At 50.3% G+C, this 121,896-nt stretch overlaps 3 protein-coding genes and 1 long non-coding RNA gene across 11 annotated transcripts; 1 reads left to right on the forward strand and 3 right to left on the reverse strand.

Moving 5' to 3' along the window:
* Positions 1–9,486: 9,486 nt before the first annotated feature.
* PURB (purine rich element binding protein B) lies at positions 9,487–15,397 on the reverse strand (the record flags this gene model as incomplete). Its single annotated transcript, XM_082661619.1, has 1 exon — positions 9,487–15,397. The coding sequence occupies one exon, from the start codon at positions 15,395–15,397 to the stop codon at positions 14,480–14,482; it is 918 nt and encodes a 305-aa protein (XP_082517745.1). The 3' UTR covers positions 9,487–14,479.
* A 19,202-nt stretch (positions 15,398–34,599) lies between these two features.
* On the reverse strand, positions 34,600–49,303 carry MYO1G (myosin IG; the record flags this gene model as incomplete). Its single annotated transcript, XM_082661624.1, has 22 exons — positions 34,600–34,766; positions 34,842–34,996; positions 35,955–36,068; positions 36,276–36,380; positions 37,084–37,228; positions 37,801–38,024; positions 39,833–40,040; positions 40,238–40,404; positions 41,097–41,229; positions 41,430–41,504; positions 42,553–42,623; positions 42,836–43,006; positions 43,181–43,295; positions 43,751–43,896; positions 43,991–44,215; positions 44,839–44,958; positions 45,214–45,309; positions 46,031–46,084; positions 46,360–46,525; positions 47,293–47,386; positions 47,560–47,768; positions 49,212–49,303. The coding sequence occupies 22 exons, from the start codon at positions 49,301–49,303 to the stop codon at positions 34,610–34,612; spliced, it is 3,042 nt and encodes a 1,013-aa protein (XP_082517750.1). The 3' UTR covers positions 34,600–34,609.
* Positions 49,304–52,681: 3,378 nt separating this feature from the next.
* Positions 52,682–56,153, reverse strand: LOC309827102. The gene is made up of 5 exons (XR_014297172.1): positions 56,016–56,153; positions 55,633–55,681; positions 54,293–54,386; positions 53,745–53,966; positions 52,682–52,792 (listed from the first exon to the last, which is right to left on the reverse strand). It is a non-coding gene; the product is annotated as an uncharacterized lncRNA (long non-coding RNA).
* A 6,485-nt stretch (positions 56,154–62,638) lies between these two features.
* On the forward strand, positions 62,639–121,641 carry CCM2 (CCM2 scaffold protein). 8 transcript variants are annotated; one of them, XM_082661611.1, is made up of 13 exons: positions 62,644–62,751; positions 65,230–65,293; positions 71,633–71,693; positions 80,473–80,628; positions 86,735–86,908; positions 110,762–110,845; positions 111,510–111,693; positions 115,083–115,219; positions 116,099–116,234; positions 118,886–118,943; positions 119,290–119,428; positions 120,132–120,270; positions 121,221–121,641. In XM_082661611.1, exons 4-13 carry the CDS (start codon positions 80,530–80,532, stop codon positions 121,499–121,501), a joined length of 1,431 nt encoding a protein of 476 aa, XP_082517737.1. In that variant the 5' UTR covers positions 62,644–62,751; positions 65,230–65,293; positions 71,633–71,693; positions 80,473–80,529; the 3' UTR covers positions 121,502–121,641. The 8 variants fall into 8 exon arrangements, with proteins under 8 accessions (XP_082517740.1, XP_082517737.1, XP_082517736.1 ...); XM_082661610.1 differs by lacking the exon at positions 71,633–71,693; XM_082661613.1 differs by lacking the exon at positions 71,633–71,693 and having other exon boundaries at positions 80,509–80,628.
* The last annotated feature ends 255 nt before the right edge of the window (positions 121,642–121,896 follow it).

A 121,896-nucleotide genomic window follows, 5' to 3' on the forward strand; every position in this document is an offset into this window, starting at 1 on the left:
ATTGTATATATGTGCCACATCTTCTTTACCCATTCAAATAATATGGAACGCTTCACAAATTTGCATATCATCCTTGCGCAGGGACCATGCTAATCTTCTCTGTGTTGTTCCAATTTTAATATATGTGCTGCCTAAGTGAGCATCCTATAGTTTCGTTTTAAACAATATTCTGAGGCTCCTCAAATTTGACTTGTAGTCAGTGAAAAGACAAAAGTATAAGAAATTCTCTTTTTATTCCAAGTAAAAAGTTTCTCAGCTTGCTGTAAAAGAAAAGGTTAGGATTATAGTATGTAATAGTTTAACACAGACATTTGGTCAAAAATGAGTAAGAAATAAAAATTCTATTTTTTATTTATTTCTATAAAACCTATAGCTATCTTTTGGGTAGGTTCCTAGAAATGGAATTGCTGGATCAAAGGGTAACTTCTTAGGTAATTTGCTAGGTATTGCCGAATGTTTTCACAGGGGATTTTGTGGTCCCACAGCAATATATGAATGTGCCTGTTTACCCACAGAATTGCCAATGGCTGCCAATGGAGTTTGTTGTCAGACGGTTGGGTTGGTTTTTTTTCCTCAGCTGGTAGGTGGGAAATGGTATCTCAGTATAGCTGCTTAAATTTTCATTTCTCTTATGAATGAGATTGAACATATAACTATGGACCATTTGTATAGCTTTTTTTTCTGTGGATTGTCTGTATCTAGTTCTCATACACACGTGATTTGCTTTTTACCTGGATGTATTCAGAATCCCCAGGACCCAAATAAAGGATCCAGAAACTGCCATGGCAGAATAGTCATATTTTCTTAACTGTTGCCACTCTTTGCCTGTAAGTAAGGCTATAATGCCACAAAATAAATAGTTCTAGCACAGGGAACTGAAAAACTGCCAGTTATGGAGACTTTAGCTCTTCTTCTGGGAACCTGGATCAGTCTGGAGCGTTGTAACTGGAACATTACGTGTGTCAGTCATCTATTAGTATTTATTGAATTTTAACAACGGTAGAGTACCTTCTCCTGAGCATAGTAACCTGTGTGCTCCTTGTTTCAAAGTTAGTACAGTGAAAACATCACAATGCCCGGTCACTGAATCCTGGGAAGACCAAGTTTGTGGGCTTGATGGGCACGTGGAAAGGCCCTCTGTTGGGCCTAAAGAATCAAAGAATGACCACTGCCTCCTGCTCTACTCTGGAACACACCCTAGCAATATCAGGCCTGGTCCTTAGAGGGCAAATGAAAGCAGCTTTTAGGGAAAATAGAAGAGCTAGCCCCATCAAAGTGTGACCTTTGAAGGCTAAATGGTAGGTGCAGTGTAGAAACTCCAAAACAAAAGCCCCCAAAATTCCCCATAAACTTGTTTCTTGTCCACAAAAGAGAAAACCTTGAGCTGACGAAAGCTGGGGAGAGTTGAGCAGTTGTATCCGAAAGAGAACTTGCAGTCCCCACCAGAAAAGGTATGGTGTGGAATGAGGAGTAGACAAATGAAATCTCACTGCTCTGATGAGTCACTTTCCTGAGTGATGTCACCAGCTGGGTTTTCACTGCTGGAAAGTCAGCAGCTGCTGGACTAGAACATTCCACATTGCTGACAACAGATCTCCTTCCGTCAGAAGACTGTTTTCTTTTATTCTTCCTCAGAACCTAACATGCTTTCTCTTTTTACATTATTTATACTAGGGTGGGGAATCTGCCTTTCTGTCCTGAACTATGCATTATAGAGGACACTATATATTCATAGGGTGGTTTCTGAATTCTGAGCAAAATCTTCAAGATCAGAAGCAGCTAGATGTAGGTATAATTTTTTTTAATGTACAGACAAAAATACCTCACTGTAGGTCTTATAACAAATTATTCATTAACAATAATTTCTTAACACAAAAGCTAAGGGTAACTGGGTCCCTGTACCCAGCTGAAAGAATTCTCAGCAATCACTTCATTTATTGATTTATTAATTTTATATGCAAGTTGTTTACCTGAAAGACAAATACACACAAAGTAGAACAGATCTATGAAATGCAACCAGCAAATGCTCCATTTATCAGAACTCACGGAATACAGACATTTTCTCTAAATCTGGAGGCTGGAGAGTTCTTTGTTTTACCACCAGAGAAGGTATATTTGCCTGTGCCAGATTGAATGGAACCTAAAATAATGAAAATTAAATTACTTTTCAATTTAATTTCTGCATAAGAGTTGTTGGCTTTGTGGCACAGCTTAAAAATATGTACGTTAGAAAATACCACAGGAAACAGCCATCAATGTACCTAACATGAACTCCTTATTAAACCTATTTAGTTAATACATTTTTTTCAATATATATCAATACATACATAAATGTGATTCGCCATTTAATACTGTTGAGATTTTTTTAAACTATCAAAAAATTTCAAAAGGATGTACGCTAAATTATTTAACAGTAGTTACCTTTAAGAAGTGGGTTTGGAGAAAGAGAGCACATTCATTTTTATTTCTTTACAGTGATTCTCTTCTGTTCACATTTGTTAAAATAAGTATGCATTAATTTTTAAAAAAATATTTATTTATTTGACTGCGCTGGGTCGTAGTTGTGGCATGTGGGATCTTTTTTTTAGTTCCAGCATGTGGGATCTAGTTCCCTGACCAGGGACTGAACCCAGGCCCCCTGCATTGGGAGCACAGAGTCTTAACCACTGGACCACGAGGGAAGTCCCTGCATTAATTTTTATAATGAAGGAAATTTTGGAGATTATAACTGCCAAAAACAATGCCCGTCAATTATGAGGGGTAGTGAATAAATGAGGCCAAGGACAGGGCAGTTTTGAGGGTGGGATCTCTAGGGAGAGCTTCCTGGAAGAGTCTCGAAGTTGAGAAGATGGGGAAGCCTGTGTGATGGTTGTGTCTTGGCCAGTCCTGTACCGATGGGCTCGAGAGCTTTAGTCCATCCTCCCCAACCTCTGTTCTATAAACTACCCATGGGAATCCTGATCTATAGTTGAATAAATGGACCACTGCTCATTCTTACTGACTTGGCTATTTCTTGGTTTGACATCTAGGATAGGAAAAATACAAAATGACATAAAAGGAGCTATTTTCAGGTCCACATTGCTTTATGTCACTGATTTCGTATTGAGTACCTATCTGGTTCCAGTCCACTCCGGCAATGTGACTTGTGTAACCATTTGTGTTCTGGCGAGGACATGATTTTAACAAATAGAGGGTGTGCTGTTGGTACTTATGATTGAATTGGGGATCCTAAGCTGTTTGCCCTGATAGAAGACTAGCATTTTATTTTTTAGTCGTTGATACAAATGAATCAAATTGGCATGTTTTTCTTTTATCTTTTTTAACTTGGGGAACTATTTTAAATTTTGTTCTCAGATACGTATCCTGAAAACGATGAGTGTGACCCACAGTTTCTACATCTGACTGCCTTCGGGCAGAAATCACATGAGGTTCTGCAGAGCTTTGTGGAATACCTGTGGATTCATCATGTGTCATCGTAGGCTCCTAGCATAGGAGTGTTCTCCTTTCTGTGGCAGTGTGGTATAGCAGATGAGAGAACCAATTTAGATGTGTGTTCACTCTTGCCACTGACTAGTTTGGAGCCCTTTATTGGGCCCACTGAGAGGTCTACCAGAGTACTACAGAAGAGAAGTTACCTCTTGAGTGGGGAATATCTTCTTTTATGGTTTCACTGCTGCTGTCTCTTAATTTAAGGAGTAAAGCCTGGGCCAGGAATGATGTTGCAAATCTAATTCTTTATTTCTCGACTGCCTGGATTGAGGCTTGGTTACTAGTGAGAGAGACTGGTTTACTCCGATCTCATTAGGAATCTCTCACTTAAAAAAAAAAAACATTTATTTATTTATTTATTTTGGTTGTGCTGGGTCTTAGTTGTGGCAAGCGGGCTCTTCGTTGTGCCATGTGGACTCCTTAGTTGCGGCATGCGGGAATCTAGCTCGCCGACCAGGGATCGAACCCGGCCGCCCTGCGTTGGGAGTGTGGAGTCTTACCCTCCTGACCACCAGGGAAGTCCCTCTTCATCTTTTTTTTTTTAGACAATTTTTAAAATATTTTATTTATTTATTTTTGCGTTGGGTCTTTGCTGCTGCGCGTGAGCTTTCTCGAGTTGAGGCGAGTGGGGGCTACTCTTCATTGCAGTGTGCGGGCTTCTCATTGCCGTGGCTTCTCGTCGTGGAGCACGGGCTCTAGGTGTACAGGCTCAGTAGTTGTGGTGCGTGGGCTTAGTTGCTCCACGGCATGTGGGATCTTCCCGGACCAGGGCTCGAACCCGTGTCCCCTGCATTGGCAGGTGGATTCTTAACCACTGCGCCAGCAGGGAAGCCCCTCTTCATCTCTTCTTGATGGAAGCACGAGCAAGGAGGAGCACCTACTGGACCCGGTCAAAGCCCAGTGCTAGTGCTCACTACCCGTGAGCCTGGAGCCCGTGCCCCGGCGACGGGACCTCGCCCCTCCCAGGTCCTGACTGTATGATGAGAACACGGACCAGGGCTCTGAGCTGATTCTCCTACTCCTTCCTTCCTCTGTCCACCTGCGCTGGGCCCACTTCCTCCCTGGGGTCTGGGGAAGCGACTTCTCAGGATTTGAGATGCACAGAGGTGTTTTACTGAGGAGGGAGATATGTCTAGTAAGTTTGAGCTGCAACCCATCCTAGCCTCCTGGAGACCCAGGGTCACGTAAACCAGGACTTTTGAACCCTAAATATACCTCAGCCCAATGTGACTTAGTTCCTTCTAGTTCTTCCTAAAAGCTTTCTATTCTTTCTCCGGACTAAACTGTAAGTTCCACTCGGACCGTGGACCATATTTTCTACACCTAGTATATAATACATGGCATATAGTAGCTACCTAATAATGAACTGAATGAATGAATTTACAAATGGTATGACCTCACAAAGGTTATTTAAAAAGGTTTCATCACTGACCACCAGGTGGCTCTCATTTTCTTGAGAACCAAAGGCTTGGCTTCTCTGGGGAAACTAGACACTGTTGTAGGACCTTAGGATTTTTAAGTGTTAAAGATACTAGCTCAGTCACGCTATTAGTTTATGACAGATTCGGGGATAGTACCTAGCTTACAACATCCACAATACCGAGACTATGAAGTAAAACCCCTATTCCTTGAGGCGCTGGCTCCAATAGAACTCCTCAGGTTATAGCCTGGCTACATCTAGTCCTTAAATTTGTTAGGTGACAACTTCATACCAAGCTAAAAAATTCAGCGGGGCTATGGCAGAACTAATGCGTCAGGGTAAAGGCTTCCTGACCTCTGTCAGTTGGTGGCAAGTGAGGTAATTTTTACCAGAACTTTTGTGATTTCTGCAGCGAGTCTCAAAGAGTGATCCTCAACTAGCAGCATCAGCATCACCTGGGAACTTGTTAGAAATGTAGCTTCTCAGGTTCCACCCAGACCTGCGCACTCAGAAACTTGGCAGGGTGGGTGGGTGGCGGGGGTAGGTGGCTCAGTAATCAGCTCTCCAGGTGACTCCAGTGCACACTCAAGGGTCCTCTGTGCTAGTAAAAGCCCCAGATTTCCCCAGTGAGGGGGCTACCAAGACAATGCTCCATGATTCCATTTGCAAACTTTTCCCATGATTAGTTATTTGGAGGTTTAAGTGGTAGTGCGGGTAACGTGGGCAACAGGAGTCACAAGGTGAAAGCCGTATGTTCAGGGAATGCTCTGCCATCCTGAGTTTCTTTTATTCTTTTATTATTTTTTCTTTTATTCCCAGCCTTTCATCCCTTTCTCTTCGTACCGCAGGCCACTGGTTCTCATCCCTGACTGACTAGACTCCCTTGGAGTCTCAGGAATTAAGAGGTAGAACAGAACGCACAAAACACTGGGTTTATGTCCCCCAAATTCTGATCCAGTTGGTCTGGATGGTGCCTGGGCATGAGTATTCAAGGCTCTCCAAGTGGTTCTGCAGTCAGCATTGAGCACTGCCAGGTCAAAGAAGTGGACAGTCACAGGAAAATTACATACGTGTGTGGGCTGGGGTGGTGATAGGAGTAATTTATAGTAAGAGCCTCTAATACAGAGATCGATCATAGGGAGAACTAAAGGATTAAGCTATCTTAGGTCTTTTCCAACCCCACCCCTTATCTTCAGAAAAGCATGATTTACATACCAGTCTAGTTCAGTGGTTCTCAAAGGGTGATCCAGAAACCTCCAGAGGCCCAAGACTTTTAGGGAGTCCAGAAGTCTAATCTACTTTCCTAACAACATTGTTAGCTGCCTTGTTCACTTTCATTCTCTCACAAGTTTTTAAGTTTTCCAGAGGCTAAATGGTGCGAGGTCACTGCTCTATAGCAGATGGAACACGTACTTATGTTGTTTTTGTCTCGAAAACAATTCAGTTTCTAATAGATAGGTATCAATTGATAAAGCCCTGAAAGATAAAAGCTCCTTGAAGGTCTTCAGTAAATTTTAAGGACGTAAAGGGGTTCGTGAAACCAAAAAAATTGGAACTACAGCCAGGATGCATGGACATAAAATTTTTATTTTTCCTTTAGCTTGGGGTATAGGAGACTGGCCTAATCTACTCTCTAAGCAGTCAGTTATGATAAATGAGTGAACACATGGGGTAGCAGTTTCTTTACAGCCTTTGGAAATGATAGGGCCTAAAAGCAGGTAGAATAGAAAGAAATTAGGGGAAGCAACAAGTGGCCCGTCTGGAATATGAACCAAAGTATGAAACTATGTGCAACTTTGATTTACTCCACAGATTGCTTACTAACTAGAAAAGGGTTTTGGGAACCCAGAGGGTCTAGAACTGGCTGTATTTCAGATGAAATGTGCAACAGCTTTTAAGTCATTTCAAGTGGGAACTCACCCAATTCCAGACCCATTTACGAACCCCAGCAGATGGTGTGTGGTATTTCCCTCCTGGTCACCACGTAATCCCTTAAATTAGAGACACCAGCACAAGATTATCATTCACTTTTTCGCATACTTTATTTGTTACAAACATACAATTTTTTAAATATAGACTGTAAAACTCCATCTGCAAAAGTCTGCTATTGTAAGGAGTGCACACCAGCAGTAAGGATTTTTTCTCTATGAGTTTTTCTGTCAGTTTTGCTAGTTAGTGGTAAATACGGGACCCGCCATTTTACAGACCTGACTGAAGCTTCTGGTTGTATTCACATTGCTCTATTGAAGCAGCCCTGCTCATCTCTAAATTGACCGGAATCTGAGCTTCAACCTCCAGGCAGTGAGATCAACAGCCCATCTACACTCTTTGAACGGTTTCCAGGAAGTATGATTACTGAATGGGTACTGCATTTCACGGATTTGTTTGAATTGCCCATGCAGCTCTGTGTTTGTTAAAGTGCATTCTTCTTTTAAAAAATAAGAGGAATAATCTTTACTCTTTAACCAAGGTACTTAAAAAAATGAACTTTTTGGTCTCTCAGCAGATATTCCCAAATTGATCCTATCACTACAAATTTTAGTGTTCTATTTACAAATATTTATAGGGTAACAGGCGTAGGGGACCTTATAAAATTAAAGGTGCATTTTCTCTTGAAGCAGAAATCAGTTCTACAAATTCATACATAGGAGTACACACTTGGTTTACAATGCACAAGCATATGGATATTTACAGAGACTGAAGACATCCTCCAAAACCCCCTTTAAAAGTAACTTCTAAACTCTACTTGTAAATCTAGATCAGGAAGCTCTGTCTCCTGCTATCAGGATTTGGTTTTAATTCATTCAAATTACTTCTATAGATTCTCTACTGGCAGGACATCAGTCCCAACTTTGGAGTGAAGAAAAATCTAGTTTAAGGAAGCCCCTGGTAGATATGACTGGCAGTGAAGGTTACTATAGAAAGTGTGTCATCTGGAAATATATATCAAGGTGGATAGACTTCTAGAAATGGTCTTGGAAAAACGTCTGCATGAAGGTGCAAAAGGAAGAATAAATTCCTACTAATCATTCTAGAACTTTAGAAAAAAAGTCCAAATACACTGATAACTTCAGTTATTATTCAAATATTGATAATCATTGGAAAAATACTCAAATTTACTTGCCTGCTACCATAACATGCAAAACTCTTTTTAAGTGTGCCCTGTACTGATTTAATATCAGCTTCTGGACTTTTCCCAATCTATTAGCTTCTAGGAATCCAGAGAGCTTCTGACACAGAGGTGACATGTGGGCTGGGAGAAAAGGGTTTAACGCCTCATATCTGAACAGTTTAAAATGAAATTCTCAAATTCCTACGATACAAACGTACCTGTTTTTCAAGTTTCTTGGGACTCTCCCTGCAGTTATATGTCCCTGAAAAAGGAATTTAAAAAGAGAAGAAATCTACTACTTGCCACTCTATTTCCAAATATGTGTAAAGATTTTTCGAGCCAGCCTGATCTTGAAACATAGGGCAAGACTGGGGATAAGAGTTTGCCTTTAAGAAATAAGAGATGATCTAAATCAATTTTCTTGAAAGGTTTACCCACTGATGTCTTCGAAATAGGGAAGAGAAAAAAAGACAAACTCCTTCTTTTGCAATATGCTAGTGGACAATGAACTTGAATAGGTCTATTGCTTTCTCTTCAATACTCTGGGCCCACATTTCATCATACTAAAGGTATGATCAGCCCTCTCTTATCCATGTCAATGGATATTTTCCATATAACATAGGGAAAATGAAATATGTTCCTAGATGCAAAATCCCACGTTAATCAAAAGTAGTCATACTCTTTCATCAAATCATTTGTTAGAATCACCTATGGAAAAAAATAACATTTTTGCATCAAATAAAGCTCTGCCCTCTTGTTATTAGAAGTCCTATTGAGCAGTGACACTACCAATTTGGCATTTGCTATTGTTTTAACATGGCTTTACCTATCCCCACTGGAATGTCTAATCTGAGAGGCGTGAGTTAGACTTTCAAATGAAAAGTAAAAGATTGCAAATAAAGGTGATTACATTGATGGCATATTCTCTATTTCATTAGGAAATATAAAATACATTCATAAAGGTCTTACTTAGATCAGGGGTACAGATATCAATTGGAAATTACTAGAGTAATAAGTCTTCATGATGCAGTAGTATTTTCCAAATTTAATTTTCATACTGACAATTGGACCACATTTACTGAAATAAGAGTCTGTTAAATTCATCAGTAATGAAACTAAGTTTTAAGACTGAGGGCTGGGAACAGCAACTTTAACTAAATAGCAGACAGATACTGATATATCAAGAGAAGTCATCGTTCAGTCTATCTCTTGAAACTTCTGGGGGCTAACACTTGAAAATTAATGACTTCGCTTTTCTAGATTAAAAACAGGGAAATGAGGTTATAATTTGCCATTTCCACCTTATGTCTGGAATTTCAAATGAGGCATTGTCATGTACTTCTTTCTTCTGTGTCTATATTTTTCTTTAGGTAAATGTGGTTTTTTTTTTTCTTTTTTTCTTTTCTACAAACAATCCCCCCCCCCGCCCCCCGCCCTGTCCCACCCACACACCCATTATCCAGTTTATTCAATGGGAATAGTAACTGTTTAGGAAGACAGCTAATTGATTTACAGTACTCTAAAACCAACCCTGAAAACTGGTAATCTCATTCATTTACTATAACTTCAGTGCTGTTATTGACAGAAAAAAAAGTTACCTTAAGGCTCAAGGGAAAGTAACTTATTATATTGTGAATGCAGCATTATTTACTCTCCCATCCATTGGAAGCTAGCAAAATGCATTCTAGATCAATAATACAAACTTTCTAACATTAGCAAAGATTTCCACTCTTCTTACACAGTTAGAATGATATTCATAAGCAAATTACCTAGGAGAGCCTGAGAAACCATGATCCATATCACACAAAGATTCCATGTATTTCATGATCAAAAAGTGCTTTATCTTTGAGAAATATGTCAGGGTTAAAATGGAAATATACAATGTAAAATCACGAGACACTTTCTCAAGTGAAGTACAAAGTGGAAAAGGAGCAAAAAGATGGGAGGCTCTGCTCTCTGAACAGGCCTTATGCAGGTGACGTTTAGGGTGTACTAAATTAAAATTGTTTTAAGAGTTAACAGTGGAATTTTACACCACTATATATATTCTAAAACCTGAGATTGGACATCAAAGCAGTCAACTTTTTTATCACAGCAATTCTGATACTTCCTAAAAACAGAAGACAACTCAATTGAATTAATAACTCCAGGGTCAAAAACATTAACTTTCCCCAATCAACAAGGAGACTGATCACAAACGCATTAGACACTAAGAGTGCTGCAGAATGACTCTCGGCAAACGAGTCATTTTACATAAGCAAAAAGTCACTTGTTTCCTTCCCCTTCTCACCGATCAAGGCCACACTATTTTCAAATGAATATCTACTGAGAGATCAGTTGTGCACTGGACAAAGTACCATAATTGGGTTAAAAATGAAAACAAAATTTACAGTGAAGAATACCTATGTGCATGGCTTACACACTCAAGCTTCTTAATTTCATCCACCTCAAGAGCAAGGTAGACACAAATGAACAGTTACCTTTTAATACCTTGTGTAGAGCACATTCTACCCCCTGTAAAGCCAGTCAAGGTCATATTTAACAAAGCATCCTCAGCAACTATAGTGCCTGAAGTGTGCAGCCATTTACAGACCACTCAATATGAGGGCATTATTATAACCAGCCTCTTTTGCCCACAACCCTGCATTTTCAGATAAGCCAGGAAAATTGTTTTGTTTTTTGAGAAAACTGAAGCTTGAATCTCTTAAAAGACCTGCAATTTATTGCAAAGTGATTGAGAGGTAACAAAGGAAGTAGTAGGTTAATAGGCTGCCTGCACCAAAGCCTCTCAATCATTTTGCAGTAAATAATTATGGAAAGTGACTTGACAAGTAGCCATGTGTGCATCACAGCTACAGTCATTTACACCACCTACATGCCTCCCATAGTAACATAGGGTGTCTGGGTTTTTGGTTTGGTTTTCACTTTGATTTTTTGGTGCCATACAGATTTACATTTTGTACTGTGCAGCATATGCACTGAAAATGTTCTTTGCTGGCTAGAACTGCCATTCTACTTGAATGATAGGTAGGGACAATAGAAACCAGAAGGGAAGAGGAGTATCTTGACACAGATTTTTGCTCTTTTGATTCTGTTCCTGAAGTTTGATTTCTCATGTCTGTAACTGCAGTAGTTTGAGAAACAAACATTCTACCAATTATCTGAAGAGGAATTTTAGTTCCCTACTTCTCAAGAATATGACTGTTTTGAACATGTGATTAGCTGGGATGTTTGCCAAAGCTGAAAAACAGCCCTAAATCACTGTTCATAATAGTGGTTGAAAGACAAAACAAAAAAATTGGTTTCCCATAGTCTGTACAATGCCATTTTCTGACTGGAATTAACAAAGATCATTTCCTTTAATAAGCAATACTTTGAATGAGTTCTAAAAGCTAGCCTGTTACTATCACCTTGTTTAACAAACCACACACCAAGTGTAGTCTCTATGCTTTGCAGATTTCTATTGTCCCTAGTACTGGAATGAGGATCAGTGAATGCTACAATTAATCCACATCCTCCTGTAATCTTCCTGCAGTGAGAAGAGGCCGTGAACCACCCCCTGCAGGAGAAACAAACCTTTGAGATTGGTTAAGACTTAAAAACCCACCACTATGACGTTTACCACTTAATCTTACATAGGCAGGTCAAAATTTTAATATAAATTACTTTTTCCAACACATAGCTTATGCATTCTTTGCTCCTTTTTTTGGAGGATTCTCAAATTGATATCTAAAGATTTACATATGATATACTACTGTTATATGGTCTAATGACTAAGAAAATTTCTCTGGTAACCAAAGCTGATGCCATATATGGTAGTGTTCTTGGCATATACTCTATATGCCTCAGACCACTTCCACATTCTTTCTGTTCAGCTAATTATAGCTTAGTAGCCACTGGTGAAGGATTGTGAAGACCCTGTCATTTCTACAGAGTAGAAAGGGCAAGGCTAGTTACTGCAATTCAGCCAAACAAAAAGAAAAGAAAAAAGAATAAACCAACCCCTTAGAAAGGAGAGGTACTGCACCTTTGCAAAACTGAACTGGCTCACAGCAGCTGAGCAACAGAACCACCACTGAAGCAGGAAAACAAGTTGGTCTCTACAGGAATTATACGTTTTGAAAATGAAAAAGTTACAGCTATCAACTAAGAGCTGCAACCTTAATTTTCATTGCTGCCTCAGAGTTTGAAACTTAAACAGTTTCTGCAAACCTAATAATGCTTAGTTTCTCAGCTCCTTTACTAAAACTATTTAGGGATTTGTTCTCCGCAGCAAAGAAATAAACACTCAAAACACATAGGTAAATACAGCAGGACATTATTGAAAACAGCTGCCTTGTAGTACAAAATACAGTACAAGTATACAGATGTCATTAAAACATCAAAAATACTATTGCTCCCATACAATTTAGGAAACATTCTTTGCGACGGAGAAACATTTTTTAAAAAAAGAAATGCTTTAAAAAAAATCTGTTTAAAAAGTCTACTGTGGATGATGAGAGTAGAGAAATAGTCTGAAAAGGGCACCAATGTTTGTGGCTCTTCCACTATTTTTTAAAAATCTAAGATGAGATATTCTGAATCAAATCTAATTTTTAAAAAAGCCTAATTTTATATACACAATTATTCCCTCCCTCTCAGCCACTAATTCATGAAAACGACCTTTTTGTATATTACTCATTTCCCAATAAATACAAAAAGATTGTATAGATTGAATACCAAAATAAGATAATAAAAAGGGTATGCAATAAATTAAAAGGCAGCTCAAATAAAGGGCAGGCATGCAGTTAAAAAAAAAATACTAAGATTGTGGAAGTGGGGTTACTTGCCTCCTGGTTGAGAAGGTGTTGCACAAAGTATACCTGAAAACTTTGGAAAGAACATTAGCTCCCATTCAATTCAGTTACCTAGGTTCTGACACTTCTAGGAATACCTTTTGATGGGGTGGGATTAACTTGATTAGTAAAGATCATACTGAAAATCCATTTAAAATATAGAAGAGGCGATCCTTGAAAACCCCAACTTTTATTCTTGAAAGACAGCTGGATAAACTGGCAAAAGGCAGTTTTGTTGAAATTTCAAGATGGTATAAAAATGCTTCCAGGATATAGTCAGCATATTCACGTTCACTTCAGCTCCATTCAGATGGATTTCAGCTTCCAAAGGGCACGCTACTTGAATCACTCATCCATCGTTTGCCAACTTGATTGTGAGGTACTGATACAATGGATCAAGTTCTTAAAAATTTATTTTAAAAGAATAAATGTTGCTGGAATTCTGGACCTGAGGATCTTTAGTGTTTAAACAAATCCACAGATTAAACTGAAGGTAGATGAAGACTTCAGTTTTGGTTATTTCGAACTTTTCTGTGAGGACTTATATTCCATTAAAGCTCAGGCTTGTAGCCACTGTTCCTTTTGTAGATATCTTCAAGTTTTACGGTTTAAAATCCAGCCAACCAGTGGCTGAAACTGCCGAATTAGCCATAATTCACTGGCTCACACGGTGGAGCCACGGGGATCTGGCTCTCATTCATATCTAAGACATGACCTCCATATTTGGAGATCGGGGAAGAACTTTAGTGAGCAGCAACCAATCCACTCAAACAGTTTTCCTTGTGCTTTATGCCTGATTTCTGCTTGTGCCTACCTCAGCAACCCCCAATGTAAAACTGCTTTTATCTTTGAAAAAATTTTGCCAACTTCCAAAATATTATAATAACGGATTCTAGTTCAAGGACTGACACCTGAATCCATCTGCATCCCGGAAAATAATTCTGCAAAGACAAGACATGGACCTTGTTCCAGGTTCCATGCAAAACCATTTAAAAAAAAAATGGATCCGACTTGTTTCTGTATTCCCTGGTGGCTTCTTGAATTCTTATTTTGCCCTGTCTATGATTACTTAAAGTTGCATTCCTTTTCATAAAACTTGTACCCTCAGAACTGGGTAACTGCAAATGCCTCTCTCTTCACAAGAATTCCATGAAGATCTAGATCCAAAACGCTGATTTCAATGGAGGTGAAGGGATAAGACACTATCTTAAGACCAGGTTACCCCAGGTATAATACAAATTCAGCTGTCATCAGTGGGTCTGGGTAACTCAAGAGGTGTTCCTTGGCCAATGTGCAAGGATCTACCCCACCCAGGATTATCCTGATGGATTTAGGAACCTCAGCTGGGAAGCAACAGAAGTTGAGACTTTTGCTCAGGTGAGGAGGCGCTGTCGTCCTCTCTTTGTAGGTTGCTGTCAATTCCTTGGAACTTTACTGCTTTTCTCTAATTGTCCGTGACTGTTCTCTCTTATGGTTATTTCTCTTAATTAACTATATTATTTTAAATTTTGTCTTCTCCTTCTGGGGCCTCCCTTGCTCCCCCTCCACTAGCTCACTGGGATGAACAGGAAGGGGGGCTCTCTAGTGGTGGGGTGGGGAGGCCCGTAGGGGAAGCTAGGCGTTTCAATCCTCATCCACCTCCTCTCCCTCTGACTCGTCTCCGCCGCGTCGCTCATAAAGCTTATCCCTCTGCCGCTCCTGGATCTCTTTCATCTCATCCGCATACCGGCAAAAGGCGCCCCCGAACTTGCCCCAGGCCTTGAAAGGGACGGTAATGGCGTTGCGGTAGGACGGCTTCACCTCGCTCACGCGCAGGAACACTCCGTACTTGTTGCAGCCCACGTCGAAGAAGAAACGCTTAGAGTCCACCGTGATGGAGGTGCCTTCCGGGAGCTCCCCGTACAGGCCGCCCCCGGGGCCCCCGGCACCGCCGCCCGGGCCCCCAGCCAGCTCGTCCTCCTCGCCGCCGTAGTCGTCGATGAGCTTGGCCAGCGCGTCGCGGAACTCGATGAGGCCCTGCGCGGGCAACGCGATGGTCTGGCCGCTCTGCAGGCCGCCGGGCCCCGGGCCACCGCCGCCGCGGTTGACCGTCTGGCGGATGCGCAGGAAGCGGCCGCGCTGGTTCTCCTTGAGGTCCAGGTAGTACTTGCGGTTCTCGCGCACCAGAAACTCGCTCTTGAGCGCGCGCCGCGGCCCACCGCCCTCCTCGGCGCCCGCTGCCGCTGCCACCTGCTCGGGGCTGCTGGGGCCCAGCTGCGCGTAGTGTTCGATGAAGTCGCCCAGGTAGTCGCGGAACTCGGCGGCCACCGCCATGGACAGCGTGAGGCGGCTCTTGGAGCCGCCCGCGCCCACCTCGGCGATCTTGAGGAAGCGGCCCTTGGCGTTCTGCTTCACGTCCAGGTAGAAGCGTTTGTTCTGGATGTCCAGCCGCTTCGAGGCCAGCTCCTGCGTCTCCTGCTCGCCGCCGCCGCGAGACGCGGGCTGGAAGCCGCCGGGCCCGCCACCGCCGCCGCGCTCGCTGCCGCTGTCGCCGTCCGCCATCTTCTCGGCCGCCGCCGCGCCCAGGCCGCCGCCCGCCGCCCGCCGCGCTCGCGCCCCCGCCCTCCGCCCTGAGGCTCGTTCTCCGGGGCCCCCCAGCCTCGCCCGCCGGCCCGCTCACGCACTCCCGCTGCTCATCGCCGGCCGCCGCCGCCACCCCCCATCGCCCCCGCGCCCCGCCCCGCCACTTCCGCCGGGCCCGCTTCCGGCGCACGCCTCCGTGACGCCCCCCAGCCCCGCCCCCCACGTCCTCGCTGCCGGAAGCGCCGCGCACAGGGGCGGCGGGGCGCAGGGCAGTGACGTCACGCCCCGCGGGGGCCCGGGGTCAGGGCGGGCTAAGCTGGGAAGGAGCTCGGGAAGTTTATGAGGGCAGGAGCAGTCTGCGTCCTGTTTGTGGTGGTGGTTTCACAAGTATGTCAAAACTCACTGAAATGTACGCTTTAAATAAGTGCGGTTTATTTTAGGGAAATGGTACAGTTATTATTTTTATAAGCAGGGAGGAATTAAAGGAGGGAGGATATGGGGTCATCTGTACTCAAAACAAAACTAACCTTATAGGATTGCTGGATGATAAGCCGTGAGTGATATTTAGCGTAATACCTGAGTTATAGTGAGTGCTCAATAAATGTGCACTCTTATTTTTAGTTCGTGAAATACCGTATTTAGTGCCTGGAACATGCATGATAACATCGTCACCGTCACAGCAGCATAAGAAAAAATGATGGCCTGAACTAAGCAGTGGTAGTGGGGATGGAGCGCTTAGGAAAGGGGTTAACTTTTAGCAAACACCTATGTAGAGGGACTGACAGCCATTTTACAGGAAGAATACGTGTTTCATGTGTTACGTTGAAGAAACAGGAATGGATTTTATTTTATTTTTTTTTCAGGAATGGATTTTAAAAGTAAGAAAGTATGTCTTTCGGTGGGAGGAGGTGTGTGCTGAGAGTCACTCTGCCTGGATCTGAATCCCATACTAGCTGTGAAGTCTTGAGCACTTCAGTTAATCTCTTAGTTGCCTCATTTTTAAAATGGGAATAATAGTACCTATTTTGTAGGGCTGCTGTAAGAATTAAATGAGATAATGCACATAAACTGGCACAGAAGAAGCATGCACCGAGGTTTTTTTGGAGGGGCGGCGGTTTTTTTGGCCATGGTTCGGCCACGGTGCAGGGATCGATCCCGGGCCCGCTGAAGTGGAAGCCCAGAGTCCTAACCACTGGACCGCCAGTGAAGTCCCTCCCCAAGTATTTAATCACCCTTTCTCCTGTTTCATAAAAAAGACCCAATCAAACAAAATTATATAATAGCTATCAACCAAACACAGGAGAGTCCAGGGGAAAACATCAAATCTGGGCCTTGACCATTTCAATCCTGGAGAGGATTTGGACATTTCAAATCCCTAGGGAAGGAATGTGATGTCAGGCATCACTTGGCCTTCATAAAAGGTGTCCATGAAGCTCCTTCTCTAATTTCTTGCTAACCAGACCACTTCCCTGCATAGGGGACGCCAACAGTCAGTTCATGGGAAGGACTCTCTACCCTTCTGTTCATTTCTTTTTTTTTTGAATGAGCCTGCCCATCCATTCCTTTGTGAGCCTTTTTTTTTTAATTTATGTACTTTATTTATTTACTTTTGGCTGTGTTGGGTCTTCGTTGCTGCACATAGACTTTCTCTAGTTGCAGCGAGCAGGGGCTACTCTTCGTTGTGGTGCTCAGGCTTCTCATTGCAGTGGCTTCTCTTGTTGCAGAGCAGGGCTCTAGGCGCGTGGGCTTCAGTAGTTGTGCAGGTGGGCTCATTAGTTGTGGCTCGCGGGCTCTAGAGCTCAGGTTCAGTAGTCGTGGCGCATGGGCTTAGTTGCTCCTTGGCATGTGGGATCTTCCTGGACCAGGGCTCGAACCCGTGTCCCCTGCTTGGCAGGTGGATTCTTAACCATCTCGCCACCAGGGAAGTCCCCCCCTCTGTTCATTTCTTATCAGTTTGGTTTTAATGAGTCCGGTTCTATTTAATGAGTTAAATCTATTGCTTTGTTTCCTTTGAAATTTCATTCTTGGCTTTTAAGCTGAGCATCTTCTCCCTTTTAATCTATTCGACAACCATACTTTTTCAAACTTTTTACAGTTCAATTTTTTTAATACATGTGATTATATCATATATTTCTATTGAATATATGATACTCGATATTTTATGTTTAAGTCTAGTTTATCTAGAATACATTTTGGTGCATAGTATGAGGTAAGGAATCTAAAAAATTTCCTCCCAGTGACCAATTGTCCCAGTACTATTTATTGAATAACCCTTCAAGGACAGATCTCGACAGGTGGAGATGAATGTAGGTTATTTTGGGCAGAGGGAACATGTGTTCCCAGATGGCGAGAAGTCTAGTTTGGCTGGAGCCCAGGGTGTGTGAGGAGGGGGTGGTGAACAAAAGAGTGGGAAGCAGCTAAACCTGGGCCCGGCGGGGAGACCTTCATTTGGGGGCAGGGGACTGGGCTGGAGTCGAGGGCGAGCCCCTGGAGCCGTGTGAACAGGAGCGTGATGCCTCCCCTCTGTGCTTGGATGAGGTGACCACGGCAGAGGACAGCATGGGTGGGCTTGGTCAGGAGGCAAAGACCACATTGCCCACCCAAGCCAGAGGGGACTGGACACAGCTGGTGGAGCGGCAAGGAGCCAGTGGGGCTTTTTGGGGCACGAGAAGGGTCCAGATTTAAAAACCGAACGTGGGGGGACTTCCCTGGTGGTCCAGTGGTTAAGACTCCATGCTCCCCATGCAGGGGCCCAGGTTCGATCCCTGGTCAGGGAGCTAGATCCTGCTTGCCACAGCTAAGAGCCCGTGCAGCCAAATAAATAAATATTTAAAAAAATAAAACATTAAAAACCGGACGTGGGGATGTGAGAGAGGAGTGAAGAGTGGTTTCAGAGTGTGTGCTCTGAGTGACTAGAGCCGAGGCCGTTGTTGGAGATGACAGGGGCACTGATGTGAGACTTCAGAGATCCAGATGCTGCAAACCTTAGGTGCTCTTCCCCTCCGTAATTCACAGTAAACAGTACCCAACAGGAAGAGCTGCTCTGATGCATTTTGGGAATATCAGGTTCTTCCCCCGGAAATTTATTACTTCTTGGTGGCCTTAAGCACTTGCTGTGACTGCCTTTTGGCAAATCCAGCACGAGTGAGTGTGACTCTTAAGTACTGGCATCTTAAGTTTGAGGAACCAGCTGGGTGCCGGAGGAGGGGTGTCTAAGCAGCTGTGGGACCCAGAGAAGTGGAGTCGAGAAGAGGGGCCTCAGCGGAGACGCAGGTTTGGGAGCCGCCAGCAGACAGCGTGGACTTGACAGCAGCTCCCAGGAGGCTGCATAGAGAAAACAGGGACAGGTGAACAAGTGGGGAGGGAATGAGGCCAGGGGTCCGGTGTCACAGTTCATAGGGAACCTACACAAACACTTCCCACCGTCCTGGAAACGTGCCTAGAATCGCACAGCTCTTAAGGGGTGGAGCAGAGGCTGCAGCTCAGATCTCCAATTCTGAATTCTGTCTTTGACGCTGCCACCTTGGGGGGAGCATGGAAGCCGTTTGTCACAGTTTGAATGAGGGCAGGAGTATGGGTTGAGGGGCTGCCCCGGTGACAGAGGGGCTGGTAACTGGCAAAGAGAAGCACGAAGCTGCCTTGTTCAGAGATACCTGAGCCAGCTCCGAGGCTGGGGGAGCTTTGAGGGGGACTGGTTGTTGAGTGAGGTCCTGGAGATGGGTACGGGGTGGGGGGGAGTTGGGGGCTGGCGCTGGGAGGCGAGAAGGCATCCTTTGGCTTGTGATACCAGGGAGAGTGGAGGAGGGGCACAGGAGGTTCTGGTGGAGAGGAGAGCCGTTGGAGCCATTCCTGCGTCTGCTCCAGGGCCCAAGAGTGAGGCCACGTGCTGAGAGGGAGGCCGTGAAGACTTGGGAAGCTTGCACGGGACGAGAGTCCCTGAATAACCCAGGATCCCGCTAAGGCCGGGAAGAAGCACAGTTTCTCAAGTCACTTAGAACAGCTTGGAGGCTGGGCAGGAGGCAGCAGATGGGAGCAGGCCTTGCCAGGTCTGGGGAGACCCCTGAGGCAGTGGGGGACAGGGGCCAGTGTCCTCAGATGGCCAGAGCCTTCTGGTTTCAGGCCAGGAGAAGGAGGAAGCGGTCAGACATTGTAGGGCACACGTTTGTTTTCCTGTTATTTTTCCTATTAAGCTTAAAATTGAAACTCAGAACAATTGAAGAATAATCCTGCTCACGCAGATCTCCCAAATGTTAATATCTTACCATATTGGCTTCCTCATCTCTCTGTGTAGTTCTTCTTCCTCCTGAATCATTTGAGAATAAGTCGCAGACATGATGCCCCTTTACCCTTCAGCATCTTTTTCCCAAAACAAGGGCATTCTCTTGCCTAACCAGAGCACAGTGATCAAAATCAAGCAATTAACAGAGATCTGATACTCTTCTCTAATCGACAGACTTGAGTTAGATTTTGCCAAATGTCCCAATTATGTCCTTTGTAGCAACAGAAGTTCCCGTTGCATCCAGTGGGCCCTCATCCTTCTTTGCTTTACTCTGGAGCCGCTTCTCCCTCAACCTGTCTGTGTCTTTCCCAGAGCTGACGTAGCCGAGGGGGGAAGGGGCATTATTTTGTAGACTGTCTCTCACTTTGGATCCGGAGAAACTTCTTGACTTCAGTCTGAAAACCCGCCCCGCCCTGGCTAGCTCAACTCCCCACGGCAAGCGAAATGCTGCCCGCCACCCAGATGAGCCTTGGTGCCAGAGCAGGGGGGAAGACGAGGTGGTGGAAGGTTCCAGAGTCAGCAAGGAAGGCAGGAGTGGCAGGCGAGACTCGGTGGGGGGTGGGGAGTCAAAGTGTGTTCGTGACCAAACCTGCAGTGGAAACTGCCCGCAAGCCTTCCTGCCGCGCGCTGCTCGGAAGCTGCATGACCCCCTCGCCTGCTCCGTCCTTTCCCATCCAGAAGGAAACTGGACTTAAGAGAGGAAGGCGGTCTGGTGGCTTAGGAGAAACTGGTATCGAGGGGTGCCATCCCCGAGGGCACTGGCACTGGGATTCCCAGGCCGGGAACCCAGCCCTGCAGATGCATCTCAGCTTGACGCGCCGGGGGCCGGTATCCAGCTGGCGTGCGTTGAAGCCTCCAGTGACATTTTCTTGGGTTTGCTGGAAGCAAGTGTGTTCTTCTTGCACAATCTAACGAGATTGCCTCATCTGGCCTGGGCAGAAGGCCTGCACCTGCTGTTTATTTCTACCTTCCAAGAGGTAGATAGAAAATCAATTCCTTGCATTGGTGTTGGGGTCCAGGGGGCACAGTTTCTCAGCCTTGGGACTTAACTCAGTAGCCCCACCTCCCTGCCCCCTGCCATAATTCATAGCTCCTCTTGGCCTTAAAAAATAAAATGCTTGGGACACTCGCAGAGGCTGGAGGTGGCTTTAAGCACACCCATCAAGCCCTCTGTACCCCACATTCGCCACCTCCCAGTGACCCCCGATTCCCTGGAAGGGGTTCGTGTTCCTTGGAACGTTCCAGGCCTCCACTGCTTCAGTCCCGTTTCCCAGCTGTGAAATGTGTGCAGACCCCTCGGTGGGTGCAGGTGGCACACGAGAGCCCCAGACAGCATTGCCCCGTAGGTGTGATTCATGGGTGTGGCTGAGCTTCCTGTGGGCGTTTCCCTCAGGCTCCGTGTTCTGCAGAGACCCAGTGTTGAGTAGAGAGAACATGAACACAAAACCCAGGAGGACTTCTGTCTTGCTTTGGGAGGCACATTTGTTGGACAAGAGAGTTGAAGCCCCAACACAACCATCTTAAAAGGAACGGGATCCCTAGAAATAGGACAGTCGGAAAATGTATCAGCTGATAATGGATAAGCAGGCCTGAGGAGGCTGTAACTCAGGTCACTAGTGTTTGAACCCACTCACGTCTTAAACAGCAGGGGGCCGGCCTCCATCCCCATGGTGTCTCCTCAGTGACAGGGGGGTGTGAGGGGCCTCCTCCCAGCTGCCCCGGCGGCTCAGTCAGAGCCAGCTGTGCCCACAAAGCCTCTAGTCAGGCCTCTCCTCCCAGCTGCCGTGGTGAACAGGTTTGCTCTTTCCAAGCGCCTTTAGGTCACTTGTGGTCTTTCCATGGAGCTGGACAACAGCCATCTGTTCTGTTTCTTATTTCGTCCAGAAAATCCCAGTGTTCTGTCCCCCGCCTCCTCCTAGGGGTTCTGTTTCAGCTCCCCTGTCCAGCCTTCCAGAAGGCTGTCTGGCTCTGAACCGGGCCCTGCTGGGTTCCTCCGTCTGCCCTTTGTCCAATTAGACAAAGACTGGTGATGCCCAAGTCCATGCTGAGCACAAGCAAGGCCATATGGTCAGGAGATGAAGGTTTCTGAGGCCAGTGGTAATGATGATGACCTGAACTGAATCTGCAGCTTTTAAAGAACCTTTACCTGGTAGAAGTTAGGAACATGGTCTGGGGAAGATGAGAACAAGCCCTATGGGACTGGATTAGAATTGGAGGTATCAACATGAGCTGGTGGTTTCATTACACAGACTTGTGTGTGTGTACATGCACACACACACAGGCAAATAAACACAGAAACACACAGATACACACACATGTAGATGCAGAAATATATACACACACTCAGACATATAGGTATGGGTGTATGTATTTATACACATACAGTTCCTAGAAGCAACGACACCCCAGTAGCAATGAGCACACCTAGCACCCAGACCTTGGTTTCTTAATACCATTCACTACTAAAAGGAACCAGAGCTCCTTGGAGAAATGGCTGGTTTCAGGGCTGGAGGACAGAAAGCACAAGCTGAGCCTGGAATATCTTGTGTCAGAAAGTAAGTAAATGCTCAAAAAATAAGGGGAAAAAAAAATAAGGGAAACATGTCAAAAGGACGCCCCTGTTGGCCAAATCTGAGACAATTTAAGCATCAAATATAGAATGATAGTAACAGACTATAAGCCACTGAATAAAATAAGGTTCCATGTATACATGCTGATATAAATGAGTAATTGAGGGAAAGGAAAGCTCTTCTTTTTCTTTAATATTTATCTTTTTTTATGTCATTGCGCTGGGTCTTCGTTGCGGCTGGTGGGCTCCTTAGTTGTGGCATGCAAACTCCTAGTTGCAGCATGCATGTGGGATCTAGTTCCCTGACCAGGGATCAAACCCGGGCCCCCTGCATTGGAAGCGTGCAGTCTTAACCGTGGCGCCACCAGGGAATTCCCAAGAAAAGCTCTTCTTTTCAGTAGAAAGCAAAGTGACAAGTATAGAAGAAATGGTGGAATCTGACAAGCATCAATAGCAATTATCACAGTAATAATTGATTCCGGCAAGAATCATCAATGGATATTAAAAACAGTGGGTGAAAATTTGCTGGGTAAACTGAATATTGACCTAGTCTCAAAGAATCTCACTGTAAGTACGTGTTAATTACAAAAAGAAAAACAGTGACTCTGCAGTGGAGAAACCTGGCAGCCACCACCCTAAGCCGAGTGATCGCGGGTAACATCACCAGGAATGGTACAAATCGACCTCAGGTGTCGTATGATCACAGAGAGGGACACAGGTCACCTCTGTAGTATTCCTACCAAAAATGCAGAACCTGCATCTAGTGTTGAGAAAACAGCCGACAAACCTACACTGAAGGAACATCCACAGAATCACAGACAACTAACTTCAAGAATGCCAATGCCATGAAAGACGACGACTGCAGAACCGCTTCAGATTAAGGGAGAAGGAAGAGATGTGACGGCCACGTGATTTCTTCGCCATAAAGAACATTATTGGTGAGATCTGAATAAGGTCTGTAGGTCAGAAAATAATGTGGTGTTAATTTCCTGATTTTGACAATTGTACTTGTGGTTGTGTAAGAGGTTATCCTTGTTTTTAGGAAATACACCCTGAAATATTTAGAATTAAAACAGACATCATGGCTGCAATTTACACTCAAAGGATTCCGAAAAAGACGCACCTGTACAGAGAGCAACAAAGCAGATGTGGGAAAACTTTAGCAGTTGGAGGATGGATGAAGGGTATACAGGAGTTCTTTGTGCTAGCCTTGCAGCTTTTCTATAAGTCTGAAATTATGTCCCCCAAAGTTAAAAATACATCTTCAAGTTGTCAAAATGTTTTAAAAATCATCCAAAGTAAATTGTGTTGGCCCTCCTTGTCCCATTGTACCCTTTTCATATTCACTGCCTACTTCAGCATGCAGTCCTCTGGGACTGGTCACTTGCCCATTTAGAATCTACGTGAAGGTTTTCGAAGCCTTTCTGGGCAGCAGGGAGTCCTCGCTAGACTGAAACACACAGCTCGCAGGGTATTCTCACAGCTCCTACATGCTCTGCCCTGTGGTCAGTTATTTCCCAAGTCTTATTTTACTGCTGGTCTGCAAACTCCTTAAGGGCAGGGACTGTGTCTTATCTTTGCGTCTCCTTTACAGTGAATACTCAGTAAATATCTAATGGAATTAAGTTGAAAGGAAGTATGCATCTTTGACTCTCCGTGTCTTTGACCACTTGGTAAATCATGAAAATAGCACACAGTGAGCAATTACAATTGAGTTACAACTGGGCATCCTGGTGATGTTACTGTGTTTTCCCTCCTATTAGAAACTGTGTTCTTTTTTTTTTTTTTTTTTTTTTTTTGCAGTACGCGGGCCTCTCACTGTTGGGGCCTCTCCCGTTGCGGAGCACAGGCTCCAGATGCGCAGGCCCAGCGGCCATGGCTCACGGGCCCAGCCGCTCTGCGGCATGTGGGATCCTCCCGGACCGGGGCACGAACCCGCGTCCCCTGCATCGGCAGGCGGACTCTCAACCACTGCGCCACCAGGGAAGCCCTAGAAAATGTGTTCTTTTAAAAAATGTCTTTATTGTAGAAAATTTGGAAAATACAGAAAAGCAAAAGTAGGAATGTAAATGATTCAGAGATGGCAGCATCAGCTCTTCCCTGATGAAGAGCCACCCACTACCCGAAGATATCAGTGTCTGTCCTTTCGAGCGTTTCCTATGCAAAATTTTAAATGCGAACTTACACATAGGTGTGTGTATATACATATATTCATATTATGCATACTGATGTCTGACAATAAGTTTTTGTTTTTGTTTTTATTGGCCATACCACACGGCATGTGGGAATCTAGTTCCCTGACCAGGGATTGAACCTGCGCCCCCTGCGTTCGAAGTGTGGAGTCTTAACCACTGGAGCGCCAGGGAAGTCCTGACATTAAGTTTTTATTTTATGCACAGAATTAGATTGATCAAAATCTTTGGTTACCATGTATTTTTATTATTAGTCCATGCGTCACAGCTCTCTTTTATCATTCATTCATCAATTCATTCAATAATAATATTGTAATAAAACCCAAGAATTAGAACACTGACAATAATTGACATCTACCCTATGTATTCCTCCCAGGGTTTATCCCCCCACCTCTCAGAGGTGACTGAAATCCTAAAGTATAAAAAATACATTGTTTATTTTTATTTTTTTAACTTTATAAAAAGGGAATTATACTGTAAGTTGTATAAGTCAGGGTTCTCAAGATAAACAGAACCAAAAGGATATATATATATATATCCCTAAAAACAAGGGGGTTAGGGGAGCCAAGCCTCCCATAGTTGAAAATCCAAGTATAATTTAGTCTGCCCTCTGTATCCGCGCGTTCAACAAATCACAGACAGTGTAGTACTGTAGTATTTACTATGGACAAAAATCTGTGTATAAGTGGATCCACGTTGTTCAAGAGCCAGTTATATATATACACGGAGAGAGAGAGAGAGATTTTAAGGAATTGGCTCACGCTACGGTGAGGCCAGCAAGTCTGAAATCTGTAGGGCAGGCAGCGGGCTGGAGAGCCAGGGAAGAGCTTGAGTCCAGAGGTCATCTGGAGGCGGAATTCCCCCTTCCTCAAGGGAATCCAGTCTTTTTTCTTAAGGCCTTCAACTGATTGGATGAGGCCCACCCACATTATGGATGGTAATCTGCTTTATTCAAAGTTGACTGATCTAAACGTTAATCTCACCTAAATAATACCATCACAGCATTTAGACCGGTATTTGAGCAAATATTGGGTACTGTGCCCTGGCCAAGTTGGCACATAAATTAGCCATCACATAAATAGCCTCCTGGACTTGATCTTTTTCACTCCACATTATGTTATGAAGATTCCCACACTTTTTTGGGTTTGCTTGTTTAACTGGAGTTGATTCATGTTCACTGCTGTATAATATTCCATCACCCTGTTCCATCTTCTGCTGGTGGGCATCAGGGTCATGGCTGCTGTCACAAACAGCCTAGGGGACCCTCTGGCACTTGTTTTCTGGGGTAGAGGTGCAGGGCTTTGTTTTGGGTATATACCCACGTGTGATTTCCTGAGCTGTGAGGCACGTGAATGTCCAAGTTCATAAGGGAAAGCCAGATGGTTTTCCCGAGTTGTTACACTGGTTTCACTCTCCTCGGCCGTGTTTAAGAGGCCTCTGATTCACAGCCTCTCCAGACCTTGGCATTGTCAGATTCTTCATTTTTGTCATGAAATGGATGAAAAACTCTTCTTTTTTGCCGCCTTGGTTTATGTTTCCCTGATTAACAAGGCCGGGCATCTCTGTGTATGCTTCTTGGCTGTAGGCGTTTCCTCATTGGTGAAATGCCTATTCGTGGCTTTTGTCCATGCTTCTATTGGGCTAGTAGTTCTGTATATGTTTTTAACACAACTATTTGTGCTCCTGCCCTGCTTACCTCCCACTGCCACCCCTTTGGGGTCCCAGTGGTCCCTCACGCCTTGCCCTTGAGTGTTGAGGGACTCTGAGCCCTCACTGCTTTCCAACAGGTCATGTCCTCACCACAGCCCTCGACCTTCTGTCTCCTTTGGGTTCTCTCACTCGCTATCCATACGGGCAGCTCTAGCTGGCCATCTTGCCTGCATCCTGGACTCCATGTGGCCGAGACCAGCCCCGGCCCCGGCTGTCCCCACTGTTGGAGTCTCAGCCACACCATCTGCCTCCAAGTCACCGGCTCTAGCTGAAATTACCCTGCAATGGAACCCGACACTGAGAGGCAGAGCCATGGGTCAGCGTCTTGACTATGCTTCTATTTCCAAAGTCTGGATCCTCCTGTTTTCAGAGCACAAAAGGGTAAACTTCAGGTCCAGGGAGGGGATTATAACTCTCTCTCTCTTTCCAAATAATTCGTGTTTTCCTGCCTGCCTAGTGGGTTAAGCAATGAGACGTCCCCTTTCTCGTCCTCGGATTGAGTTGCTTCTTTGTTTAACACAAGCTTTAGTTCAGGAGATAGAAATACTTATAAAGTATCATTTAGTAAAACTTTACTGAAATATTAAAGGAAGTTTAAAACGAAAAAAATGTCCTACATAATCCTACCAATTCCCTCCGTTTTCATTCTTCTGGTTCCCTTCTAGTTTCTATCCACATGCGTATCTATTTTTATGTTGTAATTACTGTGTAATTATATATAGTATATTGAAAATGAAATAGTTTCTCCTCCCCCCCCTGCACTTTATATTACTTTTACATGGCTTGAACATGTCTCCATATTTTTATTGTTATCTTAGTGATCACCAATTTAAATGAACCGGTAGAATTAAGTGTCCTGTGATGGGGGCTCTAGGTTGTTTCCAGTTTCGTGTTTGTTATAAGCAATGCTCCTATGAATAGTTATTTTTACTTGGGAAATCTGCAAGGCTGGCCCACTGGGTCAGAGGTGACACTCGGACGTCTGCGTTTCCAAATCGGTTTCCTCCACCTAGGTGGCTCACAGTGTAGATTTCTGAAGCTGCTTCCCCACAATTTGTTTTATCGTTTTCCTCTAAATATGGGTTTTAAGAGACTGGAAAGTGGGGGAACTAAGATCCCGCAAGCTGCACAGTGCGGCCAAAAATAATAAATAATAAAAATGCTCAAAGGACTTGAAGAATAGATGTTTCTCCAAAGAAAAAATATATATAAATGGCCAATAAGCACATGAAAAGATGCTCAAAATGACTAATCATTAGGGAAATGCAAAACAAAGCCACAAAGAGATACCACTTCACACTCATTAGGATGGTTATTACAAAAAAAAAGGAAGGAAAATAAGTGTTGGCAGGATGTGGAGAAATTGGAACCCTGTTCTTTGATGGTGGGAATGTAAAATGGTGCAGCCCTTGTGGAAAACAATCTGGTAGTTCCTCAAAAAACTAAACCATAGGGCTTCCCTGGTGGCACAGTGGTTGAGAGTCAGCCTGCTGATGCAGGGGACACAGGTTCATGCCCCGGTCCGGGAAGATCCCACATGCCGCGGAGCGGCTGGGCCCGTGAGCCATGGCCGCTGAGCCTGCGCGTCCGGAGCCTGTGCTCCGCAACGGGAGAGGCCACAACAGTGAGAGACCCGCGTACCACAAAAAACAAAAACAAAAACTAAACCATAGAGTTACCATATGACCCAACAATTCCACTCCTAGATATATCTCCAAAAGAATTGAACACAAGGTCATGCAGAGATATTTGCATACCTATGTTCATAGCATCATTATTCACAATAGCCAAGAGGTAGAACCAACCCAAGTGTCCATCGACAGATGAATGGATAAACAAAATGTGGTATATGCCCGCAATGGGATATTATTCAGCCTTAAAAAAGAAAGGAAATTTTGCTGTATTCTACAACGTGGATGAAATGTGAGGATATTATACTGAGTGAAATAAGCCAGTTACGAGTATAAGTAAGGACAAATACTGAGTGTTTCCACTTACATGGGGTCCCTAGAGAAGTCAAACTCATAGAGATGAAAAGTAGTATGGTGGGTGCCGAGGGCTGGGGGAGGAAGGATGGGGAATTAGTGTTTAATGGGTAGAGTTTCAGTTTGGTAAGATGAAAAGGTTCTAGAGATGAATGGTGGTGATGGCTACACAACAACATGAGTGTATTTAACGCCACTGAACTGTGCACATAAAAATGATCAAAATGGTAAATTTTATGTTATTTGTATTTTACCATAGTTAAAAAATATTTTATAAAAAGAGGAAAAAGAAAGAGAGAGAAGAGCCCATGAGCTGTGCTGGTGAGACCACGTGTATGTGTTGGTTGGACAGAGCCCCGAGGCCACATTTTCAATGGTTTAGTGACAGGTAAACCCTTGAAGAAGCTTGATGAGGCTGGAGAAGGGCCTAGAACTTTGGAGGAGCTAGGTTACGAGTTTTGGCCCAAATTTGGAGCTGGGTAGGGGTGGGAGGGTGGAGAGGATGACCGGCCAAGGTAGTCCCAGACATGGAAGGACAAACAGAAAGGGGCTTCTGTGTTGGGTGAGGTGTGCATTAGCCCAAGAAAGGCTGATTTCAGCTTAGTAGGAAGGAAGACTTCTCACAGTCTTGAGCTCTGAGTCATGAGAGAGTTGCTTTGTGGCACAATGACCCGCCTGATGTGGTCTAAGTAGGACCCGGTGACCAGCTGAAAGTCCCACCCCACCAGAGAGTAACCCCCTGCCAACCACGAATACCTCTGCGGGGCCTGCCAGACGAGACGCACCTCCAGTCCCTGCAGGGCTCTTGCTCAGCAGCGCTAGGATTCCTTTAGTGATCCCAGGGCCTCGGCACCTCTCAGAGGCTGAACTACAGCCAAGCAGCTGTTTTCACCAGGCCCTGTGTTTGTTTTTTTCTGACATCAACCAATTCTCCGACACCAGGTGCGTGCCAAAGGATTCAATTCATTTCTCACATTCACCTCCCGAGTGAGCACAGACCCCACAGGGGGAGGGCCCAGTCCCACAAGGATACCCACACCCTGAAAGCAGTTGGTACAGGCTGCCCACACTTCTGCCCAGCTGACTACAAATTCAGGGGCTCCTACGACCCTTTCTTTCATGTTCCACACATTGCTAGAATGACTCACAGAACTAGGAAAGCACTGTACTTGCAGTTGTAAAGGTAATAAATGAACAGCCGTATGAAGAAGAACAAAGGCAGGTTTGGATCCTCTGGGTGGGGCGGCAGAGTGCACCACCCTCCCAGCACGCGGGAGCGTTCACCCACCCGGAAGCCGGCCCCTCACTGTCCAAGAGCGCTATGGACATTTCATTACGTGGGCCTCAGTGATGAAGCCACTGCCACAGACGGAACTCCAGCTCCAGCCCCCGTGCCCCCGGGTGGGAGCTGATGGTTCCGGGTCTTTCTGGTGACCAGCCCCCCATCCTGAGGCGAAGTGAATAACAAGAGACACTCCCACCACTCAGGCAATTCCAAGGGTCTTAGGTGCTCCAGGCTGGGACAGAAAGTATACACCAAGTACATATTTCTACTATGTTACACCATGGGTTCAGATCCACTGAGAGCACCTGGTGGAAAGTGCATTGAGGCAGGCCGGTGGTCTCAGAGGGGTGGCTCATCTCCCTTCCTGTCTCCCCAGGGTCCGCAGGCAGACAGATCCCCATTTCCCTCAGTTGAGAAATGAGGGCATTCACTTTAAGGTTAGTTGTGAAGATCAAATGAGGTGTGTGTCAGAGTGCTTTAGAAATGTCAGAACTAGTGTCTGAGTCTGCCTTTGGGCCATTTCTGCACTTGTGCTCAAATACTGAGATTGGGCTTAATGGCAGATGTGGAAATCATTCATTCATCCCACCAGAGCCTTTGGTGAGAATCATTCATTCATCCCATGTGGCCTCCCACTGAGCCTGGCCTTCTGTTAGGTTATGAATACCCGCCCACCACCTGCTGAGTGTGGCCTTCTGGAAGGGTCCTCAACTTTAAGAAGGGGAGTTCAGAGGGGGCAGACCACCTCCAGATGTCTGGGAGTTCTTCTTCGGGTGGAGATGCCACCAGGGTATTTGCATAAGAGCTCCCCAGCCCGGGCCAGAGCTGCACTGTAGAATCCAGTGAGGGTTGAGCAGAAAGGCGAGAAACCGGGCAGCCGGCAGAGCGCCCGCGCCCCCTGGTGGCCGCCGGCTGCACCTCGCTCCTTCCCGGACAGGATCTGCGGCCCGGCAGCCTGGCTCTGGGTTCCCTGGTCCATTCACTGGTTGCTCTTGAATGGCTTGCGAGTGCCTGCGGGCCTCCAGAACTCTCGGGCTGTGCTGTGCGCCACCAGCCACAGGGCTCTGAGCACTTGCAGCGGGGCGAGTCCAAAGTGAGGTGTGCAGCCAGTGGCAAACACACCCTGGGTGTCAAAGACAGTACCCCCAGAAGTAGAATGTGATGTTGATAATTTTATATTGGACGCCTGTTGCAATAATAATATTTTCAATAAGTTATGTTAAATAAAATATGATTTAAATGTATTGTGGCTGTTAGAAAGCTGAAAATTCCATATGTGGGGTGAATCCCATTTCTTTAGGTTGGATAGTGCCGTTCTAGACACTTGGTTCCCAGACTTTGGGATTTCACGGGTGAGCAAAAGCCCGCCCCCTCCCCCGCCCCGCCCCAGGTCTGACTACCAGTTTGATACTTTGCTAAGTGACGGTGTTTTAAAAAGTACTACCACCGCCATTCCCGTGAGGATGGGCGTTCTGTTATCAGAGATGCAGGATGCCACGGTCAGAGTAGAGAGCCCGCTGAACTGCCCACTCATGGCCCATTGATTCGTTTTCTCATTGAGTGGGGAGAGCTCTGTCAGGCCCAGAGTGCAGGGCGGCTCTCCGAGGGGCCTCTCTTGTGAACGCGCACACAGTCTTGCCCTCTCCCTTCTCGGCGTCCACGCCTTCTGCAACCCGATACTTGCAGGAGCCCTGCGAGGCGCGGGGTCCGGGAAAGGTGAGGAGGCAGAGGACTGCCCAGCCTCGGTCTGTGGGTGTCACCTGGTCCTTAGAGCCACGACCACTGTGCGAAGCTGAGCGAGACCCAGGCAGCTGCAATCAATCCCGAGAAGAAAGGGCAGGCTCAGTCCCTAGACCTGGCCCTTGGAATCCCATCACTGTCCCCTGATCCCTGCTGCCCACCCTGCTCTGCTCAGGGACGGAGAGAAATATGCTAGGGAAGGCCACATTCCAGGCCCACATCCATAGGCTCGTTGGCGTAGTTCCTTGTCAAGGGTGTGATTTGGGCTCAAAATATTTTTTTTCTTACTGCAACATAAAATACGTTCAGAGCATAAACTTCAGAAGATAGAGTTGACTAAAAGGAGATAGACACACAATGACATCATACAAAAGATAGCACCGTTAGCAGTAAGATCTCTCCTGTCCTGCCCCCTCTAATACACACCCATATATTTTTCAAAACTGTAATTAGGGACTTCCCTGGTGTCACAGTGGTTAAGAATCCGCCTGCCAGTGCAGGGGACACGGGTTCGAGCCCTGGTCTGAGAAGATCCCACATTCCACGCAGCAACTAAGCCCGTGCGTCACAACTACTGAGCCCATGTGCCACAACTACTGAAGCCTGCATGTCTAGAGCCTGTGCTCCACAACAAGAGAAGCCACTGCAATGAGAAGCCTGCACACAAAAACGAAGAGTAGCCCCTGGCTGCAACTAGAGAAAGCCTGCACGCAACAACGAAGACCCAACGCAGCCAAAAATAAATAAAATTTTAAGATAAAACAAAAATAAAAATAAAAAAATTAATCAGCAATCATATTAGGTACAATTGTATTTTTTTAAAAAAAGGGGAAAAAGGGACTTTCCTGGCAGTTCACTGGTTAAGACTTCATGCTTCCATTGCAGGTGGTGAGGGTTCAATCCCCGGTTGGGGAACTAAGATCCCACATGCCTCACGGTACGTCCAAAAAAAAAAAAGGGCAAAATACTTGAATAAACATTTCTCCAGAGAAGAGACACGAATGGCCAATGAGCACATGAAAAGTTGCCCAATGTCATCAGTCATCAGGGAAATGCAAATCAAAACCTCAATGAGATACCACTTCACACTCTTTATGACGGTTATTTTAAAAAAATCCTTGCCAACATTCTGTTATTTTCTATTTTTTGGTGTGGTTTTTTTTTTTTTTTTTTTTTTTGCGGTACGCGGGCCTCTCACTGTTGTGGCCTCTCCCGTTGCGGAGCACAGGCTCCGGACGCGCAGGCTCAGCGGCCATGGCTCACGGGCCCAGCCGCTCTGCGGCATGTGGGATCTTCCCGGACCGGGGCACAAACCCGTGTCCCCTGCATTGGCAGGCGGATGCTTAACCACTGCGCCACCAGGGAAGTCCAGAAGAGCTGGACTTGAACCCAGTCTGTGGAGCTTCGGGGTGGGTGCCCAAACCCTCAGCTCAGCTTCATTGTAGGGAACGGCCACAGTCTGACATGCCCAGAGCTGGCAGGTTTGTTTTGTGGGTACATGGCCCTTCTGGGGGGAGTGTGTACTTTTGGCATGGAAACTCTATGTGGACAGTTCCCATCCTCAGTGGGAAACCTCAGCAGGTCAAAACACAAGACTGCAAAAGCGGCCCCTTCTGTGGAAGGCGGCCCTCCTGAGAGACAAACCCTTGACAAACCCTCTCTAGACCCAAGCCTGTTTGCTTTCGTTTTCTCACTGACGGGAGCTTTCTCTGCCAAGCTGCCACTCAGCAACACCTCCTGTCGTCGGTCAGTGAGTGGGCCGTGTGTGTCCACCAGGGCCAGCCCCGCACTGGAGCCAGCAGCTGTGGCGGTGAGCAGCGCAGCATCCGTCAGGGCCACCATGACTGGCAGTGAGGACTGACACAAACAAACGATGACAGAAAGCAATGAAATGTCTGCAGGTGACCTGCGTGCTTCAAGAGAGAAGTACTGTGTGTCTCACTAGCTCAGGACAAGGTGCTCCGCAGAAGGGGGCCATGAGGGTGGGCTGGGAGGGGAATTCAAGGAATAAAGAGCATGTAGGAGAGGACCCGAGGAAGGAGGCTCAAGCAGGTGAAGAGGGCAACAGGGACACTCCTCCCAGAGGTAGAAGCATGTGCAAAGGTCCTGAGGATGGAAGGGGCTGGGGTCCTGTCACCTGAAAGCGCTCTGCGCTTGTGTGTGGGGATGATTCTGGAAGGCCAGCAGGCCCATCTGATTAGGATGCTGCCGTCTTCCTAAGTGCAGTGAGAAGGGGGTGTTAAGCCGGGTGGCATTCTCCACGGACAACTGGTAGCCACAGGGAATTAGACCACAGCAGGTTAGGATTTGAGAGAAGGCGCAAGTCCAGGGTGAGAAGTGTGCTGATCCCACAGTTACTCAGGGGTGGAGCCAGCTTGCCTCGGCAGGGGCCCCACATAATGGATGGAGGTGAAGGGAGGCAGCAGGGTTACTGGTGTGAGCAGCCGGGACAGGAACACCGGGAGGAAGGGCTTGTCCCAAAGCCACCAGAGTCACCAGAGCTGGGGAGAAATGCCGGAGTAGGCCATCTGGGGGCTTTGGGGGCCTCGAGGCCTCTTCCAGGGCAGGAGCAGCCAGACACAGACCTGCATGGTGGGAGGTGACCCCCCCTGCCCCCCAGGAGAGGAGAGGTGACAGTGACAAGGGGAAGCCTCAGTAAGTTCTCAGCCCTTCCATGACACACCCAAAGGCCACGGCAAACAGCGACCTCTCTCCACACCAACAGGGCACAATCAAACAAGGACGCCCCCAAATTTAGGGTGCCCCAGGAAGAGGAAGAGCTTAGCGTTGGGGACAGAGAAGCCACCTACTGAGAGAGGAGAGGAGAGGGCCTGGGGCTGGAGGGGGCCGGGGCAGGGGCAGGGGCTAGGGAGAGGCTCTGCTAGCCTGAGCGGGGGCGGGTGTGCTCAATCTGGCCTTCCTTGGGTTGGCTCCCTGGAGAAACCCCAGGCATGGGGACGGGCTCCCAGAGTCTGGGGGGTCCTGGCTACCGGTGTCCCAGAGGTAGGGTTGCCAGGCCGTGGGATGCCCATACCCAGCACTGACACAGACAGCAGCTGGGACAGTGTGTGCCCCCAGTGTGTGCTCTGCCCAAGCCCCGTCCCAAGACGGCCCTGGGACCCCCAAGCTTCCCCAATGGCCCAATAGGAACAATGGAGTCCTACAGGAGGGGAGGAGAGAGAAAGAGACCAAGGCGCTGGGGACATTCGGAAACCCAAGAGGGGCAGCCTTGGATTCAGGGGTCAGCAGAGGACACTGGGGTGACATTTGCCAAATCGGCAGTGGCTGGAGACTGTCCGCCCCCCGACACAAGCCTACGCCCATCACAGACTCAGCGTCCTTTATTGCACAGCGAGACTGCGATCCTTCCCCGGTGTGGGCGCGGGTGGAGAACCCCTCGGCCAGGCCCCGGTGCGGGCAGGTAGGCCGGCTCAGCAGTCCGGCCACAGGAGGGTGAAGGTACCGCGGCTGCAGCGGAAATCCGGCTCTGGCTGCTCCGACTTGGGCTCCACGGAGACCAGGCGCCGAGCCCCGCGCTGGGTCAGCGGGATGCAGTCGGAGACGCGGACCTCCAGGGCCCGGCCCTCCCTGAAGGACGGAGGTCAGGGTCAGGACGGGCAGGGCTCCGCAGCCCCGCAGCTGCCCCCGCGCCCCGAGACTCACCCCTGGCAGTGCGCGGCCAGCACGCCCACCAGCTCCCCGACGCGGTTATCCAGTGGCGGCCGGGAGCGGTGCAGACACACCACCAGGTCGTCGTAGCCCCGCGCGTGCAGCACCACCAGCTGGTCCCGCCCGCTGGTCACGCTCAGCCCGGTCACCTGAAGGGGGCGGGGTCTCAGGGTGAGGGGCGCGGCAGGCCCTCCTCCCCAAACCTGCACCTCCACCCCACAGCCCAGCAGCACAGGCCCGCCCCCCGCACGCATCTTCCCCTCCCCAGCACCCCACCCGCTCCCCTCGGCCTCTCCCGAGCTCCCCTCCTCTCCCCCAGGCCCCACAACCCTGCTGTCCCCTCTAGGTCCCCTTCCTCCCTCTCTGGTTCTGCCCATAAAGGCGAGGGTCGGGCAGGGCGCACCGCACACGAGGGCTTTTTGCCCTGATGGAATGTTCTAGATCTGCACAGTCTAACGTGGCACCACTGCTCACCTGTGGCTCTCCAGCACCTGAATGTGCTGGTGCCACTGAGGAGCTGAACTTTTACTTTTCTTTCCTTTTCATTGCATTTAAATAGCCACATGGGTCGTGGCCACCATACCGGATGGTCCTCCAGCCTGACAGTTACACGGACTCCCAGCCTCAGTCCCTGCCCTGGGTTGCCCCTTGGCCTGTGGGAATATGAGCTGCGACTCCAGGGAGCAAGTGGGTCACAGAACTGGACAGAGGGGTGGAAGGCAGGGACAGGGTCCCAGGGGTGGCAGCCACACACTGCAGCCAGCTCCACGCGGTCCAGTGGCGGAGACCCCCGGGCAGGCACTGGCACAGATGTGGGGAAGAGGGGCCATTTGGCATTTCGTTCTGCCAAAGAGTGGAGCAGGAGGGGGGCGAGGAGGCTGAGGATGGGGCTCTGGGCCCCCCACCCGTGGGGCAACTGGAAGCCTCTGCAGGCTGTTCAGCAGGGGTGCATGGGGCGGGGGAGGAGTTGCCGTCCTGAGCTGATGCTGAGTTCTAGAAAGCTCCGGCCATCCCAGGTAGGCATGAGGGGAGGGGCCCGGCAGTGCCCAGCAGGACACCAGGCCAGCTAGGGCCTCACGGATGCCCCCGCCCCCGCACAGGGCTCACCACGTCCAGGGGCACGGCCCGCATCACCCGGTACTGCCGGCCCGGCTCCAGCTTGTAGAGGTGCCGGTCTGTGAGCAGAAGCGCCCGGTCCCGGCTTTTGTTGAAGCGATTCACCTGCAGGACAGGTGCTCTCAGGGTCACTTGCCTGCCCCAGGGGGCTCCCCAGCAGGTGTGGCCAGTGGCCTCGCCTCCCTGAGGCCACTCTCTCACTGACGGGACTGGAGCTGACGACTTTTGAAGTTTCAGGGTCAGCTGTGAAACCTCTAAGCTAGGCCTGGGCCAGGGCTGCCACGGGCCTGCAGCCCTGTATCCACTGCTCACCTTTCGGACATGGCTGGAGAAGAGCACGGCCCTGAAGCCATCCTTTTCCCGAAGCGTCTTCAGTCGCTGAGCAAACAGGCCTGAGGCTGTGGGGTTGTCTGTGGCCTGAGGACAGATGGGGGCTGCTTGGGATGGGGTCTTGGGACCATGCTTGACTGACAGCAACTCTCAGGGAATTGGCACAGTTATCCTTGACCTCAGAGAACCTCGTCAGGCCATGCGCCAGCCTCCTGGTGGGTCCACCTGCCACACTGGCTTCCCTAAGGCCCACCGCACAGACCCCCTGCAGCCCTGAGGTTCTAGGCACACATGTCTGTGCCGTCCACACCACCCACCAGCCCAGCTCCCCACGCCAGGCCCGGGCAGACTGAGAGATGGAAGGGGCTGGTGGGACCTCGCTCCTCCATGCCCAGCCACCCACCTGGGCAAACCTCTCGCCCCTGAGCCTTCATCCCCTGCAGAATGGGGCCAGGGGGCGGCTCACAGCACCCATGTGGGCCAAGGGGGGCCATGGCATGGAGTCAGGGGGCTGTGCCTAAGAAGGGGGATCTGTGCCGGAGAATGAGGGGGCTGACCTGAAAACACAGGAAGGCAAGTGGGAGTAGGGCAGAGGGGGAGGTGCTGAGTAAAGCCCAGGCTAGCTGGTTCTGGGTGAAAACCCTTGAACTTCAGAGGCCAGGGGCAGGAACATAGGGGTACAGCCCACAGGACAGCCAGGCTCAAGGAGAGGACAGCTGAGGCGGACATGGGCAAGGTTTCAGCCTTGAGCCTCTTCTTGGCACCCAGACCCCACAGCCCTGACACTTACGGAGGACAAGTAGTCCCGGGCCCAGGCCCGCCGGCAGCCCCAGTCCTGTCGCAGCTCCTGCAGGGCCGCCATGGCGGCCACCTTGGCCTTGATCTGAGCCATGTCTGAAGGGGGGATGTTCTTCACCAGCTGCCGGGCCCGCCACCTGGAGAGGGCCAGGTGGTCAGACAGACCCCTGTGCAGGCCTCACCCTTCCCTACTCCTGGTTCTGCCCCTTTTCCTGAGAACACACATTAGTGCCTTTTCATGTCCCTTCCCCCACAGGATAAGGCCAGGCCCCTCAGCCAGGCACTAGCCACCCTCTGTGTCCCAGCCTCCCTGGTCTCAGTGGAAGGTGGCCTCTCCTGCTCTGAGCGTGCTGGTTGCCCTTCACACCTCTCCTAAAGAACTCCTACTCAGCCTTCAAAGCCCTGCTCAGTTGCAGAGTTTCCCCCACTTCTAGCTCTGACCCACCACCCTCCCTGCAAGCCTCTAGCAAGGAGATGGAGGCCTGCATCCCCTCCAGATGTCCAGAATGGTGCTGGGGACATTAGGAATCTTCCACCGGCTGTGGGGTGTGGGCAGCCAGCTGATGTGCACAGCCCCCTGTTTTCTGCTTATCCAGTGGGACCACCTGTCTCCTGGCTAGCACCAAGGGGTTCAGATGGCCCGGTCCGGGTGTTCAGTGGGCTCTAGCTGAGTGGAAAAGAGTGAGGGGCGGTGGCAGAGGGCGAGTACCTGCAGAAGAGCGCCTGGCAGATGTCCTGGAAAGGCTGCAGCACAGCAGGGGGCAGCGGCCACACAAGGTCACGGCCGTAGAGCGGGGGCTGCCGTGCAGCCTGGAATCGCCGCTGCATCTCTGCCAGGTGAGCGCGCACCTTGTGCCTCCGGAACCAGCGCATGATGGTGTAGACGGCCCTCAGTCGCCGGAAGTGCCGCCTGGCCAGCGTGCCTCGCCATGCCTGGGGGGCCAGTGGGAGGTGGTGCTCCATTAGGCCCTGCCAGGCCCCGCCTCCCTCACCTTAGGAGACCCCAAAATGGAGGGGCACCCGAGAATGTCACCATCAAAACCCAGACTGAAGATCCTACAAGGCAAGCGGCCCAGCGAACCCACAGATTAAAAGAGACTTAAGCAACGTATAGACCCTGAGTTGAACAGACTGAGGACACGACTGGGGACGTGTGGTTATTGACTGGACAGGACAGCAGCAAGTCAGTGTGAACTTTCTAAATCCTGTTTCTGTGATGCTATTAGGTCATGTTCTTAAAAAAAAAACCCTGTGTGTTATAGGAGATAACAGAGGTAACAATGAAATGCAGTGTGTCGTCCTTAGTTGGATTCTGGGTTTTTAAAAGATGTAATGGAGGACTTCCCTGGTGGCGCAGGGGTTAAGAATCCGCCTGCCAATGCAGGGGACACGGGTTCGATCCCTGGGTCAAGAAGGTCCACATTCTGCGGAGCAACTAAGCCTGCGTGCCACACCTACTGAAGCCCGCACGCCTAGAGCCCGTGCTCCGCAACAAGAGAAGCCACCGCGGTGAGAAGCTCACGCACTGCAACAAAGAGTAGCCCCCATTCGCCGCAACTAGAGAAAGCCCGTGTGCAGCAGCAAAGACCCAACATAGCCAAAAAAAAAAGACTGCTCTACCATACCATTTAAGAATTAAAAAATAAAAGATGTAATGGGTCATAGCGGGACCCTTTCAGAAATTTAAATATGGCCTACATATTAGACATTCAGATGTGTAGAATATATTTTATCAGTGTTAGGTTTCTTTTTTTGTTTGTTTGTTTCTTTTTTTTTTTTTTTTTGGCCATGCCCTGCAGCATGCGGGATCTTAGTTCCCCCACCAGAGATGGAACCCGTGCCCCCTGCAGTGGAAGCGCAGGGCCCTAACCACTGCACTGCCAGGGAACTCCCAGTGTTAGGCTTCTTGAATGTGCTAATGTCAGTGTGGTTGTAAAGGTGGATGACCTTGTTCTTAGGATATGCGTGCTGAAGGATTTAGGGGTGTCATTACTTTATATGGTTTGGGAAAAAATACAAATATATGCATATGTGAGTATCTGTATGTGCGTATGGAGAAAGAGAGATAGAGACAGAGAGACAAAGACGGGGGGGGAGGGGAGAACATAATTGGAGCAATCCAGGTGAATAGTAATCATTGTACAAATCTTTCCACTTTTCTGTAGGTTTGAAATGTTAAAAATAAAAAGTTATGGGGAGAGGTGGGAGAATCCTTATCCTTTGGGAAGACATACTGAAATGATTATAAATGAAATGATTTGCTTCCGAATAACTGGGATAGAGGTGCGATGTCTACCCAAAACCACGTTGGTCACGTGACGTGGTTGACACAGGGCAGTAGCATGTGGGAATAGAGCACACCATTCTGCACGCTTTTCTCCAGGTCTGAAATCTTTCAGAATAAATGGAAGTAAAGAAGGAAAAAAGAAAGGAAGGAAGGAAGCCAGATTCCTGAGTGTCTTGTTTTGAGCACCTGGGCCTGAGGCTGGTGGCCACGGAACAGAGGGGACCCGAACAACAGCCCCACTTTTTGCTTAAGTCAGTTTCAGTGTCGGTTTGTCACCGGCGAGCGGGGGCTCCTCCGGTACTTGGAAGTGTGCCTGTGCTCCCCCCAGGTAACGCACATCCCCCCAACTCCGGGTGGTACACATCCATCTCTCCCCTCCCCCCAGGTAACGCACACAGCTCTTTCCTGCCCATCCTCCCACGCCCTCCCTGGGGGCCGTCCAGCCCCACCGCACCTTCTGTAGCAGCAGCACGATGATGGGGATGAGACACGCGCGGCTCTGCTCCAGCGTGACCAGCGTCCGGGGTGAACGGATGAAGAGCTTGCTGTGGCCGAAGGCCACGTCCCCCTGCAGCCCGTGCTGCTCCAGGAGGGCGCTCACGGCCGCCCTATCGGAGCCCAGCAGGTGGTTTGGCCACGTGTACTCACAGGTCATCTTGTACCTGTCACAGAAGGACCGGGCAGTGGGCGCCAGACCCTGTGGAGGAGTGCGGATTCGCCCCGCCTTGACTCGCCCCGCCCCCATTCCCCCCCCACCCCGACCCCATGCATGCAGGCTCCCGCCTTGAAGTCTGAAAAGCGCCCCGCGGCCCGCTGCTGGAACCCCTCAAGGACACGCCCCTGGGGGAGGGGGCCGTACCTGAGCAGGAATCGAGAATAGGGCTGGCGGGAAGCAAAGCCAGCCCTGCGGACCCTCACGTTCTCCAGCAGCCCCAGGTATGCGACCTGGTGCCGACAGTGGCCCTCGTCCAGCTTCGCGGCCAACTTGTCCTCATTGGGCTTGATGCAGCGGATGTAGAAGGGCTCCTGTGGGGACAAAGGACACTCGGAGAGGCCAGTGTCACGGCCCTACAGTCACCTGGCAGGGGCAGCAAGTGAGCTGTCTCCATCCTGCCGTCTCCATCCTCCCACGCTGCCGTCTGTCCGCGTGGGGAAGAGGCTCTCAGGGGAAGGGGAGGCTGAGGGCCCAAGGGCAGGCCGAAGGCTGAGGCCAGGAGGAGACTAGGGATGAGGGGTGGCGGGCAGCATGGGACCTGGGAGCCCAGTGCTGGGTGCGGGCAGGAGGCTGGCCCAGAGCCAGGTTCCGACCGGGCAGCAAAGCCCCTTAGCCCTTCCTTTCGCTTCCCAGAGGCCCTGCTGAGTCTCTGGATATTCTGCTGTCCTTCCACTGCCCCCTCTGACTTTAGGCCCCAAGCTCTGTAAGGTGCTCGTGCCACTTTCCTGTCCCTGTGACCCCAGCTTCCAGAAGCTAACCAGGGCTGGGCCAACCCAAGCTCTGAGCAAGGTCTCCCCCAGCCCATCCCCAAGAGGCAATGAGGCCAGGGGAAGGCTGCTGGGACCCCACATTTACTCAAGCCTCGGCCTCGTCCAGGGCATCTTAACCTGTGCAGTGGCCGGTCTCTCCCTGCTGGAGAGGTTGTGGCTTGCAGCAAAGAGGAAACAGAAGGATCCGGAAGGATCCAGACTCAGGGTGGGGTTGCGGGGGGGGGGGCCCGTACCTTGGAGGCCAGGTTTTCCACCAGGGCCACCATGGAGTTCTTGAAGAGCGTGCCAGCCGTCAGGGGGCGCTTGGTCACCTCCGTGATGTCCTGCTGCCCATCTGGCCACATGGCCCGCAGGGTGGGGTCCGTGCTGTGGATATAGGCTGCATGGCCAGCCGCCCTCCAGGACAGCCCACACCCCAGCCTGGCCATTTGTAAGCTTCATGGCCTCAGCTTTGACCCTCAGGCTGTCTGTGAGGGTCAGACTGGAGTGTCTGAAGGCCCTTCCAGCCAGAGCCCCTGGGCCCTCGCCCTCTGGTGCCCACACGCATGCCCACGGAGCCTGCTCACCTGTTGTACAGCAGCCGCTTGAAGTCCTGGAAGAGGGAGTCTCTGTTCTTGTCAATGAAGCCCTCCACCGAGTACCTGGTCGGGGGGGACAGGGCCACTGAGGAGATGGGGCCCTCGGACGGCCCCCAGCATGCCCCTCCCCCTCCCCCCACCTGGTCAGCCTCTCTTCCTTCCTCCTCATGTGCTCGTCTTCCTTCCCCTGTCCTTTCTGTCTTCCCTCTCATCACAGAAGCCCTCCTCCCTCCAAAGCTTCTCTCCTGAGAGATGCCAAATGTCACATCACTGAACCCTGGCCCTAGCACATACACGCGGTGTGACCTGACCTAGGACAAGTTACTTAAACTCTCTGTGCCTCAACAGAGACCATGAGCTCAGAACAGCGCCTACTGAGTTTCCAAAAATATCGGCGATTGCAATTACAACCAGGAACTCCTGAGTCATTGGTCTATTTTGTTCCAGTGGCACCGAGAGCCTCAGATTCATCGTCTCATCCTTTGTTAGAAAGCTCAGTGCTAAAATCTTGGCTTCACTTGCAGCTCCTAGAAAGGCTCAAGGCCATGGGATCTGACTTCTGGTGGCTTCGTCTTTTGGACTCTTATTTCTTCTCCTTGAGAAGGACACGTTGGACACTTGTGCCTCTCTCTGTATCACCTCAGATCCACCTCCAGGTGAGGTGAGTGACAGGGAAATTAATAATAATCACGGCCACTCCTGGAAGACACCTGGGGCCTCGGTACTCAGTGTGTGGCCTGAGGACCCGCAGTGTCCATCTGGCCTGGGAGCTTGTTAGAGACACAGCCTCTCGCCCCTCTGCTCCTCCTTGCTGGCCTGCACCTTGATGTGCAGGCTTTGCTCAAAGCGTGACGAGAACTGGCCCTGGCCTAGAAGCAGAGGTCCACCCGGGCTGCACCTCGGAATCTCCAGCCCCTCTCCCAGAAATGGGCGTTTTTTAAAAAGCTTCCCAGAAGATTCTATGATGCAGCCAGGGCTGAGAATCGCTATCTTAAAAGCCCCATTGTATGTATGCTTTTTACGTGTGAATCTGGTGAAGGGAATATCTTCAGTGCCTTAAAACGGGGAAGGGGCAGAGGAGGGGGCCAGACGCTCAGTGGGGGGCCCTTACATGACATCCCCTGCATAGTGCTTGATCCGGAAGTCTCGGCCAAACTCCATGGTCTTGTCTGTGGGGCAGAGCTATGGGCGGGGGGGAGGCAGGCCAGGTCAAGGCACAGAAGGTGTGGGGGGATCTGGGGGAGGGGGGGCAGTCCTGCAGAGAAGGCTGAGCCACCGCCAAGGACCCCACCCCCACCCCAAGACAGGCAGCGTGGCGCCTGTGGCGCCCTTTCCAGTGCTGGGACCAGCCGGGGGTGCACAGGGCGGGGGAGACCGCAGGGGCGGAGGGGCACCTGGCGGCTGGTGTAGTGCGGGTGGTGGCGGTGGTGCGTGTCCAGGGTCTGCAGGAAGATCCGGTCGGTGATGGGGCCCGCGCTGCCGCAGGCCTCATCCAGCACAGCCAGGATGCCCCGGTGGGGCCGCTCCACCAGGTCCACGATGGTGGCGTTGTTGAAGTACTCCACCTGCGGGAGGGCAAACAGGGCAGCTCCCGAGCCCCGTCGCCGGCCTCGCGCCCGAGTTCCTGCCTGGCGCCCGCTCCCCCACCCCCCAACCCGCCCTCCTCTGCACACAACCGGCCGCCCAGCGCCATGCCTCTCCCTCCGGGCCCGCGCTGTGCAGGACGGCCCGGCACTCACGCTCTGCCAGGCGATGCCCTCCCGCTCGTACTCTTCCTGCTCCTGCTTCAGGATGAGCTGGATGAAGAGCTGCTGCAGCTTCTCGTTGCAGTAATTGATGCAGAACTGCTCGAAGCTGGGGGCGGAGGGGCCGCTGAGAGTCATGCCTCGACCGCCCACCTCAGGGCTTTGGCTCCACGGGGAACGAGCGCAACAAATGGCAGGCTTCCCCGCGAACAGATCCCCAGAAGTCTGCCTGAGGGCGCTGGTGCCAGGCGTCCCAAGTGGCCTCTCTGTCGGGGAGCATCTCCCGCTCCGGGCCGCTCTTTTACCCGCCTGCCCCCAAGTCCAGCACGCACGCCCTGGAGTGGATCTGGGAGTCCCAGCGACGGGAAGTGAGCCGAGATATCGCCTTCCCAGGCACCAGTGGACGGCGGCACAGCTGAGGCCGGCTTGAAGGCACGAGCCTGGGGCCAGGGACCGACTGGCACTGACGCCGGACCCCCTGCTCCCCAGCCCAGCCGAGCTCCTCAGGACTAAGGCGGCCTTAGAGGGTGGGCGGGGTCAGGGTGTGGTGGCAGGGCTACCCACCTGTTGACAGGGAACACCTCGAAGCCGTAGATGTCCAGCACGCCGATGACTGTGTCCTTGCCGTCGCGTCGGGGGTCCCGGTCCCGGGGTTCCATGACACGGTTGATCCGGTCCACCACCCACTCAAACAGCCGCTGGTACACTGCCTGGGAAGAGGCCAGGAGCCAGCTGCCTCTGACTGCCTCTGGCCTCGTCTCCTCCGGGAAGGCCTCCAGGTTGCCCCCCCCACCTCCAGAGCACCTTGGCACAGGCGTCCCGGGCATAGCTGGCCTCGGCCGCAGTGTGGCCCTTCTCGATGAGTTCCCTGCCTCCCGAGGCCACGGTGCGAGCCAGCAGGCAGCGCAGCACCATCTCCCGGGGTGTGGCCGTCAGCTCAGCCACGTGGTCCACCAGCACCTCATCAGTCACCGCCAGGCCCCTCTGCTCCAGACTGCCCTCCTCCAGCTCCACAAACTTGATGTTTCCCTGGTGATGCGGGAACCATGAAGTCAGGCTCCGCGCCTCAGAGGAGCCTGCTGCACCCCTCTGCCCCTGGGGGCGCGGGGGGAGGCAGGGACGCGGGGTACAGTAGAGCTTGGCTTCTACCACATACACAGCCAGAGAGAGAGAGAGGGGAGCGCTTCCTGGAGCATGCCAGAGCCTTCCCCAAGGCTTCCCACCCGAATGTCATGTGAATGGTCCCACTGCATCCTTCTGCAGCTGGCTATGTGCTACCCATTCCTCATGCTTCCTCAGAGAGAACTAAGGCTCAGAGGCGCTGAGTAACCTGCCCAAGGCCACACAGCTCTTAGGTGACGGAAGCAAAAGGCCAGTCTGCATGTGTTCAGCTTTACTGAGCCCAGACTGCCCTTGCCTGCTAAGTCCGGGCTGATCTAGCAGACAAGGACCAGGCCCATTCTGGGCACGCAGGGCCCACGGCTCAGGGCCCGGCCTGTGGGAACCCACAGCCAAAGCAACTCAGTTTCAGCAGAGGGAGAAGTGGGCCAGTTCCATGGCTGGTTGTCAGAGGCCAGTCTCCTCCTCCAGGGGAGGCACCCGGCCAGGGCACCACGTGGGGAAATGGCCGCAGAGCCCACAGCCAGGCTCACCAGGTGCAGAATGGAGGCCAGGATCCGGTGCACGGAGGCCACCTCCTCAGGACTGAAGCCGATCACCCGCATGGCCTCCGTCACCGCCTGGTGGTGGCTCTTCTCATCGCTGTCCAAGACCTGGGGGAGAAAGGTCCCAGCACCCAGTGCCACGCTGAGCCTCGACTCCTCTGTCCCAGGGAGCATGCTCACCCACTGTACCCCCATCCCGGCACTGAGCCCCGATTCCTCCAACTGAAAGCCCGCCGAGTCAGGGCCCCCCCAGTCCCTCTGAACCATGCACACCGTCCTGGCCCCTGCTGAAGCCACTGGCCACTAGCACCAGGGTCCTGGGACTAAGCGTGATTAGAGCCTCGGCTCCCTGCCCCCACTCACACTGAGCCCCGCCCCCTGGCGGGTGAAATTATATAGCGCAGGGTTTCTCTGCAGGTGCAGTTCTTGCAGCTCTTTGTCCTCACAGCCCCGCAGCACCTGGAGGACCCGACACCCCTCCGTTAGGCCCCTGAGCTCCAAAGACCCCACCCACGTACGCAGGACAAACAGACGCGTCCTTCAACCACCGCTGACCCAACAAATTCATGGTGTTGGTCAGCACAGTGATGGTGTGGACACCGGAGCCCAGGGAGAACCTACTTCTAGGTCAGATAATGTGTAGACACCACACCTATCCAGGGAAAGACCACTTCAGTGGTCACAGAGAGTGACCACAGAGACCCACTTCAGAGGTCAGACACATTGCAGACATTGCCTGTGTCCTGGGAGGACCTACTTCAGTGATCAGACACGATGTAGACGCTGCCAATGTCCAGGCAGACGCACTTCGGTGAGTCAGAAAGAATGTAGATACCACCCAAGTCCAAGGAGACCCCGCCTCAGTGGGCCAAACATGGTGTAACCACCTGAGTCCAGGGAGACACCACCTCAGTGGGTCTAACCCAGTGTAGACACTATCAGTGTCCAGAATCCACCTCAGTGTCAGACATGGTGTGGACACTGCCCTGCCCGCATCCAGGGGGACCCCACGTCAGAGTCAGATGAATAAGGTGTACACACAGCCACGTCCAGGGAGCTCCCACTGCAGTAGGGGCGGGGCTGGGGCGATGGAACGGAGGGAGAGGGGAAGGAAAGGGACTGTGGGTGGGGCAATCAGAAGGCCTTCCCTGCAGGTCTCCCCCTGCCTGCTTTGGCTCACCTGGTAGAAGGCATGGAAGTTCCTCTCGCCCACGTGCTGCTTGAGGACCCGAGACTGAGGAGAGAGGAGCAGCTGGACAGAGGCCTGGATGTTGGCCCCACCCCAGGGGACCTGTCCCAGAGCCCCTGGGGCAGTGCAGGTGGGGGTGGTGGCTGACCTGGCTTCAGGGGGAGCCCCGCCCAGTGAAGCTGGGACACCTGAGAAGGTAGGTTCCTGTCCCCAGGATGCCAGGCCTGGGGGGCTCGGCGTGGTGGGGCAGCTCTGCCTGGTCCCCCCAAGGGAGGCCTTTGTGCGGCCCACCTGCCCAGGGTCTCAGTGTTAAGGCCCACCTTCTCCAGCAGGTAGCTGTGGATGTGTCCCCCCACAGGGTCTCCTTTGAAGTCAAAGTTGATATCCATGTACTTGCCGAAGCGGCTGGAGTTGTGGTTGCGGTTGGTGCGAGCGTTGCCGAAGGCCTCCAGCACGCAGGTGGACTTGAGCAGCACGTCCTTGACCCTGCGGGGGGCAGAGGGGCCGAGGGGCTGTAGCGCAAAGACCTCGCGCTGGGGGCCGTGCCCAGGTCCAGCATCCCCCGTCTGAGGCTACCCCATCACAGGAGGAGAGGGAGCCTGAGGGCCTGGCCTCACCCTGCGCTGCCCCTTGCAGGCCTTTGACTCTGAGATGCCGGGAAAGGCACCTGCAGGGGGCTCACGTCGGTTGTCCTGTAAAGCCTTGAGCCTTGAAAGGCACTGGCCCTGCCTTTCCAGACCAAAGCTGCAGCCCGGTGAGGAGCTGGGTCTGCACGCTCGGCGCTGCCAGCCGTGTGTGCTTGGGAACTTCCATCGCTGTTCCCACCCCACTCCTGCCCCGAACCCCACCTTACCCCACCTCAACAGGAAGAGCCGGGGCTCCCACACAGCCCCTACAAATGCCCGCTGGTGAGCAACTGGCAGGCAGGTGGGCCCTGGGTTCCTGACCCAAACCCTGACACCCGGCCTGGCATCCTGGGCCTTCCTGATGGGCCAGCCAACCTCTCCACTTCCATCAGGTCCTGGTGAGGGCTCGGCACCCCTCTGTCGGCCCTCTGCACCTCACTCCCTTCCTGTCCCTAGGGGAAGGGCACCCACGTGCTGGGCCTCGCCTCTCCTGGGGTCGAGAGGTCCGGGCTGCGGCTCACCTGGAGGCTTGCTGACAGCCACTGAACTTGGCCTGAGCCGGGCTCCATTGTGTCTCTTGCCCCCCACCAGGCATGAGGCCGCTCCCCACCCCCTCCCCAGCCTCACCTCTCCACCTCGGCCCGCTGGCTCGGGTTGGTGACGGCAGCGATGTACTGCATGATGTGCCTGCTGGCTTCCGTCTTCCCTGCCCCACTCTCCCCTGCCGGAAGGAAGGACAGTCAGACAATTTCTGGCTGCTCCCCCTTAACCAGCTCCCAGTGCCCATCCCCACTCCCAGGTGCTCCAGTCACCTCCCCATCATTGACAGATGAAAACACCGGGGCGCAGGGAGGCTGTGAGCCAGAGCCTGGGCCCTGGCTGCAGGGCAGGTACCTGAGATAACAATGCAGGTATCCCTGGACCGGCGCTTCATCGCCCTGTAGGCAGCGTTGGCCACAGCGTACAGGTGGGGCGGCCGCTCATAGAGCTCGCGTCCCTGGTACCTGGCGATGGCCTCGGGCCCGTACAGGGGCAGCTCCTGGTAGGGGTTCACGGACACCAGCACTTCACCGATGTACGTGTAGATGTGGCCCTTCTCGAACCTGGCACAGGCAGGGCCGGTCCTCAGTGCTCGGGGCCTCGGGGACACACACCTAGGTCCCGGGGCATTGGGCCCAGGCGGGAAGCCTTGGGGCCCTGGCCCACCCGCAGGGCTGAGAGTAGACGAGGGAGTCGGGGGGAGAGGGGGTGCCGGCTGACTTGAGCCTTCCTGGTGCCGTTTGCCGGGAGTCGCACCCCACACGAGGTGGTGGTGGGATCCAGGCTGCTCTCCACGGGGATCCTGATGTCACGGGAATCATGACTACCCGCTTTATTAAGGGACTGACTTGCCCCAGGCCTCGCGGGCCAAGGCAGAGCTGGCAGTGTGGGAAGCTGGGTTGAGGACCAGAGCAGATGGGGGTGGTAGGCGGAGGGAGGGGCCTCCAGCTGTTTCCGCCTCAAGACCTGGGCGGGGACCCAGAAGCAGAAGCGACCCCGCCCAGCCCCACCCAGACAGCAGGGACTGGGAGGGGTGCCACCCCCCCCACCCCGGGGAGTTCTGGGCGCTTCCCGGCAGGAGCCTAGTCACCCGGAAGGGTGCCTGTGTGCATCATCCCTCCCTCGACTCTTCTGCCCTGGGAGGAGCCTGCTGCCCTGACGGACCCGCCCTGCCCCTGACAGCCGGTCCGGGTTCCTCTTCCTCAGCTGCCTCAGACGGACGCGGGAGTTCCCTGGCTTGGCTCCCTGCACACCCGGGACCTGCTGGAGACAGACTCTCCCATCTGCAAGCTGTGTGGCCCCAGGCTCGGGGTTCCATCGTTAATACGGAGATGGTAATACCTGTCTCAGAAGCTAGTTTATAGGAATGAAGTGAAATCATGCTTAGCTCTCTGCCCCCAAAAGAGCAGCTCATTTCCTGTCTGACTCTCCATCCCACAGCCCTGACCTTGGCTCAGGGCCCGCCTGTACCTGACTTCAGCAATCGGGGGTCAGTGGGACCTGTCCCCAAGCTCTGCACAGTCACCTTCTGCTCCCCCTGGCTGTCCAGGGATGAAGCCAGCTCCTGGTGCCACGACCAACTCCTCCCTGCCCTCTGCCCTCTGGCAAATAGGGCCCCGTGTCACTTCTACCGGCCATGCCCTGAAGCACTCCACATGCCCCCCTGAGAGTGTCATCTCAGCTTGTCCACCTGCACCCCCCAGGGTGGGCCCTGACCACTTCCCTTGGAGCCCCCAGGGCCCAGCACAGCCCCACTAGGGGGACGGAGCATCCACCCGGTCCGGGGGCCTGGCACCTGCCAGGAGGAGGGGTCAGGAGGCACCTGGGCTGTGTGGGAGGCCCGGGTCTGGGAAGCCTGCTCTAGCACTGGCTGGTTGCCCTGGCCCTGAGGCGACAGTCCTTCCTGTCCCAACGTCCCCCTGCAGTCACGCAGACAGCGGGCTGGGGCTGGCGGAGACCAACGGGAGTGGGGATGGGGAGAAGGGGAGCCCCTGCCCTAGGTCTACCTGAGCTTCAGGTTCTCCATGAAGTCTTCCATGGTCACTTGGTCCAAAAGCACAAAGTCGGGCTTGCCGCACTCAGGTCCTTCGTCCTCCATCCTGCCGGCGGGAAGCACCCAGGCCAGGTTGCCCCGACCTTCCTGTGCAGAGCAGCTCAAGGGAGGGGTGCTCTCGCACAGGCCCAGCCCTCCCTCCCGCAGCCAGTGTGGTGAAGTAGGAAGTGGGTTCTTGTGGCCCCAGGGAGGGTTTGCCCTCCCTGCCTGCCGTCCCCTCCCAAGGGGCTCTGAGCCGTGCTTCCTGGTTCCCCTCAGGGCGTGCCTCACGGTGGAAACTCCGACCCTCTATGATCTCACCCTCGCCCCAAGCAGCCGCGTCTCTGCGGTCCCCAGCCCTGCTGCATCCAGGCCACGGGTGGGCCCCTGAGCAGGGTTTTCTTGACGTGGCGGTGGCCGCAAAAGCCGTCAGCTCTCAGACCTCAGCACTAGGCGGATTTTCGGGTAGGTACATTGCACCTCGACAAAAGGTGAACAAACGCCGATACCCAGGCCTTTGGGGCAGAAGCCTAGGCAGTACTCCTTCCAAGTGTGACCACGCTGCGATGTGAACCACAAAGCCAGCTTCCAGGCTTAGCCCGCCACAGCCACGGGGCTGGTGGTCTGGGTTCGTCATGCCGAGACCCAGTCTTGCCACTGGTCCAGGCTTCCGGATGTTTCCCAAAAGGGTCCTTTGTGTCCTCGGGGCCCGCCTGCCTGTCCCTCTAGTAGTGAGACCCAGGAGCTGCGCCAGGAGCCCTCCTGTCCCACCTTGGTCCTCATCTCCCAGAGGTGTGGCCTCACTCCTCTCCGTGGAGCAGGCGGGCCCTGGACAAGTGGCCAGACGGGCCAGCTCAGACTTCGACCACACAGCGTCCGGGTTGGGGACACGAGGCAGTTCTCTCTCATCTCTCCCCTCGCACAGGGAAGACAGCGCACTTCCCAAGTTTGAGTCATCCGTGTACTACCTTTGGGATTCTCTACTTAAAAAGCTAGTTTATTTAAGAACTGTCTTTCAGTCAAGTCACTTTTTTTTTTTTTAACCTAAATGAATAAAAGAATTTATTCTATGACATTTAGGGTCTAGACTAGAATACAATTTGGGGTTCATTTTAGCTCGAGACTAGAATAAAATTTCTAACCAAGCGTGATCAAAGTCTCTTTTTTTAAATCAAGTTTTATTGGAGTATAGCTGCTTTATAATGTGTTAGTTTCTACTGTACAGCAAAGTGAATCAGCTACACGTATACATATATCCCCTTTTTTGGATCTCCTTCCCATTTAGGTCACCACAGAGCATTGAGTGGAGTTCCCTGTGCTATACAGTAGGTCCTCATCAATCAACTCACTTTTTAAACTCTGAAACATTGTTTGATATGCAAGGGTTTTTTTCCTTCAGAGACTTTAAAACGAATACATATCTAATGAAATTGTAAAGTGCTTATTTTCAAACGCCTGATAAAACCAAGCTTCACAGCACTGCGCCCATTATTCTGAGGGGACCCTCCAGTCCGGACCAGGCTTTGGCTCCACCCTGCGCCAGGCCTGGGGCTTCTCGTGAGCAAGTTCTGGTCAAGTTTCATCCTCCCAGTCTCTGAAGACTCCCTTCGCACCCCCTGCCTCTTTGGCTGGTGCTTTTGAAGGGTTTTCCAAACCAAAGCTCAAGAGTACCTGGGGAGTTCTCACAGAGCCTCAAGGTTTCACTTCCCCAATCTCTGGGCCTGGGGTTTGCATTAAATTAACAAGTGAAAAGAATGATGCGGCTGTTCCAGTGAAACTTGAGACACTGAAACCTGAACTCAATAAAATTTTCATGTCATGGGACTTCCCTGGTGGTGCAGTGGTTAAGAATCCGCCTGCAGGGAACACGGGTTCCAGCCCTGGTCCGGGAAGATCCCACATGTGACGGAGCAACTAAGCCTGTGCACCACAACTGCTGAGCCTGCGCTCTAGAGCCTGTGAGCCACAACTACTGAAGCTCACAAGCCTAGAAACCGTGCTCTGCAACGAGAAACCACTGCAGTGAGAAGCCCGTGCACCACAACGAAGACAAGTCCCCACTCGCCACAACTAGAGAGAAAGCCTGCATGCAGCAATGCAAAAACCCAACACAGCCAAAGCCAAAAAAAAAAAAAAAAAAAGCTTAAAAAAAAATGTTCATGTCACAAAATAGTTTTCTTTAGGTTTTTTTTTTTCCATGTAAAGATGTCAAGACTATTCTTAGGTTGGGAGTTGGCCCGTGGGTTAACCAGTCCCAGCTTTAGACCCTGCTGCTGTGGCCCTGCACTTAACTGCGATCAGGACTGTGCTCTCCACTGACAGCTTGCACAAAAGATTTGCCACCCAGTGCCTTATTTATCTCAGGCCAATGACAGCTCACCAGAAATCCTTCCCCGTCCTGGGTCTGGCTGGACCTCTGGGTCCGCTGGTCTCAGGCAGGACAAAGGGTGGCCCTATATGCAGCTTCCCCGGGTAGGGTCTGACAAGCTGGGGCACAGTGACAGGTGGAACAGGTGGTCAAGTGAGGATGGAAGGACGGCAGGGAGGTGGCCCTGGGGGCTGAGGGCGGCAGTTTCACTCTCATTTTCCGACCTAGGTCGATTTCAAGATGCCGCCCTCTATCCAGTCCCTTCGATGGCCCCTCACTCTGGCTCCCCTTGCTGGTGCCACTGCCCTCTGTAGCAGGTCCCCAGTCCCTTTGTTTCTCAGTTCCCCTACACAACTGTATCCACTTTAGGATTTGCTTTTACTTCCACCTCATCTCAGAGCACACACACTGTTGGGTAGTTGCAGGGAAGGGCCCTGCCAAGGTGCCCTGGAGCGGCATGTACCCAGAGGCCACACAGCTCACCCTCTGACGGCGCTCGGGAGGCTGTCAGAAGCGGTCCCCCTGGTACCCGGCTCGGAGCTGTGAAGCTTTATGCCCCCGCCCCCTCAGGGTGTAGCTGCAGTGACTTGCGGTGGAGGGACCTTTGGTTACTTTTCCATTCACAACATCACTAACAAACTGAATGTAAACGCGGCTCACTGAATCTTTTCTAGCTCAGTCGGCCTTGGCCTAACCTGCTGACACTCCTCGAAAAGGTCACAACGTTGAGCTAAATGGGCTTCCACTGTGAAGTTATTTATCAAATGAAATAGATCGTGAGGGTGCATCACTCATCCTAAAAGTATCAATCCACACACCGTGGACTCAACACTTTGGTGCGTAACCGAGTCTGACCCACACTGGTGAAGAGGACAAAAGACAGAGAACGCCATCAAGCCAGTGGAAGCTACTCCAGGAGTGGTGCCCTACCACCCACTCTGCAGTCTCAAAAGCAATGAGAGTGGGAGACACCCCAGGGGCCCCCTCAAACTTGGCTGAAACTCCTTCAAGGAGGGGAGGGCCCTCCTCCTCTTTGTACCTAACAGAAACAGAGGCTGGACTGAACTACAAATTTTACACTGTTTTATTAAATCCCTTGTTTCTCATTCAGGAGATGTCAGAGGGGCCTGGGTCCTGATGTACAGTGAAGATCCTTGTTCTGGAAGCAGACAACACGGCACCGAAACCTGGGGTCAGAGAAGGTCAGTCAGACATGCACACCTGGCCCTGAGCCACCCACACCTCAGCTGGGCCAAGAACCAGAAATTCCTGACTCCTGGAAGGGGAGCAAGTGAGGATTTGAACCTGCTCAGAGAACTGTGGTGCAAAGGCCTGGGTTCAAATTCTGCTGCACCTTCACCAGGTATGTCAGTGTGGGCAGGCCACCACCTCAGTTCCCACTTCCTCTTTCATAAAAAACAAGGAAACAGGGGTTACCCTGATGGCGCAGTGGTTGAGAGTCCGCCTGCCGATGCAGGGGACACGGGTTCATGCCCCGGTCCGGGAGGATCCCACGTGCCGCGGAGCGGCTGGGCCCGTGAGCCATAGCCGCTGAGCCTGCGCGTCCGGAGCCTGTGCTCCGCAACGGTAGAGACCACAGCAGTGAAAGGCCCGCGTACCGCAAAGAAACAAAAAAAAACAAAACAAGGAAACAACTTGGAGGCCTGCTGTTAAAATAAAGTGATGTGAGGATATAGCCAGGGATTGTTGTAATTGCCAACTGCTACTGAGTGGCAATAAACAGAAATGAACCTGAGTTCCCACTCCTGACTCCACCATGTGCCAAGAGGCCTCTGTGACAGAGACTTAGTAGCAGCCCACCCTTTCCAGGCTCACACACCACTGACCTAGGAGATTCTTGGGGAAAAGGCTGCAGGTTGAATCCAAAACCACAAAGGCAATCAAAACGCCATGCCAAAGAATCAGACCTCCACGAGTCTAGATAGTAGACAACTATCTGTCCACAAAACAGTCTCGGGAGCTTAAAGACAATTCATCTGACACTCAATCACCCGACTTACAACATGGGAAGGTAAGGATAAATGTATGGTTTTGAACCTCTTGACAAGGGGACTTATGGAAAATTAACATATAAAATGGAAGTGAAGTGATTTGCTAGGCCAGACTCTGCACACTTACCACTGCAGAGTCCCCAGAAGAACCTGTCGTCCTTGGAAGGGATCATCTCTCAGGTGTCTTCTAGCTCTCACATCCTGGGATTTCTGCTGCTGAAGCTGGAGCAGGAACACAGGGCAGAGTCTGTTGGGGGTTGGGAGGCTGTGCTTTCAGGAACTGTGAAGGGTCTGACATACCCCCCCCAGCAATGGCACGTGACAAGGTAGCCCATCAGTTACATGGAAGCTGGTAGGAGACACAAAGCAAAGACAGTTGATTATTCACCACAGCAGTAGGTTGACAGAGCACCAGCGTTCTCCACCAGCCCCATTTCCCTTCGGGTGACACAAGGGGAACCAGAAGGCACTCGCAATGCAGTGCGCTGCACCACAGAAAAGGCACCCTGAGCACAGGAAAGCCAAATCTTTTACAGTCGACAGTGGGCAGGCCTGCTCTCTGCTCTGGAAGTACTAGCTCGTACATACCCAGGCTGTCTATTTGAACATCTTTGAAAAGAAAGTCAAAGGGCAGCCAGTGCCTCGCTCCTAGGACTGCAGAACCATGAGACTCACCGACAGTGTCCCGACGGCAGCCCCAGGAGACTGGTGTGTTCAGCATTTGCACTTGGACTGAAGAGAGAGATCCGAGTCTGCTAGAAGCCTTGACCTTCAAGGGAGAAGGTGTGGTGTGACCCCCGCCGTGCAGGAGCATAGGAGCTGTGCTGCCCTGCTATGACCATGCTGGCCATATCCCTGCCTGTACCCAACAGCCCTCGCCCCAAGGCAAGGCCCAGTGGCATTTCCCTAGAACCAAAACTTCCTACCCGCTTCTGGATTCCATTCCTCCCTCCCTCCCTCCATTCCACCACTGCAGAATTTAGCCTTTGCTTCTCTTTGGTTTACCCGCAAATGGTAATGTCCCAAAGCGCAGGGCCCATCCCTATCATTCCTTTCTACTCTTTATTCCCTGCTGCGGGTCTAACTTCACCTTTACCACTCTCTCTGAGCTTCACTTTCAACTTCTGTAAGGCTTCTGTTTCAAGGATATAATAAAATAATACAATAAAATTGACCACAAGCCCGGAACAGCAAACACCTAAATAAAATCCAAAACGACTTTGGCAAAGACATCAACGTTCTCTAATCTGCCCGGTGCAATATAGTAGCCACTTGCCAAATGTGGCTACTGAGCATCTAAAAATGTAGGTAGGGGGAATGAAAAACTGAGTTTTAAATTTAACCATATGTGTCAAGTGGTCACCACATCAGACAGTACAGGTCTGTATGCTGCCCAGCACACCAGATAGGGAAGGCAGCAGGGAAGTGTCTGAAATTTCTATAACCTTGCTCTGGATGGAGCAGGGCAAGGCCTCAAACCGTTTCAAAATTTTTCTTGCAAGCACTGTAGGAATGCACAGGGCCACTGCAGACCCAAGCACGCTGGAGGCTTGCAGCCCACATTCCTTCCAGCCCCTAAAGCTCTGGACAGACAGCCGTACTCCTTCTGAGCACCAGCCGGGACCAGAAACTGGGACAAGAGATCACGGGTTGAATTAGGCCTACTTGGGTTTACCCACTGGACACAGATAACTGACCAATAGTAGGAAGGGAAGGACTCCGGACAGCAATCCCTTCTGGCTCAGGGAGTAAGGGAAGGAGCCTTGGGAGAGGCAGCTTTGTCAAGCAGTTGAAAGGACAGCAGTTAACTTTAACTTCATTCCTTACGACCCTGTAAATATCCTTATCACCACCTCATTACACAAAATCGAGTTTTCTTCCACAGTCTTCGCAGAACTGTAGACCATGACACAAAAGTTGACTCTATCCTCATTTTACCCATGAAATAATGGTGGAGAAGAACTGCGGGCCCAGTTCCGGGAATGGTGAGCTGGGGCCGGAGCAATGTCACTTACCAGGTCATCTTACAGATCATCTGCTGCGGAGCAGTCGAGGGCCGTCCACCTGGAGGGGGCACGGGGTCAGCTCAAGCAAGGTCTCGTGTCGCCTTCCTAGTTCTCGCCCCTTGGGAGGCTATACCCACGAGCCCATTCCTCCCGGCGCTGCCTGCCAAGGCCACATGTGTACTCCGAACGGGACCCTCAGAAGCTCGGTTAGAACCACCCTCGCGTTTCCCCTCCAACCGCAGGGCGGAACGGCCCAGGCCAAGCACCCGCAACGATCACCGGACCGACGGAGCCAAGCGCGGAATAACTTGGAGACGGCGCGCCCGCTCCAACTGGGCCCGGCGCCCCGCACCTCGCATCCCAGCAAGGCCCGCACGCCCTACGACCCTCACCTGGCCTCAGTAGATGGCAGACACCGCCTGGGACCCTTGATGGCACTGGATGGCCACGACCCCAAGGAGCAGCCTCACCCCAACTGCCACCCATGGGTGCAGCCGCGCACGCTCCCGCCGCCCGCTGGCAGACGCACGTGGCGTCACGTGACCCGCGCGGCCCTGGGAGATGACGTCACGAGGGGCGCCAGGGCGAGGTTGGGTGCGCGTTAGCTGCGCCCCTCGGTAGTCCCTTGTGAGACCGAGAGCGGAAGTCTAGTAAACCGGTGGAGACGGGGCGCGCCGCGTTCCTGTTACCCCCGGGGGGAACTGGGGGACCCAGGAAGGCGGGGAAGCGGGCCTCGTAAAGGAACAGGAGGACGGCAGCCAGCGGGGAGCTGGGCGCGGCAGGCTGGTGCAGGCGGAAGGTCGCACAAGTGAGAAGCTGGACGCTTGGTCCCTGTTCAGAATAGGGGAAGACACCCCCTTTGCTTTTAGAATTGAATTCTCTGCCCTTTTCAAAAGAATGTCAATCCCTAATGGCTAAATATGCCCACGGCTAGTCTCACGACTCAGGATTGTTTCCCAAGGGCCTGGGAACACTCTTTCTGAAATGTTATTGTCAAGGGGGAGAAACTCTGATCTCCCAGTGTCCTGGGAGGCTAAGGGCCCACTTGTCACCTGACTCCAAATTGCCCTTAACTATACGGAAGAGTGGGGTTTCTTTCTGTGTTTGCGTCCCTTTTAACTGTGATGTGCATCACATTCTGTCTTTGTGGAGAGGTTCTCTGCGTTGCGAGGAAATTTGGGGTTTAAATATATTTCTTCCACGCAGGCAGAGGAAAGCGCATTGGAAGGTACTTAGACTGGAAAGGGCGTGACTTGTTGGAAATACAGCTAAGCATTAACAGGATTGTAGAGTCTTCTCCATGACGAGCAATGGATAAGAACTACATATTCAAAGGTCTTGAATATAAGGCTACGAAAGCAAGAACTTGGTTCTGTAAAGAAAAGCTGAGTAATACTTGAAACTCATATTTTATGTATAGCACCTAGTAAATACATTCAAGCAGTTTATAGTATACAAATCCCATTATTTTGTTAAATGTCATGAGACACATAGGGTGGGAACAGATTGCTCACATGGAGACTAACATTCACCCAAAGGGGTTAAGTGGCTTGCTCAAGGTCTCATAGACGGCTAGAGCTTGTTTTATCTCAGATCACTGCTCTGTCCATTCTGTCACTCTGCCATGATGTAATCGAGAGAACCAGGAAGGTAACTGGTTATGGAGGGTCAGAACATGGGTGACAGTGTGGGTGTCTATGTGTGACCAGAAAAGGTGGGCTTGCCAAGGACTAAAAGAGGACAGCTTTTTTTCTGATATGATAACCAACAAAATTCACTAGAAAGGGGAAGATGTTCCATGGAAACTTTTATCCAAGTAATAAAAAAGGATGCCAAAACATTAAAAACCACATAATCAAAGCTCAATTGCCTTATACTAGGAGGCTGCATGAGACTGGCACAAAGAGAGACAGACCTGTCAGCAATTTCTTAAGTACTTATCAGAATATTGAAAAGAACTTTTTCTAAAACCACATCTCCAAAGAGTAACTCCATTATTCTTCCAAGCCAAGTGGGATGTATGCCTGGAAAGAAAATCAGAGATTTGGCTCCGAAAGAATACACAGAAAGCAATAGGAGCTTCCCCAGTGGCTCAGCGGTTGAGAATCCGCCTGCCAATACAGGGGACATGAGTTCGATCCCTGGTCCAGGAAGATCCCACATGCTACGGAGCAACTAAGCCTGTGCACCACAACTACTGAGCCTGCGCTCTAGAGCCTGCAAGCCACAACTACTGAGCCCACGTGCCACAACTACTGAAGCCCGTGCAGCTAGAGCTCCGCAACAAGAGAAGCCACCGCAGTGAAAAGCCCATGCACCACAATGAAGAGGAGCCCCTGATCGCTGCAACTAGAGAAAGCCTGCGCGCAGCAACAAAGACCCAACGCAGCCATAAATAAATTTTAAAAAAACAGAAGGTAATAAGCAAGGAGGTATCAAAGTAGGGCTTACAAGGTTTCTTTCACCGGAGGCACACAGGGTGGCTCTATTTCCAAGGGGTCATTATGATTTAGCGTTGGTTTGGTCCTTTATCATTTACAGGCCTGGAAACTGGATATTATAAATGCATTGAGAATTCACTTGAATCAACTCTAAAGAAATTCTTTTCTTCACTAATTAAGTCAATACTGGATTTGTCACATGCACAGCATGGTATGAAGTATTGCATGGCATATGTCGAAGAACAACTCAGAGACATCTAGGTAGTTATTTGCTAGCTATTTAGTTCTCGACAAGTGAGAGGGACAAAAAGGAAAAAGCTGCAGTCAGCCTTGGAAACGGTGAAAAGATTCACTTAAAAAAAATAAAGAGCTGGAATCTTGTAAAGATGTGAGTCCAGGAAACTGTCTTTGAACAGGTCAACTGAGGGTAAATTTTCAGTTGTTCAGGGATTTTTCGAAAACTCTAGCTAGGAAGCATCTGTACAAAGGTGTCTCCAGGTGATGTCAGTGCCTTTCCATCTTAGTCTGGCCTGGTGCACATCATTCCTTTCATTAGAACTCTCAGATACAACGAGGAATCCCGCACAGTCCCTATCTTTACAGGAACTTAACGATCTAGTACAGGAATGTCCTAACATGGTTAACATCAGAGACATATGAATAAAGTGCTTTGGGAGCGGGGGAGGAAAAAATTTCATCCAAAGATTTAGTGGAAGAGGTGATACTTGAGCTGGGTGATAAAATCTAACAGGTAAGTCCACCAGGGACAAACCAGGTGTCCAACAAAGTTTGTTTTATTAATCTCCTGCAACAAGGGAGAATCCCAGGGAATTCTGGGCTGCCTCTCGTTACAAGAGTAGAAAAGGGGTTTTGTAAGGTTTGGGATTGCCCTGAATAATTCTGAGGAGAGGAGAGGGGAAGTGAGGATCAGCTCTAGATTGTGGCTTTCATGAAGTGCAGGCAGTTGAATAACTGGGTCCCAGTCATTTTTGTTCATGGGATGGGGCCACAGAGCAGGCTAGGGAAGTAAGTGGTAAGAAAGCAGTAATCACGAAAAAGAAGTTTGTTGGGACACTTTACAGTCGAGGTGTGACCTTGGCAGAAATGTTGTTCTCAATTAACACTGCAGCTAGCCTTATGTCTGTTACGAGAGACTGACTACACAGACAATGGTCTGACCATTTATAAAAATAGCATTCTGACCCACAAACCGTAGCAACCAGCCCAGGGAACCCACCCCTTCTCTACAGTAGCCAGCCCAGGAAGCTGGCTGTTGTTAAATCAGACCTGGAGGAAGTCAGACTGCTATCTCTAGTAATCCAGGAAAGCAAATGATAACCTCCAAGCAAGCCAAATGGCCAGAACTTGGTCAATAATTTACAGCATCCCTAATTTTTGTTCCCACTTCTAAATTAGGACCAATCAGAGAAAGCCCTACACAGTCCTCCAATCAATCGCATGGATACCCCACTTCTAGGTAGCCCACCTCCAGCGTCCCCAGGCCACACCCCCGACTTTTTCACTAGGAAGCTCTGCCACTCCTCTGCCTGCCTTTGGGTCTCTGCCAGATGCACGTGATGGTGGCTGACTCCTTCACTATAGCCAGCTCTGAACAAATAGCCTTTGCCTGTTCTCATTTAGTTGGTCCTCCTTCATTTCCAAAATTATCACCATCTGATTATTAGTAGGCAAAATTTTACTTGAAGCCTGGACTTGTGTGTGTGGAAATGAGGCAAAGGCGTTCTAATGGGTAGGAGCAGCCTGAGGAGGGTCAGCCTGGGATCAGGTTGTGAAAAAATAGGGAATACATATATTAGTCTCCACCCCCGGTTCCTAGCACAGAGCTCCCACATCGCTTGAAATTTCCTGGGTGATAGGAATGTCTTTGTTCTAATGAGGCAACTCTGGGTGGGCTCCTGGATGGTTACTGGATGGGAGCTGGTCACCAGAAAGACCATGATTAGGAGCTTGAAATTTTCAGCCCCACCTCCCCATCCTCCAGAGACGAAATAGAGTTAATAATTGATCATGCCTATATGATGAAGTCTCCATAAAATTCCAGTAGTATGGGGTTCGGAGATCTTCTAGGTTGCCGATCACGTGGGGGGTGGCTGGGAGAATGGTGTGTTCAGAAGACAGCTATACCCCTTCCCACATACCTTACCCTAAGCATCTTTTTTTTTTTTTTTTTTTTTTTTGCGGTACGCGGGCCTCTCACTGCTGTGGCCTCTCCCGTTGTGGAGCACAGGCTCCGGACGCGCAGGCTCAGCGGCCATGGCTCACGGGCCCAGCCGCTCCGCGGCATGTGGGATCTTCCCGGACCGGGGCACGAACCCGCGTCCCCTGCATCGTCAGGCGGACTCTCAACCACTGCGCCACGAGGGAAACCCTTAAGCATCTCTTTTATTTGTATGTTTATCTGTATCTTTATCATATCCTTTTATAATAAACTGGTAAACAGTAAAGTGTTTTCCTGAGTTCTGTGATTCATTCTAGCATATTAATTGCACCCAAGGAGGGGGTCCTGGGAACCTCCAATTTATAGCTGGTCAGAAGCACAGGTAACAACCTGGACTTTCAATTGTCATCTGAAGTGGGGGGCAGGGCAGTCTTATGGGACTGAGCCCTGAGATGTTTTGCTCTCTCCAGGTAGATATTGTCAGAATTGATTTAAAATGTAGGACGGGACTTCCCTGGTGGTGCAGTGGTTAAGAATCCGCCTACCAATTCAGGGGACACGGGTTCGATCCCTGGTCCGGGGAGGTCCCACATGCCGTGGAGCAACTAAGCCCGCACACCACAACTACTGAAGCCCGTGTGCCTAGAGCCCATGCTCCGCAATAAGAGAAGCCACCACAATGAGAAGCCCAAGCACCGCAACTAGGGAAAGCCCATGTGCAGCAATGAAGGCCCGATGTAGCCTAAATAAATAAATAAATGAAATAAAAACAAACAGTAGGTATAAGGAGCAGCTACTGTTCTGAGGGCTGTCTAGGGAAGACCCCCTCCCCCTCCTCCCAGGGCTGAGGGCCAAACTTTGTTGGAGAGAGAATAGCTTCAGCTCACCGAATGGCAGAGAAGTGCTGGCAGAACTGGCTGAAGTCCACCCTCTGGAAAACTGTTGATGGAGGTGTCTTGATGACCACTCGGATATAAAACTTCCCAGCGTGGGTGCTGGAGGAATCTGCCAGCTGCTGGGTACTGGGTACTGCTGGCAGCCCCGCACTGCAGAGCCAGGTGCTTTGCAGAACCCAGAGCTGGAGAAGCTACCCTTGATGCAGGGAGGTAGGCGCTTCAGAGGCCTCTTTCTGCAGGTGTCTGCCAAGAAAGCTCACCGGAACCAGGTGGCAAAGCCCCTTCCTCCTGCACTGCCTCCCAGCAGTTTCTCCTGGCAAAGCTTCACACTGGGCCACCTGGCAAAGCAGGAATGCTCAAAGGGCCCAGCTCCATGCCGCGAAGAGAAATGAGAGTGAATGTGGAGCTGAGAGACAATATATTGACCACTGGCACAGGAAACAGTACTCTTAAAAAAAAAATCAATTGAGACAAATACTGGTTTGGTGTCAGTTTACATTCTAGCTGTGCTGCGAGGTTCTTACTGCCAGCTTAGTCTAGTGGCAAAATAGTGGGACTGCTGCTGCAGACTCCAGTTTGCAGTGTGCTTTTGGGCAAACCAACCCATTGGGACCTCATCTGTGAAAGGTGGCAGTTATTTATAAGTGACTGTTAAGGTTCCACCTTTTATTCTGACAAGGTCCGGACGGGCTCGCTGTTGTATTTAAACTTTCCTGACGGGTTTGCCTAAGGAAGTCTGACATTGGAACAGACGAAGTCTTAGAAAAAAGCTTCACTGTGGCCGCAGGAATGGAAGGCAAAACGAGAAAAGAAAAGGGAGTGGATCTTACGCCCCTTCCCCAAGGCCCGGCTCCTCCAGGAGGCCCCGCCTTCGGTTTCCCGCAGGCCACGCCCTTCTATTCTCGCCGGCCACTCCCATCCGCGGCCCCGCCCCTTTTGTCAGCCCCGCCTTCCCCTTCCACAGGCCCCCCTCCTATAGCCCCACACCCCACCCTCTTCCCGTCCTCCCCTTCCCCACAGGTTCCACCCCTCCCACCGGCCCCGTCCTCTGCTTCCTGTTGGCCTGAGCTCCCTCTCCCTGAGCGCCAGGCAGGCTGGGAAGTTGGCTGCCGTAAAGATGGCGGCAGAATTGAAAAGCTGGAGCAGCTCCCTTGGCCCTGAGGGGCCGGGAGGGTGGGCTGAAGGCGGGGCAGGCGCGCTCGGGCCCTCCCTGAAGGAAGTGCGGCGGGATAGGGGCGCGATAGGCGCGCTCCCGCGGCCCTGAAGGGGTGGGGAGGGCAGGCGCGTTCTCGGCCGCTCACAAGGGTTGGGGGCGGGGCGTGTGGGCCGAAGGGGCGTGCGCACGCGGGGAGGGGCGTGCTCGCGGGGGCGGGGCCGCGCCCTCGGCCCGGAAGTGCGGGGTGCGGGGTGCGGGGTGCGGGGTGCAGGGCGCGGACGGCCCCTGGCGGCCGCGGGCGGAGACTGCGGCCAGGCAAGCGGCGCAGGAGCGGCAGCAGCCGCGGGGCCCGGGCGAGCATGTAGCGGCAGCGGGCGGCGCGGGGCTCCCGGGGCGGGCCGGGCCGCGGGGGCCGCTCGCGGCGACATGGAGGAAGAGGGCAAGAAGGGCAAGAAGGTGAGCATGCGGGGCGCGTCCTCCCGAAGGCCGGGTGGGGGGCGGGCTGGACCCCAGACCGAGGCAGGCGGAAGGCGGAGGGGCTGGGGTTCGGGGGGCGAGGGGAACACGGGAGGGTCCCTCGGGGCCGCCCGTCGGTCTGCCAGTGCGGGGCGTGGGAAAGTCTGGCTTGGGGATGTCCGTGGAGGGGAGTTCTGATTTGGGAGGTTCGGCGTGGGGAGGCTAGGCGTGGGGAGGTGCGGGACAGGAGTCTGGTGGGACTCCAGCGTGGAGAGGTCCCGGGCGGGAGTCCGGCGTAGGGAGGCCCGGCAAGGGAAGTTCCGAGGTGGGAGTCCGGCGTGGGGAGGCCCCAGGTTGGAAGTTCGGCGTGGGGAGGCCCGGGGGCGCACACTGTTGGAGGTGAGCGTGGCGGGCAGGCCGGGGACCCCGGGTGGACGGCGCACGGTCAGGCCCGGGACAGGGTCGCGGGAGTCGGTCTCCGCGCGATGGAGTAGGAGGCGAGCCCCTGGACAATGGGGTTAGGTGGTCCTTTGCCGGCCGGGCGCGCGGGGGAGGAAGGAGCCACGCCTTTCCGCCCCTTCCGGTCAGTGACTCTCCCCCAAACCCAGGCTCTGCACATGGCCTTGCCCGCGGGTCAGTGACCCGGGGTTGCAGAGGAGCTGGACCCCATTATGGGCCAGAAAGTTTTCCAGGGTTAGCATCTTGAGAAAATGGGGTGTAAGGTTAATGTAGAAACATTTGCTGCTTAGTTGACTTCAGTATTGGGGTACCAAGTAAAAGCAAAAACTTCTTCATGGTACAGCCCGTTCACGGTCCGGTCCGGCCGGCGCGGGTTGAGTTTTGCTCTACCTAATACCAGCTGAATGATTTCAGTGACGTTACATTTGGCAGTTGGATTTAGGACACAGTTCAAGAGGCTCCTTAGTCTTTGTAATTTTTAAAATGTGGCTTTAATTACAAGCTAGAGTAATTGATAAAGAAACTCAACATTTTAAGGAGACAAATAACCATGTGAGATAAGCTATCATTAAAATGTAAAACGGATTTCAATGAAATGTATCTTTTTCAAATACAGGCTTTATAATCTAAGTGTCTTACCTGTTATTTTCGTTTTAATAAATGTGTGTGCACTTTTATGTGCAAGTTTAAAACAGACCTTGATAAATCCTCTGATCTTCGGCTCTTCAGAGCCAGCTGTGTCCTTCAGTTGGCGATTACTCATCACAAGGTGTCCCATTTTAAAAAGGTATTTGAAATGAAGTGAAGCCAGGTGGTCTTCGGGGAATTGTGCAGTGCTTCTCCTCTCACTTTCTTCATTCATTGTTTTGTTAGGTTATTAATACACATGTGTAATTTAAGTGCAGTATCAGTTGCAGTTACCTACAAAGATGGTTTAAGTCTGGAAAACAGCCCAAGAAAGTGATTCAGCCTGCAAGCATTAGACCACAGAGGCATGCTGCCCACCAAAAAGGGGGAAAGCTGAGTTTATTTAGTGTTTCTACCAAAGCTGGTAGATGCCTTCACAAGAAATGTAGTCAGTTGCATCCTTTCCTGTCACAGGTAGGCAGGTGGGCCAGGGCCCTTATAGGAGAAGGCCTGTCACCAGTGCTCATGGCTGCCAGCATTCTGTAGATAAGCTGGCTCAGTCCTAGCAGAGGACCAATCCTGGCCACACGGTATCTTCCACAATCAGTCCAAATGGTGCCTGACAAGGAGAGTTATTCTCTTCATGTGGGTACTAGCCTATCTGATGGGGAAGGATGAGAATGAATTTTTCCCAGAACTTTCAGCCAGCTCTGGAAGAAACATTTGAACATTCAGCATATTGAGAGAGACAGAGAAGTGATAAGACATTCCTGAGCTTTTGGAATAGAATCAGTAAATCTCAAGAATTTTATAGTGGGGGCAATGGAAAGATTCAGGCATAGAGAAGATGAATACATTTCATTGTCTCTATTAGAGGAGATAAGCAGTTATTACACAGTTGCCGAAGCCAGGAGGTTTGTGTTTTCTGCGTACACTGCCACTGCCGTATCTCATTTTCCTACAGGCAGGCTAGACAGAGAGCTCTGGGGCATAGATTTCTATCCAGGCCACGACTTAGCACACTTTACCTCTTGTTCTCAGCCAATCACAAGCCAGTAGAACCTTCCTGCTCTGCTCCCCCATTCAATGTGAGGTCACCTCCAACTCAGTCAATTTGATGCTTAAGTGGTTCTCATTATCGTAAATTAACTAGAGCTATCGATTTTAAAACTTATACACAAATTCAAGCAGAAGCAGCGAGTAATGACTTAATAGTTTTATGAAAGTACCATTTGGACATTTAAATTCTCTTTCCAAGTTAGCTTCCTCCAAAAGTGCAGATTTAAGCCTTTAAAAATGTGGATTGATAGGCTCTTCAGGTCTTCAGATGCTTGTCTTGGTGTTCTGTCAAGCAGTTATTCAGGCTTGTTCTAACGTGGCCTGTTTCCTCAGGACAGGACTCATCGAGCTGCCAGAGAACCAGTAGACCAGAGTGGATTTCATATAAAGTGCACAGGTACAGCCCTGTCCTTACTCAGGCTACCTTGGCACACACGATGATGGTGACTGGAGCCAGTAATGTCCCGTGGAAGGTGCTGGGTGATGGGGTGTGGGAGGAGCTGATGAGAAGATGGGGAGGTCTGGGGTATGGACGTGTGGACAGAGAAGTCCACTAGCTGCCAGAGGCGTGGGACCTGGGGAGTAGGAAGGACCATGGAGGTCACTGTCCTGCCTGAACGTCCCCAGAGTGACTGGTACCTTTCAGGCCACCATTCCTGCTTGGGGGTTTGGAGAATGAGGCTTCCTCCTTGCAGAGCAGACCCAAGTTCCATGCATTTTGATACTCTTCTGTTAGGATGTAATTCCTTTTTGTAGGAAGCTTAGGTGTACACTTGAGTTGGATTATGTGCATTTTTATAAAAACACTTGACTCAGATGCGGATCACAGCCTTGGGAAGACACAGTTGTGGGAAGTCACCCTTGGCCCTCAACCTTGTTCAGGTCCCGGTTTCTGCTGCTTCTGCTGCTGTCGGGGCATAGGTCGCACCACAGGTAGCCATGATTTCAGCCTGAACAAAGTTAAATAGTTTTACGTTGGTCTGTTTTATTTGTATTCTTTAAATGAAAAAACAAAGGTTATAAAGTACCCTAGAAATGTAGGACTTGGTGTAAATGATAATGAGGCATTATTATTAATTTTGTTGGGTGTAATATTTGTAATGTTTTGTCAAGTTCTGATCTGATAGACATATACACTGGGGTACTTATAGGTGAAACAATATGATTTCGGAGATTTGCTTTACTCAGACTAGAAAAAAAAGAGGGGAGACAGCTGAATGTTTTGGCAGTGGTTATTCATTATTCGTTATTCTGCTTACTTTTGTGAATTTTTGAAGTTTCCATAAGAAAAGTGGGGAGAAAAATATTCCTCTAGGTTATGGGTCCCCAGTTATCAGCCCACGTACTTGCCAAATCATCCCTTAGCTAGTGTCTGTGAGGAAGTGGGAGTTTGAGCTAGACCAGCCCTCAGGCAGCCATACCTTCTCTACAGGTATGTGTGCATATGTGTAAGTATTTGTATAGCTGAAATGAAAGTTTAAAGAAATAATTATTACTATAAGCAGGGCACTCTGATTTTTTTTATTCTGTTCTTGTTTTTTGGTTTTTTTTTTTAAACTGCTGGTCATGACCTACTAAATTGCTTTTATAACTGTATTGATTCTGTAGGTGTCACAGCCATAATATGGGTTAGCAAAGTGAATTTGGGCCTCTCTACCTTTTTTTATTTCCTCTCGGATAGTTGTCACAGTGATTCTTCGATGGCAGTGTTGCACCCTGGGGTGAGGAGGCCGGAAGACCACTGCAGGAGGTATCTGGTGGAGACCAGACGTCAGGCCGTCAGTAGATGAGTCCAGAATAACTGGCAAACATGAGGCTCATTCCTCTTCTGGTTTGGAGAATTACCGTTTACATAGTATCATGTATTTATTAATTTTCTGCATTAGGAACTGTAAATTCCCTGGTCTTCTTCAGTCAGATTGATAACCCACTGATCATGATAATTTAGGTTCAGAAAGCACATCAGAATCTTCTAGTACTTTTCTATTTCTGCTCTGAGCATCGTTTGAGAGGAAGACATTTTTATGACCAATAGTACTGCAATAGGGGGCTGCTCTGGAATGGGAAGGGCTGTCAGTGTTCTGCCCTATGAGGTCAAGGACAAGTGCCTCTGTACCCAGTAGGTTTGGTCACTGCAGTTACTGTTAGTCTTTTATTTCTTCATTTCTGTCAGCAATAATAACCCACCTGCTCCATCCTCATCACCACTCTGTGGTGTGATGCAGTTAAGTACTGTAGATTTAGCTGATTGGTGTGAAATCATCCTATTTATTTGGGTGCCTATTACATGCTCAGTACAGTGAGAAGGGCTGAGGCCATCTCATTTTATTTGGAGAGTAAGCTGCTCACACCATGTTAGAGAATGAGAGAGGGCCAGTGCCCTCATATCAGGAGAGACAGGCAGGCATCAGCTAATTCCACCCGGGGGACCATGCATGTGATGTACAGAAGCAGGCAAGGTGGGGACTGAGGCCCTGAAGTGCTGGGAGGGCTTGGAGCCCAGGGTGTTTGTGTGTAGGGTTGGTTTTGGTCCCGGGTGCAGCTGAAGCCATTGGAGGTTTTCATTCATTGCTTTAAGAATTGTTCATTGTCACTGTGCGCCAGGTGCAGATGCTGGGGAGACAGATGAGGTCTGTGGCCACAGAGCTTGAAGCGGAGCTCAGAGGACAGATGAGGATGGATATTAGGAAGTGTGATTTGATAAGAGTGAATAAGGAAACCTTTTTGTTATGAAGACATCAAGTACAAGTGTAGAGAAAATCTTCTAATGCAGATTCAAATGCCACAATGTCAGATATCATCAATGCATGAGCAGGTTGTTTCAGGTACACTTTTTCCTCATCCACTCCTGCTCCCCAGGTGTTATGGGCTAAACTATGCCCTGCGCCCCCAACGCATATTGTTGAAGCCCTGACCCCCCCAGCACCTCAGAATGCGTCTGCCTTTGGAGATAGGGCGTTTAAAGAGGTGACTAAGGATAAGTGAGGTTGGGCTTCCCTGGTGGCGCAGTGGTTAAGAATCCGCCTGCCAGTGCAAGGGACATGGGTTCGAGCCCTGGCCTGGGAAGATCCCACATGCCATGGAGCAACTAAGCCTGTGCGCCACAACTACTGAGCCTGCGAGCCACAACTACTGAGCCCGCATGCCACAGCTGCTGAGCCCGCGTGTCACAGCTACTGAAGCCTGTGTGCCTAGAGCCCGTGCTCCGCAACAAGAGAAGCCACTGCAATGAGAAGCCTGTGCACTGCAACAAAGAGTAGCCCCCCGCTCGCTGCAACTAGAGAAAGCCTGCATGCAGCAACGAAGACCCAACACAGCCAAAAATAAATAAATAAATAAATTTTTTTAGAAAAGGGGTAAGTGAGGTCACTAGGGTGGGCCCTAATCCCATATGACTGATGTCCTTATAAGAAGAGGAAATTTGGACACAGAGACACCGGGGATGTGCATCCAGTAGAGGGATGTTGTGGAGACCAGGGAGAAGATGGCTGTTTCCAAACTGAGGAAGCGGCCTCGGGAGAAACCAGCCCTGCCGACCCCTTGGTCTCGGACACCCAGCCTCCGGGACTGCGAGACAATAAATAACTGTCGTTGAAGCTGCCAGGTCTGTGGTGCTTTGTTCAGGCAGACTAAGTGGGTTATTTTGAAGCATACCCTAGACATCATGCTGATGTGATAAGAGTCTAGTGCAGTCAGTCCTCTGCTAGGACTGGTTCGGTGGGACCTGGTCTCATTCTAGCCTGGAGGTTCTGAGGACCTGGTCTCCACTGTCGCCTTAGACGTGGACGAGCAACTCAGAGTGGCGGGACCACCTGCATGTGCTCTGTGTGGGCTGCAAACCGCACACGCTGTGGTCATGTGACCTAGGGTCTGTAGCAGGGGATTGGGCTGAGCCACATTTGCCCAGCCTCCGTGCCATTGTCCTGCCCCGTGTTCTTTGTGGGCACTTTCACTGCTCCGTTTGCTCTTTCTTATCCCTCAGTCCAAGGCCAGTGGCCATTCTTCAAATGTGACACTCAGTATTAATGGTTATGCAATTGCGACAGAGTTTAGATTTGGATTTGTCGATTTAGTAGAGATAAAAAGGACATTTCTTCTTAGCTGTGTGCTGGTGCCAAAAATGTTACAGGTTTTCCTCCGAAGTGTGCCTGAACAGTAGCAGTTTTCTGCTGGATTGTGTTAAGAATCAGGGCATTTGATCACAGGCATTAGATGTGTTCAGTGCCATGAAAAGAAATCCTCTTTAATGAGTGCAGTAGGAAGTTGGAATTTGGGCTTTTGTTCAAGGCTTAGGATGGCGAACTGCAGTGTGTATCTTGTAACCCAGGAGGCGGAAAGAATAGTTGAATTCGGAAAGTGAGAAAAATGGTCAGTCTGACCCTGTTGTGTTACTTGGTGTGGGAGATGCTGGCTCACCTGTGTTGTTACTTGTGACTCTGAGCAGAAGAAACTTTTATTTATTTGAATCTTTATTATTCATTCTATAGTTTGAAATGACATGCAGTTTTTTCCCCAGATCTCTAATATGCTTCCTGTGTGTCGTTACCATTAACTCTACAGTCAGGTGTGGTTTAGAATATTCCATTTTCCCCTTGCCGTTTACATGGTGGGGATACAGTTTTATTAGTTTAAGGCCTTGGACAGACCTACGTGTCAGGTATGTTATCCTACTTGTCAACGTCAGGAAACGTTTTGGGTCTGACTGTGTCTAAGTGTTTTATTACTGCCGGGAGAGGTGTTGCTCTAAATAGCTCTTACATTTTATGTTCTGAAATATGCATAGTAGATGAAGGCAGGTACATCCAATGTCAGACCTATTTTAGGCTGTGTTCTAAGCCTCCACATAAAACATGTGCATCTTCAGCGCCACTTCTCGGAAGAGGAGTCTACAGCCACAGTCTGCTTCCTCCGCCCCCCACGCCCCAAGCATTTTATTATGAAAAGTTTTGAATACACCAAAGTTGGAAGAATTTTATGGCAAATACCCATATACCCACTGCCTAGATTCTACCATTAACATTTGGTATATTTGTTTTATCTCATGTCTGCCCATCTCTTCATCCTTCTACCTGTCCATCGACCCATTTTATTTTTCTGATGCATTTCAAAGTAAATTGCAGACATCAGTTCACTTTGATCTAAACACTTCAGCATGCGTATCATTAACTAGAGTTCAGTATTTGTTTACAGTTTTCTTTCTCTGTAAAATTTATGGTGAAATGGACACATCTTAAATGTACATCAGCTAAATTTTGGCAAAAGCATACACCTGTGTAACCCAAACCCCTGCCGAGAAATAGACCATAATCCTCGATCAGAAAGTTCCCTTCCTACCTCTTAGGAAGTCCCTTTCCCAGGCAACCATTGTTCTGTATTTCCACTATAGATTATTGCCGTTTGGATTAATTTCCAATATACATTAGTATTGTCTGAATTAGTTTTATCTGCTCTAGAACTTGATACAGATGGATTCATACAATATACTTGTGTGCAAGAACCTCTACTCAGCATAATGTTTTTGAGATTCATCCACAATGTTGTGTGTATGTTATTGCTGGGTAGTAGTCTGTGGTATGTATATACCACAGTTTGTTTCTCCGTCACCTTTTGTCGGACATTAGGGTTCTTTTTAGTTTTGTATTATAATGAAAAGCTACTGTGAACATCTGTGAATGACCCATTGTGTGGACATATGTTATCATTTCTTTTGGACAATAACTACTAATGGAATTGCCCAGTTATATAGGAACTGTATATTTAACTTCGTAAAACACTGCCAAACTGTTTCCTACTGAATTTTTGTATGCTAATTCTGTCAGTTATTGAGAAGGGGGGTGTTAAAGTCTCCAGTTATTGTTTTAGGTTTGCTTGTTTCTCCCTGTAGTTCAGTTCATTTTGGCTTCGTGTATTTATTTTTTGATAAATTTATTTATTTTTTAAATTTATTTTCGGCTGCGTTGGGTCTTTGTTGCTGCGCGCGGGCTTTCTCTAGTTGCGTTGAGTGGGGGCTGCTCTTCGTTCCGGTGCGCGGGCTTCTCACTGCGGTGGCTTCTCTTGTTGCGGAGCACGGGCTCTAGGCTTGCGGGCTTCAGTAGTTGTGGCTCACGGACTCTAGAGCGCAGGCTCAGTAGTTGTAGCACGTGGGCTCAGTAGTTGTGGCTCATGGGCTCTAGAGCGCAGGCTCAGTAGTTGTGGCACATGGGCTCAGTAGTTGTGGCTCGTGGGCTCTAGAGTGCAGGCTCAGTAGTTGTGGCACGTGGGCTCAGTAGTTGTGGCTTGCGGGCTCTAGAGCACAGGCTCAGTAGTTGTGGCACGTGGGCTCAGTAGTTGTGGCTCGCGGGCTCCAGAGTGCAGGCTCAGTAGTTGTGGTGCATGGGCGTAGTTGCTCCACGGCATGTGGGATCTTCCCAGACCAGGTCTCGAACCCGTGTCCCCTGCACTGGCAGGCGGATTCTTAACCGCTGTGCCCAGGGAAGCCCCCCAGTACTCTCTGAGTTCTTGCTTACGTTTGCCACAAGATGCTCCAGGTTCATCTGATACTTTCTTGTCCAGCCCTGAGCTTGACATTTGTCCAAGGAGCACTGGTTGCTCTCGGTGGAAATGATATTTAGAAACCAAGATCTGGTCAGTAGATGTGCTTATTGCTACTGGGGTGTTATCACTTCTAGATCCTAGAGTGCATAACCCTGATTTGTGAGAAACTTATTCTGATACAATCTACTCCTCTCTTTTGCAGATAGGAACCTCTTTGGTGTTATTTTTTCTTGACAATATTTTCTGGAGCTCTTTCATTATGGGTATGTAGATTCTTTATTCTTTTTTAGAGCTGAATGGCATTTTCTCCTGTGGATTAATATAATTCATTTAAACAGTAGCCTGTTTATGGACTTTTAGGTTGTCATTTTGCTCTAACAAAAAAATGCAGATATTAGCTTTTTACCAACCTTTCACATGTGTGTAAATGTATTTATAGGATTAATTCCTGAAAATGCAATTATCAGGAAAGCATACGTACATTTGTAATTTTATAGATATTGACACATTGTTCCCCATAGTGATCGTTCCAGTTTTTCTTCTTCCATTTAAAAAAAATATATGTTTGTTTATTTGGCTACTCGGGGTCTTAGTTGTGGCATGCGGGATCTCCAGGCCCCCTGCATTGGGAGTGTGGAGGAGTCTTAGACACTGGACCACTAGGGAAGTTCCTAGTTTTTATTCTTAACAGCAATTTATGATGAGAGTGCTTGTTTTTTAATATCTTTGCCCACATGGCATATTTCCAAGCTGTTGAATATTTGCCAAGCTAGTAGATGAAAATGGCATTTGCTAATAATTTTGGATTTTATTTTCCAAAGTGCACTTAAAAGTTGGTTTTTTAAAAAAAATAATTAATTAATTTTTGGCTGCATTGGGTCTTTGTTGCTGCGGGGCTTTCTCTAGTTGTGGTGAGTGGGGGCTACTCTTCGTTGCAGTGCGCAGGCTTCTCATTGTCGTGGCTTCTCTTGTCGCGGAGCATGGGCTCTAGGCATGCAGGCTTCAGTAGTTGTGGCATGTGGGCTCAGTAGTTGTGGCGCACAGGCTTAGTTGCTCTGCGGCATGTGGGATCTTCCTGGACCAGGGCTCGAACCCGTGTCCCCTGCATTGGCAGGCGGATTCTTAACCACTGCGCCACCAGGGAAGTCCTGGTGCTTTCTGTTGGTTTTGTTTATTCACTTATCCATTTTCTTTGATTCCCCAGTCCTCACTCCTCTTTCATGCCTCTCCTTCATTGGCAACCATCCTTACCTGTTTGATGCAGGTCCTTTGGTTTGTGTACCCTTGTAAAATGTTTATTATTTTGATGTGTGGTTTTTTTGTTTTTGTTTTTGTTTTGCGGTACATGGGCCTCTCACTCTTGTGGCCTCTCCTGTTGCGGAGCACAGGCTCCGGATGCGCAGGCTCAGCGGCCACGACTCACGGGCCCAGCTGCTCCGCGGCATGTGGGATCTTCCCGGACCGGGGCACGAACCCGTGTCCCCTGCATTGTCAGGCGGACTCTCAACCACTGCGCCACCAGAGAAGCCCAGATGTGTGTTTTTAAGAATCTTTTTATTTTGAAATAATTTCAAACTTAAGAAAAATTGCAAAACTGGCCCAGGAATTCCCCCTAATTCCTTAGCAGAATTAGCGCTGAGGTGGTGGCCTCTATGGAGGCGGAGTTGCATGTGCACTGCCCATCCCTTATGCTCAGCAGGTGCTCGGCGTCCGTGTACGCATCTCCTGTGTTGCTTCCATCACATTCCTGATGACGTGCTCACCAGGGATGCGGACAGGTTTCCAAAGGCCGTCCTCTTGGCTGCACTAGTCTCTTCTGGTCGCCCATCACCAGGGGGTCAGGCTCTAGTAGAGATGCTCGTTGACTTTGCCCATGGCAGCGCTTCCTTTGTGGGTGCTTACACGGGCTCCATGAAGATTCGACACGTGGATAGGTTGTCACATCTGTCCTGCAGCAGGGAACCTGGATGTTTGGCCCTTGGTCAGTGTGTCCAGTGCGTTGGACTGTGGGACACTCATGATCGGTCATGCAGGCAGCTGCAGCCTTCCATGGGTCATGCACCTCAGAAGTGAGGCAAGCTTTACCATCCGTGACCTGGGTCCGGTCTGGTGGGCGAGGCTCTACCTGAGTCAGCAGTGTGGGTAAGGTAGTGGACCTTGCTTCCTCTGGGGCCAGACCACGTGCAGCCTCCTGTTTGTGGAAGTGCATGGGTTTTACCTTTAAGTGGAGCTCTTCTTTCTGTTGGGCGTTTCTGGGGCGGGTCTCACCTTATGAGAATGCAGTTGGGAGAGAACTTGTTCGAATTGTGGTCGAGCTGTCATCGTTTTGCCTTCGGTGAGCGTTCCTCCCCCTCATCCCATTCCCACCTCGGGTGCTCCTGTCCTTACGGGAGAAGCGCCTTCTGTATCCCAAGGGGCCATCAGGGATTGGCATCCTCTCTGTTAGTGGCTGTGGGGTCAGAGTGTGACATGCTGTCCGTGATGCTGTCCAGATGGCCCACAGGTGACCCGGGGAAGCCAGGCCTTGGACTTTGCTCTCCTCATGACCTGCCCCTTTAGACAGAGGTGGGCAGGTGGCACGTAACCCTCGCAGGTGGTTCTCTCTGGGAGCCATCAGTCTGCTATGACTCCCACAAGAATGAAGTCCCACCGTCACTCGGCACGTGCCAGCCGGGCAGCCGATGGAGAGTTCAGGCAGTAAAGGTCAGCTGTTCACTTTGCCAGGTGTAGGCAGACTGACTTGTTTTCTTGCCAGAGGGCACAGCGTTCTTTCAGAGGGCACTGGTGGTGTCTGAGGTGGCACATCGGGAGCCATCAGTGGCAGCAACACATTCAGGCCCGGTTGCCATGCCAGGTGGCATGGGGACAGCGGCCCTGCTGTTTGAGGGCTCCGTGCACCAGTGGCTTCTATTACGCTGACTGGGTGGAACCTCGGGCCCAGACATGGGTTCAGTAGTGCGTCTCGGCCCCTTTAGGGGTGCCAGCAGCTCTTGCCGTGCATTTGTCAAGGCTTGCCATGCAGGGTCACCTACACCAGCCTCCAGGCCCTCCCATCAGTGCCTCGTAGCTTCTCTCCCAGTTACATGGGCCGATGAAAACAGCTAGTGCAGCTCAAATGCAGAAACCACAGTCAGTGTTCAAGTCAACAACACAGGAATATGTGGGGCCTGGGGGTCCTCGCCCTCCTCCCCACGTACCCCAGCCCCCCAGTTCCCGCACCCCAGGCTGGGCTCTTGTATCCGTTGCTGTCTCCTCCCGTCCTGTTGCTCTACAGCCCCTCCAGCCAGCTTGGCTTTTCCCTTCGTCCTGTTGGAACGCCAGCGTATAATAGAAGATCTGTTTACGATTACAAGTACATACTTTAGGGTTAAAATGAACAGAAACATCCAAAATCTCTATAAGAAAATCTCCTGAAACACACAAACATGGACTTGAAGAAGTGGAAGACACCTGTGTTCGGGTGGGATAGTGGCATCGTGACTGTGTCTACTCTCCCTGAATTAATTTTTAACATGATCCCAATAACAATACCATGGTGCTTGTTAATGGAATGAGACCACTTGACCTAAAGCTCGTTTTTTGTTACGCACAAGCAAAACAATCTCTGAAGAAGAAAAATGAGGGAACAACCCCAGATTGGGTTGTGCTGTCTCGCCCCCGATTGAAGCTGTGGGGTTGTCCTGGGATAAGCTGCAGGAACAGAGGAGAAAATACAGAAACAGACCCCCCTCCATGGGGAAACTTGAGTGCCCAGTAAAATGGTGTTTCATAGCAGTGGGGACAACTGAGTAATGGGTGATATTGGGGTAACTGGACAAACGTGTGGAAAAGGATGAAATCAGATTCATCCTTCCTAGTGTACACAAGGGTGAACAACAAGTGGTTCAGAGATTTAAATGAAAGCAAAAATAATTAAGCCATAGAGGTACTAGGCAAAAATATGGGTGAATTCTTCAATGATCTGGGAGATGAGGAAACTTTTTTTTGGCTGTATCGCGTGGTTCGTGGGATCTTAGTTTCCTGACTGGGGATCAAACCTGGGCCCTCAGCAGTGAAAGTGTGGAGTTTTAACCACTGGACCGCCAGAGAATTCCCGAGGAAAGTTTTCTTAACTATTATTCAAAATTCAGAGCAAGGAGGGGAAAGACCAGATCTGATAACATAAACATAAGCAAAGTAAAAAGACAACAAATCGAGAAAAAATATTTACAACTTATAAAACAAAAAGCAAATATCCCACATCTAAGGTGCTTCTAAAAATAGAGACAACAAAGGCTGAGGACCTGAGAGGAAAAAACAAGTCAAGAGATGGGAACAGACAGTTCACTGAAAAAGAAACTCAAATGGCTTTTAAATGTGTGAAAAGGCAACTCAGACTCTTGCATAATAAGAGAAATGCAAATTAAGAGCACACTGAGCTACCTGTTCTCACCTTTCAGGCCAGCAGACATCCCTGCTTGGTCAGGCATGAGGAACCGGCCAGCATAGCTCCAGACAGGGCATAAGGGGCTATGTCTGGCTGAACTCTGGGGCCGCGACTGACCCAGCATCCCACTTCGGAAACCTCCCCCAAGGAAACATGGGCAAAAACACGAGGCAGTTTGCGCACCAGGCTGTTCATTTTGGCCTCATTCCACCCCTGGGGTGCAGGCTCGCTAAACCATGCTGCAGCCTCACAGCGGGCCGGGGTGGGAGGGTGCAGCGTGGAGCCCTATCTTCGATGATTATCCGGAGGGGAGGGGCTGACCTCTCAGCATGGGCCTTGTGAGTTTGGACCATGTAACGACTTAAAGGATTACAATTGAATCCAAACATTAAAAAAAAAAATTACTTAAAAAAATCAAAAGCAAAGTATTAGTAAAAAATGGCAAAAACAAACAAAAGACATAACCCCACAGAAAAGAGTTATTTCAAGTAATTAAATCATAGAAATTCGACAGCAGGCCGACAGTGGGACATACACCAAGGACAAGGAAAGCAACGAAAAAACTTTCAGCGAATTGTTTTCAGTAATCATTTTATTAGTAATAATACTGGTATTATTGCCACTGTTCCATATGTTTTAGGATAAAGTGGAACTATAGTTACATTAACAACATTACACACTGGCTTTCACCATAGGGGGAGTGGGTGGGTGCAGATAATACCAAAGAATGTGATCAATAACCCTGTAATCCTACTTTGGGTTGGAAATACTGTGAATTCATGAGGTTTTTCTGTTAAACACAAGGTGCTTATTTCCTCACTCTCTCTGGTGCCAAGTCCCAGGCGCAGTGAACACCCTCGGTGAGTGGTAGTGGGCCTGAAACAGCACTTTCCTCTAGAAGCAGCAGTGGCCACTTCTAGGTCTGAGGAGCCCTCAGCAGCTGCCAGGGTCCACTTCGAAGAGGCCGCCGCTGGCCGGGGCGGGACAATTGGATCGTCCCTAAGATGATGACTAATGGATTGTTTAGCTCCAGCGATTCCAAGGAAGCAGCATTGCTGAAGAGAAAGGATGATGCATTTAACTTGACTTTTCTGAAGGATCTGTACCTCAGGGTGACCAAGTAGTCGAGGAGGGAAAAGGTCTCTTTATGTAAATGTTTCCACTAATAAATGATGAAGGGATTGTGGAACCAGACTGTTGAAAAATATCCAACTATGAGACAAAGGGGCCAGGCCATAGCCATCAGTGGCAGGTCACTGCCCAATATTACGTGCCCCCTGATGGAAGCGTTCTTGAAAAAACATCGCACTTGAGTGAAATAAAGCCTCATGATCCAACCACCGGTCTACAAGAAATACAGGGGCTGAGAAGCATCTTCAAAGTTCTGACAGAGATACAGCCTGCAGGAGCCAGAAAGTGGGATATTCTACAGGACGACCTGCCCTGGCTATTTAACAAATGCATCAAGAGACTTAAGAATTGTGTCGGCTCAGGGCAGTCTATCGATGGACCTGATTCGCATCTTGATTTGAACAAACTATTAAAAAAAAAATGTGAGTCTGTTGGTGAAAAATTTGAACACCAATTGGATAGTTGAAGATTTAAAAAAATTCCTGTCAAGTTTTAAAGCAAAATAATGCTACTGTGGCTGTTTTTAAATTTTTATTATTATTTTTAAATTTTTTAATAAATTTATTTATTTTGGGCTGCATGGGGTCTTTGTTGCTGCACGTGGGCTTTGTCTAGTTGTGGCAAGCAGGGGTTACTTTTCGTTGTGGTGCACGGGCTTCTTGTTGCGGTGGCTTCTCTTGTTGCAGAGCACGGGCTCTAGGCGGTGGGCTTCAGTAGTTGTGGCACGTGAGCTCAGTAGTTGTGGCTCGCGGGCTCTAGAGCGCAGGCTCAGTAGTCGTGGCACACGGGCTTAGTTGCTCCGCGGCATGTGGGATCTTCCCGGATCAGGGCTGGAACCCGTGTCCCCTGCATTGGCAGGCGGATTCTTAACCACTGCACCACCAGGGAAGTCCCCATATTTTCTTAGTTTTCATCTTTTGCTTTATGTTCTAGGATAGAGTTGGCAAGCTTTTCATGTAAAGAACCAGATAGTAAATGTTTTAGGCTTTATGGGCCAAGAGGTAACATTGAGGGTTTTAAGTAGGTATCACATCAGAAGAGAGAAAACAAATTTCCACATTTTCATTGGTGAAATTCAAAGTATGATAATCACTGAGTACAGTTTTTTTGTGACTCAATCCTAATAGGAATGGAATTCTTTTGGGGGGGGCTAACGTTTTGCTTAATTGGGGTTCAGAGTTAGTGCTGTCGATCATCAAGATGATTGGAACGTTCATTTGTAACAGTGCCACCATATTCCGGGTCACTAATTGGGCTTTCAGTTACACCCGTTTTATTATTCAGCGATCGTGTATGTAATTTCTAAGATACGTTTCTTGTTTGCTGTGTCTGTCTCTGTCTCTCTCTCGGCTGTGTTTATGGATGCTGTTCTCCTCAAATGCCTCTAAACCCCCTAGAATTTAAGCCCCCATCCAGTCTGTCCTTTGCCCCCTGTGCTCCCTGCCCTTTCTCTTCCATGCTGACCCTGGTGATCACTGTATCTGTGAAAGCAGGACAGGTTGGCTTGTACGTGCAGCTGATGGGCTTCCTTTAGTTTCCTGTGTTTCCCCGGGAGGGGCAGCTCTGGGACTTTGGAAGGGTGGGCTGTGTGTCGCATGCAGGGGGACCTCGTGGGGAGAAGGCAGTGGACTCAGGCCCCACAGCCACCAAGTTACGTCCTGGGGGCTGCTCCACCTCCTGAGGTCTCTGAATCTCACGCCTGGTTCCCTTTCCCTCAGGGCTACCTGATTCTGCTCTGCAGGGGCAGCTTTTAGAAAGAAGGAGAAAGCGGAGTCCAGACAGTACCCATGGTGCCCTGTGTGTCTAAAGAGATAAAGGGATAGTCCAGTCAATACCAGATGTTTATTCAAACAAATCTAGTGCAGTACTCCTTACCCGGTTTACTGTGCTTTCTACATCTGCGGCATGTGTAGTGGTAACTGAGGCATGAAATTATTGTTCTGAACCAGTCTTTTCAGAATCAGGAAATACTAAACTTTGTTACAGTTTAAATTGAACCATATGAAATAGCCATTTTTACGGGCAGAAAACTGTTGAAAATTAGCACTTTGATCAAATCTAATTTTAATCTAATATTAATAAATCTAATGTCAGTAAAATTGTATTATATCTGTCATGTTTTGAGCTGTGAATATGGTCACTCTAAATCATCACTCTAATTAACCAGAACAGTTAATTAAGTAGCCTCTCCTATTTGCAGCCCTGCTGGAACATCTAGAGAGTGTAAGGGTCTTCAGCATCAACAAACCCAACTTCTCCTTTTCAGGATCAGATTGGACCCTGAAGGAGTTAAAGTGAGCTTGCTCAAGGACATACTCTTTAGTTTCAAAGTTGCATCTCAAACGCAAGAGTCCTGGAGGCAGGTAGAGGCTTTTGTAGGCTGACGGTCATGGAGAAGGTGTGCTCTGCACAGGCCCCCTGGACTACAGTGCCCTGAAGCAGGCAACAGCCGGCCAGAAACAGCCAGGTCGGCGGGTCCCACCACATAGGTGACAACGCACGTCAGGAGGGGGAGCCCCAGCAGTGCTCTCAGCTTCCTTGCTTACTCTTTTTAACTTTGTCGTTTGGATTTGCAGAATGGTCGGACTTGCAAAATAATGTCCTTCAACTGACTACACGGTATTGGCTAGAAATGTAGGGAGGCCACCCGTGGGCTATGTGTGCTAGAGGTAGTAAGGAAGATGCACTGGTTTAGTAAGAGGATGGGCTGGTTTAGTAAGAAGATGCACTGGTTTAGTAAGAAGATGGGCTGGTTTAGTAAGGAGATGCACTGGTTTAATAAGTCTGTGCACTGGTTTAGTAAGAAGATGCGCTGGTTTAGTAAGAAGATGCACTGGTTTAATAAGTCTGTGCACTGGTTTAGTAAGAAGATGCATTGGTTTAGTAAGAAGATGGGCTGGTTTGGTAAGAAGATGCACTGATTTAGTAAGAAGATGGGCTGGTTTAGTAAGAAGATCTGCTGATTTGGTAAGAAGGTGGGCTGGTTTAGTAAGAAGATGGGCTGGCTTAGTAAGAATATGGGCTGGTTTAGTAAGAAGATGTGCTGATTTAATTAGAAGATGGGCTGGTTCAATAAGAAGATGGGCTGGTTTGCTAAGAAGATCTGCTGACTTGGTAAGAAGATGGGCTGGTTTAGTAAGAAGACGTGTTGGTTTAATTAGAAGATGTGCTGGTTCAGTAAAGAGGTGTGCTGGTTTAGTTAGAAGATGTGCTGGTTCAGTAAGGAGATGTGCAAGCTTAATTAAAAGATGGGCTGGTTCAGTAAGGAGATGTGGAGGTTTAGGTAGAAGACGTGCTGGTTTAGTATGAAGATGTGTGGGTTTACTTTATGTCTTTTCGTGCATGCAGCCTGTTTGGATTTTGCCAGCAGTTTTAGGGTGTTGCCTGCCTCAAACTTTTTTAAAAAACTGTAAACAGCTTCAGTGGGGTTTGCAGAAGGAAGCTGTGGTTTCTGGTCTTCCTGTTCATTCACATGTTTTTTTCAGAGGGAGGGCTAACATCTGACCATATTTTTCAACAAGCTCAGAAGTGAACAGAGGAGAATGCACAGTAACTATCGGCAGAGGGGGAGGAACCAGAATTCCTCCAGAGAAATTCCTCCTCACACAGACTTTCCAGCGGGGTGTTCCATGGAGAACGAGGTAGGTGCAAACCCAGCGTGGAAAGAGCCGTCTAGAATGATTGTTTGGGTCTTGTGGCCTTTACTTTGGGAAGGTGGGGTGGAGGGTTCCTGCTGGCTTCCGGGTCTGAGAACTGGCAGCCCCAGTGGCCAGCGAAGTGAGCAAGATGAGCTGTTTGTAGGTTGTTGGGTGCGTCCATCTTCACTTAAGGAGGAAGAGACTGTGGATGTCAGGTCTGCTGAGGAAGAGTGACGTTCATGTAGATTTGTAGTCAGTTAGGACCCAAGATCTGAGTTGGAAAATGATTTAGGGAAGAGGCCAAGAAAGAGCACATTCACAGTGCAGACTCGTGCCTGGAATTTCACCCGTGACGCCTGAGGGAGGAGGAGTGCCTGGCAGGAGTGGCCGCTGCGTGCCCGGCAGGAGTGGCCTCGGCCGCTGCGTGGACGGTCAGGCGCAGTGTGTGTCACCAGAGCAAACGGCTGCAGTGGGGGAGGTCAGGTTCATGCCTAGTCCTGAGATAGGGAACTCGAGGTCTGTAGGAGGTCCTGGGGCACGGGCTGTGTCGTACTCCTTATTTGGGCCTCTGCGGCACCTAAGAAAGGCTCTTTTTCTGTTGGTAGGCGCTTAAGTGCTTAACTTCCTTTTTAAAAAGATAGTGAATCTGTTGACTTGCGTTACAGGGAGTTGGAGTTAAGATAGGCAACGTTGAGATACAGCTTTAAACAGTGGTGCTTATGGGAGAGGATTTGTCGGGGTGCTGCGTGCACTTGGGCGGGGGTGAATCTGGGGAGTAGCCGCTGCCTTGCCCAGCTGGCAGTTGGACAGTGGCTCTGCCCGGCCCACGTGCTGGCCTGGGTGTCTCTCCCTGGTGTTGTCCCGCAGCCCTGCGGAGCCTGATCCCCGCTGAGCAGTCCCCCTCTCCCTCCCTCAGCAGAAGGGGCCCTGGGGCAGGGAAGGGGGTCCCTTGAGGTGCAGCCCCAGTGCCGGGCACATGCCAAGTGCCCATTAGACATTTGCTGAATGCCGAACTGAAGGACCCCAGGGCATTGCACTTGAAGGCTTTGTTCTGGGGCGGTTTTGTGTTACTAACCAAAGGAGTAGGTAAGGGTGCGTGAACACCGTACTGAGGCCTTCGAGGTGCCCAGTGCGGGTTTCCTTCCTTCACTGCCACACGCTTTCTCTAGAACGCGCTGGACTGAGCACTGTGCACATGGAGTGACTTGGTGTATGTCACCTTATTATTCACTTTGGTCCGCAAGTAGAGGCCACTGTCCCATGAGCAGTTGTGCTGGTTCCTTCAGCACACGCATTTCATACTATAAGTTAATAAACAGACAGTCTGACGGAGAAGTTAGCCTCTGGGAATTTGTTTAGGAGATGCAGTTACTCGGAGCCTGGTCACCCCAAGTGAGATGCTAAGTCAGGCTTTAATCTAACAATACCCAAGGCCAGCCTGGCCCCTGGTCCCTCCTCTAGGAAAGCGCTAAGTGGGCCAGAGTTTGTGTGTGTGTGTGTGTGTGTGTGTGTGTGTTGAAGAGCTACATTTGAGGTTTCCAACTTCAAAAGTTGTTTCAGGCATAAGATGGAAAATATATTGTAAGAATACTGTAAGCATCTAGGTATCACTTCTGAGCCAGTTCGGAAGTTCTGCACAGGTCTAGGAAGCAGCGTGTGTTCCATGTGAGAAGTCTGCAGATGCCTGACAGGGCCACTGAAGCCCCGCATCCCCTCCCTGGATCTGTGCCTCGGATCCTCGGTTGGTTCCTTCAACACTCAGGGCCCCCGTTTCTTCACGAGAGATTCAGGCACAGATGGACGCCGGGTGGCACTCGGTGCCAGGGCTCCATTCACGAAGAGAACCCGTGCTTGGCGTTGTGCTCCTTCCAGGGGCTAAATTGCTCCTTTTGTCTTTTGGGGTCAGAGATGGCAAGATCATTTCAGTGATGATGAACATGGGCGCTCAATGAAAATACCTGTTGAGTGAAGGATGAACAATTACACGGGCTAAAACCACTTTTTAAAACTCTGTATTGATCTGGAGGCTATTCCAGTGAATTAAAGAATCCACAGTCGTTTAATGGAATCCTGATTCTGTGCATCGGAATATTCTTTTTCTAAAATTAATTAATTTATTTATTTTTGGCTGCGTTGGGTCTTTGTTACTGCACGTGGGCTTTCTCTAGTTATGGCGAGCGGGGGCTACTCTTCTTGCGGTGCGCGGGCTTCTCACTGTGGTGGCTTCTCTTGCTGCGGAGCACGGGCTCTAGGCGCATGGGCTTCAGTAGTTGTGGCACATGGGCTCAGTAATTGTGGCTCGTGGGCTCTAGAGCACAGGCTCAGTAGTTGTGGCGCACGGGCTTAGTTGCTCTGCGGCATGTGGTATCTTCCTGGACCAGGGCTCGAACCCGTGTTCCCTGCATTGGCAGGTATATTCTTAACCCCGCTGCGCCACCAGGGAAGTCCCAGAATATTCTTAATTGTTCTCAGTTTATTTTTTTCAAGCAGAACTTTCTTTTACATTTCCTGTTTAAAAGCAACATAGGCTCCAAAATCCTGAGGTGCCCTCTTGTTCATTGTGTTTCTGGAGAAGCTGAGGGGCCCCCACTGTGCCTGCCATCCCCCAGCTCCCAGCCGTGTCTACTTTCCAGCTCCTGCAGCGGGAGCGGGGCGCGCACCTCCTGTGTCACACGCCTGCTGTCCTTGGGTGGGGCAGCCGCCCCCGTTCTGTGCTGAAACAGGGTGAGGCGGCAGAGGAAAGCTGCAGGTTTGCTGGGTGCATTTCTTTACATAATGGTTTCAATATTCCACTTTCTAGGGAGGCTTATCCACGGGTTGAACGTATTTGGGATGTTAAAAAAAAAAAAAGCATATGATGCCTGGGGTATGCAACACTGAGGACTGAGTTAGGGAAGCTGTGTCTGATTCCAAATCAGTCATGCCAAGTTCATGCTTGGCCAGGTGGCCTTGTGTGCAGCCTGGGTTCCGGGGCGGCTTCCCTCGCCTCCGCCAGCCTGTGAGCAGTGGAGGGCACGCGCCATTATTCGTCACGGGGCCTCACGGGCCGTGCCTTGTTGCCAGGGTAGCTCCTTTAAAAACAGGGCATTTGGGCCCTAAAGTACACCTTCGAGGCACCTGGCTGGCAGTTCTCATCACGGATTCAGTCCCTGTTCATCTGCTTTGGGCTTATCTCCCCCGGCTTGACGGTGACCACCTAGAGGGTGGGAATTCCGTCTCATCCCCCCACGGGGCCTTCCTGATGCTGGCTGGCACAGACATCAGACACATTACTGCTCCCCTGTAGGGTGCTGGCTCCCAAGAGGTAAAGGCAGCAGAAGACGGAGTGGGGCTCAGCGTAGGGTAAGCTGGTCCTCGAGCAGTAGGAGGCGTCTGCAGTGGGCGTCCTGGTTTCCTTGGCCTGCAGGGGCCAGACAGATGAGGCGTATGGGCTGGCAGAGGGTCTCTCCTTAAGGTGGGTTGCAGGACTCGGGCTCTGGGTCCTTGCCACACACTGATTCTGTGTGCAGACTGTGACTTTATGACCCGTCCCTCAACATTAAAATAACAGCATGGTTTGCATGTGGCCTGTGGACCTGGCGATTTGGTAAGAGGCTGACCTTGGCAAACCCCTCGTCTCAGAACTGGTTTCCTGTTGCTTCCCGGCGTAGAGGAGTAGCGAGGTAGAGCAGCAAACAGGTTGAGCTGAGCTGTTCTCGTGCGCCATCAGGCTCAGAATCAACCGTGGGCTGTGCCCGTGCTGGTTATGATTTGGGAGAGTGAACTTGGTGAGGTTACCAGGTAGAAGTGGTGTAGGGACAGATGTTTACTCCAGCCACTTTGGGATATAGGTCATCTGTGTAACATTGTGCCGCGTGTCTCGGTACTTCCACAGCCCTAGGGCAGTGCCTTGCTCATCACAGGAGCTAGGAGGCTCTCAGTGCAGATAACAGTCAAGCAGAACAGGATCGAAGAGTCATGTGTATGCCGTTGATCGCCTCGGATGCCAGCCAGAGTGGCAGTTACGGTTCAGGGCCTGGCCTGACCTGCCCGCAGTCAGGCTGGTGAAACGTGATGTTTACATTACTCAGCTCTCAGTGTCGCTTGCTTTCAGTGTAAACTTTACCATCGGTCTGGCAAATTGTGGGTGACAGTGTCCCACTGTTTCCACGTGAGCCCTACATCACGGTCACCTGGTCCAGACCCCGCCCACCCCGGATTTCACCTGAAGTGCCTCACCCTCTCCCCCACTCGCGGAATTTGTGCTGGGGCTGACAACTCCTGTGGGATCGAGGAGAAAGAAGCCTGAGCAGCCCTGGGGGCGGGCTGTCTGAGGGCTGGGATCAGCCGTCTCCGGCTCCTCCGAGGAGCCCCCTCGCTCCTCTGTAGTTCGTCTGAGACTGTGGAGATGATGCTCTCCCTATGATGATGCGATTGGTTATCTTGCCTCCCTTAACCTTTTGTGCTTTTATCTTGTCTCAGCTTAAGTGTAAGCAGTTGTAGGCAGGAACTGTACTCATCCTTTAAAAACAAAATCTTATGGACGATTTCAAATGTAAACAAGAGCAGAGAGAAGTCAATGAAGCCGCACACAGCGCAAGTCTCGTCTAGCGTTGATCCTCCCCAGCCCTGAGGGCCTCACATCAGCATCATTCCCCCAGCCCCCCACGCGGCACGAAGCGCTGAGGGGCTGCATTGGGATGGGCAGTGGGAACTCGGTGGGTATCCAGTGCGAGGAGGGGCGCTCCAGTGTTAGTTGCGGTGGATCAGTGGGGTAAAAGGCAGCTATCCAGGGGCCAAATGCTCAGGGGTAAGGAGTGCAGGCCAAGGAGCAGAGGAGGAGAGCCGGGCTCCGGCTATAGAAGGAGCAGGAAGAATGCTGGGTCCACTTGGCTGAGGGCGTGTTCTGTGTGGGGCGGGCCCTGCAGGACCTCCTGGAGACCCCCGAGGCCTCACCTGCCTTTGTGAGGGAGTCAGGGCCCCTCTCCATCCTCCATCTGTGAGATTGACAGGCTGCCGAGGCGCCTCGCAGGCATTGTTTGGGGTGGGATATGGCATGTGGCTGAATTTCCCCCTTGCAGAGGAGAGACAGGAACGAGAGCTTTTGGTACATGGTTGGCGACATAGACATTTGTTTCTTGTAAGTGTTGGTCAGAGCTAGGCCTGCCCTAGGTCCCGGCCGCTGTCTGGCGTTGGGTCCTGCCCAGGCAGGCGAGCTGCAGAATCACAGACAAGACAATGGAAGGTGACTTCTCGGTCTGGTGTGGGTCACCACCTTTGGGTTTCGCTGCTGTGTTCGGTGAGGTTTCCCTGCCGAGGCTGCACATTGGCGTCTTGTGTTCTCTGGTTTTACGTTCCTTTGCGTGACTGGAAGCGGTCACCTTTGGCCTCTGTGTGCAGGTGCCCAGTGCCCACGCCTGACTCTCTGAACATCTGTGCCCGTGGAGGGCCTGGAGGGCTCTTACAGAGCTGCAGGGAGGGAATCCTGGGCCTTTTCCTGGGGCCCGCAGGCGAGGTTGACTTTATTCTCCCCGCTGTCCCTGGCTCTCCCTCTGCAGGTTTACTTTGATCGCAGGGTTGGCCTCCAGGCCCCTCTAGGCACTGACCACGGGGTGAGGTCACCCAGGTGCTGGTCAGCGCCCTGAGCCCCCGAGGCCCCGGAGGAGGGAGGGGAAAGCAGAGGGCGTGCTGCGTTCCTACGGGAGAGGGAAGAGGCGGGCCTTGCGGCTGTTGAGCTGAGTTTCCTGTTGATGCCACAGTCCTGGCCACACCTCCCCGCCTTCTCCAAGACCCTGCAGTGAAGTGACCCAGTGGAGCCGAGAGGTCACTTCAGAGCAATGCTGCATTTTTGTCTTCTGAGGGAATCTCCCCCTTCCTGCCCCTTCTCGGCTCCTGAGTTTACTCACCTTGAGAATTGGCCCTTGACCTTGTAAGTGTCCATGAACAGGTGAGGGACCAGCCCCTCGGTGCCCGAGGCGGCACTGGGCCCAGCCCACCCTGGCTGGCAGTAGCCGGCCCGTCTGCACGGGGACCATGGTGGTGCTTCTGGCCGCTTCCGCTTGTTAGCCATGGGTACAGCGCAAAGCCTTTGTGAATAATGAACTCCAATCATTGCCGTTTCTGCCTGCAGCCTGGAATTGTGTCGCCGTTTAAACGAGTATTCCTAAAAGGTGAAAAGAGTAGAGATAAGAAAGCCCATGAGAAGGTGACAGAGAGGCGCCCTCTGCACACTGTGGTGCTGTCCCTGCCTGAGCGCGTCGAGCCCGACAGACTGCTGAGCGACTATATCGAGAAGGAGGTGAAGGTAAGTCCGCGGCCGCAGGACCCGCCTGCCCGTCGCCAGCAAAGGCCCCTTGATGCACCAAACGCTGCGGTTCTGGGACCCGTCCCCACTCACACCTCGGGTGACTCCCACCCGGCGGTGCCCCTGCGGTGGTGTGTCTGACAACTGGGTGCCCAAACCCCAGGTCTCTGTCTTCCGGCCCCATTTCTGGCATTCTCTCCAGTAGCAAGCTGCCTCCTTTCTCGTAAAGGCTGGCCGTGTGTTTCGGTTCCTTGGTCAAGGCTAAGAGCTATTCCGTGTGCCATTGTCACAGCCTAGGACACGGGCTCCTGAATCCTGTCAAAGCCCGCACCCACTTGTGGGTAAACATGACGCGCACTAGTGTATTGTCAGTGCTTCCCCTAAACACTACATGAAAAGAAATCAGAGAGAAATCAGAGCGAATGGGAAAGGGGACCGCGGTGATGAGAGAGGCCCATACACGTGCAGAGGGAGCTGACGAAGGTGGGGTGACAAGTTCACAGAGCCCACGAAGCTGGACCTGCGTCCCTCAGAGGACGCGGAGCTGTCCAGCTGGACCCGGGGGCTGGGGGCGTGTGGAGCACGGTGTGGACTTGGGGGAGGGGTTTGCTCTCACCTGCCACAGGGGGAGGTGGCAGGTCTCCCTGGTAGAGACATGACACTAGGGGGGCTTTAGACGTGGGGACGCCTGGCCCAGAGGAGGGTGGGGAGAGACCCAGTGTGAAGATGAGCAGATTAAGTCAAAGCCTCTGTCCAGAATGGTGAGAATTGCCCACCCCCTTTCCCTCAAGCTTGCAGATAGGCCTGCAACCAGGCCTCTCCCACAAGGGGGTCCTCGGAGGAGTGCTTTCATGTGGAAGCCACACAACCCGCAGAAGTGCTGCCTCGAATGACCCTGGGGTGACCACCCAGCCAGCCTGAGAGAAGCTGACAGTCTGCACCTCTGCCCGTGCACACGGCTTCTTTCGTGGGCAGTCAAGGAGAAGTACACGTTTGAGGAAGACGTTTCATCTAAAGATAGAGCCCAGGACAAACACAAGACGTAAACATGAATGTGACAGCAGCAGTGCGGAAACTAGGGGAAAAATAAAAATACATAATGTTGTCAGAAAGATAAGAGGAAATACTGTTAACTGTGAGACAACAGGATAAGAGGCGGAGACAAGAGCTTTTGGAATGAACGGATCTTAACTATATGTCGTAAAAATTCATTAGAGGGGTCAAAAGATAAAGTCAGGGCAGTCACCCGGAAAGAAAAACCAAGAGACAAGGAGACCCAAAATCAGTAAACAGAAGATGAGAGAGGGAAAAAATTATAGGAGCCATCCAGAAGGTTCAGCCTCTGACTCATGAGAAGAAAGAATGGAGGAGAGCGGGAGGAAGTTGTTAAGACAGTAATGGAAGGACATTTTGCAGAAAATTCACCAACAGACATGATTCTCAGATTGAGAGGGTCCCTTTCTGGTCATGATGACCAGACAGTCAGGTTTCTAAAATGTGACCCCTCAGAGCCCGTTCTGACGAGGTTCTTGGGAGATGTGCTGCCTCAGAGCACAAGGACGCACCAGGAAGGTGGGAGATGCAGGTCCAGAACCGGGGCTCTAAGCACGGAAAAGAACAGAGGGAATTCCCAAGATGGGAATCTAAGGAACAGGCTAGGGCAGCTCTGGGAGACGAGAACACGGATGGTTTTATATGTTGGAGTAGAGGCTGCTGAAGAATTGGGAAGATAGAATTGTACATTGAAAACAAAGCAAGTGGAGGGAAGGGTAGGCCCATATTACGCCATGAAAATTTAAAGTTTGGGGACTTCCGCGTCCAGGAAGAGGGAGTCGACATATTTTTCCCTATTCCTCTCACTAAGTACACCTAAAAATCCTGGACGTTATATATGCAACAACCGTAAGAAGACTCTGAAAGGTAGAGTGACGGCAGACCAGCCAGGGACCTTGGGACCCAAGGGGGGGACCCGTTTGGTGAGTGCCCCGGTTCTCTTTTTCCTCATGTATCCCAAGCTTGGAACTGAAGAAGCTGGCGACCCAGAACAGCCAACAGGTGCACACAAAATCCCAACAAAATTCTCTCTCTCTGGCCAAAGGACCAGGAAAGGGATAGCTTAGCAGGACAGAAAAATGTTTTACAATACCTGCTCAGTTCCAACCAAATGTGACTGAAAAACCTGTGGCCCCGCTGCTGCCTCTACCAGCAAAGACTGTGTAGGGGCCAGCACCCACCCCAGAGAAGGCTGAGTAGGGAGCTGGGGCTTTATCCCTGATGAACCCCTAGTGGAACTGCGGTGTCAGTGGAGACCACGTGGGGAGCCTGGAATTCTGCCCTCAGACAGCAGCAGTGTGACACACACCACCCCTCATGTCATTGGGCCCCTTGGGGAGCCAGAACGCCAGCCATGTCCAGCAGGGAAGAGGAGCCCCCCACTCAGGTGGCAGAGGAGGCCAGTGGGGAGTCAGCCCCTCCCCCTGGTAACAGTGTGCTCCCCTCCCGCTGTGGGACTAGAGCAGATTTCTGACACTTGTGTCCTCAGAGTCCTGGAGGGAGAAGAGACGGGGTGAGGTGGGGCTGAAAAGCTGATCAAAGGAATCGTGGCTGAAACTGCTGTGATTTGTTCAAAGACAGACTCAGAGATTCAAGAAGCTCACCACAGACAGGATGAACCCAAAGCAGTCCACACCAAGACACGTCGTAGTGAAACTTCCGAAAAGTAAAGACAAAGACAGAGTCTTGAAAGCAGTGAGAAAGAACTTTACCTGTAGGGAAAACGGAAATGATAGATTTCACGTCAGAAACCACGGAGCCAGAAGGAAGTGACGACATCCTTCAAGTGCTAGGAGACCCCGAAGAATCAGAGGCTGATGAAAGCACCACAGGCGACCCTGCACCCTCAGACAGCAGCCAGCAAACGGACCAGTTTCTTGAAGAGCACAGACTGCCATGGGTCACCAGTAAATAGATCATTTGAATAGTCCTGCAACTATTAAAGAAATTAAATATCTAATTTGAAAACTTGCATAAAAAAGTCTCCAGGCCCAGGTGGTTTCTGGAAAATTCTATCATATGTTTAAAGAGTTAACACTAATTCTACACAGTCTCTTCCAGAAAAACAGAAGGGGAGGGAACACTTTTTAACTCATTTGTGAGGTTAGTATTTCCCTGATACCAAAATCAGTTAGTACGAAGCAAAACTAAATCACAGACATGAATACAGATGCTTAGGTATAAATGTAACAAAGCGTATAGGATTTGTACGCTGAAAACTACACAACACGGATGAAAGGATCAAAGATCTGAATAAGTGGAGAGACATACCACGTACGTGGATTGGAAGATTCAACCTAGTTAACCTGTCAGTCTTCCCCAAATTGATACACAGGTTTGATGCATTTCCTAGCAAAATCCCAGCAAGATATTTTGTAGATATAGACAAGTGTTCTAAAAGTTATATGGAAAGGCACAAGAAGTAGAATAGCTGGCACGGTTTGAAAAAGAAGAGTTAAAAGAGAGGAATCAGTCCGCCTGGTTTCAAGATGTACTTTAGAGCTACAGCAGTGAAGACCGTGAGGCAGCAGTAGAGGGACTGACGCAGTAATCAGTGGAACAACATCATGAACCCAGAAACAGACCCAAACAAATACACCCAACGGATTTTTGACGGAGGTGCAAAAAGCAAGTCAGGGGAAGGACCGTCTTCTTAGCAAATGACGCTGGAGCCGTTGGGCACCCATTGAGAGAAAAATGAACCTCACGCCGAATCTCACACCTTACACAAAAATTAACTCAGAATGGATCATGGTATTAAAGGGAAAAGGTAAAACTATAACACTTTTAGAAAAACACCTAAGAGAAAATCTCCAGGACCCAGGGTAGGCAGAGACCTTAGACTTGACATCAAAAAGGGAATGATTGGTAAACTGAACATCAAATTTAAAAGCTTTTGTTCTGCAGAGGACTCCATTAGGAGGATGAAAACACAAGCTACAGACTGGGAGAAGATATTTGCAAACCACCTACCTGCCAAAGGTCTTTCATCTAGAATATATAAAGAACTGTCAAAGCCCAATAGCAGAAAAGCCAACAGTCTGATTAGAACATGGGCAGAAGTCATGAAGAGACATTTATTTTGCCAACGAAGACAGTCAGATGGGAATAAGCACATGAAGATGTTCAGCATCACTAGCCCTTAGGGAAGTACAAATTACAACCACAGGGAGACATCACTGCACACCAAACAGAATGACTGAAGTTAAATAAGTAGTGAGAACAGCAAATGCTGGCGAGGATGCAGAGGGTCACTCATGCCTGGCTGGTGGACATGTAGAATGTGCAGCCGCTCTGGAAAACAAGTGGGCAGTTTCTTAAAAACTAAACATGCAACTACCGTCTGACCTGGCAGTTGCACTCTGAGTATTTATCCCAGGGAAATGAAAATCTGTGTTGCCACAAAAACCTATACATGAATATTAAAAGCAGCTTTATTCATAATGGGCGAAAACTGGAAATACCCCAGATGTCCTTCAGTGGGTAGATGGTTAAACAAATGATGTGCATCCGTACTGTGGAACCCTACTCAGCTGTAAAAAGGCATGATTTACTGATTGCTTCAACACCCTCCAGGAGTCTGCAGAGAATTATGCTGAGTGAAAAAAACCAATCCCCAAAGCTACATACTGTATGATTCCCTGTGCATAACATTCTTGATATGACAGAATTATTGAAATGCAGAACAGATAGGGCTTGCTAGGGGTCAAGGAGGAGACCAGGTGGGTGGGAAGTGGGTGCGCCTGTAAAAGAGAAGCGGGAGGGACCGTGTGATGGAATGTTCTGTAACCTGACCTTCTAGTCACTATCCTGGTTGTGATGCTGGGTGATCACGAGATGTTACCTTAGGTATAACAGGGTGCGGGGTACAGTGGACCTCTGTGTATTATTTCTTACAACTGCCTGCCATTTACAATTATCTTAGAATTAAAGGTTAAAAAAAATTAAAGACTCTGCATAAACAAAACTGTGATTTCACTACCTCTTGGCACAGTGGTGAAATAGAATGTACCTAACAGGAGGATATAAGCACCAAGTAATGATTAAGTAATAAATTATCTAAATTGTAAGAAAAGAAAAAAGGAAGGAGAGATGGGGGTGGTGATACACGGGAATTAACTCTTTCTCTGCCGTAACTGGAAATCAACAGCTAATGTCTTAGATTGATGAATCAGGCAGTAGCAATGTAAAATCGTTACTTAGAAAGTCGGCCCTAGATCCGGAAGACCCTGGAGTTGCTGCCTCTGGGAAGCAGTTTATAGGGTTGCCTAGGTTGGGGCCAGATGGTTGTTTTTTGTTATACACTTCTGGGGACTATTTACGTTTTTAAACTTCCTACATGTATCACTTTGATAAAAATAAAAACAGCGACGACAACACAATGCGCTAGTGGTGAGGAGACTTTTCCTCCCGCATACTCGAGTGTAGTTCTTTATGGAAAGTATTTTGTATTCGGAATGAACCTTACTAACATGAAGGTGAGAGGCACTTAACAGTTGCTCCTCATTTCTGAATGCTTACCTATACGGCAACACTATTTAACATTTTAAATACATTTTCTCATTGAATCCTCACCCGGCTTTTTTAAAGCAGAAGCATCCTTCCCAGGGTTTCGACCCCATGAGGCCCAGGGTGGTGCAGGGGTGCAGGCTCGGGACCTGTGAACCGACATTCTGGCTTTTAATTCGGGGGGCAGCAGCAGGTAACTAATCACATGTGTGATACCAAACCCAAGATGCTTCTTGATAAGATTTGTTATTTCTTATTTATTGTATTTTTAAAAGTTGAATAGGTAAGTTATGGACATGGTACAAAATTCAGATGGTAAGGCGATGCCTGGTGAGGAGAGGTCCCCAGTCCCCCCGCCCCCCCCCGCCCCTGGCAAGAACCATTGGCATCAGTTTCTCGCGTGTCCCTGCACGGGCGGTCTGTCCGTATCCGAGCACACACGTGCATTTGTTCCCAAATGATTACCTAGTGCACACTTGGCACCTCGCTGTTTACACGCAACAGTATATCTCGACATATCTTCGTGGATTGGGGCACATAAAGCTGCCTCGTCCATTTCCCTCCCGTTATAATGGCTGTACCACATTTTATGTAACCAGTGATCTAGTCATACATGTTTAATTTGTCTCTGTTACACATTTTACTAACCCTCTAGGATAAATCGCAGAAGTAGAATTGCTGGGTGTAGGGCTCGATTTTTTTTATCTTGACAGACATTTCCAGTTGCCCTTCATGCGGGATTTAAGCTGGTGCACACCATGGGCAGTCAGGGCGAATGCCTGTTCATCCACACTCTAAGGGGCCACACAGTGTACCTGCGGGCTTCTTGATCTTTGCCAGCCTGATGGTCATAGTCTGTTACATTGCAGTTTGTACTTACGAGTGAGGTTGTGTATCTTTTCATATGGTCGAGTCAGATCTCTTAAGTGTCTTTCTACAGCTGTTTTTCTGTTGGGTGGTTGGTGGTTTTCCCATACGTTTTCCCTAGCGCTCAGTGTGGTAGGTGAGTTTGCCCTTCGCGGTGAAGTTAGTTTTAAGGTTTTCCCTGTTTGTCGCTTGTCTTTGTTCAGAGATGTCTCGGTTCTCTAGAAGCAGGGCCTGCAACTGGAGATTGTGTTTGATGATTCAGGGTGTGTTCTCAGGAGAAGGGGAGGGAAGGAAGCAGGATGGGGCAGAGGAAAAAGATGTGTATCTGCCCACTTACGGGCATGTAAGGGGCCCCTAAAGGCCACACAGGCGCCTCTTTGTCCCCAGTGCGTAGCAGCTTCCTCACCTCCTCATCACGATCTGGGCCGGTTGCCCCTGCAGAACAGTGCCACCTTTCTCCGCTTGCTTGTCTGCCGGCGTCAGGAGGGGACTGCGGTTTTAAGTTTAGATCCCTTTTGTGTCCCCTGGTAGAAGCATTTGACCCCTAGAGCCAGGCTCTCAAAACAGGCGGAGCCAAAAGTCTCAGGGCTGGGAGCACGCGCTGCCCAAGCGGGTCTCCTGGATTGATGGTGATCAGAGCCACTCCTGCTGCCGTACCTTGGACCCCAGACCCATCCGTTCTGTCCACTGGGGACCAGGCGTGGTGTAATGACCGTTGGTTCCAGATGTGCCCTGCATTCTGAGGAGATGTGGCATCCTTTCAGGTGTCCCCTCCTGGATGTGCCCCGACCCTGTAGAGGACCTTGACGGTGCTCTGGGCCCCTGAGTTTCAGCATTTTCTCAGACCCTCTTTTCCAAGCCTGGAACAGTTTCCTTCCCCTGTGTACTGTTACTCAAGTGAGTGACTGTGAGTCCCTTCGGAGGGAACTGGGGGTGTTGCTGCAGCGCACACTTGTGTCGGTGTTACAGATTCCTTCTCCTGGGGCTTGGCCTTTCCCTCAGGCACTTCCTGGGACTGGAAACCGGGTCAGAGACTGCCACTTTGCGTTGGAGCAGCACACTCAGTGGTGGTGTCCTTGTTTGTATACATGAGGCGGGACCGTGGTTGGCTCCCAGCATCTCTCTTGCCCCTGGGAACGCTTCTGCTCTAGTTGCATCTCTGTGGGGCCTGCATACCAGCTCCCCCGCCCCGCCATTTGACCATTTACAGTCACCGCCCACTGCAGTGAGCACGCCTGCCTGCCCTGCTCCTGGTGGCTGAGCGCTGCCACCTGGCTTCTGCTCGCGCAGGGTTCTGTCGTCCCCCTCGCTCCAGGAAGCCTAGTGCTAAAGCATCTCCGCCATTAGCTCTCCCCCTGAGAACAGCCGCCACAGAGCTGCTGGGCGGTGCCAGCGCCTCTGCCAGCCCGTTCGTTCCAGCTCACCCTTGAGAGTGGGGTGTCTTCCCAGCCCTCCCAAGTAGCAGGGGAAATCGTGGGGTTCCAGGTCTTACATGGTAGGCCCCGTCCAGCGGGCCCACCTCTCTGCATCTTTTGGAACCTTTACCCACAGTTTGCTCGACAGTTCTGCAATCTCCACTGAGTTTAACATGGGCCTTGTGTTTGCTGAGCTTCTAAGCTGTGCTAGCAGTGCATGAGGGCCGTGTCCGGGCCCCTGACCAGGGTTAAGTGCAGAGCCCCGTAGACACGCTCATCCAGCTGGGGGTCCATCCACCTCCATCCGGCACCTGCTGCTCCATCAGTGTTCAGTCTCTCTTCCCAGCGGGTCCCAATCGTGCTATGTTGAGATTTGATCCCAGGAACAGGTCTTATGGCCAGGAGGGGCGGAAGGGGGCAGACCCTGAGGAGAACAGCATTGTCATGAAAGGTGCCCATCCCAGTGAGGCCTGTGTGTCGTTTTTGAGCAAGGGGTGTCTGTGTGTGCGTATGTGTGTATGGGGGTCCTGTGGCTTCTAACAAGTGGGATTGGGCCACTTCTGCAGGCCTAGAGTGTTGAGAAGAGTATGAGATGAGGTTCTCAAGTGCATCTACCTAGGTGTCCCCACCCCACGTCTCATAGAGTCCTGCCCTTCCATCAGGGCAACTTGTTGATCGAGGTCAAATAGGTGGATGTTATAGGGAGGCTGACTTCAGCTCAGTATAAAAATGGACTTCTCTTGTATCTCATCAGCAATTATTTTTGGAAATACTTTCCGCTGTTTAGAGCTGAAGTGATGAGCTCACCAGCACGTTCCTGTGTTGGCTGCAGTCTCTATAAGGGCGGCAGGAACGGCAGTGGGGTTAGCGGGTGCCCAGGACAGTCCGACTTTTGCTGCCAGGGCTGATGGAGCTGATGTGACCGGCAGTCAGATGTCCCCTTGGTCTGTGTTGTTCCACCACGTTCATCCCTCTGCAGCTGTGTCCTGAATGTGCTATGATCAGTTAATTGGCACAGCACCCCGCGCCATGTCGTCTCACGGCGGGTGTGGGCTGGTCCCTGACATCGCTGAAGGAGGCGCTGCACATTGGTCAGGACCGGCAGGGGACCGCCCAGGACGGTGGGGAAGGCTTTTGTAAGAACTGCCCAGGAGGCACACTTTGTCCCATCTGGAGTTACAGCAGGAATGAGAGCTGCAGTTTTCCTTTTTGACAGAACATGTTTTACTAATACATATTTTGCAGCAAAACAAGTCTCAAATGAGTGAGGACTCACCTCTGTGAAGAAAGTAGAATCCTTCTCGGTGATCTGTGAGCCTGAATTTGAAGTGTGGTGGCACTTTGAGAAAGGCAGGATGGTGGTGGTGACATTGTGTCCCCCAGGCCACGTGGAGGCGGGGCAGTCCTTGTACAGTCCTGCAGACATTATAACACCAGGGCACTTTTATATGACCCCAACGTAGGCAGTATTTTTTTAATTACTATTTGAATTTAAGGAAAATTAATAATTTGGGATGATATACACATCTAGAAGTGGTAACTAACATACAGTATAATACTGATTATGATTCAAAAGGTTTTTAGCAAATGCAGTTATTGAGTGAAGCTAGGATACGGTTTTTTTATTGTGGTGAAATATGCATAACATAAAATTAACTGTGTTTAAGTGTATATTTCATGGTATTAAGTACACTCACGTAGTTGTGCAGCCATCACAACCATCCATTTCCAGAACTTTTTCCTCTCAGAACTTCTCAGTACAATATATATATACACACACACCACATATTATTTGTCCATTCATCTATCAATGGGCATTGGGTTGTTTCCAACTTTTGACTACTGTGAATAATGCTGTTATGAACATGGGTATACAAATGTCTGTTTGGGTCTCTGCTTTCAGTTTTTTTTCTTTTTTTAATTGTGTTAAAATGTAGCATAAAATGTACCATCTTAAACATTTTTAAGGACGCAGTTCAGTGGTATGAGATACATTCACGTGGTTGTGCAGCCATCACCACCATCCATTGCCTTAACTCTTTTCATCTTGTAAATCTGAAACTATACCTATTAAACAAAAACTCCGCATTCTTTCCTCCCCACAGCCCCTGGCAACCATCGTTCTGTCTCTGTGAATTTGACTTCTCTAGGAAGTTCACTTGAGTGGAATCGTACACTGTTAGTCTTTTTGTGACTGGCTTGTTTCACTTAGCATAGTATTCTCAAGTTTTACCCGTGTTGTAATGTACTGCAGAGTTTCCTTCCTTTTTAAGGCTGAACACTATACTATTGTATGGATACACCACATCTCGCTTATCCGTTCGTCCATCAGTGGACACTTGGGTTGCTTCCATGTTGTAGTTATTGTGAATGATGCTGCTGTGAACATGGGTATACAAAAATCTCTTTGAGACCCTGCTTTTAATTCTTTTGGGTCTATCTATACCCAGAAGTGGAATTGCTGGGTCATATGGTAATTCTATTTTTAATTTTTTGAGGAACCTCCATACTGTTTTCCACAGCAGCTGTGCCATTTTATATTCCCACCAACAGCACACAGGCATTCCAGCGTCTCTACATCCCCGCTAGCACTCGTTATTTTCTCTGTTTTTCACTAGGCATCCTAATGAGTTTGAGGTGGTATCTCATTGTAGTTTTGATTGTATTTCTCTAATGATTAGTGATCTCAAGCATCTTTTCATGTTCTTATTGGACATTTGTGTATCTTCTTTGGAGAAAAGTCTGTTCAAATCTTGTGCCCATTTTGGCATCAGGCGTTTTTTGTTGAGTTTTAGGAGTTCTCAGTATATTCTAGGTATTAATCCCTTGTCAGATATATGATTTGCAAATATTTTCTCCCATTCCGTGGGTTGCTCTTTTACTCTGTGGATAGTGTCTCTTAATGTACAAAATTTTAAAATCTTGTTGAACTCCAGTTTGTTTTTTTGCCTTTGTCACCTGTGCCTTTGGTGTCATATCCAAGAAATCATTGCCAAGTCCAATATCATGAAGCTTTTGTCCTATGTTTTCTTCTAAGAGTTTTATTGTCTGCTTGCAGTTCTTTTACATAGATATCCAGAAGTGGAATTGCTGGATCATATGGTAATTCTATGTTTTATTTCTTAAGGAATGACCATTCTGTTCTCCACAGTGGCTGTACCATTTTACAGTCCCACCAGCAGTGCACAAGGGTTCCAGTTTCTCCATGTCCTCACCAACACATTATTTTCTGTTTTGATAGTAGCCATCCAGATGGGTGTGAAGTAGTATCTCACTGTGGTTTTGGGTTGCATTTCGCTAGTTACTAGTGATATTGAGAATCTTTTCATGTGCTTATTGGCCATCTGTACACCTTCTTTGGAGAAATATCTATTTAAGTCCTTTGCATATTTCTTAATCAGGTTGTCTGGTTTTTTGTTGTGGAGTTATAGGAGTTCTTTATGTATTCTGGGTATTAACTTCTTGTCAGATATATGATTGCAAATATTTTCTTCCATTGGGTAGGTTGTCTTTGCACTCTATTGATGGTGTCCTTTGATGTACAAAGTTTTAAATTTTGATGAAGTCCAGTTTGTCATTTTTTTTCTCTTATTGCCTGTGCTTTTTTTCCCCCACATTAAAGGTTTTTAAAATTGTGTTAAAATACACATAACATAAAATTTACCATCTTAACCATGTTTAAGTGTACAGTTTAAGTGTTCTAACATTCACGTTGCTGTGCAACCATTACCACCATTCACCTCCAGGATTGTTTTCACCTTGCCAGACTGACACTCTGTACCTATTAAACAATAACCCCGTTTCTCCCTCATCCCAGCCTCTGACAGCCACCATTCCACTTTCTGTCTCTCTGAATTTGACTACTCTGGGATACCTCATATAAGTAGAATCATATAGTATTTACCTTTTTGTGCCTGGGCTTATCCATGTTGTAGCATGTATCAGAATTTCCTTCCTTTTCTTTTTTTTTTTGACAGTACGCGGGCCTCTCACTGTTGTGGCCTCTCCCGTTGCGGAGCACAGGCTCCGGACGCGCAGGCTCAGTGGCCATGGCTCACGGGCCTAGCCGCTCCGCGGCATGTGGGATCTTCCCGGACCCCTCCTTCCTTTAAAAAGGAAGCCCTCCTTCCTTTTTAACGATGAATAATATCCCACTGTTTATAACACATTTTGTTTATCCAATTCTTCCGTCAAGAATTGAGTTGCGGGCTTCCCTGGTGGCGCAGTGGTTGAGAGTCTGCCTGCCGATGCAGGGGACATGGGTTCGTGCCCCGGTCAGGGAGGATCCCACATGCCGCGGAGCGGGCTCGCTGAACCTGTGCTCTGCAATGGGAGAGGCCACAACAGTGAGAGGCCCACGTAGTGCAAAAAAAAAAAAAAAAAAAAAAAAAAAGAATTGAGTTGCTTCCACCTTTTGTTATTGCCTGTGCTTTTGGTATCATATCCAATAAATCATTACCACATACAATGTCATGAAGCTTTTCCTCTATGTTTTCTTCTAAGAGTCTTATAGTTTTAGGTCTTAAATTTAGGTGTTTGATCCACTTGAGTTAATTTTTGTGTATGGTGTTAGCTAAGGGTCAAACTTGATTCTTTTGTGTGTGGAGTCTTGTTTTCCCAGTACCACTTGTTGAAAAGATTGTCCTTTCCCCATTGAATGGTCTTGGCACCCTTATCAAAAATCAACTGATGCTGTATATGAGGGTTTATTTCTGAGCTCTCTATTCTATTTCATTGCTCTGAGTGTCTGTCTTGATGCCAATACCACACTGTTGGTTATTGTAGCTTTGTAGTAAGTTTTGAAATCAGGAAGTGTGAGAATAGATGAAAGGTAATATTGATAAATTTAAGGAAGGGTTTGCATTTGGTTTACATGAGCACATAAGAAGAGGATAGGGCTTCCCTGGTGGTGCAGTGGTTGAGAGTCTGCCTGCCGATGCAGGGGACACGGGTTCGTGCCCCGATCCGGGAAGATCCCACATGCCATGGAGCAGCTAGTCCCATGAGCCATGGCCACTGAGCCTGCGTGTCCGGAGCCTGTGCTCCGCAACAGGAGAGGCCACAACAGTGAGAGGCCCGCGTATCGCAAAAAATAAAAAAAGAAGAGGATAGAAAGGCCTCTGCTAGCTGCACATCTGTGACAACGTTCTGGAATGTTCATTTGTAACAACCTTAAGTATGAGCCAGTAATTAGATGTGCTGCTTATTTATTTCTAAACTGTTCTGTCAGAGGGGTGGACTCTCACCCCTGTAGAGAGTGGGGAAACTAATACACAGTTTAGTTTTATTCTCTCCCCCTCACCCCCAGCTTAGAAAGGATAAAATCTAAAACTTTTTAGAATGAGTATGCATTTCCCTTTGGAGCTACCCAGCACACACTGAACAGCTTTTGAATGCAGCTGTTCTGAAGTTTAGGATGCTCATCTGACTGTGCCTAGACTCAAGCCTATATCTGCCACTGTGCCCTGTGTGAGCTTCTGCCAGTCCCTCTCATTTCTGTGCCAGTTTTCTTCTCTGTGGGCAGATGGTTGCCTGGCACAGCAGTAGGTGAACTGGCTCAGGCCTCTGTGTTTACTTTGCTTGCATTTGATAATCCCCAGAGTAACCTGCCTGCTTGGTTCCCCAGTCAGAGAGGGCATCTGCAAACAAAGACAGTTTGATTTCTTCCCTCCCAATCTTTACCTCCTATTTCCTTTTCTTGTCTTACTGCATTATCTAGGACTTCCAATACAGTATTGAAAAGCAGTGGTGAGAGGGAACATCCTTTCCTTGTTCCTGGTCTTAGGCAATCTTAGAGCTTCTTACCATTAAGTATTGATGTTAGCTGTAGGTTTTTTGTACATGTTCCTTATCAAGTTGAGGAAGTTCCCCTCTATTTCTAGTTTGCTGAGAGTTTTTGTTACGAGTATTAGAGATTGTCAGATGCTTCTTCTGCATCTTTTGATACCATATGATTTTTCTCTTTAGCCTGTTAAAGTGGTGGATCACATTAAATAATTTTTGAATGTAGAGTCAACTTTGCATACCTGGGATAAATCCCACTTGCTTTTGGTTTATAATTCTTTTTATACGTTGTTGGATTTGATTTGCTAATATTTTGTTGAGGATTTTTGTATCTATATTTATGAGAAATATTGGTCTTTCCTTTCTTGTAGTATCTTTGGTTTTGATACTAAGCTAATGCTGCCTCAAAAAATGGGTTAGGAAGTGTTTTTCTCTTTTCATTTTCTGGAAGAGATTATAGAGAATTGATATAGTTTCTTCGTTAAATGTTGAGTAGAATTAACCAGTGAATCTGTCTGGGCCTGATACTTTCTGTTTTAGAAAGTTATTATTGATTCAATTTCTTTAATAGCTTATATGCCTATTCACATTATCAATTTCTCCTTATGTGAATTTTGGTAGATTGTGTCTTTCAAGGAATTCCACTGGTGGTCCACTGGTTAGGACTCTGCGCTTCCACTGCAGGGGCCCTGGGTTCAATCCCTGGTCAGGGAACTAAGATCCTGCAAGCTGCACAGCGCGGCCAAAAAAGAAAGAATTCCGTTGGGATCTGAGAACATACTTTGTATGGTTTCTGTTCTTTTAAATTTGTTCAGGTGTGTTTTATGGCCCAGAATGTGCTCTGTCTTGGTGAATGTTCATGTGAGCTTAAGAAGAATGTGTATTCTGTTGAATGCTGTTGTTGGATGAAGTAGCCTGTTGATGTTAGTTATATGCAGTTGGTGGAAGATGTTGAGTTCACCTTTCTCCTTAATCATTTTCTGCCTGCTGGATCTGTCATTTTCTGTCCATTTCTGAGAGGGGGGTGTTGAAGTCTTCAGCTGTAATCGTGGATTCATCTGTTTCTCCCCGTAGTTCTGTCTTTAAAGTCGGTTTCTTGTAGACAGCATATACTTGTGTCTTGAATTTTTTATCCAGTCTGACAGTTTTTGTCTTTTAATTGGTATATTCAGACGATTCACATTTAAAGTGATTATTGACATAGTTGGATTAATATTTACTGTATTTGTAATTGTTTTCTCTTTGTTGCTCTTGTTCTTTGTTTTGTCTTCTACTCTATTTCTGCTTTATCTGGTTTTATTTGAGCATTTTTATAATTCCGTTGTTTCTCCTTTCTTAACATATTAATGATACTTCTTGTTATTTTGTTTTTTATTATTTTATTTATTTTATTTTTGGCGCCTTTGGGTCTTCGTTGCTGCCTACGGGCTTTTCTTTAGTTGGGGCGAGCAGGGGATACTCTTTGTTGCGGTGCGTGGGCGTCTCATTATGGTGGCTTCTCTTTTATTTATTTATTTATTTATTATACAGCAGGTTTTATTAGTTCTCTGTTTTATACATATTAGTGCATATATGTCAATCCCAATCTTCCAGTTCATCCCACCACCACCACCACCACCATCCATGCCCCCGCTTTCCCCACTTGGTGTCCATATGTTTGTTCTCTACACCTGTGTCTATTTCTGCCTTGCAAACTCATTCATCTGTACCATTTTTCTAGATTCCACATATGCGTATATGCGTTAATGTACGATATTTGTTTTTCTCTTTCTGACTTATTCCACTCTGTATGACAGTCTCTAGGTCCATCCACGTCTCTGCAGATGACCGAATTTCGTTCCTTTTTATGGCTGAGTAATATTCCTTTGTGTATATATATATATATATATATATATATATATGTACCACATCTTCTTTACCCATTCATTTGTTGATGGGCATTTAGGTTGTTTCCATGACCTGGCTATTGTAAATAGTGCTGCAATGAACAGTGGGGTGCATATGGTTTTTTTTTAGTTATGTTTTTCTCTGGGTATATGCCCAGTAGTGGTATTGCTGGGTCATATGGTAGTTCTATTTGTAGTTTTTTAAGGAACCTCCATACTGTTCTCCATAGTGGCTGTATCAATTTACACTCCCACCAGCAGTGCAAGAGGGTTCCCTGTTCTCCACACCCTCTTCAGCATTTGTTGTTTGTAGATGTTCTGATGATGCCCATTTTAACTGGTGTGAGGTGATACCTTATTGTAGTTTTGATTTGCATTTCTCTAACGATTAGTGATGTTGAGCATCTTTTCATGTGTTTGTTGGCCATCTGTATGTCTTCTTTGGAGAAATGTCTACTTAGGTCTTCTGTCCACTTTTTTTTTTTTTTTTTTTTTTTTTTGGTGGTACGCGGGCCTCTCACTGTTGTGGCCTCTCCTGTTGCGGAACACGGGCTCCGGATGCGCAGGCTTAGCGGCCATGGCTCACGGGGCCTAGATGCTCCGCAGCATGTGGGATCTTCCCGGACCGGGGCACAAACCTGTGTCCCCTGCATCGGCAGGCGGACTCTCAACCACTGCGCCACCAGGGAAGCCCCTGCCCACTTTTTGATTGGGTTGTTTGTTGTTTTAATATTGAGCTGCATGAGCTGTTTATATATTTTGGAGATTAATCCTTTGTCAGTTGAGTTGTTTGTAAATATTTTCTCCCATTCTGAGGATTGTCTTTTCATCTTGTTTACAGTTTCCTTGGCTGTGCAAAAGCTTTTAAGGTTCATTAGGTCCCATTTGTTTATTTTTGTTTTTATTTCCATTACTCCAGGAGGTGGGTCAAAAAAGATCTTGCTGTGATTTATGTCACAGAGTGTTCTTCCTATGTTTTCCTCTAAGAGTTTTATAGTGCCCAGTCTTACATTTAGATCTGTAATCCATTTTGAGTTTATTTTTGTGTATGGTGTTAGGGAGTGTTCTGATTTCATTCTTTTACATGTAGCTGTCCAGTTTTCCCCACACCATTTATTGAAGATACTGTCTTTTCTCCATTGTATATCCTTGCCTCCTTTGTCGTAGATTAGTTGACCATAGGTGCGTGGGTTTATCTCTGGGCTTTCTATCCTGTTCCATTGTTCTATATTTCTGTTTTTGTGCCAGTACCATATTGTCTTGATGTCTGTAGCTTTGTAGTATAGTCTGAAGTCAGGGAGTCTGATTCCTCCAGCTCCATTTTTTTTCCTCGAGACTGCTTTGGCTATTCGGGGTCTTCTGTGTCTGCATACAAATTTTAAGATTTTTTGTTCTAATTCTGTAAAAAATGCCGTTGGTAATTTGCTAGGGATTGCATTGAATCTGTAGATTGCTTTGGGTAGTATGGTCATTTTCACAACGTTGATTCTTCCAATCCACGAACATGGTATATCTTCCCATCTGTTTGTGTCATCTTTGATTTCTTTCATCAGTGTCTTATAGTTTTCCGAGTACAGGTCTCTTACCTCTTTAGGTAGGTTTATTCCTAGGTATTTTATTCTTTTTGTTGCAGTGGTGAATGGGATTCTTTCCTTAATTTCTCTTTCTGATCTTTCGTTGTTAGTGTATAGGAATGCAAGAGATATCTGTGCATTAATTTTGTATCCTGCAGCTTTACCAGATTCATTGATTAGCTCTAGTAGTTTTCTGATGGCATCTTTGGGATTATCTGTGTATAATATCATGGCATTTGCAAACAGTGACAAGTTTTCCTTCTTCTTTTCCAATTAGTATTCCTTCCTTTTATTTCTTTTTTTTCTCTGATTGCCGTGGCTAGGACTTCCAAACCATGTTGAATAATAGTGGCGAGAGTGGACATCCTTGTCTTGTTCCTGAACTTAGAGGAAATGCTTTCAGCTTTTCACCATTGAGAATGATGTTTGCTGTGGGTTTGTTGTATGTGGCCTTTATTATGTTGAGGTAGGTTCCCTCTGTGCCCACTTTCTGGAGAGTTTTTATCATGAATGGGTGTTGAATTTTGTCAAAAGCTTTTCTGCATCTATTGAGATGATCATATGGTTTTTATTCTTTAGTTTGTTAATATGGTGTATCACATTGATTGATTTGCATATATTGAAGAATCCTTGCATCTCTCGGATAAATCTCAGTAGATCATGGTGTATGAGGCTTTTAATGTGTTGTTGGATTCTGTTTGCTAGTATTTTTTTGAGAATTTTTGCATCTATATTCATCAGTGATATTGGTCTGTAATTTTCTTTTTTTGTAGTATCTTTGTCTGGTTTTGGTATCAGGGTGATGGTGGCCTTGTAGAATGAGTTTGGGAGTATTCCTTCTTCTGTAATTTTTTGGGAGAGTTTGAGAAGGATGGGTATTAGCTCTTCTCTAAATGTTTGATAGAATTCACCTCTGAAGCCATCTGGTCCAGAATTTCTGTTTGTTGGAAGATTTTTAATCACAGTTCCAACTCCGTAACTTGTGATTGGTCTGTTCATACTTTTTGTTTCTTCTGGTTCAGTCTTGGAAGGTTATACCTTTGTAAGAATTTGTCCATTTCTTCCAGGCTGTCCATTTTATTGGTGTAGAGCTGCTTGTAGTAGTCTCTTAAGATCCTTTGTATTTCTGCAGTGTCCATGGTAACTTTTCTGTTTTCATTGCTAATTTTATTGATTTGAGTCCTTCCCTCTTTTTCTTGATGAGTCTGGCTAAAGGTTTATCAATTTTGTTTATCTTCTCAAAGAACCAGCTTTTAGTTTTATTGATCTTTGCTGTTGTTTTCTTTGTTTCTATTTCATTTATTTCTGCTCTGATCTTTATGATTTCTTTCCTTCTACTAACTTTGGGTTTTGTTTGTTCTTCTTTCTCTAGTTCCTTTAGGTGTAAGTTTAGATTGTTTGAGATTTTTCTTGTTTCCTGAGGGAGGCTTGTATTGCTATAAACTTCCCTCTTAGAACCGCTTTTGCTGCATCCCATAGGTTTTGGATCGTCATGTTTTCATTGTAATTTGTCTCTAGGTATTTTTTGGTTTCCTCTTTGATTTCTTCAGTGATGTCTTGGTTATTTAATAATGTATTGTTTAGCCTCCATGTGTTTGTGTTCTTTACGTTTTTTCCCCTGTAATTGATTTCTAATCTCATAGCGTTGTGGTCGGAAAAGATGCTTGATATGATTTCAATTTTCCTAAATTTACTGAGGCTTGATTTGTGACCCAAGATGTGATCTGTCCTGGAGAATGTTCCGTGTGCACTTGAGAAGAAAGTGTAATCTACTGTTTTTGGATGGAATGTCCTATAAAATATCAATTAAGTCTATCTGATCTACTGTGTCTTTTAAAGCTTGTGTTTCCTTATTAACTTTCTGTCTGGATGATCTTTCCATTGGTGTAAGTGAGGTGTTAAAGTCCCCCACTATTATTGTGTTACTGTCGATTTCCTCTTTTATAGCTGTTAGCATTTGACTTATGTATTGAGGTGCTCCTGTGTTGGGTGCATATATATTTATAATTGTTATATCTTCTTCTTGGATTGATCCCTTGATCATTATATAGTGTCCGTCCTTGTCTCTTTTTTTTTTTTGCAGTACGCGGGCTTCTCACTGTTGTGGCCTCTCCTGTTGCGGAGCACAGGCTCTGGACGCGCAGGCTCCAGATGCGCAGGCCCAGTGGCCATGGCCCACGGACCCAGCCGTTCCGCGGCATGTGGGATTCTCCCAGACTGGGGCACGAACCCACGTCCCCTGCATCGGCAGGTGGACTCCCAACCACTGCGCCACCAGGGAAGCCCCTTCCTTGTCTCTTGTAACATTCTTTATTTTAAAGTCTATTTTATCTGATATGAGCATTGCTACTCCAGCTTTTTTTAAATTTCCATTTGCATGGAATATCTTTTTCCATCCCCTCACTTTCAGTCTGTATGTATCCCTAGGTCTGAAGTGGGTCTCTGGTAGACAGCATATATATGGCTTTTGTATTTGTATCCATTCAGCGAGCCTGTGTCTTTTGGTTGGAGCATTTAATCCATTCACATTTAAGGTAATTGATATGTATGTTCCTATTACCATTTTCTTAATTGTTATGGGTTTATTTTTCTAGGTCCTTTTCTTCTCTTGTGTTTCCCACTCAGAGAAGTTCCTTTAGCATTTGTTGTAGAGCTGGTTTGTTGGTGCTGAATTCTCTTAGCTTTTGCTTGTCTGTAAAGCTTTTGATTTCTCTGTTGAATCTGAATGAGATCCTTGCTGGGTAGAGTAATATTGGTTGTAGGTTCTTCCCTTTCATCACTTTAAATATATCATGCCACTCCCTTCTGGCTTGTAGAGTTTCTGCTGAGAAATCAGCTGTTAAACTTATGGGAGTTCCCTTGTACGTTATTTGTTGTTTTTCCCTTGTTGTTTTTAATAATTTTTCTTTGTCTTTAATTTTTGTCAACTTGATTACTATGTATTTCGGTGTGTTTGCCCTTGGGTTTATCCTGCCTGGGACTCTCTGTGCTTCCTGGACTTGGGTGGCTATTTCCTTTCCCATGTTAGGGAAGTTTTCGACTATAATCTCTTCAAATATTTTCTCGGGTCCTTACTCTCTCTCTCCTTCTCCTGGGACCCTATAATGCGAATGTTGGTGCGTTTAATGTTGTCCCAGAGGTCTCTTAGGCTGTCTTCATTTCTTTTCATTCTTTTTTCTTTGTTATCTTCCATGGCAGTGAATTCCACCATTCTGTCTTCCAGGTCACTTACCTGTTCTTCCGCCTCAGTTATTCTGCTATTGATTCCTTCTAGTGTATTTTTCATTTCAGTTATTGTGTTCTTCATATCTGTTTGTTTGTTCTTTAATTCTTCTAGGTCTTTGTTAAACATTTCTTGCATCTTCTCGATCTTTGCCTCCATTCTTTTTCTGAGGTCCTGGATCATCTTCACTATCATTATTCTGAATTCTTTTTCTGGAAGGTTGCCTATCTCCACTTCATTTAGTTGTTTTTATGGGGTTTTATCTTGTTTCTTCGTCTGGTACGTAGCTCTCTACCTTTTCATTTTGTCTGTCTTTCTGTGAATGTGGTTTTCGTTCCACAGGCTGCAGGATTGTAGTTCTTCTTGCTTCTGCTGTCTGCCCTCTGGTGGATGAGGCTATCTGAGAGGCTTGTGCAAGTTTCCTGATGCGAGGGGCTGGTGGTGGGTAGAGTTGGGTGTTGCTCTGGTGGGCAGAGCTCAGTAAAACTTTAATCCACTTGTCTGCTGATAGGCGGGTCTGAGTTCCCTCCCTGTTGGTTGTTTGTCCTGAGGTGACCCAGCACTGGTGCCTACAGACTCTTTGGTGGGGCTAATGGCAGACTCTGGGAGGGCTCATGCCAAGGAGCACTTCCCAGAACTTCTGCTGCCAGTGTCCTTGTCCCTGCAGTGAGCCACAGCTACCCCCTGCCTCTGCAGGAGACCCTCCAACACTGGCAGGTAGGTCTGGTTCAGTCTCCTATGGGGTCACTCCTCCTTCCCCTGGGTCCCAGTGCACACACTACTTTGTGTGTGCCCTCCAAGAGTGGAGTCTCTGTTTCCCCCAGTCCTGTCGAAGTCCTGCAATCAAATTCCTCTAGCCTTCAAGGTCTGATTCTCTGGGAATTCCACCTCCCATTGCTGGATCCCCAGGTTGGGAAGCCTGACGTGGAGCTCAGAACCTTCACTCCAGTGGGTGGTCTTCTGTGGCATAAGTGTTCTCCGGTTTGTGAGTCACCCACCCAGCGGTTATGAGATTTGATTTTATTGTGATTGCGCCCCTCCTACCATCTCATTGCAGCTTCTCCTTCGTCTTTGGTTGTGGGGTATCTTGTTTGGTGAGTTCCAGTGTCTTCCTGTCGATGATTTTTCAGCAGTTAGTTGTGATTCCGGTGCTCTCACAAGAGGGAGTGAGCGCATGTCCTTCTACTCCACCATCTTGAACCCTGTGGCCTTCAATTATACTTCTTTATGAATATTTTTAGTGGTTGCCCTAGGGTTTGCAATTTACATTTACAACTAATCTTAATCCGTTTTCCAATAACGCTACATTGCTTCACAGGTAGTGCATGCACCTTATAACCAAATTATAACTACCCAGTACATCTTGCTACTTTTCTTTTGAACAGACTGTTACCTGTTAGATCAATTACAATAAGTAAAGTCGAAGGTATTATTTTACTTTCATTTATTTCTTCTCTCATGTTTTTTCCTTGATGTAGATCAATTTCTGACCAAATCATTTTCCTTCTCTCTGAATAAATTCTCTTAACATTTCCTGCCTGGTAATCATGAAGTCTCCCCATTTTTGTTTGCCTGAGAAAGACTTTATCTCTCCTTCACTTTTGAAGGACAGTTCCACCAGATGCAGCATTGTAGGTTGGTGGGGTTTTCTTTCAGCACTGAGTGTTTCACTCTTCTCGTGCTTGCGTGGTTTCTGAAGAGAAGTTTGATATCGTCATCACCCCGGCTTCTCTGTAGGTAAGGTGCCATTTGGTGTTTTCCTGTTGCTTACTTCAGGCTTTTCTCTTGGTCTTTGATTTTTTTGCAATTTGAATAGGATTTGTCTAGGTGTAGTTTTTGGTTTGGTTTTGCTGTTTGTCCTGCTTGGTGTCCTCTAGCTTCCTGGGTCTGTGGTCTGGTGTCTGGCGTTGAGGAAGTTCGTAGCCATTATTGCTTCACGCGTTCTTGGGTTTCTTTCTCCCCTTCTTTTCCTGGTAGTCCCACCACACATTTGTTATACCTTTCGTAATTTTCTATTGTTGGATATTCTGTTCCTTTTTTTGGGTTTGTTTTTTCCCTTCTTTTCTTTTTTCTATTTCCTTTTCAGTTTGGGGAGTTTTTACTGACATATCTCCGAGCTGTGTCCATCTACTGGTGAACGAATCAAAAGCATTCTTCATTTCTGTTGTAATGTTTTTGGTTTTTAACATTTCCCATTGATTTTTTTTCCTTAGAATATCCATCTCTTTGCGGACATCACCGATCAGTTCTTGCATCATGTTCACTTTATTAGAGCCCTTAGCATGTTAATCGTAGTTGTTTTAAATTCCTGGTCGGATAATTCCAAAATCTCTGCCGTATCTGAGTCTGGTTCTGATGCTTGCCCTGTATGTTCAGTGTTCTTTGCCTATTACCATGCCTTATAATTTTTTGTTGGAAGCTGGGTATGGTGATTCAGGTAAAAGGAGCTGAGGTAAAGAGGCCTTCCTGCCTGGCCCCCAGAGTTTTGTCTCAAGCTTGTCCGTGCCCATGTCCAGCCCTTGGTCAGTCGCCTTCCAGTGCGCCTCCCAGGCCGGCTCCTGTGGCTTCTCCCTGGGGGCTGTGATTCTCTGTCCCCCGTTGCTCTCTCCAGTTTTGGGGGCAGCAGTTTGCCCTGTGACCTTGTCCTCTAATGGATCTGAGAAGACATGTTGATTTTTCAGTTTGTTCAGCTCTTTTCTTGTGAGGACAGGAGTGATGACGTCGAACTGGAGACAGGAAGTCTGTTGTCACCCCGTTAACAGCGACCTTAAACATTCGAGTTAGTGAGAGGATGAGAAATGTTGGCTGTAAGAGAAATCAGTAACCCATTAAATCACATTTAAAAACTGTGTTAATTGGTGGAGATGTGACGTGAACACAGCTGACGCAGCACTGCGACTGCCCCACACTCGGGGCCCTTTTCATTGAGGTTTGTTAGCCAGGTGCTTCATGGCCTCGTGTCACTTCATTTCTCTGTGCTCATCACTCAGCTGCCTGGCCCTTCGTGACTTAACACGTTTACTTTTAGCAGGTTGTGCAGAACCGTTGTTTTCAGTTTCCGACCATGACCCGGAAACACAAGCCATCCTTGTCTGTCCTTTTATTTATTTTTCATTTTTATTTTTATCTTTTGGTCACACCATGCGCCTTGTGGGATCTTAGTTCCCCTATCAGAGATTGAACCAGGGCCCCCTGCAGTGGAAGCCTGGAGTCTTAACCACTGGCCTGCCAGGGAAGTCCCTTGTCTGTCCTTTTCGAATCCAGAGTCCACCAAACTAATTTTGAGGTGTCCTTTACAGGACTTTGATGACAACATTGATGCAGTCTGGTGGGAAGTGTGGGAGTGTTCTCCTCAGCCGGTAGAGATTTTGCTAAAAACTTGGAGCACGCCGCCTTGAGGAGGCCCCCACCGCGAGCCGGGGCGGCGGCCAGGGGGCCTGGTGGTGGGGATGCGCGAGGCTCTCGCAGTGCTCTGCTGGCACGTGGTGGTGTTGGCTCATCTTCCCCTTCTCATGGCACGTTCTCTCTCCACTTTCTCTCAGTACTTAGGTCAGTTAACATCCATCCCAGGATACCTGAATCCCTCCAGTAGGACTGAAATCCTGCATTACATAGACAATGCAAAGGTAACCCCATCTGCCTGACTCTGTCCTCCTAACCCTCAGCCTGCTCCACCTCCCAGCCCTGACCTCTGACCCTCCGCCCGCTCCACCTCCCAGCCCTGACCTCTGACCCTCAGCCCGCTCCACCTCCCAGCCCTGACTTCTGAGCCTCAGCCTGCCCCACCTCCCAGCCCTGACCTCTGACCCTCAATTTGCTCCACCTCCCAGCCCTGACCTCTGACCCTCAATTTGCTCCACCTCCTAACCCCAAGCTCTGACCCTTGTTCTCTGACACCAGCTCTTGGCCCTCTGACCTTGGGCCTTCATGGCCGTGAGGGATGACCCAGTCCCATCATGTTAAGGGTGCACTTGGCCCTTGGCTATCAAGACTGTTCCTCAGTCTGAACATGAACTTTATTCTCCAGACTTGCTCCTGGTGGTTCTGGGCTGTTTCACAATTCACGTTTTCGAGATATCCAAACCACATGCCACAGGTCTGAGTCTAAGGGCGGTTCCAGAAGGACCCCCCACGTGGTCTGAACACAGCAGTGCCCTGGGGCGAACATGGCTGCACTCTGCTCATGAGTCAGCACTGGCTGTGTGGGCTGCGTGCGCCCCACACGGTGCGGGGTCCCGGGGGAGCCCGTGGCCGGGCCCTGTGTTTCTGATGCCGTGTGGTTCCTTCCAGAGAGCCCACCAGCTCCCCGGACACCTGACCCAGGAGCATGACGCTGTGATCAGCCTGTCTGCCTACAACGTCAAGCTGGCCTGGAGGGACGGGGAGGACACCATCCTCAGGGTCCCCATCCATGACATCGCCGCCGTGTCCTACGTGCGGGATGACGCCTCACACCTGGTGGTCCTAAAGACAGGTATGGACCTGGGGAGTGGGGTCAGGAGGGTCCTTGGCAGGTGCCGACCACACCTCTGTCGTGAGGAGTGAGTCCGTGGATTTCACGGAGCTCTGGAGACAGTTTCTACAGCGCTGGGTCAGCCACTGCTGCCCGCTGTGCCTGAGAGAAGCCCTCTGTCCAGAGAAGGGCAGTGACCCAGGAGGCTGTGAGGAACAGGTGCTGAGCTCAGTCACTGTCACTCAGCGTGGCCCCCGTCCGGGATGCTGACGTGGCCTCTGACACCCAGGCCTGGTAGAGCCCTGGGCGCAGGTGGCCCCACAGGGTGAGGGTGGGCCTCAGCTCAGCCCAGTCAGCATTCGGCCCCTGCCTTTGGCCAGGCAGTCTTCCCAAAGCGGGGGGGAGCAAAGATGAGACCAGACCAGCAAGGAGCTGTCTGCGAGACGTTCTCAGTGTGTCCGTGTAGGAGAATCAGAGAGAACCTTAAACCAGCCGTCAGCTCCCCTCGCCCAGCCCACTCCTCTCACCTGGCGATGAGGGTGCAGCGCCGCCTTACTTGGCACTGCCGGACAGGCTGCCCGGCAGGTCCAGAGCCCCGGCCTAAGTCCCCGAGAAATGAGGAGAGAAATCACAGTTTCACACATGCCGTGCCCTTCCCGGCGGGCAGTTCTCAGGTTGTCGCTGCAGCACGGACGCCGTCCTGGGCTCCTTTAGGCATTGGCGGGAGCTGGGTTGAGCCCCGGAGCTGCTCATTTCCAAAGGGCCGGTGGTGGGGCGTGAGGGTGGCCCGCTGGACCGGCCTGGGTCGCACGCTGTGCTTCCTGCAGTGCAGAGTTGTATTTCTGCTTGAGGTCGTTAGTTCACGGGGATCCGAGGGCTTTTTAAAAGCCAGGGCCCTGGTGAGCTTTTTCATTACTGACTCCTCGAGCTTCAAGGAGGTTCCCGTGCAAGGGCCCGTGAATCCGGTGGGGATGCTGCGGGTCCGTGTGCACAGGTAACTGGAGCGGTTTGTGCAGGTGGCTGCCGGGATTCCTACAGCCCCTCTCCTCTGTGTGGCTGTGGCTCAGCGTCCCCTCCGCAGCGTCACACACAGCACACACACACACTCACACTCCCCACACATGCTTGTAACACCCATGTACATCCTCGCACTCACTCGCATGCACTCACGGGTCCCACACACTCACACACTCTCACTCATACTCGCTAGTGCACACGCACACACACCGCTGCTCTGTCATGCTGCACTGTGGAGCGAGGTCCCCTCTGTGCTCTGCTTGTTCCTCATTTCCCCGTATTGTGTTCAGTGAGCAGCTACCGTTTAATGACAGGCATTATTTTAGGTTGAACAACATGAAGCTGCATTTTAATCTACAAAAATGACAATTGAAGGTGGCTCAAACTAGTAGAAAGCATGTGACATGAACGATCTCGTTTAATCTCCACAGTAAACCTGTCAGGAGGATTCTGTTTACTTCCACTGCTGCTGCTGGACTAACTGGGAGCAGATGGTCACCCGGTGGGTGGGTGGTGGCCGGCTGGTTGAGGAACTGGCTGTGTAACTGCTTCCACCAGCGCTGCCCAGCGCCGTGGTAGCTGCCGTGCCCTGCCAGGGGACTGTCGCCGTAGGAGGCCTGAGGTCTGGGGCCTCCCTAGGGACCGAGCAATGAGGAGAGCACTCTGGCTGCGGGCCTACCGGCGTTTGGGCCGGTAGGAGGGGAGCCGGCCCCTGGGTTTCTTGTGTCCAGGACATTTCTCAGCGTTAACCATAGAGCAGAGTGCTAGGAAAACAGGTAACCGAGTTATTTCTAAGACTCCATAGGAGAAACTTCCCAAAAGATGAAAACCAGGGCCCTGGGCTTTGAGAGCTTTCAGGTTAAAGGAAGAGAATGAATTCCGTGTCCTGGAGCGGCCTCCTCATTCCAGCAGATGGCCCTGAAGGGAAGCCTCCAGACTGGGGGCCTCCTGGTCTCTCAGAGGCTCCTGTGCCCGTCAGGCGCGCTGTGTGTGAAGTGATGCACGTGGCCGTCCTCAGCACAGGTGCCGGCAGTGGTAGCTAACGCTAAGCGCCTACTACCCGCAGGCCGTCTGTGTGCCTCCTTCAACCCGGGCTCTGCTGGCATTTGGGACAACATGGGGTCAGGGGTAGGGGTCAGGTCTGGCTGCAGGCCGAGCTCCGAGGACATGGAGACATCTCGTTAAAGGATGTTTCTGTGGATGTAGGAGAGTGGACAGTGGATCTGAACCGGGACCTGTGGGGACAGCCTGTAGGACTGTGGCTGGATGCAGCTGGGGGACTGAAGTGGGCTTGCTTTGCGTGGCTTTGGAGCCACATGCCTGCTTCCTTGAGAGCAGCCATGGGTGCGAGCCACAAAGCTACTAAAAATGTTCTAAAAAAGTAGAACGGAACAAGTGAAATCAACGTTACTGATGTATTTCATTTAGCTCTTTATGTCCAGACATCATGTCAGCGAGGTCAGGGTAACAGTCGCTAGTGAGCGCTCACGCAGTCTTTTTTGTCCTGAGACCTTGTGGGTAGTTTCCACTTCGTGTAGCGCTCAGCACCTGTGGCCCGTGGGTCTGTGGGACGGTGCAGTCCGGGGTCTAACCGTGGGATTCATGGGGCTCAGCCTCCACACAGGGTGCGGCCAGCCCTGCCCCTCAGAGCCCTGGTCTTTGCAGGCCCATCCACCCCAAGCATGGCTGTTCCTGGTTGGGTTCCCGTCTCTCAGCTGTGTCTGAGCTTCGGGTGGTCTCCCTCCTGGGTGGGCTCGCGCTGAGCTACCCCGGCATCAGGGGAGCTCAAGCCTTCACCTCCACTTCCTGCTCCCAGGTGTGTCTGAGCGTCTGCTCAGACAGGCCTGGAGCCCTGTTCCTGTAGAAGCTTCCCTGGGCCCCAGGCCCCCCTTCCCACTTCAGGAATTCCCCCTCGCGTCCCACAAGACCTTATGTGTGAGGAGGCGGTGTGTAGTGTTAGGAACACAGGCGGGGGCTCTCACGTCTAGATCCCTACCTGGCTTCTGCCCCTCACGCACCCTCGGGCCTGGCGCTCTGCCCCCTGTGCCTCGTTTCCCCATCTCTTGTCAGGATTGTGTATTAACCTTGTCACTAGAACCCTGTGAATGCTTTCTTTTGTGTAGATCAAAAGCAGCTGAATATTAGCAGTTTCATATCTCAGCCTAAGATATTCGCACTGTCTTTGGCAAAGATGCTGGAAGGTCATGTAAGGTGATGGCTTTGAGTGGGCAGTGGCAGGGGAGTGAGGATGGGAGGGTGCTCTTGTGAAGGGAAGGTGACGATGGGGGTGTGCCTGGCTCGGCCTGTTCTCACCTGAGTCAGGTAGGGGCTGCCCAGAGCCTGCTGTTGAGCTCCCACACCTGCCCTAACCTGCCACGGTGTTGACTTTCCAGCCCAGGACCCCGGCATCTCCCCCAGCCAGAGTTTGTGTGCAGAAAGTTCCAGAGGCCTCACCGCAGGCTCCCTGTCAGAGAGTGGAGTGGGGCCTGTGGAGGCATGCTGCCTGGTGATCCTGGCCGTGGAGAGCAAGGTGAGCAGGGTTGGCAGCTGGTACCCAGGCCCTGCCCATGGCCTGCCCATCCCCCCCATATCCTGACCCAGCCCCACCTACAGCTTGCCCAGGCTCCACCCACACCAGAGCCAGCCCCGCCTATATCCTGATCCAGCCCCGCGTACCACCTGACCCAGGTCCCACCCCAGGTCCCACTGGCTCCCAGTCTGCTGGTTTGTTCTTCTCTTGGTGGGCCTCACCGCCCCCTTCCTCCATGCTGACGGGGGCCGTGGTCTGTACCCCAAGCTGTGCCCTTGGGGAAGACGCTTGGGAGTGGGGAGTTGGGGCTTGGGGCCCCAGCCTCGGGGAGCCCCTTGATACCCTTCTGTTAAGCTTTCACATTTGTGAGCCCAAAGCAGGGCCGCCCCACCTTAGGTGGCCTCTGATCAGCATCCCTCCTCCCCAGCCCTGCCCACCTGCCAGCTGGGAAGTTCTTCCTCATGGGGCCGCCTCACTGGCCTGTCCCCACCGGAAGCTCCTGCACACACTGTCCCATGTCCCAGGGGCAGAGCCGCCCCAGATGGGACGCTGCGTTAACGGCACACGCGTGAAACACTTGTGCGGTGTCAGGAGTGCCGTCCGTGTGACCTGGCACGGGTGCTGTTCCCTCCCTGCCCCTTTCCCGTGGCTGGGACAGGAGTGGGGAAACGGTGCTGGCTGGAAGCGCAGTGGAGGAGGAGGGCCGGCAGCTGACGCACTTGCGGGTCCAGCCAGCTTCCTGGGTGTGGGCTGGTGTCCTTGCGGCGCCGTTGGGCAGTGGGAGGCGTCAGGCCCTCGGTGCAGGTGTTTGTTCTGCGTCTGAGGTGTCGAACACCCGGAAGCGGCCCAGGAAGCCTCCGCATTGTCCTCCGTTGGCAGGTCGCCGCAGAAGAGCTGTGCTCCCTGCTCGGCCAGGTCTTCCAGATCGTGTACACGGAGTCCACCATCGACTTCCTGGACAGAGCCATATTTGACGGGGCCTCGACACCCACCCACCACCTGTCCCTTCACAGTGGTACGTGAGCAGGAGGGCCCCGCCGCCCCTTCCCACCGGGGCTCACTCTGCCGCGAGCTCTTCCCAGGACAACACCCGGGCAGCCTTGTTGTGCGGTGGCCCTGTGGCCACCGTCCCGGGGGGTTTGAGCCGACGCCCTTTGTTCCCAGACTTCACTGTTCGTGTTAATCTGCAAGTTTAATCAAGGCACACGTGTTCCCCCCGCTCCCTGCTTTAGGCCACCTGGTGGCTTCCTGCGTAACTTTGGGGGCCAGGAACACTTTTTCTGGAACCACGCCTGGCCAAAGTCACTTTACCAAACTTAGAACCCAGGGCCGGGCGGGGCTCCCAGCGCTGGGGCTGAGAGTGGGTATGGGGCCCCTTCCAAGACGAGGCCTGCCCGGGGCGGGGTGGGGGGCAGTGGCAGGAAGAGCAAGGGGCCCGAAGGCGGTGTAGCCGGACCAGCGCTCAGAGCCGCTTCCTCCGTGTGGGCACCTGGGGAGCGTTTTCCGGAATCTGTGAGCACGCACAAGATGCGTCATTTGCGTGGGAGCCCACTTGAGCTCAGTCTTCTAAACACCAAGAGCATCCACTTTTCAAATGCTTAGTATACCGAGGACCCGTGGCTTCTGTCAGTCAGGTGAACAGAGAGAGAGGTATTGGAGGCAGCGCAGCGGTAGCCTCCGTGGCAGGCAGCCTCTGGTCTTTCTGTGGAGAGTCCAGCCCTGCGCGCCCCCGGCGGCTCACGTGTCTCCACGAACAGCGCAGAACCCTTTGCGTGCTGACGAAGCTGAGGGCGCTTTCTGAGGAAGGGCTGGCTCTCTCACCTTCTCCTTGTCTCGCCGTTCATGCTGGAGCCGCCCCAGCACTGCAGAGACAGCCCGGCGAGGCCGGCAGCCTGTCCTCACGGGCAGGTGGGGAGGTTGAGGCCCAGAGGCCCGCGGCTTCCGCAGTGGGTAGCAGGTGGTTCATTGAGCTCTATTTAAACGTTCAGCATTGAGATTTCCAATAGTGGTTTTTTTGGAATAAGCTTTTTTACTAAAAAGTACACAGATCGTAATTATACCATTAAATGAGTTTTCACGAAGTAAACACAGGATGTTCAGCCTACCCGCGTGGGCTTCCTTCCTGCCGGCCTTCTCTCTGCGTGGGTGTCCTTTGTCCCCCAGCCCTCAGGTCTCCCTCTGGGGTCCAGGCACACCCGCACTCACACCACGTGTGCCCATGCACCCATCACATACATCACACACACAGCACACGTACGTACGTCACGTCACACGCGTGCACACACTCCACACAGCACACACGCTCACATCCTCACAGACACTTCACGCACACGAGCGTGCACACTAGACGCTCACAGCACACGCACTCCCCGTGCGCACACACTCTCAGACACGCGTCCTCTGCTGGTTTCTGCCTCAGGCCTTCCTTGCCGGGTCAGTTCTCTCCTGCTGCTGTGACAGGTCACCACGACTGAGCAGCTTCAGCCACACAGACTTACTGTCTCTCACGGTTCTGTAGGTTCGAGTCCACCGTGGGCCTCACTGGCTCAAATCAGGGTGCGGGCCAGCGGCCTTCCTCCTGAGACTCCGGGGAGAAGCTGCTTCCTGCCTTTTCCAGCTTCCCGCGGCCTTCCTCCCTCCACGGTCAGAGCCATGGTGGCATCTCTGACCTCCTGTTGTTGCGGCTCCGTCCGGCCCCTCCCCGTCCACACCAGAGGGCCCAGGGCACACGTCGAGCCCCCTCAGATAGCCCAGGGCATCTTCCTGTCTCAGGGTCAGCTGCCCAGCAACCTCCAGCCCCGTTGCCACGTCACCTGGCATGTGCACCTGGGGTTTGGACGGGGGCATCTTGGGGCCATTATTGTGCTCACTGCACACTCCCCTCCTACTGCCAGAAACGTCCTCTTTCTCTCCCTGTTCCCTCCCCACTCGCACGTTTTCTGATCCCTTTTCTCTTAAAGCTTCGCTTGCTGGGTGTGATGGTGCCTCGGCGTCCCTTCTCGTCTGTGTCACACGGACCTTAGGTCATCTCTTTGGTGTTGCCCAAGTAGCTGCTGTGTACCAGGTCCTTTGCTGGTCTGAGGGTCTCAGGCACCCTGAGGCCCCGTGTCTGTCCTTGGGGAGCAGCCGTCCACGTGTGGAGCCTGGCTGGGTCCAGGCTGGGGCTCAGACCTGCCAGCTCTGATCGTGGCTTCTGCCCTCACCAGCTGTGTGGCATGGGGCAAGTTGCATAACCTCTCTGGTTCAGTTGCTCATCTAAAAGTTGGAGCAGTGGTGATGCCTGCTGGGATCAGAGAAGACAAAGTAGCACAGCCCCTAGGACGCTGCCGGGCGTGGTACCACATCTACCAGTGGTGCTTCTCTTGTCCTGGCCATTGGGAGCCCTCTCCAGCCCTGCCATGTGCCACATCCTCCGAGGACCAGAGCATTGTCCCGCCTCCTGCCCAGCCCTGCAGCAGATGGTGCATCTCACAAGACCCCCAGGAGGAGCAGGCACGGGTGCAGCCCGAGGGGTGCACCCCAGGGGCCTGGCCGGCTCTGCTCATGAAGGCCTGCAGGCTCCCCACCGCCAGGGCTCTGCATCTCCTGCTTAGAGCTTGGACACTGGACTCAGTGCCCCCTCCCTCACATAACCAGAAGCTTCTGTGTTCTGCACTTTCTGCACAGACGACTCTTCCACAAAGGTGGACATGAAGGAGTCCTACGAGACGGAAGCCAGCACTTTGTGAGTACCCTGCCCTGGTGGTGCCAGTATGGCTGCCTGGCTCCACCCTCCTCGTCGGTATCCCTCCCCCACCCCCGCCCCCTTCAGGAGCCTTCCAGTGAGTGGGCTCCCCAGGGTCACACCAGTGACATCATCACTCCACTGAGACCCTGCTAGGCTGAGGGCCCCTTCTGGGTCCTTCCCTGCACGTGTCTTTCTCTGTCCGGCCCGAGCCCTTCCCTCCATGACAGGCCCCTTCCTCCTCTCAGACCCTGGCCCTAACTGGGCCCCCATGGGGGGTCGAGGGTGCAGGCACGGGGCAGGGCTGGGGGGCCGCCCACCCACGGCTCGGCTCGCGTCCTTGCAGCTCCTTCCCCGAGTGTGCGCATGCAGGCGGCGTGTCGCCCTTGTCCTTCTGCACGCAGACGGCGCCCCACGCCAAGACGGTCAGTGAGAGCGAGCTGAGCGCCACGGCCGCCGAGCTGCTGCAGGACTACATGCTCACGGTACGCTGCCCGCTGCCGCCGCCGTCAGGAGACCCCGGCCCCAGAGAGCCCACGTGCTCTAGCAGGCCTGTGCTGGGGCCGGCGGCGCCTTGGGGTTAGAATCTCCTTGCGGGGGTGGGGCAGGGCCGGGGAGGGGAGGGGAGGGTGAAGGCGTGCTTCTCTGTGGGTGGGGCTGGGGGTGAGCGTGGGCGCCTTGCTTGCAACTGGGCCTCACTGCCTTTCCCACCAGGTCAGTCTTTGGGGAGGGCGTGAGTTGGCCAAGGCCTGAGCATGGGGGCTGCTCTGGCCTCCGGGGCTGGACCACAGGCCTGTCCCTGGGTCTCTGGTGGTGGACGGTAGCGGAGGACCGGGTCACTCCCTGGAAGGGCCAGATGGGCCTTGTCATCACTCAGCAGATTCTTTTACCCCCATCCCCCGACCTCACGTGACGTTCTCATTAGAAACTCGGTCAGCTGGCTGAGCATCACTGTGGGCTCCAGGGCGCTGGTCGCTGCCCCCCGGCAGTGGTGTGCAGACGCGCCCTCTGCCTGCTTGCGGGCAGCCTGGTCAGCCACGCCTGCAGCTTAGGGCGGACGGTGCAGGCTCCTCTCTCCCCTGCCGGCCGGAGCCGTGGAGCTGCAGGCCCTCTGGGGTCACGTGGGGTGTGGGCAGGGGGGCGGCAGCGCCGGTCACCACCCCGCCCCGGGCCCGGCTCTCTCGGCAGCTGCGCACCAAGCTGTCGTCGCAGGAGATCCAGCAGTTCGCAGCGCTGCTGCATGAGTACCGCGACGGAGCCTCGGTGCACGAGTTCTGCATCAACCTGCGGCAGCTCTACGGGGACAGCCGCAAGTTCCTGCTGCTTGGTGAGCGCGCGACGGACGGGGGCGCCGTTAGGAATGGGGCCAGCCAGCGACGCCTGAGTGATGCGGCTGGGAGGGGCCTGTCCCAGTGACGGGTGGGGACCTTCCCCCGGGGAAGCGGGAGGGGCCCCACGGGAGCCAGACCGAGGATGAGGTGGGCGCCGCGCTGCCTGGCGAGGGCCGGGGGAGGCTCTGCAAGGAGGTGGCGCTTGTGCAGGTTTGGGAGGCGGGGCAGGTGCTTGCTGGGCGGGGGAGTGAAGACGCCATTCCCGGTGAAGGGCAGCCTTAGCCGAGGCCCGAGAGCTTAGCACGCGGAGTCAGCACGGCGGGCGGGTGCTCAGGGCCTGCCACGGACAGGGCCCTGGACGGTTGCCCAGGCTTGCGAGGCCGGTAGCGCCTCTGCTTTCCCCATGCTGACCCCGGAGAACACGGCTGGTTGACGGTGGCTGGTGGAGGCTCCTGGGTCCTGGGCTCTGCCCCCAACGGTCCGATGAGGGCGCACTGCTCATGGGGGTGAAGGGCTGGAGGTGGACCTGCTGCATCCAGTCCGAGCTCTTGCTGACCCCACTGCCCCCTGGAGTCAGTCGCCACCCGACGCTGGGGTCCACAGCCCCTGTTCGTACTGTCCTCACATAGGAGGGGGTCTCTGTCCAGGAAGTGGGTGGTCAGCCGGGCGGCGGGAGCACAGCTGGGCGGCGGGGCCCAGTGCTCGGAGCCCTGCGTCAGCCTCCCCTCCCCTCCGCTCTCTCCTCTCCTCTCCTCCGTCTGGAAACCTGTGCAGTGGGGCTTCTGTGAGGACTGAGGGGAGTGACGCGAGGGTGTGGCTCCCGGCCCACGCCTGCCCCGCTGCAGAGGCAGGGCAGGGCCAGACGCAGGCGGGTGGTGGGGTGGCCCCCCCGGGCTGTGGGCTTTTGTGCGGGAGCCGCAGGGTCAGGTGTGCCATGTGTGTGCAGGTCTGCGGCCCTTCATCCCCGAGAAGGACAGCCAGCACTTCGAGAACTTCCTGGAGACCATCGGGGTGAAGGATGGCCGCGGGATCATCACCGACAGCTTCGGCAGGTACCGCCGGGCCATGAGCTCCACCTCCACCTCCACCTCCAACGGGAACAGGGCCGCGGGCAGCTCTGACGACCAGTCCGCGCCCTCGGAGGGGGACGAGTGGGACCGCATGATCTCGGACATCAGCAACGACATCGAGGCGCTGGGCTGCAGCATGGACCAGGACTCGGCCTGATGGCGCCGGGACCCCGCCAGCCGCCCTCCCCGCGTGGGGCCCCGGGCACAGGTGGCTCTACTGTGAAGGAGGCACCCTGGTGCTGGGGCGGAAGGCCGCACTGCGCCCCCCTGCATGCCACCCTGCCTCGGGAGGGGGTCTTGTCAGCCAGAACCCGGACAGCTGTCATTTTGCACATGACGTTTCTATTGAAACTCTCAGAGACCTTAAAAGAAGTTTACCGCAATGTGAATAATTTATCTCTGCTTGCTAGCGTGTTCCTGCTCCAGTGGGGTAGGAGCCGGGGTGTGCGCTCTGGCCTCTGTCTCAGACCCGCATGCCCAGGCTGGGCACAGCGGGCTGGGCGCTCATGCCTGCTGCCTAAAGGGAGGGCTCGATTTGGGGTTGTGGACACA

The sequence above is a fragment of the Grampus griseus genome (genome assembly GCF_964374135.1).
Source record: "Grampus griseus genome assembly, chromosome: 9".
Lineage (NCBI taxonomy): Eukaryota > Metazoa > Chordata > Mammalia > Artiodactyla > Delphinidae > Grampus > Grampus griseus.

Coding starts and splice junctions, on each gene's coding strand:
- CCM2 (XM_082661617.1), top strand. CDS start 62,722: ATGGAGGAAGAGGGCAAGAAGGGCAAGAAG. Junction 80,629..86,734: donor GGTGTTCCATGGAGAACGAG/GTAGGTGCAAAC, acceptor TTCTGCCTGCAG/CCTGGAATTGTGTCGCCGTT. Junction 115,220..116,098: donor TCCTGGCCGTGGAGAGCAAG/GTGAGCAGGGTT, acceptor CTCCGTTGGCAG/GTCGCCGCAGAAGAGCTGTG.